The sequence below is a fragment of the Engraulis encrasicolus genome, chromosome 14 (genome assembly GCF_034702125.1).
Source record: "Engraulis encrasicolus isolate BLACKSEA-1 chromosome 14, IST_EnEncr_1.0, whole genome shotgun sequence".
Lineage (NCBI taxonomy): Eukaryota > Metazoa > Chordata > Actinopteri > Clupeiformes > Engraulidae > Engraulis > Engraulis encrasicolus.
Window position 1 is genome coordinate 23,460,704 of NC_085870.1, and position 108,023 is coordinate 23,568,726.

General features: G+C 41.7%; 1 protein-coding gene across 1 annotated transcript; it reads right to left on the bottom strand.

The window, feature by feature from the left end:
• Positions 1-2,206: 2,206 nt before the first annotated feature.
• On the bottom strand, positions 2,207-70,266 carry grm7 (glutamate metabotropic receptor 7). The gene is made up of 10 exons (XM_063215244.1): positions 69,790-70,266; positions 40,453-40,669; positions 34,229-34,364; positions 32,441-32,595; positions 22,237-22,374; positions 16,026-16,226; positions 12,712-12,851; positions 10,903-11,838; positions 4,422-4,668; positions 2,207-3,596 (listed from the first exon to the last, which is right to left on the bottom strand). Exons 1-10 carry the CDS (start codon positions 70,240-70,242, stop codon positions 3,547-3,549), a joined length of 2,673 nt encoding a protein of 890 aa, XP_063071314.1. The 5' UTR covers positions 70,243-70,266; the 3' UTR covers positions 2,207-3,546.
• Positions 70,267-108,023: the final 37,757 nt, after the last annotated feature.

Genomic DNA, 108,023 nt, shown 5'->3' on the forward strand with positions numbered 1-108,023 from the left:
GTGATTTCAGTTCCAGCCTGACAGGATGTCTTGTGCCTCCTGTGCCTCATAGTAAAAGTTAGCCTTTTTGTTTGGGTGAGTTTTGTGCAGGTGAAGAGGGCAGACTTCATTGGACATCTGTCACTAAAAAAATGAGAAAAGGTCGTACCATGCATAGGTTCTTTAGGCTATTATTACACAGAGGCGTTTCGACGTTTTGTCTTCCTCAGCAGAACGCCGAAACCCGTCTGTGTGATAATAAAGAACCTGCATGGTGCATCCTTTTCTCATTTTTCAGTTTTACAATATTTTGGTCAGCACTCTCAAAAGAAGAAATACTTGTTGGGGGAAGCCTGCTCCAATCTGTCACTAGACAATAACAACAACAACAACAACAACAATCATAATACTGATACAGATACTTTATTGATCACAAAGGAAATTCTGTGTGTCTTTGAAAAATGTTTTGTGTTTGGGTTTAAAAAAAATTGGTTAATAAAGATGTACAACAATGTCTGATGTTAGACAGCATCCATCAATATTTCATTTCAGAAAGCACTGGGCGATCTACTGGGCATTGCCAGTTCTAAGCTGCAGGCCACATAACCCTGGCAATGACAGATTTATAGAAGAAGACGGCTTGAGGTCAAAACGTTGTGTTGAATAAATCGGTGAGCAGCATCAGTGTGCATATTTTTCTTTTTTCTTTTATACGTCTTTGTTTGATCCAGCACCTGTTTTACTGGATGTGCGTGCTGTGCATCCCTCACACTAATGCCAGATTTATCCCAATGTGTTGCCTGGGGTGGCTGACACAATACCGATTTCTCTAGCCCATGTAACATTTTAATAGTTTGGACTGCATTTGCTGTTAATAATAATAATGCAATAACTAATGAACAGCCACTTCAATGGCACGCCTATTAATGTATAGGCCTACCTTAAAAGTAATAAAACCACAAGTCAGGCAGCAGGTTGAATAGGCTATCATTTGGAGTTAGATATATTATATTTGGATTTCAATAGGATTGGATTCAGCTTTTGGGTGATTTTTAATTGTTTTTGTTTACTGTACCTCTGGTATCAACCTCTCACAAACACACTGCACTGCGCAAAGTCAGATAATGTCCACTGCAAACACTACTGCAAAACAACACTTGAGCCACAACATGTTTATCAGCCATCAGAAACCCTCTTCAGTCGACCCCGGTGCCCCTCCTATCTCATCCCATTCGGTCAGTGCTTTATACTGCTGAGGACGGTGGAAGATAACAGTGGAAGTTATTTTTAGCGTGATTCATACACATTTTTTTTTAAATCCCCTATGGTGAAATGCTAGACCAACCCACAGGCAAAAATATGTATGTTGTGGTAATTGTTGGGTCCATCTAGTTTACTAGGATCACATTTCTTCCGTTCTGAGGATTAGGAATAAATATTTGAAGTGTTATGCAGGCATGTACCCAGTGGTTAAAATACATTTGTGCATGGGTTTGACAGTTGTGGTAGTACTAGTTTGGGGATCTTGTACCTAGGTTCATTTTCCAAAATGGCAAAATGACTTTCTACCACATCCTTCTTTGGTGTGTGATCATGGAGGACGTAGTATTGACATTTCTTGGTCTTCATGGCATTGAGAAATTATAAATCTATGATTCCAGTAGTTCAACAAATTCTAAAACATGGTGGCATGTAAATATCTTATCCTGATGTACTGTAGAGATAATTCTACAAGAAACAAAAAATTGTTGGTACTTTAGTATCCAAGAGAGCACATTCTGCTATTCTCTCTATTACTCTTCCTGTATTCTCTGCTAGTGTTTTTCATGTAATGTGCTATATAAATAATAAAATGCTTACTAATTTGACAAAAATCCGTAACTGAAATGTGCCCATTGAACAAATTAAGTATTTCCTTCAAATTTCCTTAATGTTCAGCGGTCATTTGGTCATGTACTACACATGCTTTTTCACGCAGATCATATTGTATGGGAATTCATCCATAAGGGAGCTGTTAAAAATACAAAAAACTAGCGAGAACAACACAGTTCATTGCTTTACAAAGCTGACCACACATTCATCATCCTTCCATAAATGTGACCTCGGTGCACCACACAACACATTACAAGGTGACTGAAGATATTATGGGCTGAAGGTAAAGAGATTTGGTGTAATAAGAAAACAAAACATGAAATGAACGTTGTGCTTCTGAAGGAATAATAAAAAATAAATATCCAAACTGTTTTATTTTATGTTGATACATTCTTAGACAACACCACATAATAGTTGCATGAGTGGCCAAATGTAAATATTTCCCACAATACTGGCACATAAGCTGCAAGGGCAACATGAATATACTTATTACAAACCGTATAAAACATACATGCTTTTATTTTTCACATTTTCTTTTAAATATATATTCATATTTTCACAATCTCTTCATAGTTGTGGGGCAGTAAGAAATTCCAAGACACAATTAAAGCCATATTCTGCTTCAAGGGATAAGATGTTAAGGGAAGAAATCTAGGGAAATCAAAAAAATAAATGTGAAGGCTATCATCAAATCATTTGAGAGCATGTGAACGGAATATCCCTGTAGTGAAATACTTAGTCCTGGATTTCGAAACTGTACTGCAACATCAAACATACCAGGCATGCATTGACAACTGGAACATGTACACCTTGTTAAAACACCATCAATCACTTGGATTAAACTAGATCTGATTTTAAAAAATGGTTGCTCTCATGTAGTCACTGACATTGCTGATGGTTCACAAACCCTCACAAAATACTAAAATATCTATATGAACTGGAAAGGCTACCTATCGTAATTCGGGCAGGGATTTGAAGAATGGTAACAATTGAAAGGACAGGATTTTTTTTCAAAACATAATGTCTCAAAAGAGAAGAATATGGCTTTAACATCATGTGCATTCAACAAACAAGGAAAATATCATTAAAACAGTAACGGTAATCTTAAATTAAGATTAAATAACAAAGGCAACACTGCCAAAATAACCACACACAGTTCTACACAAATTTTGGAAACTTGCAATTTGGAAGTACAGGTAGACAAAAAGGAGTGGGGGTGGGGGTGGGGGTTGTGTGCTGCCATGGGCCCCCTCTCCAGAGATAACTGGGGTCAACACATATTTTCTGTGAGAGTATCAGTGCTGTTGGACCCAAACCTTGTATCTCTTTCAAGGACACCACCAGTGTCATAGACTAATGGGATAGAGGCACCGCAAGTGCTCTTATGTCATCATTTAAAGAACTTTTTCTTTTTTTTCTTTTCTTTTCTTTTCTTTTCTTGCGTTATAATTTGTATCTGTTTTTTTTCTGGTGATTTCTTGTTTGTTTGTTCTTTAGGTCTTATATGAAGGCTGGAATAGCCAAGTCCTGTCCTGTCCTCCGACGAAAGGCTTATTCTGAGAAGTGCCTGACCGTTGGAGTTTCCGATGTAGAAAAGTAGCACATCACGTGAATCCAGTAAGCCTTTTATTTGCTTCTTCTGGCAAAAGCGCAGAACGGGTGTCCATCACAAGGCTTAATAAAGGTGGTAGTTTTTTAAATTACCAGCTCATTGTAGCTTACATACTTCTTCTTTGCAGCTGGACCTTAAAGAAAGACGGAAAAACAAAGGCAGAAGTGGCATGACTCAGAAGAGAGATTCAGAAACGTTTGTGTAGCAAGCTCCAATAGCCCTCTTAACATACATTTAATAACTGTGAAAGCCTATTTCACTCCACATAGAAAAGAGAGATATTCACCGCGCTCCTACGCTTCACAATCTGGTGTGTCACGGGAAAGGACTAGTATTTGCAGGGAAAGAAAGGAGTCACCGGAGCATCTTCAGATGTGGAAGTTGACTTGTTTTATTGGGCAAGTGCCAAGACTTAAGAGGACGTGAGAACGTTGAAACGTTACTGGCACTTCCCAAATAAAACAAGTTAACTTCTACATCTGAAGATGCTCCGATGACTCCTTTCTTTCCTTCGTATTTCACTTCAATCATCAAACGTCAAAAATTGGATGTCGGGCTAGTTGTAGAGATTTGGGAAGAAATTGTTGGGAGGGATTGGAGGATAGTGAGAGGAGTGGGGCTATAGATAAGTTTCCTGTTCACAAACATTTACACTGTGACGAGGGGCAAGATGCTAAGCAGCCAAACACGTGAGCACATTTTTAGCATGACAGCAGTTTCCAACAATCAGGGCACAAAGACAGGAATGTTTACAAAACGGGAAACCCATATAGGTAGCCTACATTGGGGCTATTTCAGCATTCAAAGGTGTGCAGTCAATTTTTCAACTAATATTTGAACTGATACTGTACTGACAGGTACATAACTCTTTGTATACTTCAGTTTTTTTGCGAGTTTAATGTAGTGCAACTTAACACAGAATATAAGTGTATGTGACGGCATACTGTGCAGTACTTACTGTTGGGGTCCACATTCTCACACAGCTCCGTCTTGGCCTCCCCGTTCGGCCTGTCACTTGGTTTATGGGAGAGGCGCGAGGACATGGTCGCAGCTGTCACCACAGCCTTGAAACTGCGCTTGCGCTTCTGTACATTCAGCTCGGGGTGAAAAATAATGACATACACTTTGGGCATGTACAGCATCCCCAGGGCCACCGATGCACTGAGGTTCATAGAGATGGTTAGGGTGGCAGTCTGGATATAAAGCTGAGAGAGGCGGTGAGAGAGAAAGAGAGAGAGACACACACACAAATATAGGTTATTATTTTGTCAATAAAGCAACTGTACGTGCTAAAATGACATCCATGACTTCAGATGACTTAAGGCAGCCAAATTAGTGGCTGAAAACATTTCTGATTCTATCCTAATACCCAGGACTGGATTGGGGGAGAAATAGAGCCCGGGCACTTTTGGCCTAAAGGGGCCCCTCATAATTAGCGGCGCAGTACTCTTGTGGACCCCTATTTTCAGAAAGGTTGAAAAATAAAAAATAAATGTTTTTTTTTTTTTTTTTTGAAAATAGGGGCTCCACACCCTTGTAGGGGCCCCTATTTTCAGAAAGGTAGGGAAAAAAAACATTTTTGTTTTGTTTTACATTTTTGAAAATAGGGGCCCACCGGGAAATGCCCGCTATGTCAGATGGCCAATCCAACCCTGCTAATACCCCTTCACTGCAATTCAAATTTCAAGACAATTGTGCCACCCTTTAGCATGGATCACAGAGCATGGACCATATGGTAGTACAAATAACCAATTACTGCAAGAGAAGAGCAGGATTTTGGAAAGGTTTATTTTATTTTTCAAGGGGCATTTGATGCACCCTAATCCGCATACAGTAGCCTTCTTGTAAATGATCTCTTAGTGTGCAAGAAGGATTATTTCCTTTTCGCTGTCACCTTCAACAGTTGAGTTGTAATAGCCTATTTTGAGAGCATTTTGATTCAGGTCATACAGTAGAGCAGGGGTTGGGAGCCGTTTTCATTTGAGGGCCACTTCAAATTTTATAAAGTCCTCCAAGGGCCGTGCTACGAACACAAACCAGGATTTCCCCCAGCACTTTAGACCTAGTACATGTATATTGAAGGTGGCCACCTTTACAACCAAACCCACCTTCACTAGGTCCCCTGAAATTATAACTTGATTATTTTTTTTGCAAATCTAATTTCTAAGATTCCTTTACAAAACATATCATATGTCATGTGAAACTGCATAACATTAAAATTATATTGGGGGCCGGATAAGATGACTTCAAGGGCCGTAAACAGCCCTCGAGACATAGGTTCCCCACCCCTGTCAAAGAGAAAGGGAGGAGAGTCAATCTACTGGGGTTTATACAAAAGTTAGATCCGGTCAATTTATTTTGCGATGTCTGATTGGACGAGACGCGTTCTACTGGCATTCTACGCGTTGGTAAGGAGGATGATGTCTCGGTGGACATCATCCCCGGAAACTCATCACAGGTAGAAATCACTCCGCGTATGGAGAGGGCAGACGTAATGCAGAGAGCGAGGATGCACTCTAGTAGAATGTGGGTTCAAAGACATACAGCGCACCACCACTGGATACATCGTATGTCTTTGAACTCCAACATTCTATTCGGGCGCATCCTCGCTCTCCGTGTTCATATTGCTTAATTGAACCCTGGACATCAACCATGTGCTCTGACCACTACACCAAAGAGACAGGGCCCAACTCATTGGTATGACAGACAGTCAGAGTGTGAGTGGACCTGCAGTGCTAGCGATGAGACACATCACCACACTGTGCTTCCACCCATCCATGTTAGGTCGAAACACTACGTTGTATGACTTGAATAAACCTTCAAAGCGGAGCTACAGTACAGTCTACACACTTTCAGTGTACAGTGTACAGTGAACTCTTTCTATTATCAGATACGCTTTTATTTGTCCTACACCTGACCTCAGCGAGGTGAAATGTGCATAGTCTTCCTCTTTTGAACACACCATCACACTGCCTTCCCCTTTGGGAAGTGCACCCTTGTACTACATATACTCTCATCCAAGGTGCCTTACATGCTGTATGCTTTACCCTCTACTGGGGATGTTTGTGCTATGGATCCTTAGCTTGGAAGCTTGGCTTACACAGTGGGGTGTCTGTGCGGTGGTGAGCCATGACACCTCTGACACCATTCATAGCTATAAGGGAAGGAGAGCTTCCCCACTCTACTTTGAACCCGGGATACCAAGCACGTGTTCTGACTGGTGAGCTAGGCTTGTTGCCATGACAAAGCACCAGGGCTCGGGTTGCAGGGGGATGTGGGGGAGATGCCATCCCCCCATACAATGAAAATGGTCTAAAATCATCAGCTCAATGAAAATGGTCAAAAATCATCCCCCTCTAAAACAGGACTCCCTTCTTCACTTATTGTGTTAAAATTGCACTGCTTGACAACTACATTTTGTAAATTTTCTCGGGGGAGAAACCCCCGAACCCCCAATAATCAGAATCCATCTCTGACCACCCCCCTTAGTTTGATTTTACAACTTGACCACTGCAAAGCACACACACAACCGTAGTGATGGTCGGGCTCACCATCACACAGTTAATTTATCGTCAATGTGTGAAATAACATTACTGTACAAGCAAAACATTTGTCATTTTATGTCCATCTACCGTAGGGCTTATATTATGATCAATTTATTAGAGCTATGTCAGTAAGACTGAGAAAATTCATGTAGTGTTACAAACGGACTGATTTATAATATATCAATCCCTCATATCAATCCATCATTTTACAACTGCAAAAGCCAGTGTAAAATTAAGCAAAGAAATAGTCTATACACAGACATGACCTATTCAATAAAAAAAAAATCTGCAATATTTTCCTCTCTTTAAAGTATGATTGCATGATGCTGAGCATTACTCAATCAATAATTCAGTAAGTTTGTTTGATGTGGACGTAGCGAACTGGTTGAATTCATTGGATAGACCAGATGCATTTGAGCGTTTTGAGTGAAATGTGTTAGAAGAGCACTGATATATATAAATAAAAGGAGAAGTGCAAGAATATTTTAATTCGTCATAGATTATAATACCACCAGCCAACTATATTATATATATCATTATGTTACTTTACTTTTGTAATTACATTTTTTTGGACATTGCATATACATTAATATATAAATGTGCCAGATTATAGCACAAAGGCTAATTTCCATCTGGGATCCAAAGTAGGCAGGCTAGATCATGATATTTATGGCCCTATTCATGTAGACATGGTTCATGTTTTGTCATGTCATTGATGCCAGCCAATGTAAAACAAAAACCCTCACCAAGTACTCTCATGCCATCATACTTTAAGGATAGATAAATATTAAAGCTTAACAATTTAGGTCATTTAGGTCATAAAACATTGTCAACAAAGCCTCTCCCTGTAAAAAAAAGAGTTAAATGTTATGTGAAATGGGTTTAAAAGGACTGTATTTATGATTGGGTATCTTACATTTTGGTTGCTAACTACTAACCCCAACTCCGATGAAGTTGGGACGTTTGGTAAACAGTGAATAAAATCAAAATGCTATCATTTTCAAAACACTCAATCTATTCATTAGATGGAGAATAGTGAAAAGACAACATATTAAGTGTTAAAACCGAGAAAAAATATTGTTTTGGGGGACATATGTACTCATTTCTAATTTGAGAAATCCAACACGTCTCAAAAGAGTTGGGACGGGGACAATAAATGGCAGCAAATGTCGAGGAAGACTAAAAACAAAACAAAAGACAACACTTATAAGTTAAATACATTAACCGATGAGATGATTTTATATAAAAAAACAGTGTTAATTCCTATCTTGGACATGATTTCACCAGCTTAAATGGTGGGTGTATTCCTTGTCATGTTTTGCAATGTTTTCCTTTCTGTAGTGCTTACAGTGTGATAGGTCTTGACCAAAAACCCACCATTTTATCACATGCTGGTCCTTATGATGGAGCCAAACTGTTAAAACATAGTAGAGAATGCAATTTGACCTTACTATGTGGCAGTAATCGAAGATCTCCCTTCAAAATATAATGCATGAGTGGCTTTTCATGCTGTTTAAAACCCATTTATACCATTCAGCACTGTATTTAACTCTACAGATGAGTGAGAACATCTTAACCAATGCACTACTGCATCCGCATGCCATCATGGAGGCTGACTTTTGAAGCTAGCACTAACACAAGTTGGATGGTCCATTTTCACTGTAGCACAGGATGTGCAATGCTCTATTATTGTCAAAAAGAATGGACTTCTACAACTTCTGCTGACTTCTGTAAGCAAAGGACAGTTTCCCATGTCTTCTGGGTCTATTTCAAGTGAGCTCAGGTGCTTAGGAGAATGTTAAACCCCTGTGTCATTTTCATGCATTAAGCATTCTTAATATGGTCAATTTTCAATAGCTCTAGCACTCCAGGAATTAGAGTGAGACTACAGCCAATATATATTTCATGATGTCATGAACCTATACAATGATTTTATTAACAAAAATATGTCTTATATACACTCAATCGTGGTAAATCAAAGGGAATTCAAAAATGTATGTAATAACTGGTAGTAACTGGTGGTAATTATTCCCTTTGCATCTTTAATTCTGAGTGACTCAGCCTCTCTGTGATGATCTTATACCTGGACACCTATATTGTCCGTCAGTACAATTCATTTTGAAATGTTCTTCTTTGTTGTTTTATCTTATTTGGATGTTTACTAAATTTCACTGATCCCCGTCCCAACTCTTTTGAGACGTGTTGGATTTATCAAATTAGAAATGAGTACATATGTCCCCCAAAACAATATTTTTTCTCGGTTTTAACACTTAATATGTTGTCTTTTCACTATTCTCCATCTAATGAATAGATTGAATGTTTTGAAAATGATAGCATTTTGATTTTATTCACTGTTTACCAAACGTCCCAACTTCATCGGAGTTGGGGTTTGTAGTAAAAATCCTGCACAATACAAACTCCCTGATTATTTCTCACAAAGACCTGCATCCCAACCACCCCTGTCCCTCCCTACACCCATTCCATTGTACTCTGGCTGTACTCTGTTGTCACAATATTTGTTATCAGCACTTTTCAAAGCAGAAAACATTTTTTTCATTTAATTGAATTTTCTGTGAAATTTGGACTCCAACCCTAGTAGTGATGGATTGGCCAAGAAGTTTGTTAGTTGTCACATCAATGAGCCTGTCTCTTTGGTGTAGCGATCAGAATACCAATTTGGTAGCCTACTTCATACGCCAAGTTTTGATCTTTTTTTTCACTGTGGAGGTCTGATTTCCTATGTCTTTGAAATTTGGCACACTGCAAATTGAATTGGGAAAAATACACGGCTTATGCACTTTTATGAAAGTGTGGCCTGGTGACAAAGCCTTGGCTGAATTTTATGCTTTTTTAGCAGTCCCAAAAAATCAACCATGTGTGTCCTGTCTGTGACTTACTGAAATCTGTTTGTTTACAGATGATTAAAGGCATTTTTGCGAACACTAATCCAGTTGACAACCAAGACGGATCAACTGCATTTTTGTGTTCCTGTTTTGAGAAATACTTTGACTTCAGATTTACCTATAAACCTCAACCCTGATAAGAATATAAACACTATGGACAAGTCGCTTATGTAAATAAAAAGTGATTTATGACTACGTGGCAGCAGTGGCTATGGTTAGGGAGTTGGTCTTTCAATCTGGGGGTTGTAGGTTCGAATCCCACCTGACCTCTCCCTACTTCCATCCATGGCTGAAGTGCCCTTGAGCAAGGCACCGAACCCCACATGTCTCCGTGGACTGTAACCAATACCCCGTGTGTGTGTGTGTGTGTGTGTGTGTGTGTGTGTGTGTGTGTGTGTGTGTGTGTGTGTGTGTGTGTGTGTGTGTGTGTGTGTGTGTGTGTGTGTGTGTGTGTGTGTGTGTGTGTGAGTGAACAGCTGGAAGGCTGATTGTAGTCAAGCGTGTGCTCTATGTTTAATGTGCAATAATGTGTATAGGTTTTTGCCTTTATGTAAGCTGGCAGACACCTTAATTTCCTTTGGGATTAGTAAAAGTGTCAGCTAAGTGTAATGTAATGTAATGCCATCATGAAATCTGCCAGAATATACAAAGCAGGTTGATTGATATCAGTGTGAGCTCTATTCAGGCTACTTTACATTATTTGGCCTCATATTCAGTACACAGAAGATCACATATCACAATGTTTATTTGTGAAGATCACATATCACAATGCGCTACGTTTATGCCAGTGGTTCCTTCCTATCCTTTTTTGGCATGTGACCCCATTTTGACATCCCAAATTTCTGAGGACCCCATACATACAGTATTTTCACATTTTCAAACTACTGTATCTAATGGCAGGCTGTCATTAGCAAGATCACATCCACAGGTTTCATACGTATGTTCATCAACTTCATCTTATATTAATAAACGCCAATTTTTATCCTCTTACCTTCTCTGCAGATTGTGCTGTGCCAAAGAATATGGGAATAAAGGCAAGCCAAACTATGCACGTTGTGTACATAGTGAAGCCAATTGGCTTGGCCTCATTGAAGTTCTCGGGTACGCCCCGGGTCTTGATGGCGTACACCGTGCAGGTCACCATCAGCAGGATGCTGTATCCCAGAGAGCAGATGATCTGCAGGTCCGTGATGTCACATTTGAGGACGCCCCGGGCCCTGTCAGGGTTTATGGTTTTCTGCTCGTCGTAATCTATCACGGCATTGGGCGGGTCGACGCCGAACCAGATGAACACGCCCAGCAGCTGGATGGATATAAGGCTGGAGGTTATGGCTAGCTGAGAGGTGGGGCTGATCAACTTTGGTGGCGTCACCGACTTTTTGCCCTCTTCGAAGATGCGATAGATGCGGTTGGTTTTTGTCAGCAGGGCGGCGTAGCTTATGCACATGCCCAGGCCTAAGAAGATCCGTCGGAAGGAGCAGACACCGACGTCAGGTTTGGCGATCATGATGAAGGTGATGATGTAGCAGAGGAAGATGCCCGTCAGCAGCACGTAGCTCAACTCCCGGCCGGACGCCCGCACGATGGGCGTGTCGTTGTAGCGGACGAATGTCGCCATGACGAATATGGTGGCGATGATCCCCAGCATGGCGAGGAACACGGGTATGACCGCCCAGGGGGAGTGCCACTCCAGCTTGACGATGGGGATCGGTTCGCATTCGGTGCGGTTGGCGTTCGGGCGCTTGTTGTAGGCGCAGAGCCTGCAGGAGGTTTCGTCGTATTGGTACTGGTAACCGTCGCAGAGTTCGCAGTGCCAGCAGCACGGCATCCCTTTGACCATCTTCTTCCGCTCGCCGGTTTTGCACGGCAGGTTGCAGACGGAGATGGGAATCTGCTGTTCTCCATTAGGCCACTGCATGTCCTCAATCTGCAGGGCAAGAGAGCAAATGTTTCCATTTACAACCAGTATTAAAACAAAAAAGTATTCTTATCTTCCCTGTCCTACTGTATCTGAAGATAAGGGTATTTCTTTTATAAAAGGCACTTCTGTGAATCCATCACAGTAAACACTTCCGTGATCATAGCACAGAATTTTGGCAAAAGCCATGAAACTGACACAGATTTCGTGGTTCCCAAAGGTCAGTGTCCATTCCACGGAATTCTGTGAGATCAGGGTGCAATGAATGGTAGGGATATTAAGGATTCTGTCTAGGTCTACGGGTTAGGAATTGTTTCTACAATAGTAGTTAAGATCTTCCCTTTGCTTGAGTCCCTAACATAAAAGGGTAGGATTTCAGACTCAGGAAGTTTCTGCAATGAGGTCCCGGATCTCAGTTCACCGGAACAGAAGCTATTAAATGGCATCTGCTGACCACAATAGCATGGCTGAAGTAGAGTTTGATGGTTGGAAAAAAAATGAGTGAGGAGAGAGAGACGGGGATGGATCTGCAAATGACCCGGGCCAGAATCGAACCCGGGTCGCCGGTGTAGTAACCCAGTGCCCTACCGTTAGACCATGACAGGGCCCAAAATGTTGTGTGTTTTGAATAATCAGTTTGGTTGGAGTTCCAGTGTGCAGACTTCTACACTACACTACTTTCTCATCTATATATTTTCCTCCTGCACCTCTTACTTAATGTTGAGAAGAGCCAATGCATCCAGATAAAATGTAATTTTGTATTCATAGAAAACAATGTGTGCCATAACCTGTGCTAACTGGTCAACAGTAATGTCACAGGGCTTATGAAGCTTCTTGATCTTAACTTCGAAAGAGAAACTTAATGGAGAAGTCCAGGCTTACGTTAAGTTGTAAATTGTCCATCCATTGGCCTATATTTCTGTAGCCAAGGGTGTTGTTGCTGTTGGCTTGGTACTGGAAGAGGTCGTATCTTCCTGGTGCGTCACCATTACGGTTAAATGTCACAGATGTGCCAGCACTTCCTGCAGAATAAAACAAATATTGACATTATGGAGATCGTGTTATACACAGCATGTTTGTAAAAATATGAAATTGATATTGCATTCTTCGCACTCAGCTAGTGCTATTCAAAAAGGTTACAAAGACAGGAAGAGCACACACACACGGACGCACGGACGCACGCACGCACGCACGCACGCACACACACACACACACACACACACACACACACACACACACACACAGGGAGGACACATACAGGGGGTTAGTAGGGCAGATGGTGGAGTGCATTGTGCTGGTGGGTCCTCTCAGTAGGATCAGTGCCAGCAAAGATAGTCAAGTGAGGGGAACGGTATGAAAATAGTTATTGTTAACAAGGTCGGGATGTCTGCAATCACTTTTACATTAAACCTACACAAGCCTTTTCACCGTGATGAATACCTACACATTTTATATTTATTTATTTATATAGCCTATTTACTGTATTTATAAATACCTTAGGCTAGTGTAGCCTAGGCTAGGCTACACCTTATGGAGGCTTAAAATGCCATTTTACTGAGTGTAATGGCAATAAATGGCTGTTTATTCCTATTTTTTAATTTCTATTTAGCCTACTCTGAATACTGGAATAGCAGTTTGACCGCTCCTCTGCCTACAAGTTGTCTGAGGTTGTCCGAGGGTTCTCGACAGCTGCATTATGACGCACCAAATAGGTCGTGGCTTGGAATCGGTCAATTAATGACACTTGACACTCCTATCTGTGTGCTTAACCCTTTAAGATTCGGCGTTATACATTTGCTGTTACCAGAATGGCTCTAAGTCGTAGTGCATTACTGAATGCCCCGTGTTGTGTCATAATATTGTAGTACTATAGGTAGTTAACTTTTCAATGATTATTACAGGGTGCCACTGGAGATATGGCGTGCATTAAGGGGCTACATTAACTCAATTCAATTCAACTCAGTGTATTTGCCAGAATCAGGCGTCCAAAAGCCACATCGGACAGGGCAGATAAAAATAAAAACAAACAAGAAAACAAGGTCAAACAAACCAAAAAAGCACAGATAAAACTCAGCTAAAGGAATAAAATACACATAGGCATTTCAGACAATGTATTTTCAGTCTGGATGTGTATCTGCTGTGTTGCACCTTTGTTGCACCTGGTCTTCCTCTCTTGATCTTTTTTTGCACTTATCTGAACATATTTGCTGTTATCCCTGACTGTGTACCAATGCATTTTTCTCAATGTATGTTCGGTGCTGTCATCTTTTGTTATTTCTGTGTCTCCTTAGCTTTTGCCTTGTCAGGTGGTTTTGTCTCTGTGTTGCCTCCGTTGTTCCCTATTTTAGTTGCTGTGTCATTTCTCTAATCTGATGATGAGCCCAGCCCTGATCCAAACGCGTCTGAGGTGGACTGAGGTGGTCAGCCATGGTTGGCAGATGGGGACGTCGGTCCCCAGGGCTGTACTGGGGAGTAATAGGACCTGGGCACTTTTGGCTTAAAGGGCCCCCTCATAATTAGCGGGGCAAAACTGACTCACCGGTGGGCCCTACACCCTCGTAGGCCCCTATTTTCAGAAATGTAAAAATAATAATAATAATAATAATTTTTTTCATTTCTGAAAATAGGGGCCCACCGAGAAATGCCAGGTATGCCAGATGGCCAATCCAGCCCTGCCAAGAACCACCTCATCACCTCAGCTCTGCTCTAGTATATCCAGGGCCGTGTTGCTGTAGGCCCCCACAGAGGACAAATTCCGCAATAAAATTAAAAAGCCCAACTGGGAAACTCCAACTGTAACAGAGCACAAAAGTGAACACGGCACACGACGAAATTGCATTTACGCCACATCTGTGTAAGGGGGCATCCCCCAATGGAGCAGTGCGGCGGGACGGTACCATGCTCAGGGTACCTCAGTCATGGAGGAGGATGGGGGAGAGCACTGGTTAATTGCTACCAACATCAACCTGGCGGGTCGGGAGTCGAACCGGCAACCTTTGGGCTACAAGTCTGACGATCTAACCACTTACCCATGACTGCCCTTAGGTAGACAGCGTCATAATTCCATGCCAGGAATGACTATTAACAAGATTGAAGACTCACACTCAACAGCAGACTAGTTTTTCAGTTCTGCATCTTGTCACAATTCTACAGCTAAATTGACCACCCCTTTGAATCATCTCACTGCAGTGCGCATCGTAAGGTGTTGATATTGTATACCTTTTTGGGGTGAAAGTTGGAGTACGTATGTTAAAATATTGAAACACAGTGTAAATTGTGCCTATTGAACCCTGTCAGGGTTGGAACAAAAAAAAATGCTGTGTCTTTTGGCGTTGGCAAGTGAGTCAAGGATAGCTTGACCACTACAGCTATAGGGTATATGTCTTTGCCACCACCACCACTAAAAATGAAAATGTTTTGGTCTCTTGAGAGGTCGTTGGCTTTTTTGTTTATGTTCTTCGTAGGGCTGGGACATTAACGTGTTAATTTCGATCAATTAATCACGTGATTTGATTAATTAATTAACGCGATTAAAAAAATGAATTGTAGTATAATATAGCTACATAGTTCTGGATTAGACCAGTGGAGGGCAGTATTACGCCTGATGGTGAACAGCCTGCTGAAATTGAGAAGAGTTCTTTCTTCTTTTAAAAATGAATCATATTTTTAGATGAAGCTTATTTATTGTAATCATTCAAAATCCATGTGAACATTTTTTTTCCCACTGTTCTCAAGTCAGATATTTAAATGCGTTTAAAATGTGATTAATGCGATTAATTAATTCCAAAGCCTATAGATTAATTTGATTAAAAATTTGTAACACTTTATTTTAGGGATACATCTATTAGCACTAATACATACAATGTGCCTGTATAAGTAACTTGTAAGGCATGTACAAAGCAAAATCAAACATTTGTTAGGCATATATTCGCAAATGTCTTGTTCATGCACAATAAGGGATTTATTACCCGTTTAACCTTAGTAAGGACCTAGTAGGCCTTAGCGTTTGCTTAGTACATGCCTTACAAGTTACTTATACATTGTATGTATTAGTGCTAATAGATAAATAAATACATTTTAATAAAGTCCCAGCCCTAGTTCTTCATGTTATGTACATCTATATTATGGTCTTCGTGCAAAATCCTTCAAAATATATTCAGTGTGATAAAACGAAAGCTTGTTTCATGGTAACTCACCATTGAAGCTGATGGTTCGGATATATTTCAAAAGTTTCTTCCCTCCTGCGGTCTCCATGTCAGTGCAGATCCCTGAGAAATCAGGGCAGAGATCCTTCTGCATGTTGTGGAGAGCATGGGCCATGGCATACACAGCATCGATCACAAACTGAACTTTGCCTTCTTGCTCATACTTAGAGTCTTGTCCTATTCTTTCCAGGCCTGTAATGACAAGAGACAAGTGAAAGAAAAACACATAACACATAAACAAAACACATTCATATTCATGACTAACCCTACTTGGCATATGCACTTAGTTCTGTATATTTCCTGTGCACTTTGTATCTGCAAGTGTTGTAGGCAGGGCTCCAGTTGTAGGGGGGTGGCGGGATGCCATCCCATGAAAAAACTGACCGAAAAGTCCGTGGCACCAAGCTCCCGTTGCTCTTTTTTAATGTGACTTTTCGGGCAGCATGCCCTTCATCAGACAATTTTTTCTTTCAGTTTTTTCATGGTATTTTTGCTGGTCCTGCACCCAATCTTTTTGAGACGGATGTGCATGTTTTTCTCTCTAACTACGGGATGCCATCCCCCCTACAATGAAAGTGGTCAAAAATCACCCCCCTCAAAGAAAATGGTCAAAAATCATCCCCCTCTAAAACAATGCCATGTATTTCTACGTCTTATTTGAGTGACTGTTGATGCGTTGACAATGTGAGATGGAGTGTGTAAAAGCCTACTTATTCTCTAACCCAGGGGTGGGAAACCTTTTTCATTCGAGGGGCCACTTCAAATTTTATAAAGTCCTCCAGCTGCCGTACTATGAACACAAACCAGGATTTCCCCCTCCACTTTAGGCCTATATTGAAGGTGGTCACCTTTACACCAGACCCCTCGGATTCGAGACATACCGGTAGGTTCCCCACCCCTGCTCTAACCAATAAGGGAAGGAGTTGACTATACCTGGAAATAAGTAAAATAAAGTAACTAATAACACTGAAATGTTATGGCACATGATGAGATATAAATATAGATGTTAAATGATCAATTTACTACCCAAATGCAAGCTAACCATTACATTTAACACATCTACAGTATACTGTAGGTGATGCAGCTATGAATGAATACAATGAATACAAGTCAAATCAAAGCCATACAGTAGTAATAATACTGAAATCAACATGAGGCAGATCAGACAAGTAGAGAATAGAAAGACGAGAGGCGAGACACATGGAAATAATGTGACAAACAAAAGCACATTTATATTCAAACATTCATATTCATACATATTTCCTGCTGAGAGCATTGCTGTCAGTCACTGTGTATGGTGGGGTGAGGCGAGGGTGCGGGTGTGTGTGTGTGTGGGTGGGGGGTAGTGGCGGCGAACAGGGGTCATGGATTTCTTATTTGTGTGAGCGTCAATACCTTGCAAATGTGTAATGGACTGATTTGCAACCAGATGTGGCTGATTACAACTTGCTGCCAGTAATCAGATGGAGGTGGGAGGCTGACTGGCACGATAATATGTTAGTTGGGTGGGAGGTGAGGTGGGATGTGGGGTTGGAGGTGAGGTGGGATGTGGGGTGGGAGGTGTGTTGGGAGGTGAGGTGAATTGTGGCGTGGAACGTGGGGTAGGTAGGGTGGGTGGAAGACAGTGTACCATGGAAACCGGAAAAGGTTACAGAAATGTTTGTGTTGCTGTGTGGGGTGGAATGTGGGGTGAGGTAGGGCTACGGAAACCAGAAAAGGTTACAGAAATGTTTGTGTTGTTCTGTTGCCGATTCCTGTATCTCCTCCTGGCGACCTCTTTGCTAATGATGATGAGAGGGACAATAGGGGGAAGGCAATGGTATGCCACCATTACTGTAGCCTACCAAGGGTGATACTGCTGGAATTTAGAATCGTTACTACTACCCTATGCCGAGCGAGGTAAGGAAGTAGTGGCAGATCGGACATAAAAATGATAAAACCTGTTGAAAAGAATACTTCTCTGCGATTTTTCTGTGACAGTATCAGTTACTATCAGTTTTTCGCATTTATAATCAAAGATTTAATGTGCTTTGGAAATTATTATACTGTAGAAGGGAGTAGGGGATACCAGCGAGATAATCCTTTTTTTTTAACCTAGGATGAAGTACAGTAGATGTTTTTCATAGCAGAGATAGTGTAATGTTGAAGTGCAAGAATGCATTCATCAGTGTCAGGAGTTCTGTTGTCCTCTTTAAAGTGATACTGTCCCATTTTTGGAAATAAGCTCATATTACACCTCCCCTTGAGTTAAATAATTGAGTTTTACCTTTCTCCTGTACTTTCAACCGTTCTCTGAGTACGGCAGTGCAAATTTTACCTCAAGCTAGCAGTTAACATGGAGTCCTATGGGACCAGTTAGCCGCCAGCTGGTCTCATAGGACTCAATGTTAACTGCTAGAAAAATAAAGGTAACATTTGCACCAAGTATGATGGGTAGCAGGCTTCACTCAGGTTTCTTGATAACTTTTAAGGGTGCTGGCCCAAATAAATACTTAGATTCTAAGAAAAGGGGGGTGCACCTTGCATAAATTGTTTTCTTTATTTTTTGTGCGCAGTCGCGTTTCGGCGTGTGCCTTTGCACACTGAGGAAGGCACATGCCGAAACGCGTCTGTGCACAAAAATAAGGTAAAAATTTGTACCGCCATACTCAGAGAACTATTTAACTCAAGGGGAGGTGTAATATGAGCTCATTTCCAAAATGGGACAGTATCACTTTAAATAGGCTCCTGGTTATACATATACATATACAGTATATCACGAAAGTAAACAATAGTAAACAAGTAAACAAAGAAAGGTTGAAACGCACACTGATGACCTCCCTTGTCATCCCTTTTCATTTCGTTTCATTTCGAGACGATTCGAGCCAACATAGCCCCTTCTCTACCGGATTTTAATCTGGGGTGTACTCACTTTTGTGAGTACATGTTCAAACATTAATGGCTGTATTTAGTTTTTTTCTGAGTGAACAAGAAATTTAAGCGGTTAAATATGTTGTTAAAAGGTCACTAATCATTGTGTCAAAGTTACATTTCTGTAATGCTTTCCTATGAAAAGATATACTCAAAAATCTGCAAAACTGTGAGGGGTGTATTCACTTTCGTGATATACTGTATCAAACAGGTATTGAGCAGTAAGCCAGTTGTGTAAAAAACAAGTAAGTTAATTAAAGCTATTGTTTGGTAATTTACATTAAAAGCCCTGTGGTTAGATACTAGCTTGGTGAAATATAATGATTATTACCCCTCCACACTGACTACAACAATGCTCTACATTGGCTGCATTTGGATATAATTTCCCAAAAGAGCATAAGGGCCTCTGCATACTGTTTATGACAAAGTTCTGAGCACTGCTTGGCTAACGTTCGATTCCACTGTTTTCAATCGCACAGCTCGATGTCCCCTGGATGTCAGCTGCCGATCGCGGAAGACCTCTATTGTTGTTGGAGCCACCCCTTGTTTGTCCATGCTCTGCCGTGATGAAATTGACCATTCATTGTTTATAGCCTAGAATGTCTTCGCCATTGTGTGGGGGTGAGTTAACCAAAATACCCAGAACCGATAGTTCTCCGCAGTGCTGTCAGTCGGGACCGGTGTCCAGAGGCCCTAATGATTGTTTAACATGTGACGCAAAAAAACAAACCAGTCTCATTGGGACATTATGACTGAAACACTGGTAAGGGCAGACTAAATATTTAAGACTGCTGTGTTTGATAAGGTATGGTAAGAAGAAGAATCTGAAGAATCTGTCAGAGAATGTGATGAAGGCTGTTGAAGTCGAAACATAATCCAACAGACAAAAAGGATTTTAAGTGTGCGGACTCCTCACTTTGAAAACTACAGTTGGCCTTCATCCTGCACCTTTTCTTGGAATGTGCACAATCCTCTCCTTCAACTAATGGTAAGAAGAATCCACAATAGATGTCAAATCAGTGAACATTTCAGAAAGTCCCCTGTGAGGGTCCAAGACCACGTCGTATGAATGGTTGACAGCTGGGTATGAGTGGGTAGGATTCACTGTCAGCACCGCTCAGTGTTACTCCTTTCACATTAGTTGCTGTCATGGAAACTGAATACCAGTCCCATCACTAAAGCTCCATCAGAGATTACACTTCGCCCGTCAGCTGAGGAAATTTTGGGGTCAGTCAAGCAGGCATAATCTTCGTGCTACCATAACCTTGTGCTGTGGTACTGTACAGTAGGTTGCTGTAGCCCAATAGTTTGTCTGGGTTTGGTCTTTGGCTCAGATGGTGTGAGGTTCGAATCCCACCTAGCTGGTAGGTAGTGCCTGAAATTTCCTTCAGCAAGGCACCTATAACCCCACATTTCCCTGGAGGCTATAACCAAATAACAGAAAATTGCTTTGGATAAAAGTGTCAGGTAAGGACAATGCAATTTTACCCAACAGGAAAAACAACAACTTGTCAGGGTAGTAAAGCAGGGCCTCTGAAATCATTGGCTGCGATGTGCCAACCTTATCCTCACACTTCAACACCAGAGTTTCTAGGAAAGCCAAAACATCATCACTGACCCCTCTCTTCCAGCACACCATGCATTCTAGGGCTATAACGATACACTCAACTCACTATTCGGTTCGTATCACGATTCATGACCTACGGTTCGATACACTCCTTGATTTTACATTTGCCAACATTATAATCTTTATAAATAAAACCTATGATAATTCAAAAGGTAGAATAGGTTACAGGAGGCTACAAATGTTTTTTTTTTAAGTTTCTATATAATAATGATAATGCTTGGAAGCACTATCCCTTCATATCATGTGGTTGTTTTCTGGGCAGATGGGTATCAAAACGTTAAAAGAGCGTATCACGATACTGCCTCTTTGTATCACGATAAGGTATCGTGACTCTGTGTATCGCGATTTCTCGATTCGATACAATATCGTTACAGCCCTAATGCATTCATTCACACTCTTGCCATCAGGGAGAAGGTAAAGTAGTATCCTATGCAAAACATTTCACTTAGGTACAGGATTTACCCACAAGCTATTCATCAGAAGTGTCAAACGTAAAAGTAAAACTAAAACTAAAAGGAAGAATCACAGTTTTCTTCCAACACACTTATCTTAGTAACCAGTCGATCTATGTGCAGTACTTGTCTTACGATCAGCTGACTCTGGTTGCACTGGTTGGATCAAGTTTGTGGTGGGTTCTTGTTGGGTTTTTAGTGTTTTTCAGTAACAACACAGTCTATCTACCTCATACGGTACCATTGAATAAATTGTGTAGCAGCTATGTAATATCATAAGCTATAGTTGTACTTACACTATGAATTTACTTCTACTTTTACATTTGACGTCTACTGGTACTTTCATCACCTGAACGGCCAGAATGGTGCTGGTGTCCATCGCCTCTCCAGTTATTTTCGGAACCAAAGTATTTCTTGAGTTCCAGAATGCTCAGAATTGTGGCATGAACAGTTGGTCTTTAGATCAACTGACCACAGGTTCAAAATCCCACCCAGTGGTGTAGTCTCAACGCAGTCTCACCCCAAGTAGTCAATTTCTGACTACCTTGGACCAGACGGCATTTTTTGACGTCTTGGGTATTCCTTCCACGTCACCTTTTGACTATGTGGCCTAACCCTAAACCTATTCCTAAACCTAACCTCAATGACGTTATGCTGCCACAAGGGGGCGCCTTTGAGGACATAGTCAAAATGTGACGTGGAAGGAATACCCAAGACGTCAAAAATTGCAGTCTTGGAGTGTCAAAAATTGAGTAGTCAAAAATTGACTACTTGGGGTGAGACTGTGTAGGTAGTCTACGTAGAGCGCGGGTATACGGAGTATACCCACTTCTAAATTTCAGGGATTTCAGTATACCCACTTAAAATTGATTGATCCATTGTTTTGAAGAATAACACAAATATATACAGTATACCCACTTCAAATAATGCTCAAATATACAGTATACCCACCATAAAAAAGTAGACTACACCACTGATCCCACCCTCACCTCTCCCTACACCCCAAATCATGTCTGACATGTCCTTGAGCAAGGCGCGTAATCCTACATCGCTACAGGGACTGTAAGCAAAACCTCGCAAGGACAGTAAGTCGCTTTGGATAAAAGTGTCAGCTAAATGTAATGCCATATAATGTAATGTAGGCTACTTACTGTAGCATCCATATATAGCTCTGGCGTATCACAGTCTTGAATGTACAATATGTTTGTCTTACCTGTACACTTTCTGCTAGTATCTTCTTTCTTTGAGGAACTCATGAGCTTGCAGTCAAAGTTTTCTTCCCAGAATTCAGCAAACCACACATTCCTTCTGTTGTTTTCTAATGTACGTGAGGTAAAGTAGGTATCAAAACCTGAGGGGGAAAAGAGAACACACGCTTTAATAACATGCACAGAATGTCAATTATATACTTTACAGCATTGCAGATTTACTGAAAAAGAAGCCGTTTGGACCACAGGGGCTAAATGTCCACCAATCCTGGTTCTGTCAAACAAATAGCCTAATGATTGGACGCAGGGTAGTATTGTGCCCTGGTAAGCCGACAGGGGGGACAAACGGGTCTGATGTCCCGGGCCCAGGGAGAGAGGGGGCCCAGAATTGGCTCCCCATTACATTGTATGTATTGAGAGGGGGGACCTTTCATATGATTTCGTCCCGGGCCCAGTCAATTCTATCAGAGGCCCTGATTGTGCCATTGGCAAATGAAAGTAGCTGCCCTATACTAATGATGGTCCAAGATTACCAAGATTACCTTATGAAAGGCTGTATTACAGAATGATGTGGATGATGTTTAGATGAAGATATGGGGGTTATATTTAGCTATAACTTCCTATAATACACATGATTACATTCATATAACATTGCATTTATTCATAAGGTATTGAAGAAATTGGGAATTACCCTTACAGTATGTGAACCTCGGAAATGCAGGAGTATACGTAGAGCCTAATGTAATAATTTCCTGATAATGCAATAACGCCAGAAAATGTAACAAAAGTCCCCAAAACATGTAATGCCTGATACTGTAATAACTGCCCGATAATGTAATAATTTTTGTCAGTGCTGAATACCAGGGACTGTTGTTTATGACGTTTAGTGTGGTGGATTTAATGTGGTTTCAAAGACCATTGAAGAGTCATTGTTCGCGCATGAATGGCTCATTTTAAGCATTGGCTGACTCATTACGTTTTTTTTTTTTTTTTTAATTAATTTGAAACTGTTGTCTATTGCCTCTCTATCATAACTCAGTGATGATTCACATAAATAGGTGGTGGCAGTGTACTCCCAATGGAACAGACCCACTCTCAATATAATCACATAGTTATTATGTTTTTAGTTTTATTCAACACACAGACTAAGAACATAAAAGTTGCGCATCAGAAAAACGGGAGCCTCGATATCATCAATAATTGCACCCCCAACCCCCTTAAAAAAAAAAACAAAAAAAAACAGCTCTGCATTGCATTACACCAAGGCAAGAGGCCAGAATACAGGACAGCAGGAACTGCAATGACTCATAGCCTTGTTCATTTGTTTCCCTCTTTAACAGGGAGATGTGTATTTACAGTACATACTGTATGTGTATACGTAAGCTGATGTCTGTGATATACGTACAGGACCATATTAAGCCAATGTGGTGCCCCTGGGCACTGTGCCTCACTGGTGCCCCCTTTATAAACAATATTCGTTAAGTTTAGGTCTTGTGGTATCCCTCCACTGGTCAAAAATGGTTGGTGCCCTTGAGAAGAGATTCTTTAAGTATCTCTACTCTCTCTGCCTTGGGCACATGTGCCGCTGGCCCTTATGGATAAGCGGGTCCTGGTGATATATGTGGATTTTTGCAATTCGCCTCGTGTACACTAGTATACATGCTGTTGGATGGCTTAACCTCCTCCAGGATCAATAAAGTATCTGTGCTGTACTCTACCGTAGCCTGCCTCGCACTTCACACTTTTCAGCACATCATTCATCATTGTTAGGATCAATGCGATATAAATTTGAAATACACCTAGATTGCTGTTGGGAACCATTCTCATTTTCCTGGTCTTTTTTAGTGAAGAGAAATGAGCTGTGAGCAACTGGACTTTTTGGAGCTTGACAATACCTAATACCTTTCGCACAAGTTTGGTATGCATGGCGTTGTGTTGTATGCATGAGACCTATTGTGATTTCACCTGGCAGTTCCTGGGTCCATTACCTCTCCTTGTAATGTCCGCCTACTGCAGGGGTGGGCAATTATTTTGGCTCAAGGGCCACATTTGGTTTGGAATATTGACCAAAGGCCCAGATGTCTCAGCAGATACTTTGCGTGTCAATAATAAGAAATAATATAAACGGGCATAACTTGTTGAGCTTTTCATTGGAGCGCGTAATGAAATGCCTTTAGATGAATAGCCTTGGGGGCTTGGGTAGCCATTTTAAGGATGTTGGGTGAGAGTGATCTTTTTTAAAAAGTTACCTTTCTTGTGTAGGGTCTGTGGGCCATATGAAATAGCTTGGCGAGCCGCATTTGGAGTCCGGGCCTGAGTTTATCTAGCCAGGCTGTGCCCTCCTAGTGACGCAACACTTTCAGCGTTGCAACTAGTCAGGTCAAGAGCAATGCAAGAACTTTCTGAGTTCCCGAAAATACGGGAACTCCTCCCACTTTGTCGGTAAGCAAACAAACAACCATACGCAAACCAAGGCAGGCCGTTTGGGAAATGCCGTTTGGGAAATGTTAATTGTTATGCTGCTCTTGGTCAGACCAAGTCACGAAGAGATTTGAACGTCGATGATAATCAGGCTAGAGTTTATCCAGTGTTGTAGTCTATTTTTTCATGGTGGGTATACTGTATATTTGAGCATTTTTTGAAGTGGGTATACTGTATATATTTGTGCTATTCTAAATAATGGATCAATCAATTTTAAGTGGGTATACTGAAATCCCTGAAATTTTGAAGTGGGTATGCTCCGTATACCTGCTTTCTACGTAGACTACACCACTGAGTTTATCCACCTCTGACCTGCTGTAGGTCAGGAGATCATGTACATGAAGGCTATAGTAGGCTATGTTTAGCACTAAAGTTACACAGCAAACCATCCATCCCAAAGTATGTAGCCCAAGTTAAGTACGGACAGACGTCCTGAATGGGATCAAGGCCCATTTTTAATGATAAAATAATTATATTGCCTGCACTCAAGTCACTTAAATCCCATTTCCCTTCACCGCAGTCACATCTGAGTATGCTGAGCCTTTCAAATTAGTAATCCTTGCTGACAAGCTGCCATCACGATTTCAGCCTTGAGTTGGGACATGGCAAGAGGACTGTCTTACAAACTACCCCACTTAGCCCTGACAATGACACACGCGCATAACTCCTGCTGAACCAGGAATAGGCCTCTGCGTACTGTAGAAGTTTGTGGAGTTATATATCTCTGGGACACTTTTTCTTTGTACACTTTATAATTTTGTGTGTGTGTGTTTGTGCGAGTGTGCGTGCGTGCGTGCGTGCGTGAGCAAGCGAGCGAGCGAGAGAGAGAGAGAGAGAGAGAGAGAGAGAGAGAGAGAGAGAGAGAGAGAGAGAGAGAGAGAGAGTAAGATACCTGGCTTGGGCTGAATGTAAGAGTGTGCTATATATGGTTAACATATGTGTAATGATGTGTGTAATACCTGTGTGTAATGTCTTCTGTATTTATGTAGCCTATGCATGTGTGCTACTTGATACCTTAATTTCCCCCTGCGATCAATAAATGATACTCTACTCTACTCTACTCTACTCTACTCTACTCTACTCTACTCTACTCTACTCTACTAGTTCTAAACCCTAAGGACTACACTACACTTAGGACTATAGTGTATGTACTGTATGTTTCTTACTCATTTAGTATTTCGTAAAGCTGTCAAGGCATCTGTGTTTGCCTGGGCAGTCATGGGTGAGCGGTTAGGGCGTCAGACTTGCATCCCAGAGGTTGCCGGTTCGACTCCCGACCCGCCAGGTTGGTGGGGGGAGTAATCAACCAGTGCTCTCCCCCATCCTCCTCCATGACTGAGGTACCCTGAGCATGGTACCGTCCCACCGCACTGCTCCCCATGGGGCGCCACTGAGGGCTGCCCCCTTGCATGGGTGAGGCATAAAAATGCAATTTCGTTGTGTGCAGTGTGCAGTGTTCACTTGTGTGCTGTGGAGTGCTGTGTCACAATGACAATGGGAGTTGGAGTTTCCCAATGGGCTTTCACTTTCACTTAATATTAACACCAAATATATTTAGTGTATTTTGCCTGTCACACCCAGGCAGGCAAACTAGGCTAGGGCCCCTATGACTGGTTATGTACTTGTATTCCAATGACAGCATTGTGAGTGAGGCTGCACCTCTCTAAATCTATTGACGGAAAACTGCAATGATAGGCCTAGGGATGTAAATAAAATCGAAAAGTATCGATGTATCGGAAGTATCGGCCGACGATTTAATCGAATCGTATAGTATCGTGGGGCATTCTTAAGAATCGAAAAGAATCGAATCGCTGGCCCCTGTGCAATGCCCTAGCTTCATAACACAATAGTAGTGGAAAAGTAATTGGAAAAAAATCGAATCGAACCGAATCCCATCGTATCGTGGGGAATTCTTAAGTATCGAAAAAAATCGAATCCCTGATTTAAGAAATCGATACCGTATCGTATCGTCATGAAGGCTGTGATTTACACCCCTAGATAGGCCTACTGCTATCCACCTTATGTGAATGTAATGTACATAATCATAAATACATGTGCTCCTATATTGTTCGCATGGGTAAAAGAGGGTTGACTTGCAATAAAACATATAACCAGCATTACAATAATGGTAGATAGGGGGTGTACATGAATATATTTATGCAGTCATAAATGTATTCATAGTATGTGAACTGCATTTAAGGGTGTTTGGGAGTAACGTTCATTATGTCTAACTGTTTAACTCAACACTTGAGATTTTCTTTTACTTCAGACATGTAAACGTTTTATCTTTCACCTCGGCGGTCGAAACATGTCAGGTAAAAAATAAAACTTTTACATATCTGAAGTAAAAGAAAATATCAAGTGTGAATATGTGCGTACTGTAGAAGTTTGTGGAGATCGAAACCCTATTAGGACAATACTACACTTAGGACTATAGTGTATGTATGTTTCTTTTTTTAAAGTATTTTTTTGGGGATTTTTGGCCTTTATTATTACAGGAAATTATGAGAGTAGACAGGAAACGATTGGGAGAGAGAGATGGGGCAGGGTCGGGAAATGACCCCGGCCGGACTTCCCGTGGGCATGCAAGCCCAAATGTGGGGAGCTTAGCGCGCTGCGCCACAGCACCACCGATGTATGTATGTTTCTTACTCATTTAGTATTTCGTTAAGCTGTCAGGGCATCTGTGTTTGCACAGGCATGCCTAATATCAACACCAAATATATTTAGTGTATTTTGCCTGTCACACCCAGGCAGGCAAACTAGGCTAGGGCCCCTATGACTGGTTATGTACTTGTATTCAAATGACAACAATGACAAGATTGTGAACAGGGCCGGCCCAAGCCTTCATGGGGCCCTAAGCAAAATTTAATCCGGGGCCCCCTACACCCTTAGATGCTTCATAATGTTTACCTGCACTAGTTAGGGGCAGGAGCTAAGGACAAAGGATAGCTGTCTGTAGATCCATCATGCACTGAGCAACATTTCTCAAAAAGAAATCTCTTAGTTTTGCTTCAAAACTGTTACTCTTTGTTATATTCTGCATTTGTTGTAGGGTTTTTCACACCGAGCCAAGAAAACATCCCTATATGCCACTACACAACCAGTTTCCATTGTGGCAGTAGCCTAAGTGGTACATGATAAAGAAATATTGAATATGACTAGGTAAAATGGTGGAAGGTTCATTTCTTTCTGCAACTTTGCTTCTCCTGGGGGCCCCTGGTGCCGTGGGGGCCCTAAGCCATCGCATAGTTCGCTTATGCCTCGGGCCGGCTCTGATTGTGAGTGAGGCCGCACCTCCCTAAATTTATTGACGGAAAACTGCAATGATAGGCCTACTGCTGTCAAAATCTCTCTCGAAGGGGTTCCTCCACCCTTTAAAAAAATATATATATTTTCTTTGGTCTTTTTTTTTTACTTTAAGACAGGACAGTAAAGGTGGTGACAGGAAGCGAGTGGGGAGAGAGAGACGGGGAAGGGCTGGCAAAGGACCCGGTCCGGCATTCGAACCGTGTCAGCCGCGTGGTAGACGAGTACCCTATCGTTTGGCCACGGCAGGGGTGGGGTCCCTCCACCTTATGTGAATGTACACTATCATGAATACGTGTGCTCCCATGGGTATAGTTTGCATAGAGGGTTGACTTGCAATAAAACATATATCTGTGATGTAGCCATGCATTACATTAATGGTAGATGGGGGGGTGTACATAAATATATTTATGTAGTCATACATGTATTCATATTATGTATGAACTGCATTTAAGGGTGTTATTTGTTCATACCACTTAAAAAACTACATTATTAATATGAATGTGCATTCAACTCACTTGTTCAACTAAGGTTGTCCCAAATTTCTGCATGTATATTTAGAACATAGCTAGTAGGTACAGTAGGACTTAAACCATTTAGACATGCTTCGCCTATTTAGGGTGGCTTTAGAGCAGAGATGGAGATGGTAAAAGAATATCACAATGTGACATGGGTATTGCACTATTGCTGGGAAAGGCAATTCCGATAAGGATCTGCCTACGAAGGGGCCTGCTGTAGTTTTTCAGTGAAGAAGAAGAAGCTGAAGGCTTTACACTGAAGGTGGTTGCAAACCCAAATCCTGTCTTGTGGCTTATATAAGAGGTGTCACGGCGGTGCTTGTGTAATTCCAGAGTTGACGGATATTAGCTTTTGCGTTGTTCTCTTGTGCTCAAACCTTTGAGTTTATCGCTGTGTCATACTACCTCATCAGGTGATATGTCTGGGAGAAGGTCACTTCTACTTTCTGAGTTTCCATCCCAACTGCAGCTCTGCCGCAGAGATTTTCAAACTATCTCCATATGCGTAATTGAAATTATTATTTGCTATTTTTCTCAATACATTTCCCAAAACTGAAAGGTGAAGGAGGTATTTTTTGTTGACAAAAACAGTGTGACCAAGATTATTATAATAAATGATAAGAATAAGAATAATAAAAATCACTTGAGTGATCATGATTTCAATAGTGACTGACATAATCATTAAGTTATTTCACGGACCCCAAGGAATTCTAGAAAATCTAAGCTGTGGTAAGTATAGATGCAAATGTCAGTGCTTTTCATTAATGTCGGATACGGTATGGTCATGTTCTTGATATTTTGTTTATTTTCTGTGTTAAATTGGATTATGACAAATGTGTCTTCTTATAGAGAGGTCCTTGAAAATGGAAGACACAAATTGTGAGCCGGGCCGTCTGATGGGATGACAGGCTCATGACAGTCTCATCTCTTCCCAGAGCGCTTCCCTGCATAGCAAAACTAACTCTACTTATCCGCAACCCTCTATAACCCTGCACTTACTTTGTCCTGCTTGCACACTCTGTATAGGTCCTCCACAGTTGGTGTATGGCTGTGTTGCTTCCACTTAACGTGTTTACTGATGTACTCTGTATTCATCCCACACTCTGCACTTGCTTTGGTACATATGTCCTCCTGGTAAGTCGCTCTGCATAAAAGCATCTGCTAAATGTAATGAAATTTGTTGGGGTTTTTGAGGATTAGCTGAGGATTTGCTGTTGTACTACCAGTATTCAGTATTTCAGTATTTAGTGTTTGTAATCACATAGTTACAATGTCTGTGTGGTTTATGATTTTTTTAAGCGCCCAACTGTATACTGTATTTTGTCATGTTGTACTACAGAAAACCTAAATCAGATTAACATTGTTCTATCACTTAAATATTGAAAAGTTCCTCTAATGACTAATACTTGAATAATGACCGTGAGAGAATGAAAGATCTGTGACTATAAGCATGAAAGGGAACCTGAAGTAGCCTGGTTTTACCAGACCAGATTAATTACTTCATAATTCATTTTTGGTTCATGAAGTAACTCAAAATGAATGGTCTAGCCTGTCAGGCTAAACCTGAAGTACATAACTTCACAAAAAGTACATGCTTCAAAACAATCTGGAAATAGAATTTTGTGAGGTGAGAAGATCACTTCTCACAGCACATCTGGTGATTGCGGCCATTTGCTGCTGTCCATGGTCAGTGGTGCTGAAATCGCAAATGGTTCTCCTCCACTTTCTAAGCCTGATGGTGTTACAAGTGTTTTCTGGCTGTTTTGATAGCTACTTTTTTAGGAGGTGGGGGCCGAGTGCCTTTATTATGATAGATACAGTGAAGATGGTGACAGGAAGTACTTATAAGTGGGTAGGAGACAGATGGGGCAAGGTTGGGAAATGACCCAGGCTGGGCCTGAAACCGTTGCTCACATATGAAAAAAGCCCACCTGGAAAACTCCAACTCCCATTGTCACTGTGACACAGTACTCCACAGCACACAAGAGTTCACTGCACACTGCACACAATGAAATTGCATTTATGCCTCACCCGTGCAAGGGGGCAGCCCCCAATGACGCCCGAAGGGAGCAGTGCAGCGGGTCAGTACCATGCTCAAGGTACCTCAGTTATGGAGGAGGATGGGGCAGAGCATTGGTTAGTTACTCCCCCCACCAACCTGGCAGGTCGGGAGTCGAACCGTCAACCTTTGGGCAACAAGTCATTTCCCTGACAGATTTGTTGTCACAGAACAGCAGGAATGCTACTAAACAATCAATCATGTAAAGCTGCATGCAAGAAAGCCAAACAGCATTTACATTGCCTGAGGATGATGTTCCATTTTAATATTGACAAGACCATGATGACGTTCTTTGCTCGCATGTTTATTTAAGTTATAATATCCTCTTTGTTAGAGTCATGGTTTGGCCACGTTCCCCTGCCTAGATGAAAATGGTTAAGCGGTCAATTAATCTGGCTGGTGAGTCACAGCTGTACCCTTCTTCCCTTTCACAAACAAACCCATTAGTTTGACTAACGTAAGGCTGACAGACACTTAAATCATGGAATAGGCTATAAATAGTTTGAGCAACATCACATTTAGATACTACAATGTTGAATTTTGCTTAATAATTTGAATATCAAAGTAATGAAGTGTCAAATTAAAGATCATTTTAAGGTAGTTGATTGGGTGGCCAGCCGCCATTTCTGTGTAAGGATTCACAATTGTGGGGGAGATGTTGCAGAGTATTATGGGTACAGTACCCACTCAGCCCAATGCAGCAAGGCAAAAAAAACGAGGGCTGTTTTTTTTTTATTATTATTTTTTTTTTACCTGTGCCGTGTCGTTCATGGCTAATTGAAAAGCAATAAACGGCGGCCGAGCCATGTCATGTGGGGCTGGACTGGGTAGAAAATGGGCCGTGGAAGAATGCAATTTGTCTTGTTGCCTGCTCTGTTCATGTGGGAATTGTTTCCTCTCCTAATCTTATATTGGGTGAGTATTACCGATGCAGCTGCTGTCCCCTGAATCTCTGCTTTCTTGGTGCTCATGGTGCTCTCCTCTGAACAGAGCTACACCGCCAAATATAAATGTAATGGACAAATATATAAATACAAATGTAATGGCCCTGACAGAAACAGAGAAATAGGTTACAAAATCTGTAGCCCTATTTGTGGTGTTGTAAAGTCTCTGTTGTCAAAACGTGCATGGAAAGCGTTAAGTTCATTTGCGAGGGTGTTACGTACTGTATGTTACTGAAGGGGTCTGGTTGGCAGGGCTTACGTACTGTATATAACTGAAGAATATAACTGGCTTGACCTAAACGCCAGTGATGTTCCACAGACCACTCCACATAACATGTCAATGCATTTCACTTTGAACAATTCCATAATAATGTAGCATTGTAGTGTCTTGTAAATTCAGTCATATCTTTTGAATTCCCATTTCAATTATTATACAGCCCTGATTTTTTTTCAGATTCATTTTGGGCTCAGTTTAAACAGTTTAGGTTTGGGTTTGTAGAAGAGGTTACTGAAATAAAATCACCACCAAAATATCTGCCATTGAGACTGATGCACAGTATGTCTCACATTATGAGAGGGGAGGACAAATATGAATACTGTTTATGCCAACATTATCTTTTCATATAATGTGTCAGTCAACCATCTGGTTGGAGAGTTAGGGCAGCCGTGACCTAGTGGTTAGAGAGTGGGTGTTTCAATCTAGGGGTTGCTGGTTCAAATCCCCCCTGACCTCTCCCTACATCTCCATTCATGGCTGAATTGCCCTTGAGCAAGTCACCTAACCCCACTTCGCTCCAGGGACTGTAACCAATACCCTGAAAAATAATAGTTGTAAGTCACTTTGAATTAATGAAAGCATCAGCTAAGTGTAATGTAATGTAATAGTTGTCTGCCTTACCCCCGATGGTGGTTCTCTTGGGGAGGATAGTGATGGCTCCCAGAGCCGCTTCTTCTAGTAGGTGAATGGGGCTGTTTTTGGCTCCCCAGCTGTCTGAGCCGATCCACAGGAAGTGCCCGACTCGATCAGCTTTTTTACTGGCATTGAGAATTCCCCTGAAAAAGTACCATACTTATAAAAGTCATGTTCCCCTCTCAGAAAATTATAACCATGTATTCAGAGTGTACCACAGAATACAGAGAACACACCTCACATCTTTGCAAATATGTAACCTATATATATTTTCATGGGACAACACTAACTCACTTACTGCCACACATACAGTACTTAACACCATCTAAAACAAAATTGTTTACCTCAGTGTCATCACCAGACCATAGGACATGTTTCCAGCAATCCATATCCTTAGTCTGTTTGTCTCTGATGAGACCAAGATAAACACATTTGTTTGTCAAGCATGTGTGGCAGCAGGGAAGCCCACAGAGGGGGACAAAGGGGTCAGTTGTCCCGGACCCAGGGAAAAGTAGGACCCCGATTTGGGTTCTCATTATATTGTATGTATGGGATGGGATGGGAGGTCCCTTTCAGATGACTTTGTCCTGGGCCAAGCCAAAGCTGTCAGCGGCCCTGTGTGGCAGTAAGCAGTACAAAGACAAGTGTCCCATGCCTCCAGTCCAGCATGGTAGTGGCACTGGCATGGCATGGGACCAGGGCGGGCCTAGCCGTCTGGCATAGCGGGCATTTCCTGGTGAACCCCGCACCCTTGTGGTCATTGTGGCCATTAATGTCTCATTCTCTGGCAACAAAAGTGAGCACACCCCAATAGTATGTAAAAAATGCATTTCATAAATGCATTTCTGAAAATAGGGGCCCACAAGGGTGCGGGACCCACCGGTGAGTCAGTTCTGCGCCGCTAATTATGAGGGGCCACTTTAAGCCAAAAGTGCCTGGGCCCTTTTTATCCCCCAGGCCAGCCCTGTTTGGGACTGCATGGATGCCGTTCACCAAAGGAAACATATACGTCAACTGCAGATCACGAAGCAGACCATTAACCTCTCTATGCATTTTTTACACACTGTACTGTAGGGGTGTACTCACTTTTGTTGCCAGAGAATGAGACATTAATGGCTGCGTTTTCAATTATTTTGAGGAGGATGGGGTAGAGCTCTTGTTAATTACTCCCCCACCAACCTGGCGGGTCGGAAGTCGTTCCGTCCACCTTTGGACTACAAGTCTGACGCCCTGACCGCTTAAATCTGCAGAAATGTGAGTGGTGTACTCACTTCTGTGATACACTTAATACTACTACTACTACTACTACTACTACTTATAAATGCACAGTTTATACAAAATGCATCATGCTTCAACAGTTTGCAAGAAGCAAACTGTGCAGAGCATTGATTTTCAAAACACTGCTGTCACCACACAGTATATTATTTATTACTATTAGACTATATATATATATATATATATATATATATATATATATATATATATATATATATATATAAAAATAAATGTTACTGTAGTTAAGAATTAACACAGAAGGCACAACTGGCTCAGAAGGCACAACTGAAAAACATTCATTCTTCCTTCTTTACTTGTACATCTGGATGGACGGCCTTCTCTGTGTTTTAGCTATAATTGGTAATATTGGGATTACAAGCTGTAGTGTAGAGTAGATTAGAGTTACTTTATAGATCCCCGGGGGGAAATTAAGGTGTCAAGTAGCTTACATAAATACACGTAATGCCCACATGGACATGGACATTAGCTGTACTTGCTTACCGGATATCCTCATCAGAGGCGAATATGATGACTGCTCGAGCATTGCTGGTGCTGTAAAGCTGGTCTACGATCTTGTCGAAGTCCGCCTGCTTGCGATCATGAGGGATTTTTAAAGACTGGGCAATGCAGATTCCACCTGGAGGGAGGAGACAAAAATCAAGGACATAAATCACTTTTTTGCAAGTTATGTACTCACAAGAATAAAGGTGCGCTGTGCAGGATGGTGGCCAGAGCTCAACCACCAATACTGAAACAAATATGCATCAATCAATCAACAAATGAAGTGGTTACGGTCAGGACAGGACAGGCCATCTGGCATAGAAGGCATTTCCCGGTGGGCCCCTATTGTCAGAAGTGAATGGGTTTTTTTTTTTTTTTTTACATTTCTGGAAATAGGGGCCCACGAGGGTGCAGGGCCCACCAGTGAGTCAATTCTGCGCTGCTAATTATGGGGGGTGGGGGGGGGGGGGGCTTAAAGCCAAAAGTCAGCCCACTAGTCAGCCCTGGTAACAGTAGATAGTCATCTTATCCAGGTTTAAGTCCAAAATAGAACAGAACACAGATATGTTGCCACAGATGTTGTTATTTTACAATCTGTTGTCAATATGCCATATGTACTGTACTTCACATTGCTTATTCATGGTTTCCCAAGCACAGATGTCACAGTGGAAAGATATACAATAGACAACTGAACACAAATAAGCATAGTTTGCTTTTTAACCCATTTTGACCGGGTGACACATCTGTGTGGTTTTACCTTTCATACAGACCACCGCATCTGCTCATTTACCATTAACACTGGGAGTGACATTCATGTGGGTTTCAACGACGTGAGCACTTTAAAAGTACAGGGCAAATGTTATGTTATCTGATCCCTGAAATACACATAGGGGATGTAAAATAGAGTGTGTTACTAACAAAATGTTTTGTAGTTTATGTAAATAGGCCTACATGAGCTACACAAAAAACACCTGTGCTCATTTGACTGTGCAGTTCTTCTCTCAGTCAGACAGTAAAAGAACAGACGTTTGTGACCATAAATGGCCCACATAAATGACGGTCGCGATATCAAGGACATGATTCAGATTTGATTGGAAATGAGGATGTTGAGTAGTTGAGATGGAGATATCTGACGATCCCATAGATGAAGGTCAGTGGATTCAAGTGATGTTTGAAGATGAAAGACATACTGTAGGCAAGTTTGTCACTTTCTAAAATGAATGGGCAAGAGTTAAACCTTTGCCCTCATGTGAAGATGCCATACAAAGGAAGGCCTAAACTATCCTTTTTTAAATTTCATCTCCCTATACCGGCTACAGAGAAATTAAGTTTTAAGAAGCCTAAGCGTTGACAAGCTTTAGCCTCTTCAACAGACGTCTTCAGGTCAAAATGGGTTAATGGCCCTTTTTGATGCAGCTAAGAAAGCCCTCGGTGGCAATTTTCATGTGTTGTGTATATAAATTAACTTTTTTGATATGGAAACTCATTTAGCATAAAACGTCACATAAAATGTTACACTTTTTGTCACCTCCGTCACAGTAGGCCTGATGCATTTTTCTGTACTGAGATACTCCACTATTTGAACAGGTGCACTTGCTGTGTTATATAACTGCCTGTGTTAGTCCTAATTCACACCAGAGCGGTGAAGCGTCGCAGGACAGAAGCAATTTTTATCGACGGTGGCAAAACTACATCGAAACAGATCTGTCCTTCCACACCGGCTGGCGGTAGTCGGGCGGTAGCAGCGAGGGAGCCGGCTCCGCTCCACGCTGCTTTCAGAAAATAGAACTCGAGCGGATTTTGGACGGCAGCGGCCGGCGGTGTCCCATTCAAATGAATGGCAAAGTAGCAAACTAGCTTTGGCTGTGGGGGGATTTTGAACAGGACTGGCCGCGCATGCCGACGCTGTCGGTGTGAAAGGCAGAGTAGAACACACCGGCCGAAACTAAGCAGAAAGACTTCAGTCGTCTCGCTGCCGTTCCGCGACCCACTAGTCTGAATCTGGCCTTATAAGATAAGATAAGATAAGATAAGATAAGATAAGATAAGATAAAACTTTATTGTCTATTACACATGAAACAGAAAATTGTCTTTGGCGTGGCTTCAGTGATTCTCACAGACATTAGACAAGACTTGACAAAACAGGACAAAACAAGACAAGATAATACATGCATGCTAAGGCTGGATAGCTGGTAATTGGCAACGTTTACATGCCTTTTTTAATTCCGAATAAATAATTCCGAATTAAATAGTTCCGTCGAGTTTACTTTGATCTTTCATTTAATTCGGAATTAAGCTTTATTCAGAATTAAAGTGAGTTAATTCTGAATTAAGTGTCTCATGTAAACGTAGCCATTGTTCATCTGTTGTTCAGTGAGGCTACAGCTGAGGGGATGGAAGGATTTCTTGTATCTTTTTGTATGCCAGTCAGTGGAACATTGAACCGTCGACCCGATGGCAGCAGTTGGAAGGAGTGATGGAGGGGGTGAGTGAGAGGGGTCCTCTATGATCTGGTCAGCTGCACTGTGCCTATTTCACCATCCTGCACTGTGCCTGTTTCACTATCGTGCACTATGCCTGTTTCACTATACTGCAATGTGCCTGTTTCACGCTTTGTCCACTGCGCTGATGGATGTCATTGACACCTTTGCATGAGGTGATCTCGAAAAGCATTGTGGGTAATATACTGTATGTAGCCTAATGTATGTCAAAAAGACCCCATGTGTGATGCACGCCTGCCAGGGAAGCCGACAAGGGGGTAGAAACAGGTCACTTGTCCCGGGCTCAGAAGGAGAGGGGGCCCAGAATTGGGTCTCAATTACATTAAATGTATTGGGTGGGGTGCCCTTTCAGATTACTTTCTCCTGGGCCCAGCGAAAGCTGTCAGCGGCCCTGACGCCTGCCATCATTTGTCAGTAGATGCAGCCAGCGCAGTGTGAAGCAGGCAAAACAACTTTGGTTACATAAGTGGATTAAAAATTATGATGACAATGTCCTTAATTATTTTTCAATTACTTCCGTCAACATAAGAATTAATTGAATGTAAAGGAATTATATCAATGTTTTAGGCATTTAGCATAGGGTCATAAGTGTGTGTATATGCATATATTTATATCAATAAACTAACGATGGAGTAGGCTATTACTTTTTTCACAGATATAACAAAAAGCAAAAAGCATAAAGGTAAGGGGAAAACATAAGGGGACAGTCTATAATAAGCTGCCATGAAAAATGCATCAGTCTTCTGGCCATGCAAATCAGTGGGGAATACCTAAATAGGTTACATCATTTAAGCGAAAGCATTGGAATCCAGGCAGGGGGGGGGGGGGGGGCTGAGTAGCTGCTCTTATTGTACTGTATTTTTGTGTTTTTCACCTGCCCAGAGACTGCAGATAGAAATTAGCTTGTAAGATATAATCTGGTGCAGGTTGTCTTTTTACTCAAGTAACTAGTGTACTTTGCACATGGTCCCTGATGAAATAAACCAAATAAACTCAATTAAACTATGCTGTGCCAAGAGGCTCTTACGGCTTAAAAAATGCAAAAAAATTAAGTGCAAAAAACTGTCTAGTTTACTTAGAGAATTCATTTGGCCCATTCACAAATGTCACATTTTTTAATGAATAGTGTAAGTAGTCATTCTGACTGGGAAAATTGCACTTTTCATACATGAAAAGTTAGAGCTTCTCCATTGTGCGCCATTTTGAATTTCCAGAAATAGACATTTTTAGCTGTAGGCCTAAAACTTACTGTACTTTGATTATACTAGTTTTAGCTGTAAAACTTACCGTACTTTGATTGTACTGGTAAATATTGATTTATTATTTAGTAAATATTCATGAAAAGATCAAATTTGGTAACTGGTTGAAGCTTGTACTATCCACTAAAAAATATTACACAGTACACCTTTAATGCCACAAAAGTCTCAGCTTCAAATACACGACAAATTTCACAAGCTCCTCTTTTCCTTTTCTGGGCTTTATCTTGGCTGTATCCTTGGTCTTGGCCTTGGAGAACAGAATATTGGCACGCTACCCTGCCAGAGCTCTGTATGTGTGTGTGTGTGTGTGTGTGTGTGTGTGTGTGTGTGTGTGTGTGTGTGTGTGTGTGTGTGTGTGTGTGTGTGTGTGTGTGTGTGTGTGTGTGTGTGTGTGTGTGTGTGTGTGTGTTTATGTGTTTGAGTGTTGCTGTGTGTCTGCTTGACCCCGTCTCTTTCTCTGGAACCGGCTTTGCTTTTTGGGACTTTATTGATTACGCTATATCTTTTATGTTCATATTCAATCACCGCTGCTGGTCTGTGTGTGTGCGTGTGTGCGTGTGTGTGTGTGTGTGTGTGTGTGTGTGTGTGTGTGTGTGTGTGTGTCTGTGTCTGTGTCTGTGTCTGTGTCTCTGTGTCTGTGTCTGTGTCTGTGTTTGTGTGTGCGTGCACATGCAGTGTGTGAACTGCTGGAAGACTGTTATCTTTGTTATATGCTGGAAGGCGGTTATATTTACTGTGCAATAGGGCAGTCATGGGTGAGCGGTTAGGGTGTCAGACTTGCATCCCAGAGGTTGCCGGTTCGAGTCCCGACCCGCCAGGTTGGTGGGGGGGAGTAATCAACCAGTGCTCTCCCCCATCCTCCTCCATGACTGAGGTACCCTGAGCATGGTACCGTCCCACCGCACTGCTCCCCATGGGGCGCCACTGAGGGCTGCCCCCTTGCACGGGTGAGGCATAAATGCAATTTCGTTGTGTGCAGTGTGCAGTGTTCACTTGTGTGCTGTGGAGTGCTGTGTCACAATGACAATGGGAGTTGGAGTTTCCCAATGGGCTTTCACTTTTCACTTTATATAGTTTAATGCATTTTTGTATTTATATAAGCTGACAGAAACCTCAATGCCGTTCGGAATTAATAGAAGTACTCTACTCAATATCTGGTCTATCAGCCAAGTTGTGAATGCTAGAAACATTTTGGAAAAACCATCAGATGAGAGTTCTTTCATCAGAACTGGAGGAGATGCTATTCATGTGCGAAGCAAGTGCACATACAGTACTTGTGGGAGAAACTCTCAGAGGACTGTGCACGGTACTAGAGGTATTACCAGTTATTCTTTAAGTATATAGAGATATGCCAATGTAATAGGTTGCTATGGGCACCTAACATGACCAGGTTCCGGTCTGCCTAAATTAGCACTAGCATTGAATAGAACAGTCCTTAGGTCTGCCTAGGTCTGCATAAAGGGGGATTCCCCCCCCTCCCCCTTGCAATTGTAGAACCGGGAAACAATGGGCCAATGGAACCTCTCTCTCTCTACTCTCTCTGGTATTACCTTGATGTCAGATAGCCAATGAGGTTCTCCTCAAAAAAATTCTGCCAATATTTGTCTTTCACAACTGACCTTAATGCAGTCTTTCGGAAGATCGCTCAGGAGGTTGTGTCAACATTGCACTTAACACATGCGTCTATGTACGTAGTCTACCTAGTGTTGAGGTAAGCGATGACAAAATTGACAGTAAAGACGTGGGCAATGAACTTGTGCATGAAATGTGCATCTGCACATGTATCCTGCAGCAGGCCTATTCCTGCCCCTAGGATCCTCCTTGAAAACATGATGCCTCATCTAAAGGGGGGATCCTCCCAATGTCAGGCCTGATGAAGACCCTGTTGGGTCGAAATGTTGTATGACCTTAATACATTTCAAAGCGAAGCTACAGTGTGCAGACTTCTACTTTTTCCACTATCAGATGTGCCTTTGTCCTGCACCTGGCCTCAGAGAGGTGGGATGTGCATATGGGGATCCATCCTCCCAATACCAATACACTTTTTGAGATGTTTCCCTCTCCATATGGTATACCAAATGTTGAAATGAAATTGCTGCTTCAAAAGCCCAACAAAGGAGAAACTGATAAAAACATTTCCCCAAAGAGATTTCCACATTTTCCCATACCATTGCGCCTGAATTTGTAATCTGGTACCAAAGTCTTCAAGTGTAATCTATAGTACAACGGCTTAGTGGAACATTTCCAGTACTACAGCATCACAAAACAATGTATGTAAATTAACTCTTAAAATAGAAAATAAAGTCCGCACACCAGGCTCTCGTTTCTTTTCATTTAATGTCACTCGGGAGCCTGGTGTGCCGACTTTATTTTCTATTTTCATGTGACCTTGCTGGTCCTGTACCCATTTTTTAGACAGAGGTGCGTGTTTTTTTCTTTACTGAACGTGTAAATTAATTCTTACCTGTGTCCCTGGATATTTGCATGAAGGCCTCGACACCTTTCTCCCCGTAGCTTCCCTCTGATGCCACCGTAGAGACATAATTCCAACCCATGGCCTTCACAATGTCCACCATCGCCTGGGCCTGAAAGGAGTCCGGTGGGACCACGCGCGAGAAGAAGTCGTAACGCCTGTCGTCACTTAGCTCCGGCGCCGTAGAGGCATAACTTATCTGTGGAATCTGGAAGTGAAAAGAAGAAGAAGAAAAAACAGAAAAACAAGCCTGTAAAACACCAGAGTTAACCCATACATACAGTACAATACATTTGGGGTAGCCGTGGTGTAACAGTTAGGAAGTTGGACTGTACTGTAGATCACAGAGTTGTAAGTTCACTTCCGACCCATACCAATCCATTCCTCCCTCCCTCCTCCCTCTGTCAAATCATTTCTTTGTCAAACTCATTTGTCAATGACAAATAAAAGCTTGATTCTTGATTCTCCATGACTGAAGTGCCCTTGAGCAACTCCACAATGTTCCAGGGACTGTAACCACTACCCTGTAAATGTAATTCGCTTTGGATAAAAAAGCGTGTAAAACTATGTAATATAATTTAAAGATATGGGAAGATACAGTTTCTTCCAATTAAATAATTTTAAATGCAGTGAAGTTGCTACCATAAGCCAACTGGCGAAATGGTGAGGTGGAGGAGCCGTTGAGCTCTAGTCTGAAGAGTTTGAAGACACTATTTGAGGACACATGTTTTTAGATCTCGTTGATACACATCTGTCTACTCTACAGCATGTGAGCGAGAACATCCCGTACCACTTTAACGGTAGCTATAACTTTACATAATTTAAAACGTCTAGTTGTTTGTTTCTCCATTAGGACGGGAGCAAATGAGCAGGCCTAGGATACCATGTGCTTTCCTCTGTATTGTATTGAATATTGCATTAGTGCTTCTGCCGCTGTGGTGCTGTAGTTTACGCACCAGTCAACCAGCCTCTTGTTTGCTAAAAGTAAACAAACAACACCAGAAGTGATATAGCGCAGGGGTTCCCAAACTTAACCATGGCAACTAAGGCCCCCCATGTAACGGTAGTATTCCACCCAAGGTCCCCCACATGGGTCGCGTCACACATCATTAGGGGCGCGGCTCTGCTGCTGACCCTGTGTCTCACCTGTCTGTGTCCTCTGCGTTTTTATGTATGTTAGTCCGTTTATGTTGTATTTTAGTGCGCTTGAGTGTGTACAAGTTTATGTCCCGAAGTCCTCTCACATAAACATCTTATAACAAAGATTCTATTTTTTCTGTGTATCCCCTTTCACAACTGTCAAAGACTCAATAGATTATTATAATGCTGGGATATTCTTTAGCTTGTTTTTCGTTTTAATTTGTTTTACGTTAGGTATTCATTTTATCCTATCACTTTTTTTTGTGTTACAGTATACTTTTCTAACCAACCTGCTGTTGGCACCCCCCCACGGCCCCTCAGGGGTCCCAGGTCCCCACTTTGAAAACCACTGATATACCGGTAATTATTCATTTTGGTGGGTGTAGCCTACTTCTTAGCTCTGTTTCACTTAATAACCCTGCAACAGTACAGCAAAGTCTGATGTTGTGAATGATTGACTGTCTGAAGGCAACTAGCAGTAACACACTAGCAGTGTCACAGTAAGACACTGTGAGTGGCGTAACACTAGAGCAATTATTATTTTTTGCTCTCTCACATATGTAGAAAAATGAGAGAGCTATAATTGGCTCTTTCTGGTAGAAAGACATCAGACATCATTGAACACTGCATTTTCATAGAATTGAAAGCAGCTATAGGTTGTATCTGGTGGCCAGAGCCAGTTTTACCAATAAACAGATTAGGCAGTTAGTTGCCTAGGGGCCCATCAAAACTGCCCATTGTAGGGGTCCCCCAGCAGTCAGTCACACCATGATATTTACCAGCGGAAATAATTCAAAAGTTCCCCATGTCTATATTTTTCTAGGGCCCTTAAATGGGTAACGGCTGCTACTGGTGCCATAGACATACAGCATACATTTACGGTTACAGCTTAATGCCTGACTCCAGTGAAATTGTACACGTACACCAGTGAAACCTGTCTGACATCACTAGGTTGTAACAGGGAAGGGGGCACAAAGGGGACAGTTGTCCCGGGCGAGCCCTGTCTCACGCCTTTCGTAAAGTATTCACGAAAAAAAGAACTTTAATTTTCATGGTGCATTCACGTTATTGCCCGTTTTTCGTGGTTGGGCAACGAAACGCTGCCTATTCATTTGAATTGTCCCACTGCTGCTATGGTTATCCAAGCGTCTGCAGGGGGGGGGAGGGGGTGCTGACAGAACACTGCTGGTACACTCGGGACTCACTAATTCGACGCCCTTTCGGTACTTACACCTTATGTCATACGACCCTAAACCTAAACCTAACCCTAACCCTAACCCTAACCTTAACCTTAAACCTAAACCTAACCCTAACCCTAACCTTAACCCTACTTAACCCTAAACCTAAACCTAACCCTAACCCTAACCTTAATCCTAACCCTAACCCTAACCCTAAACCTAAACCTAAACCTAACCCTAAATTGCTTGTTTGGATTGTTTGATTACCATGTGACGGTACCGAAAGGGCGTCAAACTAGTGGGTTGCTAGGCAGCAGTCGGGCAATTCAAATGAATAGGCAGCGTTTCGTTGCCCAACCACGAAAAACGGGCAATTACGTGAATGCACCATGAAAATTAAAGTTCTTTTTTTTCGTGAATACTTTACGAAAGGCGTGAGATACGGTTGCCCGGGCCCAGGGGCGTTCGGGACCCATGATGTAAAATATGATGTTTTTAAGTGAGTTAGTTACACCAAACTGCAAAGGAGATACCGTAACAATAGGTCTCTGAGCACCTATTTCCAAGATGGATACGGTACCACTGCTGAGCAGCAAGTCAGATGGTGACCAACCCATCAGCCGCAGCCCACTCACTGAGCTATATATACGAGGAGAGAGGAGGGAGGGTTGCCATGCCGATGGGAACGGTGACAGATGGTCGTGTCGCACGTGTGTGTGGGGTCTCTCTCTCCTGTGGAATGCAGCCACTCTCCCACAGCAATCAGTCATTACACACACATGATCAGGGGTGTCGTCTACTTTTTGTGGTGGGTATACTGAATATTTGAGCATTTTTTGAAGTGTGTATACTGTACTATTCTAAATGGATCAATTAATTTTAAGTGGGTATACTGTACTGTACTGTTATAAATAATGGATCAATCAATTTTACAGTAAGTGGGTATACTGAAATCCCTGAAATTTGGAGGTGGGTATACTGCGTATACCTGCTGCGTTCTACGTAGACTACACCACTGCACATGATCCATGAGATTAACACCAATAAACACAGCTCATGTCACACGTGTGGGATCTCTCCCGTGGAATGCAGCCACTCTCCCAAAGCAATCAGTCATTACGCACACACATGATCCATGAGCTAAACACAAATCTCACAAATAAATTAAATAAAGAAATCTGATGAGTGCTTCTTTATTCATTTATTTTTGAGATTGGAGTTCATTCATTGACAAAGTTAAACACCCAGTGTAAAGCATTAGACTACAAGGTGTTGGGCGTGCTTCCCGATCCTTCCATGAGATAAACACCAATAAACACACAGCTCATATAACATCACTCTCCATTCTTCCCCAAACGTATTATATGACTCAGGTAATGGAAACTGTTGTTATTTAATTGGAACATGGATTACAAACATATTTCTATAAAAAAATAAATTACCAAGTTAGGTAGATACCATTTAAAAATATATAATTATTGTAGATGTCCTGACAAGACAACCCTTTTTTCTCCCATGTAAGAAATATACAGTAACACAATAGGCGATAGGATAGCTAGCGACGAGGTGTGTCAAGCTGCCAAGAGTCATTCCACATGAGTGGAACATTGGAATTGTAATATGGAATACAAACATATTTCTATTTAAAAATTAAATACCCAAGTTAGGTAATGCCATTTAAAAAATATAATTATCGTAGATGTCCTGACAAGACAACCCTTTTTCCCCCATGTAAGAAGTATACAGTAACACACTAGGCAATAGGATCGCTAGCGAGGTGCGTCGCGCTGCCAAGAGTCCTACCACTAATACCAAGCTATAAAATACCATTTAAAAAATATAATTGTCGTAGATGTCCTGGCAAGACAACCCTTATTTTCCCCCATGTAAGAAATATACAGTAACACTATGCGATAGGATAGCTAGCGACGAGGTGTGTCGGGCTGCCAAGAGTCATTCCACATGAGTGGAGGCAGGCAGGCAGGCTAGATATTTCTCCACGCTGTGCGTCAGGGAAACTGGGCATCGGTGGCCGGACTCCCGCCTGAGCCGCGGTGTATTTTAAGAAACAGAGTGGCAGTCACAGGCACAGGCACCCACCCGGCATCATCATCTGCCACAGTGTTAGAGTCACTGTGTGATGAATCATGATTGGATGCTGAGCAAAATTAAAGAAAGATGAATAATAAAAAAAATTGGTAATAGATAGGCCTAACGCTTTAATTTAATAACAGTGTGTTTTTTTTTGTGAAAGTGAAAGACAAAGCCCGATTGGGAAACTCCAATTCCCATTGTCATTGTGACACAGCACTCCACAGCACACAAGTGTTCACGACACACAACGAAAACTGTAAACCTAACCCTAACTTTAAGGTACAGTGCAAGTATACATGATGTTACATTCACATGTATGTGCATATTACATACTTTATTACACTATCCACAAGTAATATCATAAGGGCAGTTAAATTAAGTGTAACCAAAATAATACCACAGCACTGAACACATTTCACAGTTCTTCTAATGAGAAGAGATTCTGCTACAGAAATTGATCACCTGCATTTTATCTGGATATGTATGGTGATGTGTCCTCATTCCCTTAGGGCATGAAGGCATCAGATGCTGTTTATCATAAGTAAATGATACTGACCAAAGCAAACAACTACACCTGGGGCCTATACTACAAAGCTGGTTCAGGATAAGTTAAGGTAAAGTTAAGAGGTAAATCATCTTAATACAAGAGTTTTTCTTGAGAAAATGAGGCTCCAGGATCTTCTATTTGATGATTTACCTCTTAACTTAACCTTAACTTATCCTGAACCAGCTTTGTAGTATAGGCCCCTGAAGGACAAGACACAAACAATTTCTCTTAAGTCTTGCATTAAAACATCTCACTCCCTCAACTACTTTGTATGGGTGGATTACTGTATATTTAGTCATTCATTGAACTGATACAGTGTACCGATATATTATATAAATTCAACTGCAAGAGTGACAAAAAAACAAATTTGTACGGCATGTACATTTTATACCTCTAAAAATACAATCTAAAAATGCTGAGAAGGTTGGCAAAACTGAAAGCGTCAAAAATTACATTGCACTATGCTACATATTAAGACACAATCTTCGCAATTTAAAATAAATAAATAAATAAAACATTGCCCAACAGACACACAGCCTACCATGGAATGAGCAGGACGCTGACACCAGAGCCACTACACTGTGTCACGATCTGTAATATAAATATCACGCTACACTGTGTCACGATGTGTAGTATAAATATCATTTTGTGCAAATAATCCTATAGGAAGTAAACCATATATAAAAGCTAGCCTATGTGCCATGTGCTGCAAGTAAGCAATAAGGTAAGGTAAGGTAAGGTAAGGTGACTTTATTTATACCCGAAGGTAGATTTGGTTGCAGGTAAAAGTAGCAAAAGCTCACACAAACAACACAGTACTGACATCAGTCACAATAAAAACTTGCACAGACCACACAATACTAATGACAAAGGGCAATAACAAAAACAAAACAAGGACAACAAAAAACGGAAACTGACAAGCAGACAAGTGCTCCAAACAAGGATATAGAAAAGAATAGATAGCAAATAAATAATAATACACATTCCCCGTAGGCCTACTACAATAGCCTGATTATCATCGACTTTCAAATCTCTTCGAGAGTTGTTCTGACCAAGAGCATAACAATTTTACGTTTCCCAAACAGCATGGTTGACCCGCCTTTGCTACTGGTTGACTGGTAACCAACAAAGTGGGTGGAGTTCCCGTTTTTTCCGGAGATCGCTATTTACATTGATCTTGGCCTGACTAGAAGCAACGGCGAAGGTGTTGCATGACTACGAGGGCGTGGCCTGGCTACTACTACAACATTTAAACATTGTGCATGGGATGTGGCTTGTGGGAAATGAGGAATGGGTCCCTTTGACAGTATGTACGATATAAGACTTGTATTGTCCATAATATGACTTGTTCTGTAATTTTCATACAGATCTTATGGTATGGAATCGGCCTGCAGTGCTGCTCTTGTTTGGGAGTTTGTGATTGATGGTGCTATACTGTACAAGTAGGTGCTATGCATGGTATTGAGCTGGTATGGTATTGAGCAGCATGGTATTGTTGTTCTTAGCATCTGCACTTGCTGTTCTGTATATTTCCTGTGCACATTGTAGGCCTATCTGCTGGTGATGTTGGCCATGATTATGTCCTCTATTGTAAGTTGCTTGGTTAAAAAGCATCTGCCAAATGCAACGCATTGTAATGTAATGTAATGTAATGTGGATGCGTCAAGACAGTCTACTGCAGTTCAAACCAAGCATCAGAATGGGGAAGAAAAGGGATTTAAGTGACTTCGAACATGGAATGGCTTTTGGAACTGTTCAGAAACTGTTGATCTACTGAGATGTTCACATGCAACCATCTGCAGGGTTTACAGAAAATGGTCCAAAAAAGAGAAAATTTTCAGTAGGCTGCAGTTCTGTGAGCAAAAATACCTTGTTGATGCCAGAGGCCAGAAGAGAATGGCCAGACTGGTTCGAGATGATAGAAAGGCAACAGTAACTCATATATCCACTCATTATAACCGAGGTACACATAAGAGCATCTCTCAGCACATCAAATCTTGAGTCATATGGCCTAAAGCAGCAAAAAGTCCACACCAGGCGCCACACCTGTTAGCTAAGAACCAGGAACCTGGGGCTACAATAGAGATTGCCAACGTGACGTCATTGCTCCAACCAAATCTACTTTTAGGTCTGTTTTTTATTGTCTAAACGACTAGTATTGGCGGTCAAAGGCCACTCTCTAATGAGCGCTAGAATTTGATTTGCCCAAAATTGGGGCAAAAGGCGTTTCCGACCCATTTGTCACGTGTCTTGGCAACATCTATTTGGACAGGCTCACCAAAATTGGATAATAGACAATTGGAAAAATGTTGCCTGATCTGTTGACCAGTTTTCTGCTGCGACTGCGACACTCGGTTAGTAGGGTCAGAATTCGGCATCAACAACATGAAAACCTGGATTCATCATGTCTTGCATCAACAGTTCAGCCTGGTGGAGTAATAGTGAGGGCATCATTTCTTGGTAGTATCAATTGTGCATTGTTACCACGTCACAGCAGTACTGCAATATAGCGAAGGCAGTTCTGAAGGCAAAAGGGGGTCCAACATAGTACTAGTAAGGTGTGCCTAATTAAGTGGCCAGTGAGCATCTATATCCTTCTGTATGGTATGTGCACACACATGTGTGGGATGTGAAAAGATAGGCCTAAGTACTGTATGTACTGTATGCAAGCATATGTGAAAATGGCATCACGATTTACCTTCTCCATTTTACACTGGGACACGTGTGTGCTGCAATTGTTTTTCAGATTGAAATTGATGTAGTACCAAGCAGGTGCAGCTATGAGAGTGCTGTTAGCCTACTGTAGGTATTGAGCTCATTGTTGTGGATGAGTCAAGGTTCGATCTCTCTCCGCAAGTAATGAGATGTGGCAGGATTTTGTTGACTGTGCGCCATAATCAATACGGTATCTGGACAATGTGGTGAAAACATAACTATGTGTGCAGCCATAAGTGAACCTGTTCTCTACCCTGCTTGCACTGGAACACAAGCAATGGAGGAGACAGTATGGGTATTTCCCTGCCATCATGCCAGGCTGTGATACCACTGTGCTCAAATCAACAGGAAACATACAGGTAGGCATATAATAAAAATGTGTTTGTATGCATAGTTTCAAAAGAAGACATTTAAATTTCCATTGTTGCCGTAACGTCTTAGTGCAGATGGGGTCGCCGGCTGGCCTATTCAATACTCAACTACATCATAACAATATTGCTATGACATTATCGAGAGCATTAAGTAACAGCTTAAGACATAGCCATTACAGTTTTGGTGACATTGAGGTTATAACATAGGCTCTGTGCTAAGGGGTTAAGATTTTCACTTTTGCTTGCCTACATGTATCCCTTTTTGTTTGATGGATATGTGATGCAATTAAAAAAAAATAATTAAAAAAACATTGCACAACGCCCAGTCTACCATGGAATGAGAAGGACACTGAACACCTGAGACAATACATTGTGTCACGATGTGGATCCCTTTTTGTTTAATGGATTTGTACTGACGTAGATTGTTGGTTTAGACTCCATTAAATATGTGCTGTATTCAAACGCAAATCAAGGACAATGGGCAACGTCACGTTTCAACAGGACCTTCAGAAATTATCTTTGTTTACATTCCATAACACCATAAGACCAAATGAGTTAAATACAGAAGGTAATGAGTGGTTCAACTGGTGGAATTAGATTACAACCAGGGACAGATTATGACCCTCATGGGCCCCTGGGCCAGACAACAAGAAAGGCTCCCCTCCATGGGCGCTGCTCAATTGGAAAATTATTTATGGTTTTAGACCAGATATTTAGACCAGCTTATGCCCCCAGAGAAAAACATAAAACATAGTTGTTTGTTCAAAGTGCAATTTTAATGCAACGTGAGAAAGGAAATCTCGAGACTTGGGCTTCAGGGTCCCTATGATTCCTGGACCCCTGGGCTCGACAGTAGGCCCATGCAGTAATCCGTCCTTGAGTACAGCGTAAATTCCTCACCTCCATTTGCACAATCAAAGATATAAAGGGCCAAACAAAACATTGTGAAGATACAGTAGGTCAAGTCCTGTAGCTAGGCGACAGGAATATGCCAGTTGGCTAACCACCCATAGACAAACAATACAGATTTGCTAGTTGGCTAACACAAGGCCAAAATTGTGAAACAGGCCGCTGGGCCAGTAGAAATGCTCCTGGTCTCCATTATGGCTCCTCTACTGAAAAGCCATGAATTAAATATTGTTTTTTAAATGTAAAATGTAAAGTAAATGAAAATCTGAACAAAAAAAAAGATTATTGACCTGTTTAGCCATTAGATGTGCCCCCCTAAAGGTCTAGCACTGCCACTGGTGGGGACAGAACACCAAAAAGAGGAGAGCAGCATGTCGATGGAGCTGCAGAACCCAATTAGTCCGATGCATCAACCGGACATTCTTATACTCCATAAAAACTGCCTGGCCTTACAGCATTAAGATTAGTTTGCTCTACTTCAGGCTTAGTATATTTTTTTTATTTAACCAATCGCTGCCATTTGGGGTCGAGACGTAACTGATTTCTAAGCCACAAAACGGACCAGGACAGAAACGTCATGGTTTCATCAAATTTCAGTTTGCCACTGAAGTTGACCCCTTACTTTCTGGTGTAGCAAATGGTTTTCTCTAGCTGCGGTAGATGAAACAAAACTGAGCGTACACTACGTAGGTGGCGGTAGCCTGGCTTGTACCTAATGATAGTGGGTGAGAAAGGGACCCTAAACAAACCACTGTCAGTCAAGACACCCATGTTCATTGGACGTCACTGTCATGCTCAATAGACTTCAGGGGACTGTTTTCTGGAAGGCCATCCAGCTCAACTTGCAGAAGTAAAATGGATTTTGTGGACCTGAGTCTGACATAATCAACACCCAGTCCATCACCAACGCCTCAGTCAGAGCAGTCTTATCGAGTTAAACGATTTATTACCACCTCAGTGAAAGTAGGGACAGACTCAAAGAGGCATCCATCTTAGCTCCAAATAAGCAAACAATTAAGACAGACAGCATGGACAACGCCTACGCAGCAGCATAGCTTACCGTCTATCACTCTGGGCACAATTCATTGGCCCCTCCCTTTCTAAATTTCAGACGATATTCTCATTATCTCCAGCTGTGCAAGCAGCCAATCATGACAGATCAGATTATTCACAACATACATTTGGCACAGAAAAAAGACAAATGTTTGTCAGACCAGCATACATCATACATGTGCACAGATAGGGACGAGGTGGTGCTAAAGCACCTGCCCCATTGCCCTACTGGACAAAAATGCCCTTTTTTGATTTTTTTTTGGTCACAATGTACTCTGGTCCATCTTGAAATGATCATGTACAAATGCAGAAATGAAGATCAAAAGAATGTGACAAAAACGCCCGATAATAGCCATAATGAGGCAGCTGGAAGTTCCACATGCCCCCGCCTGCCCTCGAGCACCTGCCCCCTGCACGTGCAGGCCAGTAACATAGGTTTATTCAACCAACTAATGTGGAATTTTAATAATATTGGTGAAAACTGTTACATTTATTCCCAAATGTTTGGTAATGGCTAGTTCGCTACCTATTGTGTTACCAATTCCCCAAACATAGGCCTACTGTATACATATGTACATACATTACTACTTTTTCAATGGGTTCCTGCAGATGCAACCAGACAGTTCTTGTTTTATCTGTCCTCTGGATTGTGCCCTCTGACACTGATTTGCCTACTAATTGATTTCTAATTTCTATATTCAAATTCCTATCAACTCTGCTGCCATTGCATTAGGTACACGATACAGTCAACTCACTACTCCTTTCGTATCACTGTCTTTCACCTACAGTTTCACCCACCAATTTAATAATTCTTTTAAAATCAATTATTTTGATTTTTTTCACATTTGAAGCCTGGAGGCACTAGAGTATCATCAGCTCATCAGGCACATTATATCATGTGGTTGTTTCATGACTGAAAGGTAACAAAACTCTGAAAAGACGTTTCATGATGATACATTACTGCCTTCTTCTTGCACCGCGATAGGCCTACCACGATTCCTCTGTTCTATATACAATGTCGTTACAACCCTAATTACAATATATTTATTGTGTCTTGAATGTTGCATCTAGGTGAATCTCTTGCACAACTCAATTTTGCAAGCTAATTCTTTATTTTCGAAGATGTCAACCAAGAGACCACAACGCTATGAAAGGCATACAGGATGAGGACTGTTCCACTGTGCTGAGAGCCCACATCAATAATTGATCTAGTTTATCTTGCAGAGTCAGTATTCATATGCGAAAGATGTCTTGTCATAAATTTGTATTTTTATTCATCCATTGCAGGGTTATTAAGACAGACGTTTCGGCTACAAGAGCCTTTGAAACATCCATCTAACCCTGCAAAAAAAAAGAAGAAAAAATAGAAGAAACTGCATTTGATCTAGCCTACATGTAAAGAGTTCAGATGCAAAACCCCCTAAGTGCCTTTTCAGAAAATAATCCTAATTCATTTTATTTAATACAAAGCTATCCAAATTGCATACATTTTTTATTTTATTTATGTAATATAACTATTTATATTTATTATGAAGTACATGAATGTAAATCAAACCAACAACAGGGTTCTCTAAAAGTATAGAAGAGCAGGTCTTCAGAAATGGAGTTAGGGGGTTTTGCATCTGAACTCTTCATGTGTTCCCTATAAATACGTTTACATGAGACATTTAATTAAAAATGAACTCACTGTAATTCTGAATAAAGCTTAATTCCGCTTTGGAAACGTCATGTAACCACTTCACAATTCAGAATTAAATGAAGAAAAGAAGTAAACTCTACGGAACTGTTTAATTCTGAATGATTAATTCGGAATGAAAAACGCCATGTAAACTTGGCCAATGTCTGACTACTTCAGAGACACACCACCAATAAGGGAGAGCGTGTTGTGTGTGGGAAATAATAACTTTTCATGAATTTGGAAATGTTTCCCTCTGCCAGTGACTCTTCTGAGGGAGAGAACATGGTCAAATTCTTGGAGAGATACAAAGCCTGCATCATCCACTGCATATGAAGCAGACGTAACACGAGAACAGAACAGTTGCACTGAAAACGACTGACGCTGCTGGAATCTGCCTGCTGCTCAATGGGAGTGGAGTAAGCTAATCAAATATGCTATCTGCACGCTCCATGTCCCAGTATCAATGGCTGTTAGTACGCTCATAACTAAGTAGCTATAAAAGTGTCATGGTGCTGCATCTGAGCTACAGTGTTTATGAGAGCTAGCTTATAAATTAGAAATGAATCAAAAGAGATGTGGGGGTTTTCACATAATGGAGAAAAAAACCCTTAGAGATAAAGAGCCATAGAGTTTGAGTGACTAACCTTATTTTTCTACAGTACAGTACAGTACAGTACAGTACTGTATTCCCCATAGAATAAAGTAGCCTACTGAGCCGACCAGGGGGGCAACTTACATACATTTTACATAAGAACTGAATAAGCAATATATTATAGATCAGCTCAGAGGCTGAATCCTTAAAGTTAGGTATACTGTAGGCAGAGAGAGAGAGAGAGAGAGAGAGAGAGAGAGAGAGAGAGAGAGAGAGAGAGAGAGAGAGAGAGAGAGAGCGAGAGAGAGAGCGAGCGAAAGAGAGACACATCAGGACATGCAGCCTACAAACACACCATGTCACTGAGCCTGGTGCTGTGGGACTTGGACTGAATTAATGTGAATGTAAAGGGGGATGTAAGCCCAGCCCCCTCCCCCACTTGCTGATCTATTTTCTCTGCCTCCCTCAAACACTGCAAATGGAAATGAGAGGGGAAAAGAGGGGGGGGGGTTGTTGCAAACAAGAAATACTGTGTATACATGGTTCTACATTTTTGTTTTCTCCTGGCTGCGCAACACTAACTGCGCACAACTCAACCTCTGATTGTTGGAAACCGCTGTCGGTAAAAAAAAAATAGCTCACGTGGTTGGCTGCCAGTGTCTTGCCCCTCCTCACAACAGTGTTCATAAAGACTGTGTGAACCCATCTATACCTAGCTGGCTGTTGGTTCAAAATTTGACTACTACCCTATACAGTCACTCACTCACTAACACACTAAAATTCTGCTCACCACAGTCACTGCCCCCCCCCCCCCCTCCACACACACACGCATGCACGCATGCACGCACGCATGCACGCACGCACGCGGACACACACACACACACACACACACACACACACACACACACACACACACACACACACACACACACACACACAAATACACTCTAAAACCCCACTACCTGTCACAATGTGATGTTCACATCCCATTGATATACAGCCCCCACTCATAGCCCACTTCTCCAAGCTACACACACACACACACACACACACACACACACACACACACACACACACACACACACACACACACACACACACACACACACACACACACACACACACACACACACACAGCCCAAGTTGTGAGAGAGAGAGAGAGAGAGAGAGAGAGAGAGAGAGAGAGAGAGAGAGAGAGAGAGAGAGAGAGAGAGGGGTCTACTCTGTGCGTGTGGGAGATGAGCTGCCTGGGTTAGACTCTTCACTGTGGCGAAGGAGACTTGCAGGCTCACAGCGGGTGTTCACACAGAGAATCTCTAAACCCTCCTTTGACTTTATACTGTATGGGGAATCATACTGCATGTAGTATATGGCTAAGGCAATGACAAGGAAATGGTATTGTAACCATCAGTGTATGCAGGGGCGTGAAGTATACCCCTGCAGCCCCCGCGAGGCAGGGGGGCTCATACGAGGCGGAGGGCCCACATGGGCCCTTGACTTGAAGAAACGGGCCCCGTCCACATGATATCATGCCCTCTTTTTTTGTGTGGGGGCCCATGGTAGCTTGCAGGGGGGCCTGAAGCACTTGCGTTACAACGCCAATGAGTGTATGCAGCACATTGACCTACACAAACCCACACAAACAAAATGAGGGTAAAGAGTTGCTATGGCCTACTAGGAGTGCAACTAAATGGGGCAAATACTCTGTGTGACTGTAGGAGGGAAGCAGACCGACACCATGTGTATTCCGCGTTGAGGTGTGACGCCTTTTTTTTTAAAGATATTTTTTTTCTTTATTAATGACAGGACGGCGAGAGTGGGACAGGAAATGAGTGGGGAGAGAGAGTTGGGGAAGGAGCGGCAAATGACCCAGGCCGGAATAGATAGAACCCGGTGTAGAGGCCCAGTGCCCTAGCCTGATTATCATCGACTGTCAAATCTCTCCAAGACACAGAAGGTGTTGCGTCATTAGGAGGGCGTGGCCTGGCTAGAGTTAGGCCAGGGTAGGCCAGAGGTGCGACAGCTTTGCCTTCGATGACACGGGAAAGCACTTTTGTCACGTGACCAGGTTCCCACAGTTTTCTCGCCATGTCGCGAATTTCTGTTGCCGCAGCGAATTTCACCTTACAAAGCTGTCTGGATCCCCACAAAACATAAACAATATGGTTTGATAATCATGCAGATCCTTATCATGTTTTCTCTAGATTGGCTTTGATATATAAATCAGGTTTTATACAAAAGGGAAAAAAATAATGTCACCAATCACTAATGTACAATGTTACTGATACAGCCTTTAGCTCAACTTAAGTAGCGTGCCATCTAATGTTTCACTTCCTTAACCGCCCCTCATCCTGGCACAATAATAGCACACACTGACACACAAACAGACAAGAAAGGAGATGTACTGTAAGATGGCAAATTCACAAAATCACAAAGGCAGAGGAATGTGCCATTAAAAATGTAGAACATTTTGGACAAGTCTATGAATTCTTTCATGTGCTGTATGTATTAAGAATAATAAGTAAAGAAGAAGATCTCGGTGATATCCTGACCTCAAACTGTCAAATCGGGTTTAACAGCTGAAGCTTCACACAGCATGCACTGGTAAAAGAGTATGATACCGTTGGAGGTCAATTGTACCAGTTTGAGAAAATGTTCACAATCGTTTTAGTACAAGTATGAAAGCATTTCAAATTATTTAAACAAGGACGGGTATATTTACATCTGCATATTGTACATACAGTCATTACATTTTTAAGACTAGATACATTTTATAGATGCCATGCAACGCGTCTGCTTTTTTGTCCATGCAAAACAGTCCCACACCTTAAAGACATAAAGATATTAAAATATGTTAAATCCTATATCATAAATCATGCTGTATGTATTTATGTCCCCACTAAGCTTCTTCCCTCAAGCCATCAGGACGCTTAACTGCCATGAACCGCCACAAGAACCACTCCTTGACTCATCTCTTTTTTAACCTGCCTCTTTCTTTAAACTGAGATGAATAATACATTTTCTACATTTCATTCTACAGTTTTTGCGTTTTGGGATTTTTTTTGCAAAAAAAACCGTTCCATTCCTCATGAACTCTTGGATTCCTACATGACAATCAATATCTTGTATCTTGTAACTTTAATCACAGTTCTATTCATTTGTATGAATCTATACGTTCATAAGGGTTGGAGCAGGCGTCACCCAGCAGTTTTTCTCTTCTTTTAAGGGTGCTGACCAAAATATTGTAAAACTGAAAAATAAGAAAAGGTCTCATCATGCATAGGTTTCTTTATTACACAGATGCGTTTCAGCGTTCTGCCTTCCTCAGTGTGCACAGAACGCCGAAACGCGTCTGTGTAATAAAGAAACCTATGCATGGTGCGACCTTTTCTCATTTTTCAGTTTGTATGAATCTATAAAATGTCAAAACCTGCCACATCCATTGTATTCTGAAAGCATTATCTAATCTGATTTAATTGATTCTCATTAACTACCATTTCAACAGGAAAGGGCATAGCCTGTTTATTAGCGGTCATGCAGCATGTCCTGCTAGCTATGTGATCAACACACCAATCCAGGTCCTGCGGTAATGAATTATGATGGAACTCAGCGTAATGATTGCTTACTTTCTATAGGTCCCATTGATGGCATGGAATAGATACATGTGGACAGGGCTGGATTAACACACTGGCTAGATGTGGCTGCAGCCTAGTGGCCCCCACCTGCCAGGGGGCCCTGATAGTTCAAAAGTGAAAACTTGCAGAATTGTGACAGGATGTGATATTGACAAATGCATCCGTCATGTTGAGTAGTTGGTAGTCATATTATCCTTAATTATCTGATAATTATGACACAGTCTACGTATATTTGTCGCACAATATGCCTTCCTGGGGCCTGTAGCCTAGGGGCCCCAGCTCATCTTAATCCGGCCCTGCATGTGGATCTATACAGGGTACGTCTATACAGGGTGCACCCCCTTTTCCTACATGGCAATTAATAAACAGATATTAATTCCCTATTACACCCACAACATCAATTCCCTTTTGAGATTGGAACTGATTGATTGGGTGACATGCAATTTGCCTGGCTGTACGTCTGTGCTGCACACAGTTAAATAAGCTGAACAATTAATCATGCATCTGGTTGTGTTTTAAAAGTCATTTAAAGGTGCACGACGGCGCGGCCCTATCGTGGCTTAACAGTAGGGCACTTGTCTGTTACATGGCCGACCCGGGTTCGATTCCGGCCCTTGTCCTCTGCCGACCCTTCCCCGTCTCTCTCTCCCAAACATTTCCTGTCTCTCTCAAATTGTCCTGTCTCATGTAATCTAAAGAGACCAAAACAAAACAAAAGCTGCACTGTGTAATATATCTAATTGTAATAAAAGGGGGATCTTCTCATCTCCCTTGTCCACCATTTTGCATTTCCAGAAATAGATATTTTTAGCTACAAAACTGTACTTTTGTCATACTAGCAGATATAAGCTCATTATTTTATAAATATTCATGAAAAGATCAAATTTAGCTGAGACAGCACTGTTTTAATGAGCGGCATAGTTGCAATACCTACTCTGGCCACCATCCTACACAGTGCACCTGTAAAACACATTAGGCCTATCTTTTGAATGTGATTGTTGGCCTATGTTCCTAGGTTGGTAGTGCAAAAGAACAAAACAAAATATTTCAACAAATCCCAAGGCACTACGTAATGGCACACAAATGCTTCATCCTGTTATAGCTGCTCAATGCAATGAGAGTGGGGAAACAGTGTCCAAAGTGGATACCTTTTGTAATGGAAATGCATATGATTTAGTTTTATTGTGCACAACATTCAGCTTCTGGGATACTCTGATAGCGCGCTTCACTGAGCGCTGACTGAACCATAGCGAAATGCCTGCCACTAGGGTGGCACGAATGATTTAGCACACAGACACTCACACAGGTGCAATACAGCCATTCTTACTCTTGCTCTGTGAACAAACACATCAGCAATTCCACTGGAGTGCGAACATAAAACATTCAGTAAAGCACTCACTCGGCTTACCAATATATACTGTATATACTCAATTAAAAATAATCAGTTAACAAATGTGTCTAGTTTTCCAGAGATAGAATGGACCATATACTGTAATATAATCTAAGACTAAGTAAAAAACATAGGCCTATATATTATCAATTCAGTTCTTTTAAAGGGGAATTTACGCTGCCAAATATAAAATACAAATTCTACAGAGTTATGTAGGAGTTGATAGCAAGCCTCATTTTCAATGCCATTTAATCAAACCCTGCAACTGTGTTGAAGACAAATGTTCTTGAATTTATAGGTTTGGAAAAAGGGCAATACTGAAATCCAGAGAAAGGACACATACATCAGAAAGAAGTAAAGAATGACAGACTGAAATATGTTCAGTTCAGAGTAATCTTTTTCTGGTATGAGAGTGATGGATAGCACCAAAAAAGACCTTTTCAAGTTGAATTAATGGCAATACAAATAATTTGTTCACACTTCATGTGATAAATGTCAGCGATAGAAGAATGAGCTGTCAGGGCCTACAGAAATCTATTGATTGGAGGGAAATAATGAAATAACCCCCCTGCCCTGCGCTGCGCTGCGTGTATCACTGGCGTGCCCTAAATGAGATCAGTGATCTCTGCCTCTAATGATGGATGACAGCTTAGATACCTCCAGTGGGCTTCCTAGCAGGCCTTGCAGGGTCACACAACACGACAGCTCTAGTTTACGACAGGATGTAAACGTTTTCTCCATAACCGTTCTAAATCGGTGAATAATATACTCTGGTCAGTTTATGTCTTTCTTAGTTTCATGAATTTGGCCCGAGGTTATACTGTAGGATTACGAAAATTGTTTCTAGAAATGTTCCACAAAGGTCCATATTTATCAGTTTATATATTGAATATGTTTCTTGGTTTCATGAATTTAGTCTACTGAGGAAACTGAAGCATGAAATAAATGGTTTCTAGAAATGTTCTAAATGACATACTGTCAGTGTACCTTTCTTGGTTTCCTGAAGTCAGTTTACGGAGGATAATGTGATTTGATTTCAGGCCAGGAATTGAACCCAGGTCACCTGCATAACAGTCCGGCTGGGCCTTGACATCTTTTAAGCGAAATGGTATCCTTTCCTAATTACGTTTGGATGCAGCATTAAGGATTATAGTCAGAGGCGATTCTAAGGTCAGGTGGGGCCCCAAGCGAAAATGCAAAAGAATGAGCATTTGAACCAAAATCGCCACTACTGTGGTAAAATGTGGGCTGCTATTCACTATCCAGGGGCCTGGGGGCTCCAAGCGGCTGCCTTGCCTGGTGGCAAGATGCACCTCTGATTATAGTTGTGGCCCTGCCGTGGCCTAACGGGGCACTGGGTTGCTACTCTGGTGACCCGGGTTCGATTCCGCCCGGGTCATTTGCAAACCCTTCCCCATCTCTCTCCAATTATTTCTTGTCTGTCCTCCACTGTCCTGTCAAAAGTAAAATAAAGGTAAAAAGCCCTAAAATATATATTTAAAAAAAATAATGATTGTTGTGAAGCCTGAAAATCTCAGTTGTGCAAAACCTCACCATGGTTAGAACCCTACTGTGGTTGATAGGGACATGGTTTCATAGAATGCCCTTGCCATCTGTAAACTTCCACTCAATTCCCATTTCACTCCATGTTCCGTCAGTCACGTCTTCTGGCATGAGTCCAATCATGACCCCAGGTAACATGTCCAACGCAAGACAAGTTCCCTTCAGGACAATAAAAGGTTTCATTTATTCATTCATTCATCATTCATTCATTTCATTCATTCAAGCAGCAAATGTGGACGAGGAGGGGTGGGGGGTGGAAGATGATGTACTACAAACGAGCAGAACACATGCCATAACCTTAGCTACTGCTTGTAGGCTATGTAGATCAATATATCCTAACCTGACTGTTACAGGCATCAAAATTAAACACAATGCGTTTTCTGTTTGTTTCATTCAAATGACAATTGCCTTGTCCCCTTCAAAACTACCTGTGTTTCACTCTTTCACCCCTTAAGGCCCATTCATACCCTGTGTTTTGGAAACGACGTTCAGATTTCTGTTCATACATTAATCATCAACATGTAGGCTACTGTATGCAGTCATTGGTGAGAATGTATTAGTTATATGGTAGCCAGACACCAATGGCATCCTCTAACACGTATTCCCCTTTAAGACACACTGAAGCCACCAATGGCATACTGATACATAATTCAGAAACACGGACAAATAGACAGACAGATATACAGACAAATTGTTACATGAATTACATAAGGGATGTAATATTTTTGATCTGTATTATCTCTATGGTGTGTCTTAAAGGGGAATACGTGTTAGAGGATGCCATTGTCTGCACTGATGCAACCACAGAGAAGGAGACAAGGAAACCAGCACATTACTCTTGAGATTAACATTGACTGGGCTTTGTAATAATTCATGAACATTTCTCTTTTAAAAATATATATATATTTGGCCTTTTTGCCTTTATTTATATAATAGGACAGTGAAAGGAAGCGAGTGGGGGGAGAGAGACAGGGAAGGACCTGAGCCGGAATCGAAACCGGATCAGCCACGTAGTAGATGAGTGACCTACCGTTAGCCACACGGAAGGGCTAATTTATGAACATCTCTGATGACAGCATAATCATTCACTTGGGTGATGATACAGTACACTTGTCAAATTCAGGCACAACTAACAACAATGGTAACACTGTAATGTTCATGGTAGACCATAAGGGTACCATTATAGTACCATTATGGCAGACCATGCACTTGCATCTCAAAAACATCTGAAACTATTACCGGCTGTTCCTACTGTAAGACATGAAATGGTATCCTTTCCTAGTTACCAACTGTTTTATAGGGAGACATAGGCTAGGTGTCGATTTTGTTCAGCCAATATTTTTCTGCGGAGTTCTCAAGGCCATAGTGTAACAGGTGTAGGCTACTTTATAGAAGATATGATATGATCTCACACCTTGCAGTATTGATTTGTGCCCAGTTTAGACCAGTGGTTCTCAATCTTTTCCCATCCCCTTTCCCATTCCCATCCCCCCCAAATAAAATACCATACCAAAAATAAGTTTGAGGAGTACCATCACAAATGTGATTAGAATTTTGCCAAAATTTAGAGTTTTAATCATGATTTTTGCTTCTATGGGAGCTGTAGAGTGTTCGAGTAAAATTCTAGAAGAACTGGGGGAAAATCCTTACTCCTCAAGGGGGTAGGGCTAGAATTAGAAACACTCCCATAAAAGTTAATAATCATACAGTATAATAAGTCCCATCATGGTCTGAGCAGCAGACCTTTCAACTCTGGAAAATCATTTTTGGTGTCATTTTCAGAGCACCCAAACACCTTGTGGGATGTGCCGATATTTTTTTAAATTCTTATTTTCCTGAACAGTTCATGACCTCTCCTTCATAAACATTTTTAGAGTTTTATGCACCTTACGCCATAAATCTAGCAACCTGCGATAGTTCTGGCAGACCACATAGTCAACGCGCCCTTTTGCCTATTGGCTGACGCAGACCCAACCTATAAAGCTCTCCACGAATCAGCTGCACTTTGGTTAATCAGCTGCTGCTTGCAATTGGATGCTGACCTTTGGCAAGCTTTATTTAAATTAACGAAATTGTTTTCCTGTCATTGCTTTTTGCTGTTTGAATTGCTCCCACCACCTCCCCTGCTCCACCTGACTAATCATTGCCAAACAATGTCATACTGTTGTCATTGTTGCTTGCTCTGTATGTTGCCTTTCCAGCTAAATGGAAGGCACTCCACCTGAGTGTAACTAAGGCTAACTAGCAGAGTTGGTGTGGAACGTTGGTAAAACCTCCCTCCGATAGCTTCATACAGTCTCGTGCCGTTGGGCCGAGAGACTAGTATCTTGGCCCAGCGGTATCGTACTGTGTCTCCCATTGCCGGACCGCTGTAGTTGACAAGGTCGCACGTTCGATCCGCGAGGGGGGTTAACAGGTGCAAGATGACCTCCGTCACAGTGGTACCGTGACCCGGATTGGGAGTGAGGTTCAAGGTTGAGAGTGTAACGGAGGCTAACTAGCAGACTTGGCGTGGAAGGTTGGTAAAACCTCCCTCCGATAGCCTCATACAGTCTCGTGCCGTTGGGCCGAGAGACTAGTCTCTTGGCCCAGCGGTATCGTACTGTGTCTCCCATTGCTGGACCGTTGTAGTTGACGAGGTCGCACGTTCGATCCCAGAGGGGGGTGAACAGGTGCAAGATGACCTCCGTCACATGAGGATGCCGCTGTTCCCTGTATTGGCTTCCATGCACCCAGAGAACTTAGAACACAGGGAGAAGATTCAGTCTGATTGGTTCCCATTGTAGCCAGTTAGCTTTGCATGCATACTGCAGTTCCTATGGAGTGTCCACTAGTTGGCGAGCGTTGGTAAGTCTTTCATGTGGGAAAATGTATGGAATGGAAAGGGGAGCCCATATTCCAGTCATAAATCTCATCAACAAAACATTCCTGGTAAGCACTATGGCTGGTGTTTAACAATAGGCTGTATTGACAAATCTTTCAGGTGTGTAGTTTTACAGCAGGGAAGATGATTTCGACCTGTACTCGCTAGCATCCCGCTAATGTTTATGGGTTTGGCCTCATAAAAATTGAGCTTTGTGGCCCAGTATATAATAATCTAGTGGCGCAAAATAATCGAAACACTACTCAAATGAGGTCTTATTATTTCTAGATTCGACATAAAAATATTAATATTTCAGGGCAAAAAATGATAAAAAATCACAAAAATTATAATAACAGGGTTAGCCAGTTGTGGCTAGTAGCTAGTTCCGGGAGTGAACACCCCCTGATGGAGCTCATGGAGAAGCAGTGAAACTTCCTCTGAACAGAGCCATACTGCCAAACACAAATGTCTGCATTCAGAATGTCCTCTCAAATGTATCTCTGTTTCTCGTCTCATTTTTGACGAGAGTGGAGAAATATAGGAAACATTAACCACTGACATCAGTATGTTTTAGGCAGCTTCCTCCAATGGTTAAAACCAAGACCTGTTTTCAAAGACATTGGTAGCATTGTCTATATGTCAGAAGTAAAATAAAAACACAAACAAGTGCATAAAACTAGTAAAATGAAAATCTTAAAAATGTAGAGGTTGTAGCTAATGGCCATACCACGCTGAGCACGGCTGATCTCGTCCCATATCAGAAACTAAGCAGTGTCAGACCTGATTAGTAGGCTACTTGCATGGGAGACATTGTGTTTTTAATTCCGAATTTGTTAGTTTGGAATTTAAATTATGTCAAGTTTACATGAAGCCCTTTCATTTAATTCCAAATAAACGTATGGGGATCAGAAAGCATTGGACAGCATTTGACAGAGGATCCATGCAATGGGTCTGTAGGCGCTGGGCCCCGTATCTGTGCCATCCGTCACCTCTTGCGTCATCACAGCGAACACATTTTCGAAATTGTGAAGTGTTTATATGATGTTTTCAACATGCAACGTTTTTAAAGTGCCGTCCCTGTGCACAGCCACTGTCCAGGTGCTGGTGATGTGCAGTAAAAGTAATCCAAGTAAAGGAAGGATGAATCACCGCACACTGGTATTCTTTGCTGGTAGTTTATTTGGTGAACAACGCGTTTCACTGTTGCTTCATCAGGTGGCTTCTCTGGAGCAGCGAAACGCGTTGTTCACCAAATAAACTACCAGCAAAGAATACCAGTGTGCGGTGATTCATCCTTCCTTTACTTGCAATTAAGTTTTTATTCAGAATTAAACTCGGAATTAAATGGCCCATGTAAACAAGAGCATTGTGGAGCTTTCAGGAAAAAATTGTGAAAATTGTGAATTGAACACATAATTATAGTGACAGAAGCTGTGCCATGCTTTTGAGTGCACGCTAGAGAGAGGCCTGTCTACGTGTATGTCTAGCCAACCATGCCCATCAGTTGTCACACAATGGGACAGTCAAGCTTTTTGGACCCCCCCGTCACCTAGCAACAACAGGCCTCAGTTTGGCGGCTGACAAAGGCCTAGCCTAATATAAAATTGCCAAGTCACCACAAACAGTCAGTATGCAGTCAGAAATAAGAGAGTATGAATTTGGTGGTTTTATTTCACCTCCATACTTGTCAGGGGCTCAGTCGGTAGAGAAACCTGTTTGGCAACCAGAGGTTTGTAGGTTCAAATCCTGCTCCGCCTGATCCGCATGGATATGTTCTTGAGCAAGATGTTTAACCCGTGAAGGAGACACAGCGTTAAAAATTTGCTGCTACCAGAATGGCAATGACCAAGTCGAAGTGCATTTACTAAAGGCCCTGTGTTATGTCATAGTATTGCAGTGCTATGGTACTTAACTTTTCAATGACTATTGCAGCATGCCACTGTTGGTAAGGTGTGCATTACAGTAAGGGGCTACCCCCAAATTGCTCCTGGTGGCAGGGTGGCCACTAGTGTGTGTGAAAAGGTGAATGTGAGGCACTCATGTAAAGCACTTTGAGTGCTCAAAGGAGTGGAAAAATGCTATACAAATGCAGTCCATTCATCATTGTTTTCTCACAGCCACAAATATTTTTCCTTCTGGCAGTTATGGCCAAATGGTTAGGGGAGGTGGTCAAGAAATCGGGCTGTTGCAGGTTCAAATCCCATTTTTACTAGCCGTGGAACTCTCATACTGCCTTTAGTTCTACACAATCGTTTCGATCTGAAAGACAGTCTGGTGAGGATGACTCATAACGTCCAAGATCATGGGCACTGTGTCATAATGGCCAAGCATTCCGACCTTAACAGTTTCTCTGCTCAATCAGAGAGCAGGGCAGTGTGTCATAATATTCTCTCCCCTACGGAATTTACAATAGGCAACTCCCCAGACCTAATCTCACTTGTGATTAAGTCTGGTGTTAACCAGGCAACATTTTTACCACTATACGGTGGCAATGGCTGAAGGGCCCTTGTGTATTGTGCAAGCATCCTCACCCCGCTGTGATGCAGGGACTGTAGCCAATACCCTGTAGTACTGTAACTGAAATGCCCATCTATGTCTTTCATTTGTCTATCTATGCTACAATTCTGTTCTTTTTTTCCCTGTACACTATCAATTGTTTTTCTCATGTTAATCAAAACACTTTGTCACTGGATCTGTCTCACCCCCAAAACATTTAAGCCCTAGCTCATTGTACAAGCCTTGAAGGGCAACATGATTTACCAAACTGTCATAACATGTTAAGCACTAGGCTATCTGATTTCCATTAGATGTTTGTCTGTAAATATAATCCGAAATGGTACATTGCTCCCAGCCAGGTAAATCTTGACTTTCTCTCATGAAAGACAGAAAAAGGAAATTATATTTCAGAGGAAACAAGCATGCATCATGTTATAAGTGAGTACACTTTATACTATGTCGGTGTATTTTCTAAAATGTATTTTGCTTGACAGTTCTATTTTTCCACATAGGCCTGTAAGACAAGTAAGGAACGGTGGTTAAGGTCCGGGTGCATTTTGACAACTCAACAAGAGTTGACTATTTTTTTCTTTTACAATGACAATACCCATCAATAAATTAGTCATATCCTAAATGTTTATCCAGTCCAGTCTTTTCTAATGAATCTCACACGTTACATTACAGTATTTCTCAATTGGTTTTGTACATTTCTCGAATCTCTCTCGCAATTTGCAAAACATAATATTCATTCTCAAAACAGCTTTAACAAATGGCAAAACACCGTGGATGACCTGCAAAAAACCCAAGTTTTTGTGTCAATGAACGTATCAGTGCCAGCAGAATGGTTAGTCATTGTGTCATATTGTGGTCCGTGTCTGGACAAGCTAGTCAAATCGATGCTTTTTGAGTGATATGACAAAAGCAATTGATAATGTACGAAAAAGCTGAGAATTGTACACAACCATCTGCATGGTGATGAAAGCATTTGCTAAATGCTGAAAACTATGAGAAACGTATTTTACCATGTGCACAGATAACAGCAGGAAGTCACAATTGAACAAGAAGTTCTGAGAATGATTATTCTGTTGTGAGAAATGTACAAAACCAATTGAGAAATACTGTAATGCAGTACAGTGCCTATTGTTGTATTGCATGCCTGTTTTCTCTATCCCTTCTATTGCCTTTGATTAGAGAGAGTCAATATTTACCTGTGAGCAATTTACCAATTCAGATCACATTTATAGATACAAATCCAATGGAAATTATACAGTTCTTATCACATTATGACAGTTTGGTAAGTCATTTTGCATGTCAAGACTTAAACTATGACATAGGGCCTAAATGTTTTGGGGGGTGAGATAGTTTTGTGTATTCAGTGACAATGCTTTTTGAGTGATATGACAAAAGCAATTGATAATGTACGAAAAAGCTGAGAATTGTACACAACCATCTGCATGGTGATGAAAGCATTTGCTAAATGCTGAAAACTATGAGAAACATATTTTACCATGTGCACAGGTAACAGCAGGAAGTCACAATTGAACAAGAAGTTGTGAGAATGATTATTCTGTTGTGAGAAATGTACAAAACCAATTGAGAAATACTGTAAGTCTAACTTACAACATTTGCTATCAAACCTTAACTACATTTGACACATTAAAAACCTTAACTACATTTGACCCTCCACAGTGCACAGTAAATTCTGCAGTGCTCATTTAACATTTAGGGATTTTATTTAACATCATTTGGACTTAAATGAACTCTTTAAGTGTTGAATTAACACCGCAACATTTACTGTGTGCACTATTCAGCTGACAACGTGACTAATCAATTATTCAATCTTATCCACGCACTAGACACAATGACTAGACATTCTGATGATACTGACACGCTCAGTGACACAAAAACGTGCTTTTGAGAGATGAACTAGATTTTGAGCAATGTGCTCGAGTCAAATTTACAGGAGAAACACTGGATTTATGGGGGCACATATTTCAGCCCTGTGCTGTGCTCTCAGGAATGATATGAAATTCCTTCATAGCCCAGAAATTCAAGGTTATGCCGTTATCATTATCATGGCTTTGAAGCTCTGTATAGACTACACAGTCACTGTAATGAAGAACGCAGCACAAGAGCATTAAGAAACACACTGCGCTCCCTATACGTTATAACGAGATAGAGGAGTTGACCTGATAGATAGATAGATAGATATATAGATAGATAGATAGATAGATAGATAGATAGATAGATAGATAGATAGATAGATAGATAGATAGATAGATAGATAGATAGATAGATAGATAGATAGATAGATAGATAGATATGGCTTTTGGCTTTTCTTTTCAAATATGCTTCTCAATGAAAATGACAAAAATGACAGTTGACAGACTACAGCTGTGCACAGGGCTGGCCTATGGGCTCGACTCGAGTAACGGCCCGGGTATTGTTAGCGTAGACCAGCCCCTCACAACCCAACTGATTTTCTATGATACGATTGGCTCAGTCAATTGTCTACATGCAGATGGAACAATGGGCTACCCCATCTAAACGGCGGGCCGGTCTGGGAAAAGAATAACAACAGCTTCAAAAAAAAAAAAAAACCCCTCACAAAAACAACAGCATCGGCCCCTGAGGACTGTCGGCCCGCTGGGAAAATGCCCTGTATGCCAGATTATCATTACTAGCACAGAGACTGGATATGTGTAGGCCTACTCTTGGAATCACTGGTAGAAGTCCTCAGGGCCGGATTCATTTGGATTAAGATGGCCCATGCAGGGCCCTTAGGCTACAGGTTGCCGTAGGCCATGACTAAATTACATATAACAGTCTCGTAATTCTGAGCTATACATTACGCCTGCCAACTATAGAAAGGAGTATTAACAAGAGATCAAAGCAAAACTATTTTCTCCCCTTTGACCAATAAGGGGGGGCCCTGGCTGGTGTGGGACCCTAGGCTGCTGTAGTCATATCTATCTTGTGCGTTGATCCGGCCCTGCTATGTCTTCCTGTAATTGTACTGTAGTGCTGGACAGCTACAAGATGTCGAGATGTCGATTCGACCAAAAGAGAACCATTAGTATAATAGTAGTCTGCTGTTTATTTCCTTTCAACTGTCTGAGCAGTTTGTTTTTTCCACTTGTGAACATTAGTGAGACAGGATATCATGTCAGCACTCTAGAATACTATACAGCCTGTTGCTGCAACTCCAGCAAATTAGTATTTCTCCAATTAGTGTGGACCATGTCAAAAGCACTGGTGCATCACCAAAATCTGACTGGTAGAATTACATATTACAAACTTAAGACTTATGTGATTCACCCTAATTAACTACACAAAATCAAATAATTCAGTAGTTATGTTGACATCATGGCATCAGTAATCATTGTCTCTTCTTCTTATGAAAATACCGAGCGCAGTGATGATGAGGCACTGAGGAGGAGGCAGAGTAGAGGGAGGGTTTGTTTGCTCTATGTGCCGAGAGTCTCCAGGCTTGCAATTAGAGTGACAGTTGATCTCCCTTCCCCCACAGTCTTTGCCACTGCAGCCTTCTTCAACAACCAAAAAAGACACAAAACACTGTATCATATCAGGGAGACCACGAAATGGAACAAATATAAAAACACAAAATATAAAAAAGACAAGGCAGACCTAAACTAGAGCCATAGGCTGGGGAAATACAGGTATGGTACAACAGGTGATGGCATGCTTGCACAACATGATTTTGAGATTCTTTGCTTGAGGTCTTATTAACATCTGTTCATATTTGGTTATATCAAACAGGTAATGGGGATTGAGAGTTAGACTACCTGTATTTAGCCACTAAACCTTACAAAATGGCAATTTGGCCAACTGACATTCACCTTGCATGTTGTTTGCAACACCTGCTCACCAGAATACACAGGTTATATTATCCAACACAATCAACCTGGAAAACCTGAACTTGGTGTTTCATGGGTGATTTTTGTTTGGTTTTGAAAACCACTGGGTTTTGTGTGATTTTCTTAGACAGTCCTAAGGTCATGAAGCACCTCATATCCTGTCAGACTGACTAGCAAAACAGGGGGAAATTGTTTCCTTCATGCAGAAGCAATAATACAACAAGTAGCCCCCCAGTAAGGAAACTGTGGCAAAAATGAAGAGTGGCCTAGTATTTTATCTGAAAAATCTTATCGTGACTTTGGAGAAAAGGAGGAAAGGGTGTTGCCTATTTAAACTGTCAATCCATCCTAGTAGACCTACTATGTGGTAATAGTGCCATACTGATATCCAAGAACACCACATGGAAACAGATTAGATTTTTTTGTTGAAGTTCCTTAAAATGTCGAAATAAAGACGCTGGAGCATTCCAGAAATCCCCATTATTCGAGACGGAGACGGAATACACTGCTGCCACGGGAAGCACACTGGTGTTATGTTGCACCACTACGGAGTCGGGGCTACAGCAATCCAAGATACACTGATGGAGATCTTAAAATGCCATTTCGAGATCTCTATTTTTTTTAAACATGCCATCGGCGACAGCATAGGCCTACTTATAAAACTGATTGTTTTGGCTTAATTAAGTCTTGATTGGACTAAAATCCGAACACCGTAGCTCTGACTTCCTTGAACAGGTTGTTCCTGAAAATGTCACGCAATCTAAATGTCGGCTCTGCATCGATGATCTGGAACACAGCATTCTTCTTCACACGTTTTTCTTCTCAGGGCGACTGTGCTCGTGTCAGAAGGGAGCTGTTCTTTCAGCACCACCAGCGTGTGCGTAAACTCGCGTCAGCTGCCTGGTGCACCTTTCCCGTTCTTGGTCACAAATTGGGAAAAGCGAGCGTGACGAAACCTGACACTATTGTACGAGGTGTTAACAAGGTTACGCTGTGTCGATGTTGTCAATGCATTTTTGAAGCTTATGTCGTAGGAGGATATAGGCTAGCAGCAAAACGCAGGTGTTTTGTTTAGCCATTGTTTAGCCAATGAAGATCGAGGAATCATACCATGCCACCAGAACACAACTGTCAGGTTACAGCACTGTAGGTCATTAAGCTGTGATGGTGGTAAACAGTGTTGGCGGTGATTGCAAAAGCATATTACAAGCGGATCGCCAGCTTACCTGAAACAAGCGCAGAATGTTGGCCACCATTATCGACACAGAACTTGCGGAGGCTCCGATGACTCCGACAACTTTTTCGGGTTTGACAAATACTGGAGGCTCCCCACTGGTGCATCGCACGTCCGATGTATCCTTTTGTATAAGAGCCTGGACAAACGTGAGAGACTGTTCCAGCGCGTATGTGTCCCTCGAACATGTGTCTAATATCCGTGCGCCTAAAGTGATATTAGGTAAAAGCTCATCGTCGCTGTTGATTTGGTCCAAAGCGTACAACATTGCTTCCAGCCTGTGGATTCCATTCTCCTTCTTTATGTCACCGCACGGTTCCCCCAAGAGTCCGCGTGCATGGACGGGGAAAAGGCCACCGAGGGTCAAATCCCCTTCAATTCTAATCGAGTGCGGCGCATATGATACGTCTTGAGAGAGTGTAAGATCCATAAACGTTTTCACCATGCAGATCACTTGCAACCTGAAGTAGGGCTTCAGCTGCAAGAAAGCGTTTATGGCCATCATTTCCCTCCCTAACACCATTTACTTAGATCCGCTGAATACAGTGAAGGCACTTCAACGCAGTTATGTGTAGATACAATCCGATGTAGCAAAAATAAAATCCATTGCACAAGTTCTCGCAGGTGTGGCCAAAAATAGCATGAAGGGAGATGTATCAGAATACCAAAGAAGGTTCTTCATTCAGCATGTCCACTAGATCCCAGCATCTTACCGCACGCGTCGCTTGTTGCTCAAAGAACCATTGCGAACGTGCAGTCTCGCGTTAGGAATAGGGAGAGGAACTCTAAAAAAATCCCACTGAACTCTAAAACAGGTGCATCTATACAGCATATAATCGCGTCGACATTCATGGCACAAAATAGGCTACCAGTGCTCCCCCCACACTGATGTCATACTGCTCCACTCCTTACCAATTGCTGCATTAGTCATCCAACTGAAGGTTTACAAAGCCACTAACAAGGAAAAGACAAAAAGTTTCAAATAAAACGTAATTTTAAAAGGGTGGAATTTCACCAAAAAACGGATAACAAATTAGTCCACGGATGGGAACCTGCATGCAGGTCATAGTCGTCAAAATACAACTTGAGTCTTCATGGGGAAACAATTTCTCTGTCGCAGAGGGGGGTGATCCTAATTTGTACCCCCTCGTTCTCCAAATCCTATCAGCCAGGAGACAAGAAGCAAAGACAAAACATGCGTTGAGCTGAAATGGAAGCAATGTCACCTCCCCTCACTCCACCCGACTGAAAGAATGCAATTGTCAAATGGTCTCAACGCGAGCTCTGTTCTGTGGTAATTCTCGGACCATTCCTTATCATGGAGGATATTGGATGGAAATGCTCGGTCTCCTAACTAAATCATAGACATTTAACACAAAAACAGATAAAACCGCCAGTAAACGTTTCCTATCTGTTCAATACGTAGGGAGGCACGTCGGTCTCCGCCTACCTCTGCCTACCTGTGTGGAGAGAGAGAGAGAGAGAGAGAGAGAGAGAGAGAGAGAGAGAGAGAGAGAGAGAGAGAGAGAGAGAGAGAGAGAGAGAGAGAGAACCTACCCACGACGCACTGTTTCATACTGGACTGTTACATTCCATCGCTTAGAGATATTATTGGAATATTGACAGTGGGGTTGAAATCTACGCTCTCAGTCACCCCTTTCTATGCAAACAGTAGCCCACTCTCCCACCTTAGAACCGGACATGGTTAAGGACAGGTTACCTTTAATTTGTTGCGCTGTCAAATTTCTCATATTTTATTGAGTGGAATTTAGATTTAGGGATGACATTTTGATGCGTCCTAGGCTTCAAAGCATCCTTATAGCCTACACCAGTGGTTTTCAAAGTGGGGTCCGGGGACCCCTGGGGGCAGCGAGGGGATGCCACGGGGGGCGCGGAAGGTTGGCAGGAAAAATACAGTGAATTAAAATTAATAATTTAATAAATTGAATAACTGAAGTAGCCAAAATAAACCAAGAAAAAGAGAATAAACAATCCCAGTGGAATCATCTTCTTTAGGCCTACAATTTTAAAATAGGGCCTATGTATTTTGCTTTCTGTAATACTTGAATGGGTAAGGAAAGTATCAATACCGTTGAGTTGTGAAACCGGGTGCACAGAAAAAATAGTGTGGCACGGCTCATGTCAGCTGGGCCTTGGCTGGAGTCTACTGGTAGGCCTATATGGGAGCCTTGTCATAGTAAGGTTTGGGAACCCCTGGCCTACACGACATTGGGAAAGTCCTATGCGATACACTGGTCTGGAGCCTAATATTGAGTAGGACTACCTGAAGTCTGTCTTTCCATTTGTACACATTACATTAGGCATAGCTAATACTTTAATCCAAAGCAATAAACAGGTGCAGTGCCTGGTGCAACATGGGGCCACATGTCTTGTTCTTCATTCATTCATTCATTCATTCATTCATTCATTCATTCATTCATTCATTCATTCAAAGACACTTTGGGATTAGAACCTGCAACCTTCTGATTTCAAGACTGGCCACTGCTCACTAACCATCCTTACTTGTGTATCCATTTAGAATGAAAGAGATATCAAATCAGCCTAGAAGATCAATGGATGGTCATTCCCTGATATTTGTGAGGCCCAATTAGTTCCAATACTCAATTCTGTTCAGTGCAAGTGAAAAGCTATTTTCATCAAAAAGTAGGCCTATCTATTTTGCATGTTATTACATTAACTAAAATATTGTATTGACTTGTAGGGATTGGCAAGGATCCCATAAGAAGTTAGCCTGGTTTTACCAGACCACATTAATTGCTTCATAATTCATTTTTGGTCTGGATCCTCGGTGCCCTGGAACACTTGGTGGGAGGAGTGAGCTCAGCTCTGGTTTGAAATGAGTGGACCAACCGCTGACCCTTGACGTTCGTGACATATGTTGTTATGCGCCCAAGTGCGTTCGCTTACTGGCCGGCCGTCTGGTGGACGACTAAACCCTCCCAGGCCCAGAGAAGCGTGATCAGACCATTTGTGAATTACAAAGTAATTAAAAATGAATGATCTGGCTTGTCAGGTTAATAAGAAGTGTTAACTATTGATTGTAGCCTTGTACATTAATCACAAGCAAGATAATCAAACTATTTTATTGATATACTCATTCATGCCATGGTTCAACATACCCCGATCAATGATGTCAGACACAATGAAACACTTGAAGCATTTACATAATATCACATGAGCTGTAGTTCAGACAACATGCCCACCACGGTCACACCTTTTTGGCGAGGAAAGACGAATCTATTTTCATGCATTCCGAATTTGTAATTGACTTTTACACTACACCTATGAAGTGGAGGAGACACGCTCACACTATCGTCTACTAGTAAATACAGATTATAACTGGGTGCTGATAATATATTGATGAATGAAGGAAGCGAAGGACAGCACTCTTCAAATTTTTCTCTGTTTATTCGCCTACGAATAATACGAAAAATCTGAAGAGTGCTGTCCTTCGCTTCCTTCATTCACACTACACTACACAACACATAACATAATATTACACTGCAGTACATTACACTGCAGTACATTACACAACAATGTAGGCTACTACACTGGACTCACACACACATGCACACACGCACACACGCACACACACACACACACACACACACACACACACACACACACACACACACACACACACACACACACACACACACACACACACACACACACACACACGCATACTCCAACAGTCTCCATGCCATTTTACGACCGCCCTCTCCCTGCAGAATGCCTCAGAGTGCTGCGACCAATTGACACAGCACCGTCCCAAATATCATGATCCAGATTCAGAAGATTCAAGAGTTCATTGTCATTGAAGGCAACAATTGTGTGTGGAGCAACAACACTGCCTAGTTTCAATTAGTAGTAGACCACCCCTGCCATATACATTGATAAGAAATAATACATTTATAGTACTGTAATAATAAAGTAATAATATAAGTAATAATAAATTAATAAATTAATAAAGTAGGCTAAATCAATAAATGAGATCTCCTCCCCACAATTCAAGGTTAATTCCAGTGCTGTTTATATTTTAAAAAAGGGCCCAAAAATGTGCCCTTAGACCCAAAAAACCTCCAATCTTATCTAACGGTGGTGCAAGCATCATGATATGGGGATGTATGAGATGAGATTTCTCGTACTACAGTGTTGGTCCCATTTACACCAGGGATCATGGATCATTTGACGTTGAGGCCCATTTGACGTTTTCCATACAGAGTGGCCCAGGGCCCATTAATGCCATATTGTGTTATATTTCATGTTGTCTATACACAATTTTTTGTAATTTGTGTTATAGGCCTATATAATTATATTTTTAGGGGGGGGGTTTGCCTTTATTTTTTGACAGGACCGTGGAGGAGAGACAGGAAATGGGTGGGGAGAGAGAGACGGGGAAGGATTGGCAAATGATCAAGGCCGGAATCAAACCTGAGTCGCTAGCGTAGTAACCCAGTGCCCTACTGTTAGGCCACGGCAGGGCCCTTTCAGAAGTATAAATTAATTAGTAATAATCACATCCATTAAGAAATAGTAGTGCAGCCATTACTGTATATTCACTGTATTATTCACATGAGCAATGGTGTCACCAGAGGAGGATTCCATATCGCAGAAGCTATACTACAGAAATTGGAGGGAAAACAGCTTATCCTTGACAACGAGGAATGCAGGGCAGTGAAAGTTGGGGTGGTCGACGAAAGTAACAGCTTACAGCAGCGGTTCCCAAACTTTTTCAACGGTAACCCCCTTTTGAGCTGAAGACTATTTTCGGGTTTTTACTTGCTTCTTGAAGGCTGCAAGAGATGTGCTTAGTCTTGCTGCCTCTTGGAGACAATTCCACCACTGGGGAAACGACAACAGAAAGCAGTCTTGACTGGGAGTACCTAGAGCTAACAGGTGGCAAAGCTAGGCGGCTTGTGCTGGAGGAGCGCAGTTCTCTTCCAGCAACATAAGGCTTCAGTAAGGCCTTCAGATAAACTGGGGCCGTTCCTGCAATGGCTTTGTAGGCAACAATCAAGGCCAGTGCAACTCAATGAATAGAGGACTAACACGGGTCCTTTTGGGTTCATTGAATACCATTGAATTGAATATGAATGGAAAATCTAGCAATATTGATGGACAAAAAATTGCCTAGTGCTAGATTTTCCATTAATAGTTTGTCCACTAATATTGCTAGAAATTCACAGGTAACATGGTAACATGATGGTGCCAACTCAACAACTTGGCATCAAATGTCAGGAAAACAAAAGGAGTGGTGGTGGACTACCGAAAGCAAAAGAACTATGCTCCACTTTACGTATGGGAGTGTGTCTATGTTCCCACAGACCATTGGTCCCACATCACTAAGACTTTTGACATTTTTTAGGCCCCTTGGTCCCAGAGCCGAATGGTCCCACAGCTTATACCTGCTGGCACATGTTCCCACATTTCTGAGAATTAATTCAAATTTAGGCCCTATGTCCAATGGTGGGGAGAAAGGCTTGTTCTCGTAGTTTACTCGGAAATTTGGGAACATGGAGTTGTGGAACAAAGGGACTATACGTATTTGAATAATTTCTTTAAAATGTGGGAACATGGAGCAGCAAGGATAAGCTGTGGTACCAATGGGCTGTGGGACCATAGAGCTGACCCCATACGGATATCTCTGTGCAGCCTGTAGAGAGGGTAAAAAGTTTCAAATACAAACGTTTGTATCTTGTCTCAGAAATGACTTGACATGGACAACAAACATCCAAAAACATTATTAAAAATCCCAGAAAGGATTGTGTTTCTCATGCTTGTATAGAGGAAATTCGGAGTTTCAACACTCATGCTGAAAGCCTTGTGTTGAATATAGTTGCTGGCTGCCAAAGGTGGTTCTACAAAGTATTAAGCAAAGGCTGTGAATACGTTTGTAAATATGATTTCTTTGTTTTTTATTTTTTATACATTTTAAAAACTGTCAAGACAACTTGTTTTTCACATGGTCATAATGGAATAATTTGTGTTGGATTTTGACAACAGAGATTCATTTGTAGCATTTGAAATAAGGCTGTAAGATAATAAAATGTGAAAAAAGTGAAGCGCTGTGAATACTTTCCGGATTGACTGTATGCATCAGTATTGGAGAGTGTCTTAACGTCATCCATTGGAAGCTCCACAGTGTGTAACTGTAATCCATAAGGAGGAGCAGTGCAGTCTTCTTAGTGGTGTGTTTGTGCACCTCTCTCTGAACTGAAGGATATATCCACAATAAAGGGCAAAAACCCTTCTTATAATTAATCTGAAGGATGGACTAGCTTTACCCGTGCACATCTGAATCCTTCAGTTAACACATTGAGTGCCAGGCGTTGTTTGGAGTTTTATCTCTCGAATGCCAACCAATGCCATCAGTTCTCAACACATTTTGAACAGCCACAGAATTTGTGTTACACCTACACATTGCAATCAATATACTCATGGCAGTAATGTTTTTGTTTTTCTACTGTCATGAGTAGGCCTATATTAATCTAGTATGTATAAAGTGTATGTTTCAGCACTTGTAACGCCCAATAAACGTCTGGTGTTAACCAGGCAACTGAACAGTAGGAAGAGCCATCATTCGCCTGTTAATGCCTATTAGACTGAATTCACATCAGACATTCGCGTTCGCTTGAGGGGTCCGGGAGCATCATGAGTCCGAGAGGTTCGGGGCCTATTTAGTTGTTCCCTTTCACACTGCACAGTCAGTGTTCATGTTCTATCTGTGGGCATCAGCATCTAGTCCCAGCACTGTACCCATGTTTTAAATGCATATGGCCATGGAATGCGCGAAAAATGATTGAAAAGTGATGTTCCTATCTGCTAGGCCAGATGCACACAAGAGCGTGGCATGGTGGAAGCGAGAAGACGGAGATTTCTCGTCCAAGATCTGACAACACTACTGACAGTCCACAAAACCAGATGAGTGCCCATTCAAATGAATGGCTGTACTTAATAAACAAAGAATCATCCCATAACTTTCTGGAGCTGTTGAAGAGTTTTTGGAACTATATGCTTCAATCCACAAGTAGGGTAGACTGAGTACAGTTGAGTACAGGGTAGCCTACAGTTGAGACAACACAAATATCTGTGGGTAACAACAAGACTCAAATTTTTTTGCTAGGCATGCGCATCAACATCCTCTTTGATCATGGGAAATTTGAAACCAATACAGAACACAGATCCAAAGATATTGTTTTCGACAGGTCAGATTTACTTCACCAGGGTCCTTCAACAATGAATATCTAATTACCAGTAGATAACCTCTTGATATAAGTTACATGATTGCAAGCCATGATGTGTGTTCTAAAATCAGACATATTTCCTGACATTATAACAGTTAAAGCCATTTAAAAATCTGCATCAATGTGTGATCTAGCCAGAAGGGGACAGTTGAAGGGCCATCCGGGTACTTTGCTCGTGAATGTGTGTTACGCCCTTTTTGGGGGAAAACCAACCGAATGTCTCATTAACTTCCATGCTACATTGGCTAGCCTAAATGAACACAGTCCATGCTTCAGCCACGGCTGTTTGGCTATATTATTTGAACAGTTTATGCGTACCATCCTACCTGCACAATTTAGTGTTCCAGTAGTTAATTCAGACGACTAGGAGTAGGTCGTGGGGGTGCATATGCCTTTCTCTCACATTGTGCATTCCGATATGCACACTCCTGTCCTCCACTTGAGCTTGTTACCTCGCCTCACCTCGCCTACTGGCCCCGCCTCCATGGAGAAAATAATTAGGCTTCCCCGCTGTCAGCTATAGCCACAACAATTTTTGGGGGATTATTCTTCATTCACCATCCAGTTTGCAAATGAGAAAATAACTTTACAATTGAGCTTTTGCAAGAAATTGAAATACAATGCTGCTGTCAGTGATGTCGTGATGTCAACGTTTTACTGCCTTTACTGCACAAGTGGAGGACGCAATTCTGCATACTGGAATGCACCCACAGACTCTCACCCTGCGACCTCAGGCATGACCATCGACCTCTGTGGAGATTGACAATATTACGTCATGACCATTGGAAACTGCTGGGCATTTTGGGTTTGCAAGTATAGGCATACTCGACTTTGTTGCGGTCGATTGATGTTGACAAAGCAGGTGAGCGAGAACATGTCCTCGCGATGTGGGTGATACTAAACACTGTGCATTTAAAATAGGGCTGGGAATCGATTCGGATTTCCTGGATCGATTCGATTCCGATCCAGAAGGTCGATTCGACACGATCAGATTCGATCCCCAATCCTATTCGATTTGATTCTGCTGGGCTCTTCCTTTAACCCATTTATGTCTAAAATTCTAAAGGGCTCAGCATACTAAACGTGCGCACTTTGGCGCATTTGGCGCGAGAGCCATTAAAATGTGGCAGACCATTCATAGTCAAAAGCGCCATTTACATAGCCTGGCCGCGCCAAAAACCCCAGCAGGGGCGTCTAGATTTCTAGGCTACCATTTACAGGCTTTTGCTTGCATTTCGGAAGTGTGCCCTCTGCTGTTCATGAGAGAAACTGCAGAAATCGCCGGCAGAATCAGATGCAGCGGTTGTAGAGATCTAAAATAGAAAGCCAAACACGGCTGCTGTAGGGCTACTGAACGTCTGATTTATGACTTACCACAATGAAACATAGAATTTTGTTGTAGCCTACATTACCAGATCATTCCAAGACCATGTGAGAGCATTGTTCTGGTTGCAGAATTTATAAATAGATCGCCGAACACAACGTGCTTCTGAACAAAGTAAACAATTGTTTCACTGAACAACATTTAAGGGAGAAGATAGAGTAGAGTAGAGTAGAGTAGAGTAACTTTATTGATCCCCAGGGGGAAATTCAGGTATCCAGTAGCTTACATAAATACACAAATACACAAAAGCCCACATGGACATTTCAAGACAAAAATAAACACAGGAATAGTCATCAGGGTGGGGAAAATAAAATAAAACAATAGAGATAATAAATGTATAAAAGGTAATTGTGCAAAAAGACATTCTGTGAGTTGGGATAGATAAAACAACTCTCTAGGACATTTTATTATCCTCAAAATGATGCAGGATCCATTCTGTAGTAGCCTACAGTAGCTGTAGCCTCTCTTCCCAGCTCCTGCTTTGTCTGCCTACCTGCATGGTCGCTGGTGGCGCACGCCAAGTTACAAAAAATGTGGGGTGCACGAACTCGCGCCGCGCCAGCCGCGCCAGGGGTGTGTGACGTCATTTTGAGCGCACGCCATCGTCGCGAGTTAGGTATGAAGGAGGTTAGCGCCAGTCACGCCAAGTATGAATCCGCCTTAAGTCATAAAAACCTAAATATCTCAGCCTATGAAGCCCATAGGAACATGAAATACCTTGGTATGAGAGATGGCAGTGGGAAACTTGGTATGAAAGAGAAAGGTGGGAAAAGTTTGGCACTATTTACATGAGCAGGCCGTGTGTATTTGTGCTACATGAATGTGGAAGATAGCTACATGATGTGGTTGAGAAAATAGTGCTTATAATCATCTGCAAAAGATCGATCCGCAAAGTTTTGAATCGATATTGCACTTTTCGAATGTTAATTGATTTTGGATCGTGTTTCCGTCTTTTGAACCCAGCCCTAATTTAAAGTCAACCTCGAGATGATGAGCTTGCACCAGTTTGATCTACTAGCACACCATGTATGAAGTGTGGAGGGACAGGTGGGGAGGAGGAGCTGCAGTGGAGTACATTGCCAACTTGTGTAGTGGTGTGAGACAACGTGAGTGAACTTTTGGCCCACCAGTTCAGGGTGCGTCCCCTTGGAAGCGGTATGCAGTATGAGGTATGCAGTATGAGGAAGCGGTATGAGGTATGCTCAGGTTTTTCAGTTTAGGGAGAGTGCATGCAGTTACCCTAACCCTAACCCTAACCCTACGGCATACTGTATCTGGTGTTTGAATAGCGGTATGTCTGACTAGCGCCCCCCCCCAACATGCCATATAGCTGTTGTGTCATCTGGTGTAACTTCTGATCACACAATGGGGACACCAGTGTAAATTGGGATGTCGGTCTTATCACTAGGCCTAAATGGAAAACCCATACATTGTCGTCCAAAAATAAAGATGGGAAAGATGAGCAATCACAGAAACAAATAGAAATCGTGGGCAAGTTCCGGGGACTAGGAGATGGTCAGCAGATCCCTGTTGAGAGTGAATGAGCATATAGCATAGCCTACTTAACCTTAGAAAGGAAATAATTAGGCCTACACACTTGGACATAAAAGGGGATGAGGGATTGGACAATCCACAACGTTTTGTTTTGTAATGAATGAAAGCTAGCGTTATCATACCTTTACTCGGACAACAGTCCATCCAAATGTACAATCTCCAGGTCGTTAACATAGCCATATCCAGGCATCCGTTATATTAACTCAGTCTGTCCTTGTTGGAAGATCTAGTCTTGTGATTTTTTTGTCTGCTCCTCATACTTGTCCTTGCTGTCGCCTATGTCTTGCGCCCGTGATGCACTGCACTGCAATGTGCAATAATGTGTATTAAGGCTTTGTGTATGTTTTGTATTTGTGTATTTATCCAAGTTGTCAGACACCTTAAATTCCCTGGGGATTAAATGAAAAGTACGAGCCTAGAAATCTAGACGCCCTTAGCGGCCGCAACAGCCTATTGCTGTAGGGGTTTGGCCTGGCAGGCTAGAAACGTAGGCTACTATACTATCTGACTGCCGTCAAGATGGCACGTTGATGCCAATGGTGACCAACCATTTGGTCACATGTCTTGGCAGCCTCTATTGTTCTCATCCACCTATTCTTAAGAGCGGCCCAGACCAAAACCAATGCCCCCCCCCCACACACACACACACACACACACACTTCCCCCCCACCTGAGGCGGAATGTGATGAGTCATGTGGTGGTGTCGTGTCTCTTATCTAAATGTAGGCCTACTGACCTCTCCCTATCGCAACAATGACTCACTTAAACATTGCCTGACTCATGATGAAGGTGATAAATTCACATGAACATCCTGCCTAGTGCCCTTTTAATGTCATTTATTTTAACACATTGAATGTCAACGCACATAATCATAAGTTATTTGTTCCCATGCGTTTAGACAACCCGTTATAATAGCCTCCCTTTTCCCTGTTTTTTCCCCCCTTTCATTTCCAAACTAGACACTAATGCACTTCCTGTGTGATTTTGGTAACTTTGTGATGAACAGAACTGACATTGATAATGAAAACTCCCACAAAGTCATAACTTCTACAAAGTCACGATTTGGACATTTCATGTGGCCATTTCATCGCAACACAGTATTTGATTGTTATTACAGAGAAGTATCAAATCATGCACTGTTTGATCACGTCACATCAAGTTTCGTGGGGTAGGTTATCAAAACAGGCCAGCTCACCAATGCTTTGCTAGTCATGATGGAACATATGGAAAGACTTGGAAAGTTTTTAAAATTGGAAGTTTCAAAATTCAATTTTCAAAAGTTGAAGTAAATATGGGAAAGATTGAAAAGAAAAATGGCACAACAGATGTGATAGCAGCAGCACCAATCAGCGTTGAGTGGGTGAGTTGAGAAAGATTAGCAGCTACTCCATCGCATTGATCCAGCAACTGAACTTCTTCATGTGGTGTGAAAACACATTTAGTTCCTTGATTTGAATTCAGAGCGTCAAACAGTACATGTACAGTAACAAGACATTACATCTTTGTTTCTAGGAAAAAAATCTATTTTTTAGGTAAACTAAATCCCACCCAATTATTGATTTCTACGGCCAAAAATGTGACATTTTTTTCTGCTAAGTGCCATTTTTACCCGCAGATGGTCATCCTAAGCAGTCTAATTGGGTGGGAAACCGGCCAATCTGGCAACACAGCCTGGCCCTCCCCTGTCTGGTATCACTCCTCATGTCAAATATAGTCATAAACCATTATGGCTATTAGGGACAAAATACTAGCTCATATTAGATTGTTAAAGTTCTGTCAAAGGCTTCATTGTCTCTCTCAATCTTGGTTAAAAATGCCTGGCCTGATTTTTCATCCTAGACCACCCCCTGTCTAGATTGCTGGCACTCTCATCAAGTCTTCCAAACGCAGCATGGCACTCTATGTGTAAAGCATCAACTGAAATGACACTGTGTTCCTCCTTTCTTTTTGAACCAGAAGGATTTCTTTTTCTACAAAACAAGCAGGGATTCGTGTGCTTCAGGGTGTACAGTACACCTTTTCTCCTTGGTGCTCATCGGTGTAGGGACTCTCCAACTTGTGCAGGGTAGAGGCAGGGCTGGACTGGGGTAAGACACCAGGCCGGGCATTTTCAGCCAAGACCCAGTGGTGTAGTCTACGTAGAACGCGGGTATACAGAGTATACCCACTTCTAAATTTCAGGGATTTCAGTATACCCACTTAAAATTGATTGATCCATTAATTTGAATGGCACAAATATATACAGTATACCCACTTCTAAAAATGCTCCAATATACAGTATACCCACCATAAAAAAGTAGACTACACCAATGCAAGACCGGTCCGTCTGGCATTGAGAGAGACAATGAAGCCTGTGACAACATTTTCAGTCATCTGATCTAGCACAAGCTATTTTGACCACAAAATATCCAAAATGAATATTTATATCTGACTCGGAGAGGTCAGCTGTAGCGGTGAAGACTGATATCACTACAATAAAGACTGGACCAGACCAAAATCATCAGCAGTCCACCAGGCAAATGCCTTATGACCAATCAAGCTATGGGGAGAGGAAATCCAGGGCAGCCGCTGGCAATTTTTATAGTCTTGATTTGGCTAACAGTATAGAAATTGCATGCTTGAGTGGATATTCTCTACCCTGATTTTCCTTTTATTTAATCAATCGTTTACAGAACCACTTTTCTTCTGTGAATTTGAAATGAAATGAATAGATAGTGTATGCACCATGTAGGCCTATGTGTGTAGTTTCATAGTCAAGTCTTATAAAGGACCTTGACATGGTAGTGGGGTTATTACAGCACCTTGCACCTATTGTCTGCTGCTAATTTACAATGACAAAAGATGCCTTAAAAGATGCCTGACAAAATATGTTTTTTTTAACACAATAAACTCCTGCTCACAAATATGTATTGAATTACTTTGAGTTTCTTCTTCATGGTTGCTAAGGGATATGCAGTACTGTTTTGCTCTGGCATGAATAATATAGGCATTCACTGAAATTCCAAAAATATTTTCCGGTACTAGGATACTGTGCCCATTAATTGTGGATCAATAGATCGTCTTCATGTAGGTTACTATTGTCTACTATGCTAACAGGTGATTCCACTGACAGCTTTGGTGGCATCTCTGTGCAAGGATAGGGATAAGGAGTGCAGATTTTCCCCAGTCCTTAGAATTATACTCTGAGGTTTTATAGTTCCTATAGAACTTTGTTTTGAAAATCCCGCCGCGCTGAGTAGGCTACAGTATTCATAGTGAGAACTCAAAGTTCTAATCACATAAATGTGATACTCATCAAAGGGTTAAATCTCACAAACACTACGGAGCTCTAACTGCAGTTACCATGGTTACACTGTGAGGGCTGTAACGTCTCTGGAGGAGGACCGCTGTGCCCTGAAACATGTGAACACCCCTATCTTCCTCTCTCTCAGCATCTCCCATCTCTTCTCTCTGTGTGTGTGTGTGTGTGTGTGTGTGTGTGTGTGTGTGTGTGTGTGTGTGTGTGTGTGTGTGTGTGTGTGTGTGTGTGTGTGTGTGTGTGTGTGTGTGTGAGTGTGTGTGTATGTGTGTGTCTGTGTCTGAGTCTGTGTCTGTGTGAGAGAGCGAGAGGGTGAGAGTGAGAGTGAGTGTGAAAGAGAGAGAGAGAGAGAGAGAGAGAGAGTGTGAGAGAGAGAGGGAGAGGGTGAGTGTGTGTGTGTGTGTGTGAGAGAGAGAGAGAGAGAGAGAGAGAGAGAGAGAGAGAGAGAGAGAGAGAGAGAGAGAGAGAGAGAGAGAGAGAGAGAGAAATAAATAAAGAGAGAGAGAGGGACAGGGAGGATGGGGAGTGTGTTAGTCAGTGTAATTGAGCTTTGGCAATAATATTACTGAAACATGCCAAGATTTTATGAATGAAATTGGAAAAAAAATAGAAAGCTTTTTTACAATGCATTATACGAACATTTTCATTGCCATTTGTATTTATTTTGTATAGTATAGTGGATTTGGTGCTTTACATGAATGCCTTCTGACTAGTTTGGCCAACAACGTGTAGGGCTATTGTACATCCAATCAACCAGTTTCATTTTGTGCGTTGCAAATGCAATGCATGCACAAACTGACCACTCCTTTGACCCCGAAACATCTCAAGGGGAATAAAAAAAACAGTTCACTTGAAACTTTATGCTGAACTGACCATCTGGGTCCTGTTACATGCATAATGTACAGTAGCGTTCACTATATTAAATGGAGCTGCCACTAGAGGGATGTTGGCAGTTTCTCAATGTCTAGTGTGCATACTTCCAAGTGTATCAGCCTTCGTAATCAAGCCCAGTGATTGGAAACTCTTTGGTGAACTCTGCGGAGTATCCAATCACTGGCGTGTTGGTGTTTGTGAAATGGTAACATTTGTGAATGGGCAGCATGAATTCTGGAAATGAACTACTAAAAATAGTAGGCCTACACCGTGCACCTTAATGACCAAGTTGACAGATATCAGAGATAGATACTTAATCGTTCTTTATGATTGAGTTGAGGATGTACACATTTCTGCAACTTAAAAAATTAGAAAAGATCACAGAAGAAAGGCACAAGATCGTAGCCTATATATAATACATTGTGCAACATAAAAAGATTCCTCTGGTGATATGTGGCTTCCTGCCCATTTTTATGATGATTTATGACCATGTCAAGTAAACCTACTGTGGGATTTCACAGTGTCATTAAACTTGGTTACTTTCTGATGTTTCCCTGCATCGTTATCGCGTTGTCTACTCGCTAGTGTATAGACCCCTTGCAATTGCATGGCCTCTCTGCTGGCTATATAGCTAGCATATTAGTACAGTATATCCCGCTAGCTCATTGTCACGCCCCCAAGGGGCGTGGTTTCCTCCCTGTCCTTGTTCCCCTCAATTGTGCTTCACAGGTGCGCTGAATCCATCATGCTGATCAGGGGAGATGAGTTGCAGGTGTCGCCATTTGCCATCGCTCCTTAAAAGCTGCTGTCCTGGCATTCCAGAGAAGACAGCGAGCAGGAGACTTGACGCTCTTGTTGCTCCTGGTCATCTGAGCTGCGTGCCCCTCGAGGGACTTTAAAGCTCATGGGCTTTTGATTTGTTTGATTTGTTTATAGTTTGATTTGTTTGTTTGTTTGGTTTGCTACTGTTTTGAATTATGTTGGTTTGTAGTGCTGAATTTGGCCTAAGTAAAGTACAACAACTCTGACTCCGTCGTACTTGTTGTTATTTCTCCCTTTGAGCGTAACACTCATTCATTTGACCATTTGCTTTCCGGTTTGAAAACCTGTTATTAGTGCGGAGAAAGAGCAAGTCTTTTGACAGTCAATGGACTTTCCAGTTCAAACCTTTTGAATTTTTTAAAGCGCAGGTGCAGAATGTAACTGAGGTCCTCCCTTAGGACTCAAACCCACCTGAGTGAACTGGGACTGCATGGAAGGCAGAGATCTAAACCAGCGATTCTCAAACTGTGGGCCAGGGCCTGTGTGTGTGTGTGTGTGTGTGTGTGTGTGTGTGTGTGTGTGTGTGTGTGTGTGTGTGTGTGTGTGTGTGTGTGTGTGTGTGTGTGGCAACTGTAGTAGAATACATTTATACCTGGGTGGTTGACGTTTAAGGGCGTAATGCAAAAAAAAAAAAGTTTTTCAAATTCCTGAAAAAAATGATGGATAAAAAATGGAAAAAAATAGAAAAAAATAAGTCACTTAGTGGTCTGTGGAATTTCACCTTATTTTTGCCATTTTTGGGAAAATGTGTCTTGCATCAACACATTGCATAGGCATGTCACACCGCAGGAAAATGTAGTCACACCACAGGGAATTCACTGCATTATGGCCATTTTAATCCTTTTGTATACATGACTGACATCTGAGCTCATGCTAACTTGATAATGATATTGTGCTTAATCTTAATATGTGTTTTCATTTATACGAAAAAAAAAATCTTCCTATAAGAGCAGTCACACCACAGGACACCATAAAATGAACCTAAGCATTGCGTGACAGAAAGATTGCAATATGAAGACATATTAAGAGGTTAAGAGTCACCTTAAACTTCCACAGCACTCTCCAATAACTGAGGTACTGACTGGTTAGGAGCCAGTCTTTAAGACCCTTGTAGTTGGCCTTGCAGCTGCCCATTCACAAACATTGACATACATGTCACCCCACAGGACGCAATTTGTGTTACGAAATTGAACTTGTAGTTAATATTACTGTCTTGAGTTTTTGTCACATTCACATATCTTAATATAAAGTTAATATTTATGCAATCATGCCAAATGCTTCATACATTATTCAAAATGTTGTTGGTTAATTTATATATATTATATTCCAGGTTTCATTAATGTTACAGTCACACCGCAGGATATTTGACATCTAAACCTTTACATAAATCTTAACAAAAATGTTTCTTCTCATCTAAGACTAATATGAAACATAACGTACCACATCTTCTTTCATTGACATATGTTTTTTAGAGGAAAAATAACAGTTTTGTAGGTTTTTAACCAATGTTACGAAAAAACAAGGCGTCCCGTCTCCCACCCACCTACATCATACATCAGATATCCTAATTTGTAATCTAAATATACTGTAATCTGGGTAGGCCTACATGAAATCCATACTCCCCAACACAGATGTCATTTCATAGTGCCCCCATACAGCAGTAATTCAAATCAAGTGAAGCAATTCAACTGTCAAGCCGTTAACTCTGAGCTCACCTGCTAAGTCACGTTAACCTTTTTACACATGTACCAAAAATATTAACCATAACTGAATTAATATCTCATCACCAACCTGCACATTGGTAGTAGTAGTACCTCTGTGAACGCTTCCATTCCGAGATCATTGCTTAAATTGTAGGAGAAAAGCAAATGCTTTGAATTTAGATTATTTGGAGAACAATGGCACGCTATTACTCAATTTGACCGATGATTTGTGATGAGCTAATAGAGGTATAAACAAAGAATCGCTTGAGAGCCGAGCCATTCATCTTAGTGAGTAAACACAGTAGTATGGGATACTGTGTTGCTGGAACACAGCTGAGGTGTTTTAGCAATCAATATCAATTACTTATGTAGCACGGTCTCACTATATCCTCGGAATAATTTCGTACAGAGGGACTGGAGCTGCTGAATTGGCCATATGGCAATGCAGGGCAGGGCATTTGCCCGGTGGACTGTTGATGACTTTGTCCTTGACCCTATCCTTAAAGATAGCAGTCCTTATGCTGCTACAGCAGGCATATCCGAAACAGTCAATTAAAAGTAAACCCTTGGCCCTTCCGTGGCCAACCGGCAGGGCACTCGCCTGCCATGCGGCTGACCCGGGTTCGATTCCCGGCCTGGGTCCTTTGCCGACCCCTCCCCGTCTCTCTCCCTTTTCGCTTCCTGTTCACCTCTCACACTATATCGAATAAAGACGAAAAAGACAGAAAAACAAAGCTTTTGGGTTGTTGCAGCCAAAATAGCCCATATTAGACGGCTAAAAATGTGGTCACAGGCCCGCCCTGTTTTTTTACGCCCAGTCCATCCAGCCCTGGTCTGCTGAGCTGCTGAATTGATCCCCAGTATATTGCAGGCGGAGGAGAGAGGACTTTATTGAAGTTCGAAATGTTGGGATCTGTTGGGATTTTAGCCAGCCACTAACGTTTGGTCATGATGTGTGAATCTCAATCTCGCACTAGAATATCAGTACCAGAGGTAATGTGAAAGGGAAATGATACTGGCCACTGTCCCATGTGTACACAAGACAAACATGAAAGTACATGACAGCACTAGACAAATATGTATTAAGCAAGTGCACAGGAACAACATATGACATATCCTGACATATTACATTTACAATATATTTGCAGACGCTTTTATACAAAGCGATCGAGGACATAATCGTAACCTACAACACTTGCAGGTACAAAGTTCACAGATAAAATATACAGAACAAAAGGTGCAAATACCAAGTGGAGTTAGTTAGGCCTATCTGTTTTTTTTTAAGTACATTAGCACAAGTTAAGTAGAGTAGACACACACATACAAAGTACCCAATGCACAACATGCCTTTGAGTCCGGAATTATAACGTTTCCAGTTATGAGTTCCACCAATAAATTGACGTTCCCGAACCGGTTAAAGCAAAAAAATATTGTTCCCGGAACGGTTAATTTCGTTCCGGTCAGCTGATTACTCCCCATAACTGACGTTAATTAACCAAGAAAGACGGAAGTGCAAATTGGTCAGCCTACATTCCAAACTGTTTATTCAAGCGGATGAAAAGAATATCCTCCAGAATTTTGTCATTTAGGGACGACCTAAGCGGAGAAGCGGAGAATAAACCTCAAAGTGCTCCACACTGACTTGGGTCACGGGGAGCGCTATGACGGACATTGCAAGTTTGTGCATATTTGAAGCGGCCATGGATGCCGATAGCGAAGAACTTCTCAGTGCGCTTTAAACGTGCTTCTCTGCAATGTCTAACAATGATGCAATGGAAACTCAGCCCTTTTGTATGACATTGGTTTCTCTTATTTAAGATGTGGAGTGGAGACTTTGTAATCCACAGCTCTCTCTCCATTCAGTCAGCATGTCACACAGGACGTGAACCTCAGCTGTCATGGTGATGTGCGCACGAAAATAATAACTTTTTTTTAGTTTGAGGAACGGTATTAACCGGTATTAACCGGTTACCATTATTTTTAACTAAGTGTTCCAGTTCCAGAGCGTAAAAAATAGTAACGTTTCTGGTTTCGCTCCTGTTCCCTGTAAAATACACAAAGTTCCCGGTTTTCATTTTCTTTCCTTGAACCGGTTCAAAGCCCTGGACATCAGTATGGTAAATAGTCATAAAAGAAAAGAGTCTTCACTTGCTTCTTGAAGATTGAGAGAGATGATCCTGGTCAGGGCCGTACCGAGACATTTTCAAATACTGAGGTCAAATACTGTGAGAGCTGTATTGTATACTGTACATTTAGAATGCTTCAAACTGTCCGGTCAAACTCTTAAGTTCATTTTCATTAATCACTGCCTTGGTGATGCGCTCCGGAATGTTTGATACGTGCCTTGCAATTCGTATCCATGACTCGCGCACTGACTGTTGTGAGGCTTCCTAATATTCTGATAATAGTCTATATATCGGGATATTTCAACTCATGATTCTAAAAATATGGGCTGTGTTTGAAGCAAATAAATGGGAATAGGGGGTGGAGTATTTTACTGACTGAATTTACCATTCATAGATTGATTTTCATCATAGATACATTTTACATTTCTGGAAAAAAAAATACAGAGGACATGACCTCTGTGTCCTCAATGGTGGTTACGGCCATGATCCTGGTCTTGGTGGTGCTGGAAGTTTGTTCCACCACTGAGGACATACAGTATCCTAGAGCAGTGATTTTCAAAGTGGGGGGCGGGGGCCGCAAGGGGATGCCAGGAGGGCCGCGGCAGGTTGGCAGGAAAATAAGAAAGAATAATTTGATAAATTTAATAGCTTACGTACAGTACCTAAAAGAAACAAAAAACAAGCAAAAAAATTCCAGTGGAATCATTTTCTTCTTTACAATGTTTTCATATGTAGGCCTATTATGCCTTCTGTAGTACTTGAATGGGTTTACTGTATGAATGCACCAACTTCATTGAGTTGTGAAAACGGGTGCACAGAAAAAATAGTGTGGCACGGCTCACATCAGGGGGGCCTTGGCTGGAATATACCGGTATATGGGGGGCCTTGCCATGGTAAAGTTTGGGAACCCCTGTCCTAGAGGTGCATCAGCAGCCAGCACACCAAACAACACGATATACCTACCAGTAGGGACTTAAGAAAATAACTTACCTAAATAATAACTTAAGTAAATAAATTAAGCTATAGGCTGCACAAGACAGCTAAGTAAGAGTAAACTTTATGAATACACAAAGCAAAATTAAGAAAAGTCAGGTCGGTATTAGCAGCTTTACAAAAGCAGTGTAGTGCCACACGCACGGCAGCCTAGTGCAAATGGCACACTGTACAGTACTGTACGGTATACAGTAGAAAGACCCAAACGTCTGAAGGCAGTCCTTTAAGTAGGTCGAGGGGTCCAAGAGTCCAAGTGCTTCTTTGGGGGAATTCTATTGTTGGGTTAGGTATGGGGGGTAGGGTAAATGTGTTGAGCAAACTTATTAGATAACATCACTGCACCAATTTATACTATGATGCGTAGCACTAGCCACTGGATGCTGTCGCAATGCAACATCCTAAGCAAGTCTAGTGGCGCCCTGAGATGGTAGGCCTAATTAATTATTCAGAGCAAGTCTGAAAAAAAAACCTCAACATCAGCAATTAGATTTTTGTGCAGGATAGTTGAAATGTAACTTTAAATTTTCATGGCAGAGCAAATCAGATGCTTCCTATACTGTAAGACTACACACACAGCCAACACAGCCAAGGATTTTACTGTGCTGTGCTGTCCCACTGAAATGCTTGGAAGAAGAAACAAGGGACTGAAGTGGACTGTGTAAAAAAAGAAATGCAAGAATGCGTCCCTTTGATTTAACCGCGATGCCCTCCCAGCACTAATGATATCTTCGTCTGGAAATGCAGGATATTGGTCATCTTTTTTTTTTCTTTCCTTTCTCCGTCTTTTCCTTTCCAACACTGCTCTCTGTATCTCCACGGGGAATAATGATTAGACATTTATTATGTTAAGACTAAAAGCATCTGCCTACAAGCTTTGACATTGAGGGGGAAAATGCATTAGATTTTGTCAGGTATTATCTCTTCTGGAGATGTATGGCAACCTTAAGGCACCGCCAAGAGGGTAAACAGCAGCTAAGAGGAGAGAAAGGAGGAGAAAATAAACAACAACCCTGTGCAGCGCAGCGCAGCGGCCCATGAAAAATGACTCAGTAGGCCTTATTCTGAGAGGGATTATTTGACCACCCCAAAGGAAGGTATAGTAGGCCTATAAACTGCCATTTTCAAGCTTTCGATCTTTCTACTCTTTGTTTCATCATCACATACGTAGATGTGTAAACACTCTTGCAACTTTCAGTGAATAACACAAAGCAATATTTTGGCAATTGAGAGGGGTAGTAAAAAAAAAAAAATGTATTCCTGCAGTTTTAGCTATAAACAGTGGGAGTAAATTTTATTCACTCTCACTGCTATAAAAACAGTGGAAATACACACTTGGTCACCATTGTTGGCATTGAGAAATCTAACCTGGTGCTTTAAAGGAGCACTGGAAGAAGACTCACCACTTTTCCGGGTGGTACTGCACCCTAGGGGCGCCAACGGGTGAGTGCAGACAGAGATTGTCTGTATTAAAGGGGTATGCCACTATTTTGGGGCTTAATACAGTTACGTTGGCCAGGGTTTATAAAGGTGGTAAAGTGTCTTATTTTTCATGTTAAGCGTTGTCTTGCTTTAAGACAAGTTAAAAGAGGGAATATGTCGCTAAGCTAGTGAAAGTCAATGGATCCATGTAGCAACAGGGTCCGCGACCACTTGATCCCACAGACCGCGAAGCAGAACGTATATCATGAAATTCTGTGCATGTGTAATCTGAATTGTGCCCCAAATTGCTCCCCTTAGGCGTAGCCAAAGAGAACGTTAATAGAACATCGGGCATTGTCTCGGACGGTTACGATCAGGGATAACCGGGCAAATACACCGGCCCCAACAAGATTCAAGTGACAGAGAATCGCTTCTGTGCAGTGTGACGGAGGAGATCGAACCTGCGACCTCGTCAACTACAATGATTCGGCAATGGGAGGGACAGTACGAAACCGCTGGACTAAGAGACCAGTCTCCCAGCCCAACTATGACTCTGTAATGTCATAGCAATGTTGTTGTGATGTGTTTAAAGATGGCCTCTCAACGTCATTTAATTAATATTGCCGTGTTCCCCATTGTTATTGAATGTGTTACGCGTTGGTCCTGTTTTAAAAAACGTTCTGGTTGCTTTGTTTCAAGACGTTTTTGCAAGCTGGCAAGGTGGCTTGTGGAGAAACGAGAGAGTGTTCCGTGTTTCTCGTGGAAATGCGTCTCTGATTGGCTCACTCCTCCTGCTCTCGAAGAAACGCGTCTCTGATTGGCTCAGTCCTCCAGTTCTTGGAGAGAATGTAATGGGAAACAGAGTCGCCACTTCCCCGGGTGGTACTGCACTATAGGGGCGCCAGCGGAGGCGTGCAGGCTCCATTCAGGGCTGTGCTCTTTCGACAGCGACCCCTAGGCGAGCTGCAGGCATGGAGCAACCAGAGTGAGCTGGCTTTATGTATGAGGCTTTGTGCTGTGTGTGTACCTGAGAGTAGCAACCAGCTGATGGCTAAGCTAAGCTATGTTTCGGGCCACCAGACGTTGCTTGTTTTGAAAACAAGCAGAAAAAAATTACTCGACATGTTTTTAGATAAATGGGTCGATATAAACCTTTGTGGGCAACGCCTTCTTTCGACGTGATGAAACACAGAAAGGCTTTCGTGATTCGCTCGTTTCTCTGCATTATTTATGTAAATTGGGAAACACCGGGAAACACAGCCAGGAGAGTTGACGCACCGCTATGAGAGCCTTGCAAGTGAGTTTAACTTGGGGTGACCGTCCGATCTTCGAAAGGAGTGAGTAAAACTGAGTTTTATCGGAAGTTGGCCTTTAAGCATTTTCAGCAAGTGAATAGGGTCGCTGGCGACCCCTGCTGCAGTAAGAGGGTATATGTATGTCCCACTGACTTGTATAAGTCAGTGGTATGTCCGTTAAAAGCAGAATGCAAGCATTTTCAACATTCCCATTGGCTGTGGCCACTGACCTCTATACAGTCATTGGCTTGTAGCGGCTGTCACCGAACCGCGTCATAGCCATTTTGTATAATATTCAGGAGTTCAACTACAAACTCTCGGTCTCATCGCACGCATCGCCTCTAGTCGTGTGACTCAATACAAAGTGAATTACTTCCCTCGCTCGTCTCGCTCATGTCGAGGCCGGTGTATTCGTGCAGTAAGATTGACAGCTGCGATTCTCTTCTAGTGCGCGGTACACCCCGATCGGACACAAAATCAAGAGTCATGTAGTTTGAGCTCGGCTTTAGGATCGTATGTGCTCAATCTGGCGCTTTCCTGCCATTTTTCCCAAAAATGCCCACCAAACATGAATTTCGTAATGGGAAAATGGAGAAGAACGATAACATATTAACATGAAATTTGCTATGAAGTTACAAGGGGTTTGATCAGATTTAGAATTGTGGGCATTCAAAATCTGGCCCCTGACAGACATTTTTGAAAATGGCCAGCAAACATGTCTTAAATAACTGAATTTACGGTAGTAAGCCTATATGAAATTTGTTGGAAAGGTTCTCAAAGGGCATCTGATTAGTTGTGAAATCATAGCAACATTGAATTTGATTCCCTGTGGACAATGGTGGGCAAAATGGCTGCAAACATGGAAAGAAATAGATAGAAAGAGAAATAGAAATAGAAGGCAGCCAGATATAAAATCCAAAAACGTTATACCATAAATAGGGCTTAAACCATTATTAAAGTAATTGAATTACATGTTTTTTTTTTCTTCTTCTTCTTCTTCTTCTTCTTTTTCTTTCTTTCTTTATCAATGGATAGTGCTTAAATAAATGTACAGAATTGTATAGAACTTTTAACTGTGTGGGATTTTACTGTTGGACCCCAGGAAGAATAGTTGGGCCTGCGCCCTGCTAATGGGGATACTAATAAACTAAACTAAATTAAACTTTGGGCACCTAGGCCAGTGGCGATCCTACAATGACAGACGCTCCCTGCCTCCCAATCATGGCCCCGCCGCCCGTAAAAAAAGATCGAGAAATCGGAGGGAAAAATGCATATAACAGCTGATATAAAATCGCTAATACCATGTTAATATTGCAGTAGTGATGATAGCACAGACACAAGTGAATATAGGGCTAATTGATGCCCCGGGCCTGTGTCTCCCCGAGCAATTGCCCCGTTGGGTGGGCCTGCCCTGCCCCTATAGGACCTCCCCTGCCTATGGCTACTAATCATGTCATATCCCCTTTGGTAGCCTTCCTTCACATTTTTACGCACATTTTTTTTTTGGCTGTGTTTCATTTTTATGTGTCGTATACAGTTGAAAAGTTCACAGTTGTGCTATATTGCACATGTGAGAGTGTGAACCCAACTATGAAAAAGCTCTTTTCTTCTAAAAGACACAATGTCTGTTTAAGTGCAAATATTGGGCAGCATTTGAGAAGGGCAGCATATAATATACTGTATAAGTATAAGTATAAGTATAAGTATAAGTCTCATTCTCTCTCTCTCTCTCTCTCTCTCTCTCTCTCTCTCTCTCTCTCTCTCTCTCTCTCTCTCTCTCTCTCTCTCTCTCTCTCTCTCTCTTTCACTCCACTTTTTCCACATCGTTCTCCCAATCCAAAAGCCTAGACGGCAGAAACCATATTTGCAATGTGATGATTAATTGTTTTAAAGATACTGCGGCAGATAGCCTAACACAGTCGTAACCAGGTGTGCTGTAACTAAGTGGAAGTGTGGCCCCTTTTCTGTGCATGTTATTATGGAAGCTAGGAATAAGGTGGATAGACATTGAAGTCAATAGATAATTTGTTCACCTACGGGCTGGGGCATATAGCAACAAATTGTGGGCCTATGTACAATCAACTCCAATGGATGTACAAGGGGTACAGGGGTGGCCCTATGTCAGCTCGAATGGATGTACAAGGGGTACAGGGGTGGCCCTATGTACAATACAGTATTTCTATAAATCAGACACAGTGTACTGTAGGCCCCTACTGTATATAAACGGGGCCCTGGTAGCTCAGTCACACTTTACCTATGAACTATTTACTGAAAATACTCAACTACATCATAACAAACTTGCTATGACATTACCAAGAGCCTTAAGTAAGTAACAGATTAAGAGCTATTACAAATCTGGTGACAGTAAGGTTATACCATAGGGTCCGCACAAAGGGGTTAAAGTGCTACAATTTGGACATGTTTCTTCAGTTACAATTTCTGATGTACACACCAAGTTTGCCCAGAATGATGACATTAAGACATACAGTATCCACTCTGACTAAGATGACTTTCTAGGTACCGAGTTCTGCAACAGTGGCCTACAGTACATTAAAATTCAAATTGCTTGAACATTATAGAGGATTAAATATGATAATTAACACACTTAATTATCGTATGCTTTGCTCTCTTGTAACAACTCGCAGATTGCTACTACAGTATGTGCCAGATCATGATGTTGTTGACATGGTGGGGATGTGGCACATCCTTAGTCTGCTAGCAGCTTTTTAGATCCATATGTGGCACACATTAGTCCAGTGTTGCCAGATGGAAAATGCTGAATTATCGTACCAAGACCTCAAAATTGTAATTTTTGGGAGCTTTTTGGGAGGAAATTATCGTACAAGACCCACATTGTTGTTTCAAGGCATCTATAGGCTCTTTTCCACTGCCAGGTTTCTGGTAGGCCTACAGCTTGACACAGCATGACTCGGGTGCTACTTTTTGCTTTTCGATTGAGCTGTGTTGTGCCCAATCAAAAAACAAAAAGTGGCGGCCGAGTTGCGCTGTGTCAAGCTGTGTAGACCTACCAGAAAACCGGCAGTGGAAAAGAGCCATAAATTAACTGAACGACAACTCTGAAATTATCGCATATCATGCTTTTTTGATCGTACAGAGGACAAAACTGATTAAATTATGGTACAAATATGATAATTATCGTACATCTGGCAACACTGCATGAGTCTGAGTTTCATGACAAAGTGAATGCGCATCCCGATCAGCATTCCGAGCGTCCCCTGCCATCTCTGGCATTGAAACAATCACTGCAGTAAGAGATTTAGTAAGGTTTACTTGACCCAATATCTTCCTTTGATATGTAAAATTTGCAGTGGGTCTCCAATGAACATGATTTTATAATTCAGCAGGCAGTTACATTTTTTAAAGACTCCCTGTTCCATCGCCATTTGATATCACTTGTTGGCTGATTCTGACCTACATATTTCTTAAAGTTATTCCTCTCCCTTAGTGTTTTTCCATTAATCTATTCCTATGTGTGTGTGTGTTTGTGTGTGTGTCTCTCTCTGACGATCTTCCTTCTAAATACAGGATGATGTGAGGCAAGCACACACCTCACCTTAAAGTAAACCTTTTCAGAACCCACTCGGATTCAGCCCACTTAAAAGCGGCGGTATTGATCGGTTCCTGCGAGCAGGCTCCCCGGTGACATGAGTCATGCGGTATTCAGCCTTCACTTTGCCACAGGGGAGTGAGCGAGCCTGTCTGGCGAACGGACCTGACCTCTGCAGCGGCGAGCGTTATGGACCACACAGTGTGCTGTGCCTCCTTTAGCTGGGCGTTCGCTCTACCATTAGGATAGGCAGTGCAGTGGCGAAGTAGACTAGAAAGAAGCAAACCAATAAAAACGACAAAATGTCACCTCACCTCACATCAGCCTTCCTCATGCATGCTGCATCTCCTGTTTCGAAAAACCACCAGAGAGTGTTGAGGGACAGAGATAGCGCTGCAGCTTAACACAGAAATTGTGCGCTTTGTGAGGAAAGCATGACATTTATACCACAGTACATACAGTACCGTGACAGTTATTTTGAACGTAAGGAGGTAAGTTGGATATGACCGCTGCTGACCTTGAGAGGTCAAAGGTCACCAGTGACACTGACAATAAAGTTTTATCTTCTCTCATCTTGAAATAAATCACGGTAAGTTTCGTGGTATTTCTTCTTCGCATCCTGTAGTCCGGGAGCCATAGGGTTAGACCTGGAATTTAAAGGGGAAAAAAAATCTTTGCTTCATCTAATATATTTTCTTCAAGATGTAAGAGGGTGCCAAGAGATATCCATTGAGCAATTTCATAGGCTATATTAACCCTTTAAGGGTCCATGGCTGCAAATAATGGAAAAATGGAAAATGCATGCTTTTAGCCATCAGATCACGTTTAGACCACTAGAACAGTCTGGTTGATGGTTATTCTATCACCGCCTCAGACATAAACGTGCAATTAGATGGGCCGACACTATAGTCCAAAATTTTGGGGTCACTTTCCATAATATGACACTGTACACTGGACTGCCTCTTCTCTGGCATTTGACAAGTATCATTCTAAGGTAACATCTTCCCTCTTAACGTCTTTGGAACCCTACCACACACTTCTGACAATGTACGTAGGCCTACTGTACAGACAGTAAGTGGCCATTAATTACTTAATAAATACAACAAAACTGTAGCGCAAATGCATAATCGAGGTAATCTGCGCTAGTTCGCCACTCAGGTCTCTCAAACCCTCGATCTTCTGCACCAGTCAACGCTCAAATTCAGGCATGGGAGGCACAGCACAATGCAGACTGAAAGCTCAGCTTTGGGAACGTTCTCTATGCCAAACTCTGGTAGTTGCAGTGGTCTACGTAGAATGCCGGTATATGCAGTATACCCACCTCAACATTTCTGGGATTTCAGTATAGCACAAATATACACAATATACCCACCTCAAAAATACTCAAATGTACAGTATACCCACCACAAAAAAATAGACTACACCACTGCCTAGTTGGCATCCGTTACACTCACCCAGGAAGGGCCGGGATCTACCTTTCTAACTACACCGTGTGGCTTTGGAGGCTGTTTGTGTCCTTTGTATCTCTATATGACACTATGAAATGTTTACAGCCGTTTTAGTGTGTTTGCATGCGACTAGAGTCTGCTGACCTTGTCCTTGACTATTAAGCACCACCATAAATTTCAGGATTGTTATTGGCTTTCCCATTTTCCATTCGAGTAGAACCAGGGAAGATCCATTCTCTATGGTCTTCAACTATGTTACCAAATGAAGAGCATTCACAATTGGTAATATTTGAAGAGTTCAGATGCAAAAACCCCTAAGTGCCTTTTCAGAAAATAATCTTAATTCATTTTTATTTAATACAAAGCTATAAAAATTGCATGTTTTTTATTTTATTTATGTAATATAACTATTTATATGTATTATCAAGTACATGAATGTAAACCAACAACGGGGTTCTTTAAAAATATAGAAGTGCAGGTCTTCAGAAATGAAGTTAGGGGGTTTTGCATCTGAACTCTTCATTTGTTTTGTCTTGATAAATGTACTGTCAAGATGGGGCATGCTACATGTACAAAAGCTATGGCTATCATATTGTCCTTCTCATCTCTAGCATTTTAACATGAAAAACAACATCTGCCAGTGCACTTGTCAGTTTTCTCCTGATTCTTCCTCTTGTTGTTACATGTATTTACTTCTAGGCTTATACTGCTTTTAGGTTACTTACCTTTGTTATTTGTTTATTCATTGTTTTGTGTAATCTGTACACACAGCATTGCTAAGGGATATCCACCTAAGAGATGCCAATGGACATTTTGCATATTAAGATAGAGGCAGTAAGGTAACTAAAACATATATATTTTATCTGTATTCATATCTACATTATATTATTTAATATTTATGATAAGGTTTAATATGTCCGCTTTAATCTGAAATTAAGGTTGTGCTATAGGTCCAATGACCACCCCATCCCCGATACAATTATAACCACACAGACTGTAGCAGAGAGTTGCCTATTTATTTATTATTATTATTAAATTACATATCTGGCAGGCTGCAGAAGTGACCTTAGACAAGTGTGTGGCCATGGTGCGCAGAGAGGCTCGTGATAATTACAGAATCAGTCAAGCTCCAGAGAGACAGGCTAATTAAAGGGCCTTGACCCCCAGTGCCCTGCTGGAGCCCGGAGATGTCTCTTCCAAAACAAGTTGCCATGGGGGCTCCTCCATCCTCTTTTGTCTGGAAGTGTGGCGCACATGATGGAATGGTTGCCTTTGTTTGGCTCAGCACGGCACGGCACGGCAGTCACAGCCCCAGCCCTGCCTGCCAGCGTGTTGCACCTGGCAGCATGAAGGAAGGTCTCTTTCATCCCCCGCCTCCACAAATTGGTGGCTCCAGTCTCATTGAAAAGCTAATCATGTAATTTTCCTCCTTGCTCTGGCAGGCTTAATAGCCAGCATCCTGTGGGCTACAATCACAGTGTTGGAGGCGAGGCAGGAGGAGAGGAAACAGGAACAGGGGCAGCACCTGGGGTTTTATTTATGTGGGCCCCTGTTTGGGCTTGGTGATTTGAGGAGTGCCACAGAGGCCACACACTGGGATGCTGACACACACAAGCCATACAGCCAGAAGCAGAGCTGTGTCTGTCCTCACATTTTCACCCTTTCAATTGTTCTAACCCATTGGGAGATGTATAAAAACAAACATGGCTATACAAATCTTATGATGTGAGAAATAGACTGAAATGGGCCACTGTTATGGTATGTCTATGTGGCATACAAGTAGGCCTGAGCACCCATGCATAGTCCATGTGTACCTTATGAGGAATGGGCCTCTTTTAGTGTCCAAGAAAGAATTCTATATTCCATAGGAATCATTCTGTACGTTGTATAGATGCCTTTTGTAGGAATGTTTCAGTTATCTTCAATTGTAGTGTGAATGGGGCTGACAAGCGATTTAGATGTTTGTTTTATTATTATTGATGATGGTAACGTGTTAGACAATTAAGCTTGTTTGAATCTTTCAATCGTGAGTCTTCATGACCAAATTGTTCTGAAAGGTAAACCTGTCGTGCATTATTATTGAATCACTTTGAAAAGTAAGGAAAGGTCACGCCATGCATCAACTTTTCTATCATTACACAGACACGTTTAACGGAAATGTGTCTGTGTAATAATAAAAACATTAAGAAAAACATGACATGATAGGCAGGGTAATGTTATTTTAATGTTATTTAATGTTATTTAATAACGTTAATTTAATGCATTTCATACTCAGAGGCAACTCAATGTACTTACCGTAAACACAACAGAGTAAGAATAAAATTATCTAAAAAAAATACATTAAAAAAGATGTTAAAATCAGTAAAAGGAATCATCTGAGAACAGCTTTGTATTTAGTCTAGAATAGATTTAAAACAACATTATTCATTCATTTATCACCAGGAAGTTAATTTTAAAGATCAACATAACAGCTAAAGGCTGATTGACCACTCAGTGTTTTGAAAGGCTCTTTACATTTCTGCTGTGATTTTAACCCTTTGAGGAGTATAGATTTTTTTTCCCAGTTCTTCTACAATTTCACTTGAACACTCCCTACTCTGTGTTAAAAATCCTGCCAAGTCCTTGTGACATCGTAATGAGAACTCAACATTTTGAGGCTTTGGATGTGCTTGCTGCAGGATATGTGTGTGCAGTGGCATGCACAGACATTTTGGGGGGCAGGTGCTCGAGGGGGAGCGGGGGGCATGTGGGACTTGCGGCTGCCTTAGGCTAAAGAGGCTACACCTGTATATTTTGTCGTATCACATCCACTTGATCATCTAGCTGCTTATCCTAGGACAAGGGTCGGGAACCGTTTTCATTCGAGGGCTACTTCAAATTTTATAAAGTCCTCCAAGGGTCATGCTATGAACACAAAGCAGGATTTCTCCCTGCACCTTAGGCCTATAAAAACGGCCCTCAAGACATAAACATATAGGTTCCCCACCCCTGATAGGTTCCCGACCCCTGATCTAGCATGACAACATGGACCACATTACATTGTGGTAAAGTAAATAAATAAATGAATTAATGAAACATTTCTAAATGTTTAGGGCCCTTTTTGTCCAGTAGGGAAAAGGGGCAGGTGCTTTAGCACCACCTCATCCCTATCTGTGCAGGCCTATGCGTGTGTGTATGAACTTTCCATGCATGAATGCGTTGCCATGTGTATTTTATGTAAATTTTACACACAGTAGAGCACCACACAAGGTACGCAGATGCGGGTAGTGGTGCAATATTGACAGACCCGCGAGGGGTGATCTTCCAAACTTCCATGTTGAGATTGTGGTGGAGTCAAAACAAAGATGGAAAAGATGAATGAGAGCTCTGTTGGCTATCTGCCTCCTACATGATACCTCCAGTATTGTGCGTCGCGCTCTGCTTGCCCTTTTGCAAGTATGTGCACTCGTTCGCGTGCATAATTGAAGTCACACAGCAAGCATGTCCTCGGCTTTAGTTGGGCCAACAGCTGAAACATCTAGTAGACAGCTGCGTCTCATCCCATTTTGCAGTAATCAACTGTACCGGAAAATACAGCAGGCCTATACATTATTTTTTCTCTAGAGCTTGTTTTGCCACACGTCTAAGCTTGGCAATGTTTCAGAGTAACAATCTATCCATGTCACTGCCTTCGCTACTATACCATAACAGAAGAGGCCTCGCGCACAGAGACATTGTGTACATGTCTTAGATCATCAATATTGATTGTTTCTTTGTGTTTGTGTAGGCCTACACATGGAGTCACACACAAACATAAAAGGCAGTTCAGTTAGTAATTCATCATAACACATCTATATAATGCATGAGGTTAGTGAAGAATGAGTAATGCACACAATATACTGCACAGTCTCACAGGTTTTTTTGAGGGCTTTGAAATGATTGTTGTTGGGTTTTTTTTTACTCAAGGATAAGTGAGAAATGAGACTTTTGTGACAAGTGTGAATGTAGTACAGCGGGAGGTGTCACCCTTTGTTCCACCAAGCACGTGACCACGGTGAGGAAGAGAGCCAAGGCCCCTTTGGTCAAATTGTCACCAAAGTCCTATTTCAGTTTCCATTATTACAACAGAAGAGTAATCTCCTGTGAGTGATAGGCAATTGAGGCAATCCCTTTTTTGAAAGATGCTATCATCTTCGCTCTTTAATCTAAAATCCCTCACTGTTTGACAGTGAGAGGGAAAAATATCTAAACCTTTTACACACAGAGAGAGAGTTAGAGAGAGAGAGAGAGAGAGAGAGAGAGAGAGAGAGAGAGAGAGAGAGAGAGAGAGAAAGAGAGAGAGAGAGAGAGAGAGAGAGAGAGAGAGAGAGAGAGAAAGAGAGAGAGAGAGAGAGAGAGAGAGAGAGAGAGAGAGAGAGAGAGAGAGAGCAACAGAAAGAGCATTCTACAGAGACCAATGCTCTGCAAATCCTAAACACTTCCAACTAGATAAGGCCAATCAGATGTACTCTAATTATAACCTTCTGATAGGCTATGCCATTGTAATGGTCTAAATCCAAGGATTAAAAATGATCCATATCAACAATTAACATTTATGAGCATATTTATACATCCTTTAAAAACATTAGTGGTGTCAGCGGTAATCGATTCGGCAATGCATTGCAATGCGGGGTAGGACAATTCAATTATCGATTCAGGAAAATACCATAATCGATGCGCCATATTTTTCTTTAAGTCAATTACCTCCATGGGCATGTCCGGAGCATATGAACTTTAAATTAAATTAAACCACTTCCAAGCATTGAAAACTGCAGGACTGATACACACATAAATAAAATTATATTTAGTATCTGGCTGCTTGTATTGGCTCATGACCGATGAAAATTGCTTTCAGTAGAAATGTTATGCATTGCAATGCATCGTAGAATCGGACTAAATAGATTCGAATAGAATTGTTGCCTCCCGAATCGTAATCGAATCGGATCATAAGGGCAGAGCCAATGCACACCACTAAAAACATGTTGTAGTGTTTTGCAGGAAGTGGAGGTAGAGTTTTGTGGAATACATCTTTCTCATCTTGTATTGGTGAACAAGAATATAGCCTATAATAATGAGTTTTTCATGATGTTACCAGATTATATATAGACACTAAACCAAAGGTTAATGTGGTAAAGAAGTGGTTGTTTTACAAAATGTGTCTTTTTATGTTTTCTTCTTCCTTTTTCTGCATATTGACACTAAGCTACATTTTCAAAAATATTCATTTTAAATGAATGAATGAATGAATATTCATTCATCATGCACCAACTGAAAATAAAATTTCAGTGATTCTGGCAGCCTGGAAAGCCAAATGGGAAAAGCAGTCTGGTATTGTACCATTTGGACATTGTTGGTAATTTTACCAAATACTGTAGAACTATGTCTAGTTGGCCTATAAGGGAGTTATTAACCATCTATTCAAAATTAGGCCTATGGCCTATGGCCTTAAAACACTTTATTTTTTCTTATTTTATTAAAAGGTAACCAAATAAAATGTATTGTTATTGTTATTATCCAGGGTGTGATTTGTTAGAAAACCAGAAGGAGGGATATTTTTGAGTTTAAATTACAGGGTATTGGTTGTTTCGTTCCCTGGAGCCCAGGGAATGTGGGCGTAGGTGTCATGCTCAAGGGCACTTCAGCCATGGAGGGAGAAAGGGATTGGTAAGGGTGGGGATTGAACAGGGGCGTCGCCTCGCCAGACCTATTTTACAGGGGCACGTGCCTGGGTATTGATTTGCTGCTGTGCCCTTGTATGAGTTTTACAAAAAGAAACAACAACTTTACTACGTTGGAATTTAGCTCAAGTTTAGCATATGGAGTAATCTACAGAATGGAAACAAAATAGCACACATGCTCTACGTGCAATAATATAATAAATTAATTTACAAGCTTCTAAAAATAAATGACTGCAAAAAATTGCTTGCGTGCTTTGCACGCCCACATAAAACTATCTCTCAGTGCCCTACTGTGTCCCTGTATAGCTTTAGGTCAGCTGATAACCCTGGGATTGAACCTGCAACCCTGTGATCTACAGTCCAGGGTGGCTACTGTGCAGGAGAAGACTGTTCAAATTTGCACTGCACCTTGAAAATAGAGGCTGAGTCTATTTCCCTGCACTGGCACAATGGCATCAACCAAGCTGTCCGTGCAGAGTGTCTCTGCAGAGTGTGGTCTGTGAAGAATGTGGTTTTTCTCAACGGGGGCATTGGTTCAAAAAGGGTTGAGAACCACTGGTGTAGAGTGTGGCTTACCTGACTTCCGCTAGCACCCACGTTTACCCATGTGTAGTTACTGAGCGAAGCCAGATGCCGTAAGTCAGGTTAGAGTGTGATCTATGCAGAGTGCAGAGTGCGGTCTGTGCAGACGGTGGTCTGTGTGGTATGCCATTGAAATGGAAGGCATTAAGACACGAGCAGACTTAGTGTGAACGGCGGATTTGAGCCTAGTGCTAGGGCAATATTGAGAGGATCATACTCATGATATGAATAATTTTATATCACAATAACAATATACTACGCATATCACGATGTGCTACAACAAAGTATGTTTTCAGTTATTCTCTGAAACTCATGAACCTTGGGCATTCAGAGAATTTTCATACAAAAACACTCTTGGTGACTTCTCGTAGATTGTAGTCTTAATATCACGTGCCAATCCCACGTGCAATCCTTGCAAAAGCATTTTTATAGAAGTTAAGCGGTTGAGAGAATGTTTAAATGTCTTATTTAAATGTTTTTAGTTAAACTGCACATTGGAGACTGGTCAAACACAGTTTCAAACTTCTGTGCTAACCCTGTTACATAGATTTTTGACAATAAAGTCCACTTGACTTGACTTGACTTAAAGCTTGCTCGTATCGCCCGCTTTGATGGAAATGTGTGCAAGACCCAAACTTAGTGCAGGCTGCAATAAAAAAAAGTAATTTTCCCTTTGGCTAACTTTCTTTGGCCTCAAACAGAGGAGATATGTTTGTAAAATGGCCAAAATTGTCCTTTAACTCCATATTATTGCAAGCAGTGTGCCATTTGTCCCATTTGTATTTTTTTACCCCTACCCCTACCCCGTTCCCCTACCCCTTACCCTCAAACGGAGTCTGCCTGTCCCAACCCCTCCTTTTTGAGGGCTACAAAGCCCTCCCCTTACCCCTACCCCTCTGCCAAAACGACTATTGGGATACCCCTACCCCTACACAAAACGGAGGGGTAAGGGGTAGGGCCAATTGGGGTGAATCGAGATTGGGCCTTTGTGTCCATTCTGTAGATTACTCCATATGCTAAACTTGAGCTAAATTCCAACGTAGTAAAGTTGTTGTTTCTTTTTGTGAAACTCATACAAGGGCACAGCAGCAAATCAATACCAGGGCACGTGCCCCTGTAAAATAGCTCTGGCGACGCCCCTGTTCAATCCCCACCCTTACCAATCCCTTTCTCCCTCCATGGCTGAAGTGCCCTTGAGCATGACACCTACGCCCACATTCCCTGGGCTCCAGGGAACGTAACAACCAATACCCTGTAATACTGCATCTGTAACAACCAATACCCTGTAATACAGTAGCCTATCTGTAAGTCGCTTTGGATAAAAGTGTCAGCTGAGTGTAATGTAATGTTTTGTTGTGGAAGGAGGACTGATGTGTTTTCATTTCTAACTTTTCTGCGCAGAAACCAAATAAAAATGTGTCTGCAGCACAGAGATCTTGGTGTAAAACCAAGGTTGTGCGTGTCTCGTCTGTACCTCTGCCCCACTTCTTAACAAATGTGAAAACGGCAATCCGTTTAAAATAATTGACTATCTATGAGGCTGATTTAAGGGTGCATATTTTCTGTCCAGAAACCAAGAATGTTGATGTAAAGCACACAACAGCAAAGCAGTTCAATGTTGAGATGACTCCTGCCATACCGTATGGGGTGTGTTTGGCACCACTTTAGAACCATTAAAGCTCACCTCACAAGTCTTCTGTGGTAAGATGGATGTGTGAGAAAAGGGGAAATTTGTGTTGCACTCCACTCCACTCGGCATCCAAAGCTATTAGCAGTGGAGCCATGGAGTAAGAGCCAAGAGCCTACAATAAAGTGGGCAGCCCGATAAGTGTCTTAATCTGAGGAGAAAAAAAAAAACCTACTCCCTGTAATGGTTCCCTTGACATAATTGAAAATCCATTCACTTCCCTTGATGGAGGCTCTTAGCACGTGAGTGCACTCTGTCATGAATAGATATCGATTAGGCATTAAGGGGAAAAAGGAAATGTAGAACCAGCATCAGAAGAAGTTCATGAAATCCATGCAAGGCTTCATCACTTCAACATGAAACACCTATGATGCCAGTTTTAATTGATTTTCAACAGCTTGTTTAAGGCTTAAAAATGATTGAATATGGACAATATGGGGTAGGCTACCGTAATTGGTTTTCACCACAAAAAAAGAGTTCTGTGTTTAATCCGGTGTGACTCATTGTCACTCGTGTTTCTGTTCCGATATTTCATGCCATAATCAATTTCCTCTCTCTCGAATGCATGATATTACCGTATGCCAGACTTCAAGCAAAGTGACTTCAAAAAATCACTTGAAAAATACTTTACATAGTAATGCACTGCCCAGTTATACATAGGAATGTAAAATAGCCTACTTTAGGCTATACCGTACATTTTTTGTTTTTGATTGCAGTTAATATTCAGTCAGTCTACGGTTGAATGGAGAATTGCTGAGACGTAATCAATGTAAGTGTCTCAAACTGCCAATAACTACACAAGCCTAATCACTGCCAATTGGATTTCATTGTGTGAGTTTTTCTGCCAGAATCAGTTATGAGACTGGGGTCGGGACAGCTAGAATGAGATACACACAGCTAATCTGATAAGATAACATGACATGACATGGCAGGAGTTACTGACTTTGCACCAATTACAGTGCCCTCCATAATTATTGGCACCCCTGGTTGAGATGTGTTAAAAGCCTTGAAATAAATTCAGTGTTTATTGCAGAAGAATACTGTCACACTGAAAATTGTAGGAAAATGTAGCCTTCAACTCAAATGAATTGTAAGAAAATAAAAAAATCCCTGACTAAAAAATAATTATTTTTCATTAAATCACCTGTTCCACAATTATTGGCACCCTTAACAATTCCCAGGAAATAAATATAATTGAAGCATTTCTGTCATTTCTACAGTAGTTTACAAAGTTTACCAGAGTATGTAGGAACATTTAATTAGTAATTCATCACTTCCTGTTTCCCTGGGGTATAAATATGACGTGACACCGAGGCCATTTCTCTTATCCACTCTTAAACATGGGAAAGACAAAGGAACACAGCATACAAGTGAGGCAGATGTGCGTCGACCTTCACAGGTCAGGCAGAGGCTACAAGAAGATTGCCACTCAACTGCAGCTGCCCATATCCACTGTGAGAGGAATGATTAAGAAGTTCAAAACAACTGGAACAGTGGTAAACAAGCCTGGACGAGGACCCATGTTTATTTTGCCACCACGCACAGTGAGGAGGATGGTAAGAGAAATCAAAAGATCTCCAAAGCTCACTGTTACAGAATTACAACAAATGGTAGCATCCTAGGGTCACAAAGTCTCCAAATCAACCATCAGGCGCTGTCTACACGCCAACAAGCTGTTTGGGAGGCATGCACGGAGAAAACCTTTCCTCACTCACAATCATAAACGCAAGCGTCTGGAGTTGGCCAAGCGGTATTGGGGCTTCAACTGGGACTGTGTGCTTTGGTCAGATGAGACCAAGATTGAGCTTTTTGGCAACAAACACTCTAAGTGGGTCTGGCGTACCACGAAAGATGCGCATGCTGAAAAGCACCTCATACCCACTGTTAAGTATGGGGGTGGGTCAGTGATGCTGTGGGGCTGTTTCGCTTCCAAAGGCCCTGGGAACCTTGTTAGGGTGCATGGCATCATGAATGCTTTGAAATACCAGGACATTTTAAATCAAAATCTGTTGCCCTCTGCCCGAAAGCTGAAGCTGGGTCGTCACTGGGTCTTTCAGCAAGACAATGACCCTAAACATATGGCCAAATCTACACAGAAATGGTTCACCAGACACAAAATCAAGCTCCTCCCATGGCCATCTCAGTCCCCTGACCTCAACCCCATTGAGAACCTGTGGGGTGAACTGCAGAGGAGAGTACAGAGGAGAGGACCCAGGTCTCTGGATGATTTAGAGAGATTCTGCAAAGAGGAATGGCTGAAGATCCCTCTTTCTGTCTTTTCCCATCTTGTGAAACATTATAGGAGAAGATTAGGTGCTGTTTTGTTGGCAAAAGGGGGTTGTACAAAATATTAACACCAGGGGTGCTAATAATTGTGACACACATTATTTGATGCCAAATAATTATTTCTTTATGTGGGATTTTTTCCCCACTGAATAAATGCACTTGTATTGAAGGTTGGATTTTTCTCTTTTTTTCCATTAAGGTCCCATATTATTTAGAAAAAAAAT

Bases quoted from the DNA above. Each gene is read 5' to 3' on its own strand.
- grm7 (XM_063215244.1), bottom strand. From the start codon at position 70,242: ATGGTGAAAACGTTTATGGATCTTACACTCTCTCAAGACGTATCATAT. The intron at 34,365-40,452 runs GTAAGAATTAAT...TCCTCCCTCCAG, and splicing joins GCAAATATCCAGGGACACAG to GTGGAATCTGCATTGCCCAG. The intron at 11,839-12,711 runs GTAAGCCTGGAC...CTTGCCCTGCAG, and splicing joins TGGACAATTTACAACTTAAC to ATTGAGGACATGCAGTGGCC.